Source organism: Anomaloglossus baeobatrachus, chromosome 4 (genome assembly GCF_048569485.1).
Source record: "Anomaloglossus baeobatrachus isolate aAnoBae1 chromosome 4, aAnoBae1.hap1, whole genome shotgun sequence".
In the NCBI taxonomy this organism is placed as follows: Eukaryota; Metazoa; Chordata; class Amphibia; order Anura; family Aromobatidae; genus Anomaloglossus; species Anomaloglossus baeobatrachus.
In genome coordinates, this window is record NC_134356.1 from 457,996,344 (window position 1) to 458,131,214 (window position 134,871).

At 46.9% G+C, this 134,871-nt stretch overlaps 2 protein-coding genes and 1 non-coding gene across 3 annotated transcripts; 2 read left to right on the forward strand and 1 right to left on the reverse strand.

Moving 5' to 3' along the window:
- Positions 1-460: 460 nt before the first annotated feature.
- Positions 461-534, forward strand: TRNAI-AAU (transfer RNA isoleucine (anticodon AAU)). The gene has a single exon. It is a non-coding gene; the product is annotated as a tRNA-Ile (tRNA).
- Positions 535-20,335: 19,801 nt separating this feature from the next.
- On the reverse strand, positions 20,336-73,601 carry COMMD4 (COMM domain containing 4). The gene is made up of 9 exons (XM_075345665.1): positions 73,537-73,601; positions 69,054-69,125; positions 67,500-67,565; positions 67,377-67,416; positions 63,225-63,344; positions 63,020-63,100; positions 36,178-36,348; positions 28,211-28,300; positions 20,336-20,594 (listed from the first exon to the last, which is right to left on the reverse strand). Exons 1-8 carry the CDS (start codon positions 73,537-73,539, stop codon positions 28,260-28,262), a joined length of 594 nt encoding a protein of 197 aa, XP_075201780.1. The 5' UTR covers positions 73,540-73,601; the 3' UTR covers positions 20,336-20,594; positions 28,211-28,259.
- Positions 73,602-130,175: 56,574 nt separating this feature from the next.
- Positions 130,176-131,108, forward strand: LOC142301675 (olfactory receptor 6N1-like). The gene has a single exon (XM_075342692.1). It carries the CDS (start codon positions 130,176-130,178, stop codon positions 131,106-131,108), a length of 933 nt encoding a protein of 310 aa, XP_075198807.1.
- The last annotated feature ends 3,763 nt before the right edge of the window (positions 131,109-134,871 follow it).

The window sequence follows — 134,871 nt, forward strand, 5'->3', positions numbered from 1 at the left end:
TCAAGAAGCTGGTTATTCTTTATTGTTTGATTGTCACTCATGGGTGCATCAACTACAAAAAATCACCACATCTGGGACAAATCCATCCCATAATAACAGCTTATTGCGAAAACAGAGGTTTGATTAACCATCGGAGAGAGTAGTTAAATTCTTGCTACAGTTCTTCGAATTAACATGAAAACTTCATTGACCTGGATATTAGTATTGAGAAGCTGTTAATGTTTGATTGTCACTCACTACAGGTGCATAAACCACCAAAAATCACCCCATGTGGGACAAATCCATCCCATAAAAACAGCTTATTAAGAAAACAGAAAAAAGTAGTCCTGGCCACAAGAGTAGTATTATCCATTAGATCCCATCTCATACAGAACTTCATCTACTCCTAAGCAACCACAGAGGCACGATTGTGATCACACATACTTCCACTACCTTCTGTAAGGGTAAACACAGCACACATGGCCGGTTAGCTCAGTTGGTTAGAGCGTGGTGCTAATAACGGCAAGGTCGCGGGTTCGATCCCCGTACGGGCCAGAAGCTCATTTTTAGAGGTTACATTCCATAGTCTAGTCATGTTGGTCCATGTTGAAGTATGTAGCATTTTCTTTGCATAGTCTTTTCTGATTTTACTACTTAATTAATGAGCAAAAAATATTACAAAAATAAACTACAATGAAGTGAGATGCCCTGAGGTGAACACAGTCGAAAGCTGCTACAAAAACATACTAGTGTCATTATAGTAGACATAAAAGTGGACAAGTTAAGGTGTTATCAAAAGGGTTAAATGACTTAGGGGTACTCAACTCCCACTTGGAAACACACAAAAAGGGACGCCCCACATCAAAATCACTTCACTCCCAACCGGCTCAAAAAGATTATAGGCATTACAGCTGGCATCGAAGTAGGTAGAAAGGCAATTTTCACAGATGTAAATAAGTAATTCATGTTTTTAAATAGTTACACGGCTTTGGGCCCCTGATGTCACATTACCAACACCCAGCTAATTATGCCTCCCGTCTCCTTCACGTCACTCTACATCGGGCCAAATGGGTTGTTGGCATGAAATCTGGCATGTATGTGGGCAGGCAGACACTTTTTACTGATTGAAATAAGTAACTACTGTTTTTAAAGGGTTAAATGACTTAAGTTCACTGATATCACCTGACCAATACATACAGAGGGTTGCCTGGCATCAAATTCAATTCACTCCAGATTGATCCAAATGGGTTCCTGACATAAAAGCAGACAACAAAATGGGCAAGCAAACACTTTTTACTGATTCGAACAAGTGGTGTTTTTAAAGAGTTTTCTAGTTATTCCCAAAATATTAAAGTTGGTTTCCAGTTGAAGAAAATCCCTTTCCACCAGCCTAGAGTGAACAGATTTTGATGCACGGCATCCTCTTCTGTGTGTTCACATCGTGAGATGAATGGCTCAAAGTCATTGAACCTTTTACAAACACCATTTATTTATTCAATCGGTGAAAACTGGCAGTCTGTCCACATTAATGCCAGCTGTTATGCTTGAGCCCGTTGGGGCCAGCCTGTAGTGAACTACATTTGATGGGAGAAATCACTTTCTGTGTGTTTCCAGTGTGAGATCATTGATCCAATGTTCCTTTTTACCCTTTTGATAACATTCTTTGGTGTCTACTTTGATGCCCATTTTCATATCACTTGTATACTTTTTGTAGCTGCTTTAACGTGTATTCATCTAGTACTGACGGAGGTACTGGTGGTGTAAATGAGAACTGACGGTGGTGCTGGTAATTTTTGTACTGATGGTGGTTTTGGTTATGTATAAATGCAAATGTTATAATTGTTAATTTTTAAGACGAGACTAGATCATTTATAGGATCAGTGTGCTGCACTGAAAATACAGGTGTTTGAATGAGGTCCTATATGTCAGCTGAACAAGTGTTTGCCTAAAGCTCCTGTATGTTAAAGACAGTCGTCTGATCATGCGGCCAGCTGCTATCTCACCCGACTCTCCCATACACAGGAGCGCTCACTGTGCCGAGCGCTCCTGTGTGCAGTAAGAGAAAGACAATGGCAGCGGCTGATCATGCCTTTTCGGCCAACTGCTATCTTAGCAGACTCTCCCATACACAGAGGTGCTCACTCTGCCGATTGCTGCTGTGTGCTCTATGAGTTAGCCATTGCTGGCAGTGGCTGATCCCTTAGAGAATAGAAGGATTTACAGTCCGAAATTGGACATCCCGGGTCCTTATCTCCCCCGACAATCATTAGCCAGAGGCACCCATACAAATTATACTGTCGTCCGAGCCTGGCAATATCGGTGGGTTCGGACAACTTCAGACTAACATGTATGGACATGTTAACTACTATCTAAAGAGTATTGGCACTTTAAGAATATGCGCACACTATGTCTTTTAGATGTCTGCTAACCAAACGAGTTTTCAGGCGAAAGCTGCTTCAGGAAATGCCAGTCTTATGTCATCATGCTTCTTTTGGTCGTCTTTTCCAACATTTTTTGCCACTGTTTTTTAGATTAAATTGTATTCAATAAACGAATGAGCAGCCTCTAAGCGGAAGTTATACGAAAAAATGTTCAGGGCACTTCTTTTAACCTCTTCGCTTCTTTGAAAAAATGAAGCTGTTAAAAGAAGTTGAAAAGACTAAACACATGAACAGCAAGTTGTTTTACATTGCAATGCATATGTTGTTTTTTTTTTTAGCACTGATTTAGCAGTTCTTTAGCAGGGAGGATCCTCAGTGAATCTGCAGTAATTGTACTGATCTGGAGAATCATGTTGATGGGTAATTTCTACTGCACATTAAATGTCATAACAAAAAATGAAAAATGATAGGAAATTTCCTGGTTTTTGTTTCAAATTCACCTCACTTGGAATATTTTTTTCCCGTTTTCTGTACGTGATATGGTAAAAAGAATAGTGTGATTCAAATCTACAAGTCGTCCTGCAAAAAACAAGCCCTCATATGGTTATATGACTAGAGAAAAATAAAAAAAGTTGTGGGTTTTGGAATATGGGTAGAAAACAATCAAAAGCTCTCCAGTGATTTATACTATCAGTCATGTGCCCTGTGTTCATTTTCTCATGGTGTGTCGTCAAAGAGTCCAGCATAGCCAATCCTCGTTAGTATAGTGGTGAGTATCCCCGCCTGTCACGCGGGAGACCGGGGTTCAATTCCCCAACGGGGAGGCAAGTTTACTTATTGCCGCAGCTCTTCAAATTAACAGGAAAAGTTCATTGATTTCGATAATATTAATAAACCACCAAAAATCACCCCATGTGGGACAAATCCATCCCATAAAAACAGCTTATTAAGAAAACAGAAAAAAGTAGTCCTGGCCACAAGAGTAGTATTATCCATTAGATCCCATCTCATACAGAACTTCATCTACTCCTAAGCAACCACAGAGGCACGATTGTGATCACACATACTTCCACTACCTTCTGTAAGGGTAAACACAGCACAGATGGCCGGTTAGCTCAGCCAAGGTCGCGGGTTCGATCCCCGTACGGGCCAGAAGCTCATTTTTAGAGGTTACATTCCATAGTCTAGTCATGTTGGTCCATGTTGAAGTATGTAGCATTTTCTTTGCATAGTCTTTTCTGTTTTTACTACTTAAATAAATGAGCAACAAATATTACAAAAATAAAACTACAATGAAGTGAGATGCCCTGAGGTGAACACAGTCGAAAGCTGCTACAACAACATACTAGTGTCATTATAGTAGACATAAAAGTGGACAAGTTAAGGTGTTATCAAAAGGGTTAAATGACTTAGGGGTACTCAACTCCCACTTGGAAACACACAAAAAGGGACGCCCCACATCAAAATCACTTCACTCCCAACCGGCTCAAAAAGATTATAGGCATTACAGCTGGCATCGAAGTAGGTAGAAAGGCAATTTTCACAGATGTAAATAAGTAATTCATGTTTTTAAATGGTTACACGGCTTTGGGCCCCTGATGTCACATTACCAACACCCAGCTAATTATGCCTCCCGTCTCCTTCACGTCACTCTACATCGGGCAAAATGGGTTGTTGGCATGAAATCTGGCATGTATGTGGGCAGGCAGACACTTTTTACTGATTGAAATAAGTAACTACTGTTTTTAAAGGGTTAAATGACTTAAGTTCACTGATATCACCTGACCAATACATACAGAGGGTTGCCTGGCATCAAATTCAATTCACTCTAGATTGAGCCAAATGGGTTCCTGACATAAAACAAAATGGGCACACAAACACTTTTTACTGATTCGAACAAGTGGCGTTTTCAAAGAGTTTTTTGGTTATTCCCAAAATATTAAAGTTGGTTTCCAGTTGAAGAAAATCCCTTTCCACCAGCCTAGAGTGAACAGATTTTGATGCATGGCATCCTCTTCTGTGTGTTCACATCGTGAGATGAATGGCTCAAAGTCATTTAACCATTTACAAACACCATTTATTTATTCAAAATCGATGAAATCTGGCAGTCTGTCCACATTGATGCCAGCTGTTATGCACGAGCTTGTTGGGGCCAGCCTGTAGTGAACTAAATTTGATGGGAGAAATCACTTTCTGTGTGTTTCCAGTGTGAGATCATTGATCCAATGTTCCTTTTTACCCTTTTGATAACATCTGTAATGCTGCCACCAGGGGGAGCCAGAGCTCTGCAGCAGAAGACAATACACAGAGCAATGAGAACCAGGAAGTGAATACACAGCGTTCTCATACACTACCTCAAAGCACAGCTGAGAAGCAGAGCTGCAGAGCATGCAAGGAATAGTCAAGCAGGCTGGGTCAAACACCGTACGGGCAGAAGCAGGACCGTAGGAACGAGCAGAAGCGGAGTTAAAGTCAGGCCAAGGTCAGTACCGGAGGAAGCAACCGAGTGGGGAAATAGGAGAGGGGACAGAGGACAAGAGGGACGACCAGGGGATGGAACACAGACCAGGGCACGGGGGCACAGGAACAGACAGATCAGGATATCACTCACAGGACCAGCAATCACAGGCAAAGCAGTGCTAAGCTTATAGCCGGCGCTGGTTCACTGGAAATATCAGCTTTTAAGGCATCCAGTGTCCAGAAGTGAGGCCCGAGAGAAGGCTCCGCCCCCTACCATGTGGACGGGGAGGCGAACCATGACAGTACCAGTACCCCCTCCTCAAGGGGGGGCCACCAGACCCCCCAGGATACTTCCGGTGGAAAGCCGCAATTAACCGATCGGCCCGCGCCGGCACCCAGGACCTGTCCTCCGGATCGTTATTCTTCCAATGGATCAGATACTGGAGGGAACTATGAACCCAAGGAGAATCGATAATACGCTGGATCTCGTACTCCTCCTCACCGTCCACCAATATCGGAGCCGGAGGGGTCTGAGAATCCACCACTGATGGAACAAATGGCTTAAGCAAGGAGGTATGAAATATGTTAGGAATACGCAAGGTCTGGGGCAGTTGCAACCGAAAGGCCACCGGGTTGATCACTTCGATGATCTCATAGGGTCCTATAAACTTAGGACCCAACTTAGCAGACGGAACCCTAAGCCTAATATTCCGAGTGGACAACCACACTTTGTCCCCCACCTGAAAAGAGGGTCCTAGAGAACGGCGTTTGTCCGCTTGGCGTTTCTGGGACTGTTGAGCCGTCTCAATGCACCGTTGTACCTCCTTCCACACCTCCCTCAGATGCTAAATGACAGACTCGGCCCCTGGACACCCCGAATCCACTCTAGAGAAGGTCCTGAAGTGAGGTTGAAACCCGTAATTACAAAAGAAGGGAGAAGTTCCCATAGACTGATGGACTCTGCTATTGAATGCAAACTCCGCAAGGGGCAAAAACATACACCAATCCTCAGCTGAGCAGAAACCAAGCACCGCAGGATTTGCTCAAGGGTCTGATTTGTCATTTCCTTCTGCTCATTGGACTCGGGATGATAGGCGGACGAGAAGGACAACTCAATTCCCAACCGCCTGCACAAGGCCCTCCAAAACTGAGAAATGAATTATACTCCCGTCAGACACAATATTTAGGGGCAACCCATGTAACCGAACCACCTGGTCAATAAAGAGGTTGGCAAGGGCTGCAGCATTAGGTAGACCGGAGAGGGGAACAAAATGTGCCTGTTTACTAAAACGATCCACCACCACCCAGATCACAGTCATACCATTTGAGACAGGGAGATCCGTAATGAAATCCATGGACAAGTGGGTCCATGGTCTTTCAGGAAGAGGTAATGGAACCAGTTCCCCGGCCCGCCGGTTACGACATACCTTAGCACGGGCACATGTAGCACAGGCAGACACAAACCGAGCAACATCTGAGTGAAGAGATGGCCACCAAAACAGTCGAGCAACAGCCCTGCGAGTGGCTGTAATTCCAGGATGGCCGCTAAGTACGGACTCATGGAACTCTTTAAGTACCCGTAACCGGAGGTGTAAAGGGACAAACAGTTTAGTGTCTGGAGTGGAAGATGGCGCTGAGGACTGGGCCTCCCTGACCTCAGCCTCTAACTCGGATGACAAGGCAGCGACCACCATCCCTCGCGGAAGAATGGAGGAAGGAGGCTCTGGAGGTGATACCGGGTCCAAACTACGGGACAGTGCATCTGCCCTCACGTTTTTAGACCCCGGCCGAAAAGTAATACAAAAATGGAATCTAGAAAAAAAAAAAAAAAAAGCCCACCTCGCTTGTTGAGGCGTCAATCTCTTGGCGGACTCTATATACGCGAGGTTTTTATGATCGGTGATGACAGTAATACGGTGATAAATAAACAAATCCACAATTGTGGAATCATATGCGGCATTCTTATGACCGCAGAAGAACGTCCTTAAAATACAGACTAATGAACACCAGAAAAGAAAAGGACTCGGCGTGCAAAGGAACAATATAATCATAGTCAGTCAGAATCACAACCTCAGATAATGCATATAAAAGTCATCTTTATTGTAAGACCAGATAAAGAAGGGAATTTTGTTTACTTACCGTAAATTCCTTTTCTTCTAGCTCTAATTGGGAGACCCAGACAATTGGGGTGTATAGGCTATGCCTCCGGAGGCCGCACAAAGTATTACACTTAAAAGTGTTAAGCCCCTCCCCTTCTGCCTATACACCCCCCGTGCTCCCACGGGCTCCTCAGTTTTGGTGCAAAAGCAAGAAGGAGGAAAAGATTATAAACTGGTGTAAAGTAGATTCAATCCGAAGGAATATCGGAGAACTGAAACCAAACAACATGAACAACATGTGTACACAAAAAAACAGGGGCGGGTGCTGGGTCTCCCAATTAGAGCTAGAAGAAAAGGAATTTACGGTAAGTAAACAAAATTCCCTTCTTCTTTGTCGCTCTATTGGGAGACCCAGACAATTGGGATGTCCAAAAGCAATCCCTGGGTGGGTAAAATAATACCTCGTAATAGAGCCGTAAAACGGCCTCTTCCTACAGGTGGGCAACCGCCGCCTGAAGGACTCGTCTACCTAGGCTGGCATCCGCCGAAGCATAGGTATGCACCTGATAGTGTTTCGTGAAAGTGTGCAGGCTCGACCAGGTAGCCGCCTGACACACCTGCTGACCCGTAGCCTGGTGCCTCAAAGCCCAGGACGCGCCCCCGGCTCTGGTAGAATGGGCCTAGAGCCCTGAGGGAACCGGCAGCCCGGTAAGCTTCGAGAATTGGTTCCTTGATCCACCGGGCCAGGGTTGATTTGGAAGCCTGTGACCCTTTACGCTGGCCAGCGACAAGGACAAAGAGTGCATCCGAGCGGCGCAGGGGCGCCGTACGAGAAATGTAGAGCCTGAGTGCTCTCACCAGATCTAACCAGTGCAAATCCTTTTCACATTGGTGAACTGGATGATGACAAAAAGAGGGTAAGGAGATATCCTGATTGAGATGAAAGGGGGGTACCACCCTTGGGAGAAATTCCAGAACCGGACGCAGAACCACCTTGTCCTGGTGAACACCAGGAAAGGGGCTTTGCACGACAACATTGCTAGCTCAGACACTCTCCGAAGTGAAGTGACTGCTACTAGGAAAATCACTTTCTGCGAAAGGCGTGAGAAAGAAATATCCCTTATTGGATCGAATGGTGGTTTCTGAAGAACCATCAGCACCCCGTTCAGATCCCAGGGTTCTAACGGCCGCTTGTAAGGATGAACGATGTGACAACCCCCTGCAGGAACGTGCATACCTGTGGAAGTCTGGCTAGGCGCTACTGGAAAAAACACAGAGAGCGCTGAGACTTGTCCCTTAAGGGAGCCGAGCGACAAACCCTTTTCCAGTCCAGATTGAAGGAAGGACAGAAAAATGGGCAAGGCAAAAGGCCAGGGAGAAAAACCCCGAGCAGAGCACCACGACAGGAAATTTTTCCACGTCCTGTGGATAGATCTTGGCGGACGTTGGTTTCCTAACCTGTCTCATAGTGGCAATGACCTCTTGAGATAATCCTGAAGACGCTAGATCTAGGACTCAATGGCCACAGTGTCAGGTTGAGGGCCGCAGAATTCAAATGGAAAAACGGCCCTTGAGACAGCAAGTCTGGTCGGACTGGTAGTGCCCACGTTTGGCCTACCGTGAGATGCCACAGATCCGGGTACCACGACCTCCTCGGCCAGTCTGGAGTGACGAGGATGGCGCGGCGGCAGTCGGCCCTGATCGTGCGTAACACTCTGGGCAACAGTGCCAGCGGAGGAAACACATAAGGGAGTTGAAACTGCGACCAATTCCGAACTAAGGCGTCTGCCGCCATAGCTCTGTGATCGTGAGAGCGTGCCATGAATGCCATGACCTTGTTGTTGTGCCGGGACGCCATTAGGTCGACGTCCGGCCTCCCTCAGCGGCAACAGATCTCCTGAAACACGCCCGGGTGAAGAGACCATTCCCCTGCGTCCATGCCCTGGCGACTGAGAAAGTCTGCTTCCCAGTTTGACGCCCGGGATGTGAACTGCGGAGATGGTGGAGGCCGTGGCTTCCACCCACATCAAAATCCGCCGGACTTCCTGGAAGGCTTGCCGACTGCGTGTTCCGCCTTGGTGGTTGATGTAAGCCACCACTGTGGAGTTGTCCGACTGAATTCGGATCTGCTTGCCTTCCAGCCACTGCTGGAACACTTTTTAGGGCAAGATACACTGCCCTGATCTTCAGAACATTGATCTGAAGCGAGGACTCTTGCTGAGTCCACGTACCCTGAGCCCTGTGGTGGAGAAAGACTGCTCCCCACCCTGACAGACTCGCGTCCGTCGTGACCACCTCCCAGGATGGGGGTAGGAAGGATTTCCCATGCGATAATGAAGTGGGAAGAAAGCCACCCCCTAAGGGAAGCTTTGGTTGCCTGAGAGAGGGAGACGTTCCTGTCGAGGGACGTCGGTTTCCTGTCCTATTTGCGTAGGATGTCCCAATGAAGAGGACGCAGGTGAAACTGCGCGAAAGGAACTGCCTCCATTGCTGCCACCATCTTCCCCAGGAAGTGCATGAGGCCCTTCAAGGGGTGTGCTTGACCTTGAAGGAGAGATTGCACCCCTTTCTGTAGTGAACGCTTGTTGATCAGCGGAAGCTTCACTATCGCCGATAGGGTATGAAACTCCATGCCAAGATATGTCAGCGATTGGGCTGGTGTCAGATTTGACTTTGGAAAATTGATGATCCACCTGAAACTCTGGAGAGCCCCCAGAGAAGCGTCGGGGCTGTGTTGGTATGCCTCTTGAGAGGGTGCCTTGATCAGCAGATCGTCCAAGTAAGGGATCACCGAGTGACCCTGAGAGTGGAGGACCGCAACTACTGTAGCCCTGACCTTGGTGAAAACCCGTGGGGCTGTAGCCAGGCCGAACTGCAGTGCCACGAACTGCAGGTGTTCGTCTCCTATGGTGAAGCGCAGGAAGCGTTGGTGCTCTGGAGCCACCGGTACGTGGAGAAAAGCATCTTTGATATCGATCGATGCAAGGAAATCTTCTGGGGACATTGAGTCGATGACGGAGCGGAGGGTTTCCATCCGGAACCGTCTGGTCTATACGTGTTTGTTGAGCAGTTACGGGTCCAGGACAGGACGGAAAGACCCGTCCTTCTTTGTAACCACAAACAGGTTGGAGAAAAACCCGTGACCCTGTTGCTGAAGAGGAACAGGGACCACCACTCCTTCTGCCCTCAGGGTGCCCAGCGCCTGCAGAAGAGCCTCGGCTCGCTCGGGAGGCGGGGATAACCTGAAGAATCGAGTCGGGGGACGAGAGGCGAACTCTAACTTGTAACCGTGAGACAGAATGTCTCTCGCCCAACGGTCTTTTACCCTTGGCAGCCAGGAGTCGCAAAGGCGGGAAAGCCTGCCACCAACCGAGGATGCGGATTGAGGAGACCGAAAGCCATCAAGAAGCCGCTTTGGTAGCGGCACCTCCGGTGGTCTTTTTGACTTAGACCGCCATGAATCGGAGAGCCCTTGATCTATTCAGAGGCCTTTTGGACGAGGAGAATTGGGACCTGCCCGCGCCCCGAAAGAACCGAAACCTCGACTGCCCCATCCTCTGTTGGGGTATGTTCGGTTTGGGCTGGGGTAAAGATGTATCCTTTCCCTTGTATAGTTTGATGATTTCATCCAAACGTTCGCCAAACAGTCGGTCGCCAGAAATTGGCAAACTGGTTAAACGCTTTTTTGGAAGCAGAATCTGCCTTCCAGTTCCGTAGCCACAAGGCCCTGCAGAGTACCACCGAATTGGCGGAAGCAACCGCCATACGGCTCGCAGAGTCCAGGACAGCATTAATAGCGTAAGACGCAAATGCCGACGTCTGTGTGGCTGCGTCAATTTGCGCTTGACCTGCTGAGATAGCTTGTAGCACCCATACGGCTGCAAATGCTGGTGTAAAAGAAGCGCTGATAGCTTCATAGATGGATTTCAACCAGAGCTCCATCTGCCTGTGAGTGGCATCTTTGATTGATAGACGCTATAAGATCGTTCACTATGGCGTCCCCGTCAGGCGTATCAAGATTGAGAGCGGCCTCAGGATCAGAATCCTGATCAGCTGTCTCCGCTTCATCATCCAGGGATTCCCCCCGCTGAGACCCTGACCAATATGAAGATGTCGAGGGAATTTCCCAGCGAGCTCGCTTAGACGGTCAGGGGCTGGGGTCTGTATCAGAGACCTCACTCTGGGATCTATGAGACACCCCGGGGAGACCTCTGGTCCAACTGAGGTGGGCCAGGGAGCAATGATTCAACAGTGCCCCTGTGCTGAGATACCGGTCTGGATTGCTCAGTGGATCCTGCCGGCAGAGGGGTCGTACATGCGGCGCAGGCAGCATAGTAAGCCTGTGGTTTGGCGCTCCTTCCTTTTATGGGCGCCATGCTGTTGACTTCCCTGAGCAACACAATATATATATATATACAGAATCAACTGTGCACCATACAGTGTAAAGCATATCTTATAAACATATGATTTAAAATTACACTCCTGCACAAATGTGGCTAGCACCACAGATGCTGCATACCCCCCGCATAAAGCGGTTGTGAGGCCACCAGGGTCCCTGCCTGGGTCTGTCAGAATTTGTCCCCCTCTGCAGCATTCAAGGAGCTGACAGGAATGGCTGCCGGCTTCTGAGGAGAGGACAGTGAGGGGGGTGGAGTATGCAAAGCATGCTCCAGCCCTCAGTGCTGCTCATCCTGTGCAGCGTCCCGCCCTTCCCCTGCTTGTCAGGGCTGTGGGCGGGAGGAAGAAAGACTAGGCCGCAAAAGCCGGGGACTCGAGTAATAAACGCGGCCGCCGTAAAAGCGCGGCCGCGCGGAAGTCCCCGGCGCACTACAAGTCCCAGCCGCGCCTCAGTGTCAAAACATGGCGGCGGCGGTCAGCGCGGTAGTCTCCCTACATAAACACACTCAGCGATGCTGAGTGTGTAATGGCACGGCTGCCGGCGTCCTGAGAGAGGAGGAAGCCGTGGGCGTGACCCTTAGAAAGTGCGGGAACTAGTGCCTCACAGTGCAGTGAGGGGAGTGGAGTATGCAAAGCATGCTTCAGCCCTCACTGCAGCTCGTCTGTAAAGCGTCCCGCCCTTCCCCTGCCTGTCAGGGCTGTGGGCGGGAGGAGGAAACACTAGGCCGTACAAGCCGGGGACTCAAGTAATAAGCGCGGCTGCCATAAAAGCGCGGCCGCGCGGAAGTCCCCGGTGCACTACAAGTCCCAGCCGCGCCTCAGTGTTAAAAACATGGCGGCGGCGGTAGTACGGTAGTCCCCCTACATAAACACACTCAGCGACGCTGAGTGTGTAATGGCACATTAACCCGGTCAGCGCCGCGGTCCCCGGTGCACTAGCACACCCAGCAATGCTGGAGTGTTGCTGTGCGCGGTCCCCACAGGGACACAGAGTACCTTCAAGTAGCAGGGCCATGTCCCTGAACGATACCCGGCTCCTATCCAGCAGAGTCTTAGGAGCTGTGGATGGAGCACGGTCTCAGTGCCTGGAGACCGGTAAGATCCCACTTCACCCAGAGCCCTGAGGGGGATGGGGAAGGAAAACAGCATGTGGGCTCCAGCCTCCGTACCCGCAATGGATACCTCAACCTTAACAACACCGCCGACAAGAGTGGGGTGAGAAGGGAGCATGCTGGGGGCCCTATATGGGCCCACTTTTCTTCCATCCGACATGGTCAGCAGCTGCTGCTGACCCATCTATGGAGCTGTGCGTGCGTGTCTGACCTCCTTCGCACAAAGCAAAAAACTGAGGAGCCCGTGGGAGCACGGGGGGTGTATAGGCAGAAGGGGAGGGGCTTAACACTTTTAAGTGTAATACTTTGTGCGGCCTCCGGAGGCATAGCCTATACACCCCAATTGTCTGGGTCTCCCAATAGAGCGACAAAGAAAGACAGGTTGGATTATCCTTATATATAAATACAGTTCAGTACAAAAGATATATATGTATAGAGATCATAGAGTAAACGAGGACAGGGAAAAGCAGCACATTTACCCAAGCATGGAAAAAAAGGGGCTGGTTGTCTTATCACTCATGGGATTTCAAAGTAACTCACATAATAATTGGAGCAGTGTCCCATGGGGAGGGCAAGGTGAACTAGGCTGATCAAATAGATAAAGGGTGGAATACATCACATCCATATAACTAGAAACTCCATATATCAGGTCATATGTTCAGGGCTAAATAAGCCCACAAAAACACACAAGGGTGTATGTCAAAAATACATCCCACAAGCCTTACCCATATGTCAAATCACACCAGCCAGGTCGCAGAGTCGTGTGCCCCTACGCGTCTCGCCTAAAGCTTCATGAGGGGGAAGTATAGAGGAAAAAAGTGCCATTGAGGAATGCCAAGCCAGGTGATAAGTCAAATCGCCAGAGCTGACAGGTAGATCAAACTGTCAATTATGCCCAGATTTCGGCACACATGTTCATGTCCCCGCCCGCATCAGTTCCGGCTCTCCTGCTGATAGGTGAATCAACCTGTCAATTGTGCCCAGATCATGGCGCGCGTGTTCATGTCCCCGCCCCCGCCCGCATCACTTCCGGCTCTCCAGCGGTGACGTGAAGTGTCAGCGTTACGGAGGCCATCGGGAGCGGGCGCAGGGAAGGGAGAATGAAAGTGCGCGCACAGCACAAACATTGCGTCACATAAGTAAAAGGAGAGTGTGTGAGCGCATGCGCATTTTGCGTAGTCAACCACTCCAGCAGTCATCTGGTGACAGCGAAGCCAGAAACGGGAGGTGTATGTTTACAGATGAAATGATCACTAAAACCCATTTGACGTGATAATCTATGTGCGGCTGATGAATATGTAGAGTCTCTATGTGAGAAGATAAAAGTGGAGGGAGAAAGAATAATCAAATATTGATAAAGGGTTTGTTAGGGTCTCCAAATATAAAGGAAACATCAGAAAATATCCTCAAAGCAAATGGATGAGGCAGCAAATCAGGTAGAAGCAGGGTCGGACTGGCCAAGAGGCAAATGCCAGATGGGCTGGTTCGGTCGTGGGCCGCATACAACCTCTAGTCACTTCCTGGGATTTTATTCATGCATTTATGTCTTTGTACTTAATCTGACTGTTCATTGGCATCCAATTAGCACCTCATGGTGGCTAAACCTGTTTATTTGTTTATAGCTTTTTGACTGTTTAACTATTTGACTCTGTCACCGCAGAAGTTGCTTTCACCAGCATCTGTATTAAGCACTGTTTATTAGTGATTAGTGAGACTTGGATCCTATTTTATATATTTAATATATCTCTGTTATTTCAGAGTATACACTTTTATCATTGTGCTTATCCAGTGCTGGTTTTTACCATCTGTCTATGTGTAACAATTGTCAAAATTTTACACCATGCTCTTTATGTGCAGGATGCCTTGTTCATGTTTTTGACCCAGTCTTATTTATTCATTTTACTTGTGCCCTATATGTAATTGTCATCTAGTACATCTATATTTTATCTGCCGGCCTGTTTTTGCCGCTGATTCCTTTGTGCCAGTTGCTATTTATTAAACATATTTGCACTTTACTCCTTGTCCTCCAGTCTTTGTTTGATGTTCAGAGTGTGCTCAGACAGGTGCCATGCAGTGGCTTTCCTGCTTCTTTTTCATTTTTTGTTCCTCTTGCATATTCTCTAGTCACTTCCTGTAGCTTTTAATGAGATCCTGGATGAAGGTATATTTGACCATTCCTGTTTACAAAACAATTCCAGTTCAGTTAAGTTTGATGATCGCCGAGCGTGGACAGCACGCTTCACGTCATCCCACAGATTTTCAATGATATTCAGGTCTGGGGACTGGGATGGCCATTCCAGAACATTGTAATTGTTCCTCTGCATGAATGCCTGAGTAGATTTGGAGGGGTGTTTTGGATCACTGTCTTGCTGAAATATCCATCCCCTGCTTAACTTCAACTTCGTCACTGATTCTTGCACATTATTGTCATGAATCTGCTGATACTGAGTTGAATCCATGCGACCCTCAACCTTAACAAGATTCCCGGTGCCAGCATTGGCCACACAGCCCCAAAGCATGATGGAACCTCCACCAAATTTTACTGTGGGTAGCAAGTGCTTTACTTGGAATGCCGTGTTTTTTTGCCTCCATGCATAATGCCTTTTTGTATGACCAAACAACTCAATCTTTGTTTCATCAGTCCACAGGACCTTCTTCCAAAATGTAACTGGCTTGTCCAAATGTGCTTTTGCATACCTCAGGTGACTCTGTGGCGTGCTTGCAGAAACGGCATCTTTCGCATCACTCTCCCATACAGCTTCTCCTTGTGCAACGTGCACCGTTTTGTTGACCGATGCACATTGACACCATCTGCAGCAAGATGATGCTGCAGGTCTTTGGAGGTGGTCTGTGGATTGTCCTTGACTGTTCTCACCATTCTTCTTCTCTGCCTCTCTGATATTTTTCTTGGCCTGCCACTTCTGGGTTTAACAAGAACTGTACCTGTGTTCTTCCATTTCCTTACTATGTTCCTCACAGTGGAAACTGACAGTTTAAATCTCTGAGACAACTTTTTGTATCCTTCCCCTGAACAACTATTTTGAATAATCTTTGTTTTCAGATCATTTGAGAGTTGTTTTGAGGAACCCATGATGCCACACTTCATAGGAGATTCAAATAGGAGAACAAATTGCAAGTGGCCACCTTAAATACCTTTTCTCATGATTGGATACACCTGCCTCTGAAGTTCAAAGCTCAATGAGGTTACAAAACCAATTTGGTGGTTTAGTAAGTCAGTAAAAAGTAGTTAGGAGTATTCAAATCAAGAAATTGATAAGAGTGCCCATACTTTTGCACCGGTCAAATTTTGTTTAAATGCGGATTGCACATTTTCTGTTAGTACAATAAACCTCATTTCAATCCAGACATATTACTCAGTCTATCAGTTATTAGATATATGAAACTGAAATAGCTGTTTCAAAAACCCAAAATGTTATAAAGAAAAAAGGTTGACATTAATAGGGGTGCCCAAACTTTTTCATATGACTGTAACTAATGGTCATATGATTTTACCTCACATGTGGCAGCCGACTGCACAGTTTGACCCCACCATAACTTAGTTATCAAACACATAGCATAACAATGTCATACCAATGTGATTAACCCCTTAACGACCGTGGGCAGTAAAGTAACGCCCTAGCGGTCATAGTGTTAATCCCCACTGGCTGCCACTGACTGCCGGTGGGGATCCGCGCAAGTCAGCTGACGTGTGCCTTGCAGGCACGAGTGGAATCACTATCCACTCGTACCTGTTGACCCGTTAAATGGCGCTGTCAAAATGTGAGAGCGCTATTTTAATGGCGATCGCGCTAAAGCTTTACTCACTGGCCGCCACCGGATGTCACGTGACGTGATCACATGGATCCGATGGTTGTCATGGTAGCACAGGGTCATGTGATGACTCCTGTAGCTCACATGACTCAGGTCCTGTAACAAGCAGCCAAGTACTGCAGGTCACAGTAGATGAGCATTTCTCCCAATCTGAGCGGTGCTGCTCTTATCGGGAGAAATGAATGAGCGATCAGATTGCTCATCCTTATAGACACCTAGGGGGACTAGTAAAATAAAAATAAAAAAAGTCTAAAAAAAGTTTTGAAAAATAAAAAAAACCTAAGTTAAAATCACCCAGCTTTTGCCCCATTGAAAATTAAAGGGTTTAAAAAAAAAAAAAAAAAAATGAATATACACACATTTAGTATCGCTTTGTTCAGAAATGACCGCTCTATGAAAATATAAAATCAATTAATCTGATCGGTACACGGTGTAGCTGCAAAAAAAATTCCAAACGTCAAAATTACGTTTTTGGGTAGATGCAAATTTTGCGCAAAATGTAATAATAGGCAATCAAAACGTAGCATCTACGCAAAAATGGTACCATTAAAAAGGTCAGCTCGAGACACAAAAATAAGCTGTCACTGAGCCAAAAATCCCGAAAAATGAGAACGCTACGGGTCATGGAAAATCTCTTAGATAAAAGTAATCCATACATAATTTGGTGTCTACAAACTCGCACTGACCCGAGGCATCAAAACAACATCAGTTTTACCATAAAGTGAACACCGTGAATAAAATATCTCAAATACAAATGTTTGAATTTTTTCTGCTATTTTCCAGTACACTATATGGTAAAACTCATGGTTTAATTTAAAAGTCCAACTCGTTCCGCAAAAAACAAGCCCTCACACGGCTATATTGACAAAAAAAAATAAAAGAAAAGTTACGGCTCTCGGAAGAAGGGTGGCGAAAATAAAAACGGAAAGCGCAAAATTGGCCAGATGTGAAGGGGTTAATAGGCAAATTTACAGGATGGCTGCAGATATAAAATGTGTGGTGCCACATATCAGGATCTCAATAATATCTTATTTTTTTTAAGCTTGCCAACACAAGGTAGTGAATTTTAAGGCAAAGTAGGAAGTTAAAGGCGCAATAAATAGACCATTGGGAGAGATTTATCAAAACCAAGTGTGAAAAAAAAGTTGAGAAGTTGGTTTCAATTGAAAGATAGAATTTGTTTAGTTGCTGTAGGACACTACTCCCTTTACTTGATTAATCTTCACCAATGTGGTTTAGTGCTGCTTCAGATGATATGTACAAATTGGTCCGAGCACGGCCCGGAATACATGACCTAGCCATGGCTCTCCCAAACTAAGCACCACAGCCTCATAATTACCATATTTTTCGTCTTTTATAAGATGCACCGGATTATAAGACGCACCTCAAATTTAGAGATAAAAAAAGGTAAAAAAAAAAAAATAAAAATGGGGTCAGTCTTATTCTTTGGTGTTGTCTTACCGGAGAGGGGCAGCAGTGGTGGTGAAGTGGGTCACAGGAGGCAGAGGTTGTGATGGCAGCAGAGGTGGGTCCGTGGCGGCAGCAGTGGCGGCAGCTCAGTGGTGGAGCAGGCCGTTGCAGTGAGTGTCACAGTGGCCGTGGTCCTGATTTAAATGATGGCGCCTGGAGCGGCGCATGCGCAGACGGAGCTCTCATCCAAGGGCTCCATCTACACACACGCTGACTCCCGCCGCCATCATTTGAACTCGGACACTCACCGCACAGCCGCCAGCCCGCCCGCACAGAGAGGCAGCCGGCCTCCAGGACAGAGAGGGGGCCGGCACCGACAGGCACCCGGCCGCCGACTCAGGCACCCGGTCGCTGCATAGACAGCCCCCCTGGTAAGCTAAATTCGGATTTTAAGACGCACTCCTCATTTTCCTCCCAAATTTTTGGGAGGAAAAGTGCGTGTTATAATCCGAAAAATATGGTATATATGAGCTTTTCACATTTGGACAGGAGACCTGTTGCCAGTCTATGCATTGCAAAACAAGAATGCCACGGAGGCACCATCACATGTTTCTCAAAGCTGGCAGGAAACTAGCCAGGTCTTTCACCGGGAAGGAACAACCACAAGAAGGGCAGTCCCCAGTCAAGGAGACCACCTACCGTATTTTTCGGACTATAAGACGCACCGGACTATAAGACGCACCCTGGTTTTAGAGGAGGAAAATGGGAAAATAAATCTTTAAGCAAAAAATGTGGTCATGACACACTGTTATGGGGCGAGGATCTGCTGCTGACACTGTTATGGGGGTAATGTCCCCAAATTCTCTACTAAGGTACCCCATCCTGGTAATGATCCTCCTACCTTGTATATGATCCTGCTATAAACCCCCATCCAGCCTGTTCACATACCCCCCCCCATCCAGCCTGTTCACATACCCCCCCCATCCAGCCTGTTCACAAACCCCCCCCATCCAGCCTGTTCACAAACCCCCCCCATCCAGCCTGTTCACATACCCCCCCCATCCAGCCTGTTCACATACCCCCCCATCCAGCCTGTTCACATACCCCCCCCCATCCAGCCTGTTCACATACCCCCCCCATCCAGCCTGTTCACAAACCCCCCCCATCCAGCCTGTTCACAAACCCCCCCCATCCAGCCTGTTCACATACCCCCCCCATCCAGCCTGTTCACATACCCCCCCATCCAGCCTGTTCACATACCCCCCCCATCCAGCCTGTTCACATACCCCCCCCATCCAGCCTGTTCACAAACCCCCCCCATCCAGCCTGTTCACATACCCCCCCCATCCAGCCTGTTCACATACCCCCCCATCCAGCCTGTTCACATACCCCCCCATCCAGCCTGTTCACATACCCCCCCCCCCATACAGCCTGTTCACATACCCCCCCCCATCCAGCCTGTTCACATACCACCCCCCCCCCCCCCATCCAGCCTGTTCACATACACCCCCCCCCCCCCATCCAGCCTGTTCACATACACCCCCCCCCCCCCCATCCAGCCTGTTCACATACACACCCCCCCCCCCCCCCATCCAGCCTGTTCACATACACCCCCCCCCCCCCATCCAGCCTGTTCACATACACCCCCCCCCCCCCCATCCAGCCTGTTCACATACCCCCATCCTGCTATATGCCCCCATCGTGCTCATATACCATCCTGGTATATGGCCTGTATCCTATAGCACAGAGAAAAAAAACAAACGTTTATACTCACCTTTTCCTCACTCCCTGCAGCACCGATCATATCTTCCTCTCTGGCACGCTGACCTGTGTGTGTGGAGCCGTTCCCCTGCAGCACGCGATGTCTTCCTGTCTGCGCCGATCAGCTGACCGGCGCCGATCAGCTGACCGGCGCCGATCAGCTGACCGCGCCGATCAGCTGACCGGCGCCGATCAGCTGACCGGCACAGACAGGAAGACATCGCGTGCAGCAGGGGGCGGCTCCACACACGGGGATGGGTGAGTGTACTGATTCACTGCACCCCGCGCTGGTAATGACGCGCGGGGGGCAGTGAATACAGCCGCACATGATCACTCCAGGCTGTAATTGCCAGGGGTGATCATGCGGCCGGCTCTTTGCTATGCGCGCGTCCCCGCTCGTCCTCCCCGCCCACCTGTCAGTGCCGGCTTCAGCGCTGAGAGATGGGCGGGAGGATGGGCGTGCATATGTAATGAGCGGGCCCACGGCAGGCGCTGCTGCTGCCTGCTCGTGCCCCCCGATGACCTGCAGCACCCTCATTCCCAGCCGCAGCCCTATAGTCAGACCATAAGACGCACCCCCCAACTTTCCCCCAACATTTGGGGGAAAAAAAGTGCGTCTTATGGTCCGAAAAATACGGTATGCCAAACATGGTATCCATCCACAGACGGCTGTTTCGGTATTTGCTCCTCATCAGTGTGGAGTAGGAAACTGGCTAGTGGGAGCAATGCCTAGTAGAAGACTACATAGGTTATGTAGTCTATGCATTGCAGTCCGTGCTGAGACCATTTTGCATTGATGTCTGAAGCAGCCCAAAACAAAGACAAAAAAAGTACATCAGAAGCAAGCAAACTCTTTTACCCATTTAGCTATCTTTTTATCATGAAAGAAAGTATTTTTCAAATCAATGGTGTAAACATTTTATTATTTTTTAGCAAATCATGTTATTTTGTAAGCAAAATTGTGCATTTTAGGAAATTGGAAAACATTCTGCATATGGTGATGAACCGGATAACAAAAAATACAGTATGTATATGTTGCTCAAGAGGAAGGTTCACATAAAACACTGACAAAAACTGGAATACCAGCAGTCAATCAGGGAGTTTCCAGATAGTTGACTTGTAATCTTCTTCAGGCATCATTTAAGATGAGAGCCTTCGGTTTCCTACAAAAACACTGAAATGTGTTGGTCAAAATCTATAAAGTCAGAGGCATGTGTTCAGGTTACATAGCACACCATGGCCACATCAATCAAGATCAGTGATTTTCACAAATGTCTTGAGTAGGCGCGCTAGAGTCAGACGCTCTTAATTAAGAGTTGTAAGCCTGACTCCGCCATCAGTGAAGTGTGGTGTGCACCCACCTGCCTCACTTCAAATCTTACTTCAGTTAAAGTGAACCCGTCAGGTCCGATATGCCTTCTAACCTAGCAGCAAGGACATGTGTGGGCTAAAAATCCCTGCCTAACCATCACTGTCTCATAATATTGTGTAAAAGCAAAGTATAAAAAAAGAGAATTTTGTTTACTTACCGTAAATTCTTTTTCTTATAGTTCCGAATTGGGAGACCCAGACCTTGGGTGTTTAGCTTCTGCCTCCGGAGGACACACAAAGTACTACACTTAAAAGTGTAGCTCCTCCCTCTGAGCTTATACACCCCCTGGTGAGCCAGTCCCAGCCAGTTTAGTGCAAAAGCTGAAGGAGAATAGCCACCCACAAGTAGAACAGAGCAAGAGCCGGAACAACCAGAAACTCTGTCCACGACAACAGCCGGTGATAACACGCGGAACAAGAAATTGCCAACAGGCAACAGGGAGGGTGCTGGGTCTCCCAATACAGAACTATAAGAAAAAGAATTTACGGTAAGTAAACAAAATTCTCTTTTTCTTTATCGTTCCTTTGGGAGACCCAGACCTTGGGACGTTCCAAAGCAGTCCCTGGGTGGGAATAAACAGAAAAACTAAGAAGTAGGCAGAACCTAACTTCACAAATGGGCGACAGCCGCCTGAAGGATACGTCTGCCCACGCTCGCATCTGCCGAAGCATGAGCATGCACTTGGTAGTGCTTCGAGAAGGTATGCAGGCTAGTCCAAGTGGCAGCCTGACAGACTTGTTGAGCCGTAGCCTGGTGCCTAAAAGCCCAAGAGGCACCGACAGCTCTGGTCGAGTGTGCCTTGATCCCCGGCGGGGGAGGCACCTGAGTACTCTGGTAGGCGTCCGAAATGGTCGATCTAATCCAACGGGCTAAGGTCGGCTTAGAAGCAGGGAGGCCCTTGCGCCGACCTGTGGTTAGCACAAAAAGAGAGGTGCACCGCCTAAGCGCAGCGGTGCGAGACACATAGATCCGGAGAGCATGCACCAGATCTAGAGTATGCAGCGCTTTTTCAAAGCGATGAACAGGAGCCGGACAGAAGGAAGGTAGGGTAATGTCCTGGTTAAGGTGGAAAGGAGAGACCACCTTAGGAAGAAAGTCCGGAGTCGGACGGAGAACCACCTTGTCTTGATGAAAAACCAAAAAAGGTGACTCCGAAGAGAGCGCAGCCAAATCAGAGACTCTCCTGAGGGAAGTTATGGCAACCAGAAAGGCCACCTTCTGAGAAAGACGATACAAAGAAACCTCCCTAAGAGGCTCAAAAGGGGGTTTCTGCAATACCGTGAGGACCAAGTTAAGGTCCCAGAGATCCAAGGGCCGCCGATACGGCGGAATGATGTGAGACGCGCCTTGCATGAAGGTGCGGACCTGAGCCAGCCGAGCGAGACGCCGCTGGAACAGAACAGACAGAGCTGAGACTTGTCCCTTGAGAGAGTTGAGGGACAGTCCTAGCTGCAGACCGGACTGTAAAAAAGACAGAAAGGTCGGCAAGGAGACTGGCCAAGGAGGATGGTCGGTAGAGCGACACCAGGACAGGAAAATTTTCCAAGTCCTGTGATAGATCTTAGCGGAGGAAGACTTACGGGCCCGAGTCATAGTGGAGATGACTTCAGGAGGAATACCAGAAGCCGTCAAAATCCAGGACTCAAGAGCCACGCCGTCAATTTGAGAGCCGCAGAATTCGGGCGGAAAAACGGACCTTGCGAGAGTAGGTCTGGACGGCCCGGGAGATGCCACGGCATCTCTACGGACAGATGGAGCAGGTCCGGATACCAAGCTCGCCTGGGCCAGTCCGGTGCAATGAGGATGACTCGACGGCCCTCCATTCTGATCTTGCGCAGGACTCTGGGCAAGAGAGGTAGAGGGGGAAACACGTAGGAGAGACGAAACTGGGACCAGTCTTGAACCAGAGCGTCCGCGGCGAAGGCCTGAGGATCGTGGGAGCGAGCCACGTAAACAGGAACTTTGTTGTTGTGACGGGATGCCATTAGGTCCACGTCCGGAGTGCCCCATTTGCGGCAGATTGACTGAAACACTGCCGGGTGCAGGGACCACTCGCCACCGTCCACGCTTTGACGGCTGAGATAATCTGCCTCCCAGGTTTTCCACGCCTGGGATGTGGACTGCGGATATGGTGGACTTGGAGTCTTCCGCCCATTGAAGGATGCGTTGTACCTCCATCATTGCCAGGCGGCTGCGTGTCCCGCCTTGGTGATTGATGTAGGCAACCGCTGTCGCGTTGTCTGACTGGACTCTAATGTGCCTGCCCGCCAACAGGTGGTGAAAAGCTAGGAGAGCTAGAAGCACGGCTCTGGTCTCCAGCACATTGATTGAAAGGGCTGACTCGGATGGAGTCCAAGTGCCCTGCGCTCTGTGGTGGAGACATACCGCTCCCCAGCCGGATAGACTGGCATCCGTGGTGAGAATCACCCAGGACGGGGCCAGGAAGGAGCGCCCTTGGGACAGGGAGAGGGGCCGAAGCCACCACTGAAGAGAGCTCCTGGTCCGTGGCGACAGAGCCACTAACCTGTGTAAGGAGGAAGGCCGCTTGTCCCAACAGCAGAGAATGTCCAGCTGCAGGGGGCGCAGATGGAACTGGGCAAAGGGAACAGCCTCCATGAACGCCACCATTTGACCCAGCACCTGCATCAGACGCCTGAGGGTATAATGGCGGGGCCTCAGCAGAGAGCCCACCGCTAGCTGGAGTAACTGCTGTTTGACTAAGGGCAACTTCACAAGTGCCGGCAAAGTCTCGAACTGCATCCCTAGGTACATGAGACTCTGGGTCGGAGTCAGAGTGGATTTGGGAAGATTGACAAGCCACCCGAATTGGGCTAGCGTGGCGAGAGTGAGCGAGACACTCCGCTGACAGTCTGCGCTGGAAGAAGCCTTGACTAGAAGGTCGTCCAGGTAAGGAATCACTGCCAACCCCTGGAGGTGCAGAACCGCAATCACTGCAGCCATGACCTTGGTGAATACCCGAGGGCCCGTGGCTAACCTGAAGGGGAGAGCCACGAATTGGAAATGATCTTCTCCTATTGCAAAACGTAGCCAACGCTGGTGTGAAACTGCAATTGGCACATGCAGATAGGAATCTCTGATGTCGATGGATGCCAGGAAATCCCCTTGGGTCATTGAGGCAATGACTGATCGCAAAGACTCCATGCGAAAGTGCCGCACCTGAATATGCTTGTTGAGAAGCTTGAGATCCAGGATGGGCCGGAAAGTACCGTCCTTTCTGGGAACTAGGAAGAGATTTGAGTAGAAACCTCTGAACCGTTCCCGGGCGGGAACTGGTACAATTACTCCGTTGGCCTGCAAGGCTGCCACGGCCTGTGAGAAGGCGGCGGCCTTGGAGCAAGGGGGAGTTGAAAGAAAAAAATCTGTTTGGCGGGCTGGAAGAGAATTCTATCCTGTAGCCGTGGGAGATGATATCTCTCACCCACTGATCGGAGACGTGTTGAAACCAAGCGTCGCCAAAGTGGGAGAGCCTGCCACCGACTAAGGACGTTGCCGGAGCGGGCAGAGAGTCACGAGGAGGCTGCCTTAGTGGCAGCACCTCCTGCGGTCTTCTGTGGACGCGCTTTTGGGCGCCAGTTGGATTTCTGGTCCTTGGCTGAGTTAGCGGACGAGGCGGAGGGCTTAGAGGACGACCAGTTGGAGGAACGAAAGGAGCGAAACCTCGACTGATTCCTACCCTGGGCAGGTTTCGTGGTTTTGGTTTGTGGCATGGAAGTACTCTTCTCGCCAGTAGCTTCTTTAATAATTTCATCCAGCTGTTCTCCGAACAGCCGGGGCCCAGAAAATGGGAGCCCAGCAAGGTACTTCTTGGAAGAAGCATCTGCTTTCTACTCTCGAAGCCACAAGATCCTGCGGATAACGAGGGAATTAGCCGAAGCCACCGCAGTGCGGTGAGAAGCCTCCAGCATGGCAGACATGGCATAAGATGAAAAAGCTGAAGCTTGAGAAGTTAAGGCAACCAGGTCTTCCTTATTATAAGCTAAGTATTTATCATTACAGGGATTGTGTATATTTAGATCAGTGGATCTGGATCTTTTGACTACTGGGTCAGGATTTTTTTTTTTTTTTTTTTTGCTGCTGCCTCAAACTGGGGTCCAGTCAAGGACTTACAGGTACTAGCATCAGTGTACTATATTAACCTCTGATGATTAGGTTATTAAGTCTGTACTGTATTGTTTGAATTCCAGTGCTTTTTGATTTGAAGTAAACGGCTTGATATTCAAATTTTTATATAGATCCAATCCCTTTGAACCTTATGGAAAATTCATTATAAATAATTTTATAGGAAGACCAACTGGGTATTGCTTGTTGTCTTTGGTGCTTTATCACACTTTGTGCACTTTATCATGTTTGTTATTGTTGGTTTTAATATTTTGTACACAAATAAAATTGTTTTTTAACCCTTTATATACCTTGTGGAGTGAGTGCCTTTATGGTCAAGCTTCTTGTTTCTCCTGTCCAAAATGTGTTTTGCTTGACGTGTGCACCCCCATTTCATGGTCATTATCTGAATTCCTTGGCTGTGCATTCTAAAGCTGTTGTTTTGTAAGGCAACCATCTCGGGCATAGATTCCCTGGTGAGGGAATGCATCTCCTCTAGAGAAGCAGAGATGACTTTGAGAGCCCACACTGCTGCAAAAGTTGGGGAAAACGCGGCCCCCGCCGCTTCATACACGGATTTGGCCAGAAGGTCAATCTGACGGTCAGTGGAATCCTTAAGGGAGGTGCCATCAGCCACCGACACAACGGTCCGGGCAGAGAGCCTAGACACCGGAGGGTCTACCTTTGGGGAATGAGCCCACTCCTTGACCACCTCAGGTGGAAAGTGGAAACGGTCATCAGAACCACGCTTTGGGAAGAGTTTGTCAGGACAGGCCCTGGGTTTGGTCACAGCGGCCTGAAAACTGGAGTGGTTAAAGAACACACTCTTTACTCTCTTAGGCGAGGTAAACTGGTGCTTTTCTGCCAGAGAGGCTTGCTCCTCTGATACTGGCGGATTGAGATCCAGTACAGAATTAATGGAAGCAATCAAGTCACTAAGATCTGAGTCACCCTCGGAAAGATCAATGGGGTACATGGAGTTAGCCTCCGAGCCCCCTGTAAAGGCATCGTCCTCATCCTGCGAGTCAGCTCTTGAATCAGAGCCGCGGTATGAGGAGGGAGAGGAAACCCTGCGTCTCCTCTTAGGAGGACGGGGTCTGGGCCCTGATGATGAATCCTCTGTGAGCTCCGGTGGACGGAGGTCAGAAGATAGAGATCCTAAGGGACCCATAGCAGTAGAGGCACCCTGTGAAGGGGGCTGATGCATATTCATCAAAGTTCTGGACAGAAGTCCCATGGACTCAGCAAAAGACTGGGAGATAGACCTAGAAAAGGATTCTACCCAAGCCGGGGGTTCAGCCACAGGTGCAGGAGCAGCCTGAGAGACCACTGGGGGTGGGACTCCAGGCTGTGGCACCGCCAAGTTAGAGCAGACATCACAATGTGGATAGGTGCTCGGTTCAGGCAGCAGGAGCTTACATGCAGCGCATACAGTATAAAGCTTTGGAGCCTTGCTCCTCGTGTGAGACATGCTGCTGGAGTGGGGGCTCTGCAAGAGAATGAGCCCCAGAGAGTATATACAGAGGTCCACAACCAGAGACCGGTTGTGGCTTACCAGACCGCTGGAAGCGGTGTTGTGTGCCCTCCAGATCCCGAAGCCCGGACCCCCAATGCACAGCACCTCAGCAGGGATGCAGAGTGCAGGCCAGCGCAGAGTGAACCCTGTCTGAGAAAATGGCCGCCGGAGCGAAGAGAGGGGGCGGGACTTGGGGCGTTCCTGTAGGAGAGCGGGATCTGGAGGGCCATAGAGACCTACAGGGGAGGAGACACGCATAGCAGTGGGGCGTGTCCCTCCCCTGTGCAGGACGGCCGCCGGGAGGAGCCGATCCTGTCCCTCTGCATCAGTGACATGCGAGGGCAGTGAACAGAAACTAGGCCTCCGGCAAAGCCGGGGCCTAAATTTGAGCGGCGAGGCCGACGCGCAGGCACCATCGGCGCGGTTCTCGGGCGACAGCTAGAGAACCCGCCGGAAATGCCAATAAATACAGTAAGCACACTCTCCCCAAACAATAAAGCACAGGGACCCCCAATATATAAACGTCTCAGGTACTTAGCTGCTGAGACGCAGGGCCAGGTCCCTGGGGATGAGTGCTCCGGTCCAGCAGGGTCCTGAAGGGCTGCGGATGGAGACCGGTCTCCTGCCAGGCATGGAGACCGTGCTGGCTCCCACTTCAAGCCAGAGCCCAGGAAGGATGGTGAAGGAGCACGGCATGTAAGGCTCCAGCCTTGGAAATCAACCTTACAATACCACCGACACAGTGGGGTGAGAAGAGACATGCCGTGGGTCCAGACGTGGACCCGCACTTCTTCAATCTCATTCCAAAAAGGAAAAAAATCATATGAGAATGCATGTGTGGATGTATGCCTCCTGAACACAAAGCGATAAACTGGCTGGGACTGGCTCACCAGGGGGTGTATAAGCTCAGAGGGAAGTGCTACACTTTTAGGTGTAGTACTTTGTGTGTCCTCCGGAGGCAGAAGCTAAACACCCAAGGTCTGGGTCTCCCAAAGGAACGATAAAGAAAAAAGGGCTTTAGAACTTGACTTTTCCCTATGCTAATGAGCGCTGTCTCCTCCTCTTCCGACCATGCGCAGAGTGTCTGAAGCTGGGAACTGGACAATCGGCTAAGAAGGCGAAGCAACGCTGTGTAAATGAGACGCGCGCATGCGTGAGATTTTCATGAGCTGGCGAAGATGTTGAGTCATTGAAATCATGGCATTATGCCCACAGGGGCGATACTACTGAAAGAGGGCAGACCAGTCAAGGCGAAGTAACGCCCTTGCGACTTGTCCCAGCGGTCATTAGCATAGGGAAAATGTAAGTTCTAAACCCTTTTTCAACACTTTGCTGCTACACAATATTATGAGACAGGGATGGTTAGGCAAGGAATTTTAGCCCACACATGTCCCTGCTGCTAGGTTAGAAGGCATATTGGACCTGAGAAGTTCACTTTAACGGAAGTAAGATTTGAAGTGAGACAGGTTCACTTTAAGGATTAGAGCAAGGTTTCTGGCATAACGTACTCAACAACTTGTCATGAATTAGACTAGCTGTGGGGTATGCACCCATTCCAGTCCCGCCCTTTTTGGCAGAGCTGGGCAAAACTGGTGTAAAAAATGCCAGAAGTCACTAAAGTAAGATTCATTTATATGACAAAATTCCGCATGATTGTTTTGATGAATCAGGTCATAAGAGTCTGTTTAGTCCAGAATTGTGCGTCTTTAGATGTTCCACAAGGTTTCCTGTGGATTAAGCCATTCTCAGAATACAAGTACTTTTTAACATACCTCTTTCATTTTCAAAAATAGAGAATGGTAGATTTCAGCACAACCTAATTCAGTTCAGGGAGTTAATCATCTCAAGAGCCTGTTTCAGTTCTATTAATAAAAACAGATACATTTTGTTACCAAAACAATAAAATACACGAAAACATTCTTTTACTCTATGAACATCAGAAAATTTGCACTTGTTACCAAGTTTTACCATATCTGGAACGCCCCAAGACATGAAAGAAGGGAATTTTGTTTACTTACCGTAAATTCCTTTTCTTCTAGCTCCTATTGGGAGACCCAGACAATTGGGGTGTATAGCTTCTGCCTCCGGAGGCCACACAAAGTATTACACTTTAAAAAGTGTAACCCCTCCCCTCTGCCTATACACCCTCCCGTGGACCACGGGCTCCTCAGTTTTGGTGCAAAAGCAGGAAGGAGGAAACTTATAAATTGGTCTAGGGTAAATTCAATCCGAAGGATGTTCGGAGAACTGAAGACCATAACCCCAAAAGAACAACCAGCCCAAAGGGCACAGGGGTGGGTGCTGGGTCTCCCAATAGGAGCTAGAAGAAAAGGAATTTACAGTAAGTAAACAAAATTCCCTTCTTCTTTGTCACTCCATTGGGAGACCCAGACAATTGGGACGTCCAAGAGCAGTCCCTGGGTGGGTAAAAGAATACCTCAATAAGAAGAACCGAAAACGGCCCCCTCTTACAGGTGGACAACCGCCGTCTGAAGGACTCGCCTACCTAGACTGGCATCTGCCAAAGCATAGGTATGCACTTGATAGTGCTTCGTGAAAGTGTGCAGACTAGATCACGTAGCTGCCTGACACACCTGCTGAACCGTTGCCCGGTGCCGCAATGCCCATGACGCACCTACAGTTCTGGTAGAATGGCCTTTCAGCCCTGAAGGGAGCGGAAGGACCGAAGAACGGTAGGCCTCGAGAATCGGTTCCTTGATCCACCGAGCCGAGGTCGACTTGGAGGCCTGAGAGTCCATACGCTGGCCAGCGACAAGGACAAAAAGCGCATCTGAACGGCGCAGGGGCGCCGTGCGAGACACGTAGAACCGGAGTGCTCTCACTAGATCCAAAGAGTGCAAAACCTTTTCAGACTGGTGAATTGGATTAGGGCAACAGGAAGGCAAGGAGATATCCTGATTTAGATGAAAAGGAGATACCACATTAGAGAGAAATTCTGGGACAGGACGAAGAACCACCTTATCCTGGTGGAAAACCAGAAAGGGAGCCTTGCATGATAGCGCTGCAAGCTCAGACACTCTCTGAAGAGATGTGACTGTCACCAGGAAGGCCACCTTCTGCGAAAGACGGGAGAGAGAGAGACATCCCGCAGCAGCTCAAAAGGCGGCTTTTGAAGAGCCGTCAGGACTCTGCTAAGATCCCAGGGTTCCAACGGACGTCTGCAAGGTGGGACCATGTGGCAAACCCCCTGCAGGAACGTGCGGACCTGCGGAAGCCTGGCTAGACGCTTTTGAAAGAAAAAACACGGAGAGCGTGGATACTTGGCCCTAGAGAGAGAGTCGAGGGACAAACCCTTGTCCATTCCAAATTGTAGGAATGAAAGGAGTGTGGGTAAGGCAAACGGCCATGGAGGAAAGCCGTTATCAGCGCACCAGGATAGAAAGACTTGCCAAGACCTGTAATAGATCTTGGCGGACGTTGGCTTCCTGGCTTGTCTCGTGGTGGCCATGACATCCTGAGATAACCCTGAAGACTCTAGGAGTCAGGGACCAATGGCCACCTAGTCAAGTTGAGGGCCACGGAATTCAGATGGAAAAAACCGGGCCTTGTGACAGCAAGTCTGGGCGGTCTGGAAGTGCCCACGGTTGACCCACCGTGAGATGCCACAGATCCGGATACCACGACCGTCTCGGCCAGACTGGAGCGACGAGAATGGTGTGACGGCAGTCGGACCTGATCCTGCGTAGTACCCTGGGTAGCATCACCAGAGGGGGAAACACATAAGACAGTCGAACTGCGACCAATCCTGGACTAAACCGTCCGCTGCCAGAGGTCTGTGATCTTGAGACCGTGCCATGAAGGCCGGGACCTTGAGAGATCGACGTCCTGCGTTCATCAGGGGCGATGGATCTCTCGAAGCACTTCTGGGTGCAGAGACCATTCCCCCGCGTCCATGCCCTGATGACTGAAAAGAAACTGCTTCCCAGTTTTCTACGCCCGGGATGTGAACTGCGGAGATGGTGGAGCCTGTGGTTTCCACCCACTGCAGAATCCGCCGGACTTCCTGGAAGGCTTGACGACTGCGAGTGCCGCCTTGGTTCGCGAACGGCACTGCCTCCATAGCTGCAACCATCTTCCCCAGGAAGTGCATGAGGCGCCTTAAGGGGTGTGACTGACTCCGAAGAAGTGATTGCACCCCCGCTTGCAGAGAAAGCTGTTTGTCCCTGGAGAGTCGCCAGAGCGACGGCAAGGCTTTGTTGACACGCCACCTGAGAAGGGGCCCAGAGGTGAAGAAACGAGCCGCAGGACGAGAACCGAACTCTATCCTGTAACCATGAGACAGAATGTCTCTCACCCATCGGTCTTGAACTTGTGGCCACCAGGCGCCGCCAAAGCGGGAGAGCCTGCCACCGACCGGGGATGCGGCTAGAGTAGGCCGAGAACCATGAGGAGGCCGTTTTGGAGGCAGTGCCCCCTGCGGCCTTTTTGGGGTCGTGACGTGGGCCGCCTCGCATATGAGTTCCTCTGGCCTTTCTCCGGCCTGTTGGACGAAGAAGAATGTGGCTTGGCGGAGGGACGAAAGGACCGAAACCTCGATTGGATTTTTCTTTGCTGAGGTCTCTTAGGTTTGGACTGGGGTAAGGAGGAGACCTTTCCCTTGGATTCCTTATTAATATCATCCAATCGTTTGCCACATAAACGGTCGCCAGAAAAAAGGCAAACCAGTTAAGAACCTTTTTAAAGCCGAGTCTGGTTCCCATTCGCGCAGCCACATGGCCCTGCGAACTGCCATGGAGTTAGCATATGCTACAGCCGTGTGGCTAGCGGAGTCCAGGACGGCGTTCGTGGCGCAGGACGAAAAAGGCTGATGCCCGAGAGTCAAAGACGGAACATACGGAGCAAAATTCCATGTGACCGCATTAAACTCCTTCAGACAAGCCTAGATTGGTTGGAGAGCCCACACGGCTGCAAAGGCTGGGGCGAAAGACGTGCCCGTGGCCTCATAGATGGACTTCGCAAAGAGCTCTATCTGTCTGTCAGTGGCATCCTTCAGGGATGAGCCATTTGCAACAGACACCACGGACCTAGCAGCCAATTTGGAGACTGGAGGATCCATCTTGGGAGAACGAGCCCAACTCTTAACGACGTCAGATGGAAAGGGGTAACGCGTGTCAGTGTGACGTGTAACCCAGCGCTTGTCCGGGACCGCTCCGGGTTTCTGGACAGCATCCCTGAAGTTAGAGTGAACAAAAAACGTATTGCGTGTACGTTTGGGGAACCGAAAATGGTGTTTCTCCTGCTGAGAAGCCGACTCCTCTACAGGAGGAGGCGGAGGAGAGCGAACCAGCACCTGGATGATGGACGAGATAAGATCATTTTAAGGCGTCCCCCTCAGGAGTATCAAGGTTAAGGGTGAAGTCAGGGCCAGAGCCCTGAGCTCCCCCGTCCGCCTCGTCTTCCTGAGAGTCCTCGAGCTGGGATCCCTAGCAGCGTGAGGAAGTCGGGGAAGAGTCCCAGCGAGACCGCTTAGCCGGTCTTGGACTGCGGTCCGGGCAGGAGTCCTCCGCCTGAGACCTAGGGCTCAACCTGGGGGCGCGCTGCGGCGATAACCAAGCGGGGCCTGGATGAGACAAGCTAACAGGGCCAGGGCCTGTGAAAGGTCCGGTCTGTACTGCAATGCCTCAAGGAGCCTAGAAGACCATTTGATCATATGAAAATGACTGAGGGCCAACACCGGTGACTCTGTCCCTGCAGCCTGCTCAGGGGGAGCAGGGGGGTCTACATGAGCCGAGGGGCCCACCAGTGCCCGAGGCTCCGGCTGAGCAAGCGAGGCAGGAGTCGAGCATTGCTCACAGTGAGGGTAGGTGTATCCCGCCGGTAATATAGCCCCATAAGAGGTACAGACCGCGAGAAAAAACCTGTGCCTGTTGTGTCCTAGGAGTGTGACCACTGAAGGTTAAATGTGAACAAAAGGTATACAGTTTGTCCGAACCGAAATATATATAATATATACATATGTATCCGGCACCCTAGGGGGACCAGCACTGGGTGCTGTGTTCACCCTGAGCTCCCCTGAGAAGCACCCACCGGCAGAATGGCAGGCCCGGGGGCGGGATTTTCGCGACTAGGCCGCGGTGAAGCCGGGGACTAAATTTGAGGCCGCGCCCGACCAGCAGGCCCGGTCGGCGCGGAAGTTCACCTACAACTACCACGGCTTCCGGGAAGAAGGTGCGCTCCCTGTACAGTCCCCAATGGGGACACAGAGTACCTTTAAGTAGCAGGGCCCGGTCCCTGGGGTTGAAGAGGCTCCGGTCCGGCAGGTTCCACCAGGGGCTGCGGATGGAGCACGGTCCCAGCAAATGGATGACCGCTCAGGTCCCACTTCTTCCAGCCGCATAAGGGATGGTGAAGGAGATGGCCTGTGGCTCCAGCCTCCGTACCCGCAATGGGTACCGTCTGGGGCCTCCACAGTGGCCAGTGAGGGGGGAGGAAGACATGCAGGATGCTCCAGCCGTCACATCCGACATCATGTCGGTAATCTCGCCCTTACCCCTGACAGGCAGGCCCCGGGTCGGGATTTTTGCGACTAGGCCGCGGTGAAGCCGGGGGCTAAAGTTGAGGCCGCGCCCGACAAGCAGGCCCGGTCGGCGCGGAAGTCCATCTGCCTCCTCAGTTATACGACTACCGCGGCCTCCGGGAAGAAGGTACGCTCCCTGTACAGTCCCCAATGGGGACACAGAGTACCTTTAAGTAGCAGGGCCCGGTCCCTGGGGTTGAAAAGGCTCCGGTCCGGCAGGTTCCACCAGGGGCTGCGGATGGAGCACGGTCCCAGTAAATGGATGACCGTTCAGGATCCCACTTCTCCCAGAGCCGCATAAGGGATGGTGAAGGAAAACGGCATGTGGCTCCAGCCTTTGTACCCGCAATGGGTACCTCAACCTTAACAACACCGCCGACATAGTGGGGTGAGAAGGGAGCATGCCGGGGACCCTGGGGGTCCTCTTTTCTTCCAACCGACAACTAAGTTATGAGAATGAATGAGTGGATGTGTGCCTCCTTCCACACAAAGCATAAAACTGAGGAGCCCGTGGTCCACGGGAGGGTGTATAGGCAGAGGGGAGGGGTTACACTTTTTAAAGTGTAATACTTTGTGTGGCCTCCGGAGGCAGAAGCTATTCACCCCAATTGTCTGGGTCTCCCAATGGAGCGACAAAGAAAACTTTGTCTCAATTACATATTTTTTGTAAATTTTTTATTATTATGTGCTGCCTACTTTTGTGCCCTCTACATTTACAAGATTTACCCTCTTTAAACAACTGTCCAATAAAGACGGGTGGATCGATTCACGGAACTCCAGTCCATCGGCCAGGTCAGTAGTCTCTGGTAGCAGAATAAAAGCTCTTTAAGGCCAGTTTCAGACATCCGTGTTTAATCAGGTACCAGTCACACACATGGTTATGGTCACACGTGTGTCATACGTGTGACATCCGTATTTGCATACGTGTGAAGGTACCGGAGAAAACACGTGTCTGTGAAATAAGATTTTCCATATTTAATCGGCTGTCTTTGGCTCTGCTGTCTCCCGCTCCTGACCTCCGCTCATTATATTCATCGATTATTCACCGCACTCAGGACCTTGAAGCCAGAGCATCGTGGGGACAGCGTTGTGTACAGTACCGTCGAGGACAGCATCGCGGGAACAGGTGAGTATTTTGCAACCACAGTGACATCCAGGAGGTCATCGGTGTTCCCAATGAACTCTGATGTCATCCTGATGACCCCCCGCGACACCCGCGCTACAGCTTCACGGGTTCAGAGTTCATTGGGAACTGTGATGATTCCCCGATGCAGTCCTCGCGATGATCCGACTTCCAGGCTCTCACCACACACACACACACACACACACACACACACACACTGAGCACATACACACACATAGCACACATACATGTATACACTGAACATACACAGTCTGCTGTATACTCACCCAGCGATGTGGTCCCCGGCACTGAAGTCCCCAGCGCTGCTCCGGCTTCCAGCTCCACAGGGCACTGAATATTCAGTGAGTATAATGAGCGGTGATAAGGAGCAGGAGGCAGCAGAGCCGGAGACAGCATCGCTGGAGAGCGGTAAATATAGAAAATATTTTTATTAAAAAGACCCATGTTTTCTCCGGTACATGTCACACTGATGTCACACGTATCACATCAGTGTGTGATCCGTGTGACATCCGTGCTGCCGGAGAAAGCACGGACATGCCTTCGTGTGTGCGTGCTGGGTCATGAGAGGTCACACGGTCCGTGTGAAAGCACGGACATGTGAGTAACAGCAAATAATAATATGGGTACGTGTGGCATCCGTTTTAAAAACGGATGTCACACGGACGTCTGAAACCAGCCTAAATCTTATACCTTCTACGACCTCCAGTGAAGCTTTTGATTAGGTGGGCTGGCCCGGAGTTATCATTGCAGGGTGATACACAGATGTCACACCAGCCGGCCTAACCAAAAGCTGTGCCGGAGATTCTAGAAGCTAAAATTTGTAGAGCTCCCTCCCACTAGCTGGAGACTACAAACCAGATGGACCAGATCAATCCTCTCATCTCTACTGTCCAATAATTCTGAATATTTGATAATCCGGTACCCATAAACCTTCAGGAAAGCCAGATTTAGAGGGCTTGTCTCATCTTCATAGAGGAGTAAAATTGCAAAGTATTTTTAAAAGCAATCAACTTTGCAAATGTACTCATTAAAGAATCCTCTTGGTTCTTAATGTAGGCATTTTTAAATTTTTAGATTTCTGCTCGTTACCTAGATTAGCGGTCACCCTCTGCAGTCTACCAGTAATGCCCGATCTTCTAGGTAAGGAGCATAGTGCTTACAAACCCTTTTCTAAAAAGAGCTTGTAAGTTTAGCTTTAAAGTTGGCCAGGTCACTGGAACTGGCCAGCCTCAGCACTCTTCCAATGCTACAGAAGCAAATTAGCCTCATATAGCAGCATTGAAACCCAGCGGCTTTACCATGTTTCTGGTCGAAACTATCAAGAATTCCGGAAGACAAGTTGACAACAGCCAGTTAAGGAATTTTACTATACTTTCTCATTGGTAAGAAGGCTTTTTAAAAAGGGAATCTGTCACCAAGTTTTTGCTACCTCATCTGAGAGTAGCATCATGAAGAGACAGAGATCCTGATTCCAGCGATGTGTCACTTACTGAGCGGTTTGCTGTCATTTTGATAAAATCAATGTTTTCGCTGCTTCAGATCTAGCAGTTATACAGAGATCATGAATATGCTGGACTACCTGGCAGCATGCCATGTAGTCCACTAATGATAATCTACTGCTGATTAAACAGTGATTTTATCAAAAACTACAGTACACTAAGCAGTCCAGTAAGTGATACATCGCTGGAATCAGGATCTCTGCCCCTGGATTATGCTGCTCTCAGATTAGATGTCAAAAACTTGGTGACAGATTCCCTTTAAATTGGTCCCCATGGGAAAGCACACTTCTATGGAAAACAAGTAAAATTAATATTGTCTCAATACAGACATAACTGGAACCCCTAATATAAGAACTCACAATTAATAAGTTATATATATATATATATATATATATATATATATATATATATATATATATATATATATATATATATATATATATATATATATATATATATATATATATATATATATATATATATATATAATATATTGTATACAGTACAGATATTTATTAACCAAAAAAAAACCATTTCACATACACATTACTATCTCACCTGTTAACAAAACTCGTAATTTACTGGCGGACATAGTTACATTGACAGGTCTGGAGATAGCAGAATCTTTCACACACAGGTTTAGATGGACTACTGGTTCATTCACTTCCCGCAATATACTAGAGCTGAGAGTCTGATCCACCCGCCAGTTCAAGGAGGATAAGCGTGATACTGGAAAGGCAAAAAACAACAGGTACACACATGTAAGGTAACAACAGCAAACAAGTATCAGTAGAGGAGAGAGCATAATGAACACAACAAAAAGTATTTCACAATTGACTGTTTTCAGAACGCACAGAGTTTCAACTAAAAAAAAACAAAAAAAAAATAAAATAATATTTTATAATAAATTTTAAGACAGTTTGATGGTTCCTAGATGTCCTGATGAAGGAGAGTCGATCTCTGAAACGCATTGACCTGACCTGTATTATAAATAAAGAAATGGAATAATCAACATCGGTGATAGCGCGGCATACTACCCATCTCTCTTCTGATTACACATCGTTACTACGGGGATTCGGCTGTTGCCATTTCTTCATACGTTGAACTACGAGTTGTGAATTTCACAACCCTACTAGGTGAGAGTGATTCTGTTCATCACCCATTGGGGTTTATCTGGTAAGACCCTTTTGCGCCATTTCCCTCTACAGTTATTTTATAATAAATTTTAAAACGTCCCTTGTCATCTTAGGCAGAGGTGCAAGTTCATATTTTTTTTCCCACAGGAGGTCTAGGATAAATGTGACAGTTATGTCTTAGTCATAAAAAGTATACAGTTAAGCACAAAAATACCTAGATATTGACAAGTTTTGGCATTTTTGCTGTTTACGAAAACAAATTCAATATACACATATAATCAATAGAGGCTTAAAGTGCAGACTCTCCGCTTTAATTTTTCACATCTTAATTGGTGTATGGTTTACGAATTACAGCTCTTTAATATGTAGATGCCTCTTTTTCAAAAGGAACAAAAGTTAATGGGAGAATTATCTCAAAAGCTATTTAATGGGCTGCATGTGCTATTCTCTCATTAACCCCTTCACGACTGTGCAATTTTCCATTTTTTTTTGCACTTTCGTTTTTCCCTCCCCCTTCACCAAGAGCCATAACTTTTCTTGAGGGACGAGTTGTACTTTTGAGTAACACCATTCATTCTGCCACACCGTGTACTGGAAAATGGGAAAAAAAAATCCAATTGCAGTGAAATTGCAAAACAAAAGTGCAATTCTGCAGTTGTTTTTTTATTTACCATGTTCACTATATTGTAAAAACTAATCTAGGCAATATGATTCCACAGGTCAGTATGAGTTTGTAGATACCAAACATGTAAAAGCTAATTTTTTTAATTGGTGAAAAAAAAAAAAAAAAAAAAGTCAGAAGAGAAAAAAAAAAACAAAACAAAAAACCCAGAAGGGGGAGGAAGAGTCGCCTTTGTCACCATGTTCTGAGACACAATGTTATTTTTTGGGGGATTGGATGCTGTGTGAGGGCTTATTTTTTTGTACCCTAAGCTGGCATTTTTAGTGATACCATTTTTGGGTAGATATGATGTTTTTATTGCTTCTTATTGCATTTTATTGTGGCCAAAAAAAAAGGAATTCTGACATTTTGAAGAGTTTTTTTTTTGTTACAACGTTGGAGATCAGATTAATTTATTTTATATTTTGATAGATTGGACATTCCTGAAAGCGGTGACAAGTGTGAATTTTTTTATTTCTTTTTACAGCAATTGTTTTATTTTTAAATGAGACAAAAAGGGGGGTGATTTGAACAGTGTTTTTTTTTCATATCTGTAAAAACTCTATTTTTAATTTTTTAAAATAAATTTACTAGTCCTATTAGGAGACTTTATAGCATAAGCGATCAAATGATCGCAACTTAAATAGCGTTGCACCAACTTTGCTCTGTACAGCAGAAATCATGATCTCATGTGAATGCCGGCTCGCCGGCAGTGTTCACGGAACGTTTGTCATGACAAACACAGAGGTCATCAGCTGACCCTTGGCTGTCATGACAAACCATTGGCGCCCCGCGATCACTCACGGGGCCGCCAATGAGGGCGGAGAATAAAGCTCTCCCCACCAGCATGTGAGCGGGATTTAACTGGTTAACAGCATCGGGCGGATCTGCCATCCACCTGCAGCTGTTAGAGGCACGTCCGCTGAGTAGATCAACCGATATGTGAAAGCCCGAATCAAACACAGGGAAATGCCCTAAGAAGTACCAGTATATCTTAGGTCATGAGGGGGTTAATCCATCATCAATTTACCCATTTTTCTCCTAAGCATGGTTTCTACCTTCATGACCAGGCCATTTGTTGCAAATCTGACCAGTGTCCCTGTGACTGGTGATAGCCAGGATAGTGGTAAATTTAAGATGATATTGTTTGCATTTATTTGTGAAAATATCGGAAATTTAGGAAAAACAAAATTTAATACATTTTGCAATTTCCAAATTTTAAATTTTTATGCCAATAAATCTGAGAATTATGTCACAAAATTGTAAATAAATATTTCCCACTTATATACTTTACACCAGGGCAATTTTGAAACAATTTTTTGGGGTTAGGAAGTTAGAAGGATTCAAAGTTCATAAGCAATTTGTCATTATTCCAAACCAAATGTACAAAACCATTTTTTTTTTTTTTTTTTTTAGGGACTGCATCACATTTGAAGTGACCGAGAGGCCTAGGTGACAGAAAATACCCCAATATGTCACCATTTTGAAAACTGCACCCTTCACATTGCTCAAAACCATATCCAAGAAGTTTATCAACCCTTTAGAGGCTTCACAATAACTAAAGCAATGTGGAGAGAAAAAATGAAAATGTTACTTTTTCCCCACAAAAATTTTACTTTAGACCCAATGTTTGCATTTTCACAAGGGTATCAGGAAAATATGCACCATACAATTTTCTTGTGCAATTTCTCCCGAGTACGCCGATACCTCACATGTGGTTGGGCGCAAGGCAGCCATCGGAAGGGAAGGAGCGCTACTTGACTTTACAGGATGCCATGTCGCATTTGGAGAGTGCCTAAACAGTGGAGCTCCCCACACTTTGACCCCATTTTGGAAACTAGACACCTCAAGGAATTTATCTAGATATTTAGTGAGCACCTTGAACCCCTCATGAGCTTCACAAAATTGTATCAACATTAAGCCATGAAAATATAAAAAAAAAAAAAAAAAAAATTTTACCACAAACATGTTGCTTCAACCAGGCAGCTTTTTTTAACACATGAGTAACTGCAGAAAATGCACCAAACAATGTATTGTGCAATTTCTCCTGAGTACACTGATACCACATATGTGGTGGAAATCTATTGTTTGGGCACACGGCACGGCTCAGAAGGGAAGGAGCGCCATTTGAATCTTTGAATGCAAAATGAGCTGGAATCATTAGTGGACGTTATGTCCTGTTTGGAGAGCCCCTATTGTGCCTTAACACTGGAGCTCCCCCACTTTGGAAACTAGACCCTTCAGGGAATATAGCTAGATGATTGGTGACCATCTTGAACTCCCAGGTATTTCACAGAATTTTATAACGTTGAGCCGTGAAATTGAAAAAGTATAATTTCAACCACAAAAATGTGGCTTCAAAACCAAATTTTTCATTTTCACAGGGTAACAGGACAAAATGGAAAGAAACATTTGTTGTGCAATTTCACCTAATAACGCTAATATCCCATATGAGGTTGAAAACTACTTTTGAGGCAAAGTGCAGTGAGAAAGGGAAGGAGCGTCCTATTTCAGTTCACATTTAGTTGTAATGGTTTGTGGGTGCCATGTCACCCAGTAGAGCTCCCCATAAGTGACCCCATTTTGGAAGCTAGACACCTCAAGGATTTTAACTAGATGTTTGATGATCAACTTGAACTCCCAGGTGCTTCACAGAATTTTATAATGTTAAGCCATGAAAATGAAAACATACATTCTTAAAAACACAAAAATCTTGCTTTAACGCCAAATTTTTCAAACTCACAAGGGTAACAGGAATTAATGGATAGCACAATTTGTTGTGCAATTTCTCCTGAGTTCAACAGTACCCCGTATGTGGTCGAAAACTACTTTTTAGGCACAGTGCAAAATGAGAAAGGCAAGTAGAACCATATTGGAGTGCAGATTTAGTTGTAATGGTTTGTGGGTGCCATGTCCCATTTGCAGAGCCCCTGAGGTGTCAGAACAGCAGAAACCCCCCATAAGTGACCCCATTTTCCAAACTGCACCAGTCAATGAATTCATCGAGAGGTGCAGTGAGAATATTGACACCGCAGGTGTGTGTCAAAATGGGCAGTGAAGAAAAACTAATTACATTTTTTACCACTAAAGTGTTATTTTAACCCCAGATTTTCAATTTTCACAAGAGAGATTTTTTTTTTTTTAAAAATTAAGAAAAAGGTCCTATAATGTGTTACACAATTTCTCCTAAACGTCGTAATATGCCACACGTGACTGTACAGTCATGTTTGGCCGCACCGCAGGGTTCGGGAGGGAAGGAGCGCCATTTGATGTTTGGAGCACAGATTTTTCTAGAATACTTTGCGGTGCCAAAACAATAGAAACCCCCTCAAGAGATCAAATTTTGGAAATTATGCCCCTCTGGGAATTCACCTATGGATGGAGTGACTATTTAGTCTCTGGAATACACCCATGGAGTCAAACGCAATTAATTCTGAAGTATTCATTGCAAATAAGCCCTTGTGGTGCCCAGTACATTGTAGTGAACTGCCCGAACATTGTGCCTAGCTCGTGCTCCTGGAGACCTGCAGCATGTAAATTAAGTGGGCTCTCTTTACTACAAGGCCAAACATGTGGACACTAAGGCTATGTGCGCACTTCGCGTCGAGGTAGTTGCAGTTCTGAACGCATCCTGTGGCAGAAATTGTCTGTCAAATTTGGATCAGACCACAAAAACGCTAAAAATACGCTTGCGTTTTTACCGCGTTTTCACCGCGATTTACATGCTTTTTCCTTGCATAAAGTTAGATGTGTTTTGATTACAAATACACTAATAAAGTTTAACCAAACAGTATGAAAAAGAGAGGATAAAAATGATAAATATGATTAAAATCATACCCAAAATAGCTAATTTTAATATAATTATAACTTTATGCTAATATTTATGTCTAAAATAACGAAAAAATATTGATTTTCATTAATTTAATTGTCGGAGTGTGTGTGTGTATATGTGTGTGTGTGTGTGTGTGTGTGTGTGTGTGTGTGTGTGTGTGTAAAGGGATATATCATGCCCTTAATATACAGTTAAAACCGCATGCGTTTATTTTGTCAAAAAAGCATGTTTTCTGCATCAAAAAAGCATGTAAAATGCTAGGATTTTGTTATAAGATACGTTTTGAAAGTTCTCATTGACTCTAATGTTAGCAAAACGTTGCCAAAATAGCAAAAACAATTGACATGTTGGTTCTTTAAACGCAGAGATTTTGACAAATTTTCTGCACCTAAAAAGCTGCATTTTTACAAGCATTGTGCGCACAAGAAAGCCCTATTCCACATAGACTTTGCTTGAAAATCAAAACGCATGCATTTTGGCATTAAAACACTGCAGTTCAAAACGTTGCGGAAACGCATGAAAAAAAGCAAAGTGTGCACATAGCCTAACTATAGTTTAGCTATATTGTGGGGCTCAAAAGGGCATTTGGATTTGGGAACGCAGATTTTGCTGGATTTCTTTTTTGAGGGGGAAGCCATGGCGCTTTTCCAAAGCCTTTGTGTTATCAGTAACGTGAAAGACCCCTATATTTCCGATAACAGATGATGGACCTGAGTAGGTATTTGTGTATTGAGCTGAATGCTATTTGGTGGCGATTTTGGAGAAGTTCCCATTTATCCTGCGCTCTATGCTGAGCACTTACATCAGGGATTCCATCTACATCTCTGAAATACGTGATTCAGGTGAAACCCGACTTATCTATTCACTAATGAGGCAGCAAAGTTACTCCAAACTCTGTTTGGCCTCTGTTCAGTAGTGTCTGTCTTTTCAAAAGGTGAATAAAACTGTTGACCGCACTTTTGTGAACACATAAAAAGATGGACACCTCCAGTTCACAGGCCAGATATGAGATCATAGTGACTCCCTCTGTTCAGTGAATTTTTCATGAATCACGTTTTTCAGAGATTTATAGATAACCCCGGTGCAAGCGCTCAGCATAGAGCGCAGGATAAATAAGAGCTGTGCCATACTGTGATTTTTGGGAGGCAAAATGAACAAATCAAAAGCAGTTGAAGAATGGCTTTATTTATTTTTTACACTGTTCACTGTGCCGTAAAAGTGATTAGGTGGTTTTATTCTTACGGTATGTACAATTACAGTGATACCACATTTATGTAGTTTCTTTTTATGTTTTTCCGCTTTCACACAATTTTACAGAAGAAGAAAAAACTTTTCTTAGAGCTGTAACTTATTTTTTCACTTACGGAGCTGTATGGCAGCTCATTTTTATGTGGGTCAAAATGACGTTTTCAGTAGTACCATTTTTATTTATACATGACTTTTTGATTGTGTTTATTACACTTTTTTTGTCAGTTGTATGATGAAAAGACAGTTTTGCTACTTTTTTTACTGTGTTCACTGAAGGGGTTAACTACTGTGACAGATTTAGATTGGATTGTTATGGATGGCAGTACCAAATGTGTATTTTTTTACATAAATTTACATATTTATTGGAATCCTTTTTTTTTATTTTCAGATATATATTATTTTTTTTTTTACTTAGATCTTTTATGGGACACTAACTTTCAGTGATCTGATCACGGATCTAATCCACTGCAGTGCTCGGTCACTGCAGTGGATTACCGTATTTTTCAGACTATAAGACGCACTTTTTCCCCACCAAATTTTGGAGGAAAGAGGGGGGTGCGTCTTATAGTCCGATGGCTGCGGTGCGGTGGAGCGGGTGAAGGCGGGTGCGGTGGAGCAGGAGCGGGTCATCGGCGGCACGATCAGGCTGTAGCAGCACCACCCTGACCACGTGGGCCCACTCATTTGATATGCACGTCCCTCATCCCGCCCATCATCTCTCAGCCCTGAAGCCGGCACTGACAGGTGGGCGGGATGATGGGCGGGGGATGCGCGCATACTAAAAAGAGCCAGCCCGCGTGATCACCCCAGGCAACTACAGCCTGGAGTGATCATGTGCGGCTGTATTCACTGCCCCCCGTGCTCCATCATCAGCGCGGGGGCCAGTGAATAAGTACAGTAAACTCACCGTTCCCCTGCAGCATCGTGGTGTCCTCCTGTCTGTGTGCCAGCTGATCTGTGTAGAGAGCGGTGAGCACAGCGATGACTTCATCGATGTACACACGGCTCCACACAGGTCAGCTGGCACATAGACAGGAAGCAAGCGATTCTGCGTGGAGTGAGGAGAGTTGAGTATACAACGGGAGTCCTCCAGCTGTTACCGCAAATCTGACTGCGGCTGAAGTGACCGCAAGATCCGCGGTGACTTCAGTCAGGTGATGTGCGGTGACAGCTGGAGTCAACGCTGATCCCGGCGGCTCACTTCACTTGCGGCCTGACCCTCACAGACAGCGGTCGTGCTCTATGGTTGCTCTCTGTGATTGTCAGATGTAGCAGGCTGGATGCGTCTTGGGACATCGTGTGGATTACATCGGACCTGGGTGTTTTAGGGGTTAATAAAGTGGTGAAAGAGGGTGTTTTTTTTCTCTTCTATTTCAAATAAAGGATTTTTTTTGTGTTTGTGTTTATTTACTTTCACTTACAGCTTAGTGGTGAGGGGGTGTCTCACAGATGCCTGCCATCACTAAGCTAGGACTTAGTGGCAGCTATGGGCTGCTGCCATTAACTCCTTATTACCCAGATTGCCACCGCATCAGGGCAATCGGGATGAGCTGGGAAAAGTCCCAGGACTGTTGCATCTAATAGATGCGGAAATTCTGGGCGGCTGCTGGCTGATATTTTTAGGCATGGGGGCTCAGCCTGAGAATACCTGCCCCCAGCTGTGAGACTTTATCTTGGCTGGTTATCAAAATTGGTGGAACCGCACTCGTTTTTTTTTTTTAAAATTACCCTCATACAGTGTCAGCAGCAGATCCTCGTCCCATAACAGTGTGTCATGACCACACTTTTTGCTTAAAAATTTTATTTCCCTATTTTCCTCCTCTAAAACCAGGGTGCGTCTTTTGGGCCGGTGCTTCTTATAGTCCGAAAAATACGGTATAAGTCTCAGAGCTGCACTCGCAGCTCTAACACTTCGCCTCACATACCATGCATCCGGCATGTTCTGTGAGGCTCTCTGTAGCTCAGTAATTCAGGGTCGTCATGACAACGACCCAGGGTTACCATGGCAGCGATTGGGTCCATGTGATCACATTACAAAGACCAAATCGCCAGAGAGGTAAATGATCCTCTCCCTGCCTCCTCATTGCTGTGATCACTAATGATCACAGCATTTAGGGGGTTAAATAGTCGAGAGAAGCGTGGGCACCACTCCTGGCAGTGAGCCGCATCTTGGCTAAATGATAAACCTAGTCCAGCGGAGTTCACGGGAGTACAGGGCAGGAACACCCGTGATCGCTATTACAGTTAAGCAGGTAAAAGATCTAGAGCAGATTCCCCAGGTGTGGCATTTTCCCTTTCAACCACAACATGTGGTCAAGGGCGCTTTCAATGGAAGAGAAACAGACCATCATGCTGCAATAAAAGAAGAAATCCATCTGAGAGATAGGAAAAATGTTACGAGTAGTCAAATAAACAGTTTGTTACATTTTGCAATAAAAACAAAAAAAAACAAAACCGGTGAACTTTGGAACTGAAAAAGGCCTGGATGTCCACGGAAACAACAGTGGTAGATTATAGCAATATTATTTCCATGGTGAAGAAAATTCCCTTCACAATGTTCATCCAGATGAAGAACAATCTCCGAGAAGTAACAGTTTCAGTATCAGTATAACCATAAGGCTGGAGTCACATTAGCGTATGGCATCGGATGTGTGAGCATCGGAAGCAGAATGCTAATGACCCCAGACTTAGGCTCTGCTGCGAGTGTGAGTCGAGGGTCATGCAACTGTGACCCGATCTTGAGATCAGATCACAGCAGTAGAGAAGATTTCTCCATTGTCTGTCTGTGCGTATATCGCACTGCAGTTGGATGTCATGAGAGTGCAGTCCAATGTGTCACACGCACCAATAGACTTGTATGGGTGTGAGTGAGCAGAGACTCACAGACAATCACAGCATTCTGTGCTTTTTTTCCCTCAGTCCTATTAAGGCTATGGAAAAACTTGCAGGTCTGAGGTGCCTGACTGATTAACACTAGGCCAAGTGCAATGTGAGATTTTCTCGCATTGCACTCGTGCGAGTCATACGCTAGTGTGACCCCGGCCTAAAGAGAAGACTTCATGACAGCAAACACAGAGGGTTCAGCACAAGGTACAAACCATCAATGAGCCTTATAAAAGAAAGGCCAGATTAGATTCTGCCAAATAACATCTAAAGAAGCCGCCCAGTTCTGCAGAAGCATTCTCTGGACAGATGAAATTAACATCAACCTGTACCAGAATGAAGGGAAAAACAAATTATGGGGAAGGTTGGAACTGCTCATGATCCAAAGCACACCACATCCTCTGTAAAACAAGGCTGAGGCAGTGTGATGGTCGTGCATGCATGGCTTCCAATGGCCCTGGGTCACTAGTGTTTTTTTAATTATATGACTGAAGACAAAAGCAGCCGGATGATACTTTCTGCTCAGTTAACCAAATGCAGTAAGGTTGATTGGATGGTGCTTCACAGTACAGATGTCAATGACCCAAAATATACTTTAAAAGCAACCCAGGTGTTTTTTTTAGGGCAAAAAAGTGGAATATTCTGCAATGGCTGAGTCAATCTCCAGATTTCAACCATTTAAAGGCAGAAAGGCCCACAAAAGAGCAAGAACTGAAGTCATTTGCAGTCAAGGCCTGGCAAAGGATCACAAAGGAGGAGAGCCAGCATTTGGTGACATTCATGGCTTCCAGGATTCAGGCAGTCACTGTCTGCAAAGGATTCTCTACAAAGTATTAAACATGAATATTTTATTTATGGTAAAGTAAACCCGTCCAGTTACTGTAGAGCACCTGAAATGAGGAGTTTTTGTATCTGTTATTTCATTTTAATTAAAAAAAAAATAGTGGCATGTAGAGCATAAATCACAGAGACTCGGTCACCGTCCAAATATTTCTGGACCTAACTATTACGGCTGGAAATATTTTATTTCTGGTGGGACAAGATAAAATAAGTGTTATTAACTGGTGATCTGTAATATTTTTTTCTTATGGAAAAATCAGGGGCATGACTGTACGTATGTCCACTGCCTCCTGTACAAGCACTTGTATAATTCCACCACCACCTGTACAAGGCAAGGGGAATTTGTCACCAGGTTTCTGCTATGTATTATGAGATCAGCATGGTGTAGGCTCAGAGACCCTGATTTTTTGTCATTTAGGCTGTGTGCGCACAGTACGCTTTTCGCGGCGTTTTTGCGTGTTTTTCGGGTGCGTTTTTGGGCTCAGAACTGCATGACTTTGCTTCCCCAGTAAAGTCTATGACTTTTCATTTTTGCTGTCCGCACACAACTCTTTTTTTAAGCTGCGTTTTTGAGCTTACAAAACAAAATGGACATGTCAATTCTTTCCTGCGTTTTTCTGCATTTTCCCCCCATGCAATGCACTGGAAAAATGCATAAAAACGCAAAAATCAAAAACGTAGCAAAACGTGATAAATACGTATACGTTTTTACCAATGCATTTTTTGCGCGTTTTTTGCGGCCAAAGACGCAGCATCAAAAAACGCAGCGTGCACACATAGCCTTACTGTTCTTCATGCTATCATTTTGATCTAACCCGTTTTAGCTGCTGCAGATATAGCAGTGTTCTGAATGTTGAGCTCTGTATAACCCTGACCACACCATTGGCAGCTTTCAGTATACACCATACATGGACAGAAAGCTGCTAAACAGTAATGGGGGCGCGGTGACAGAACAAATAGACTAGGAAGCACCAGGCACCTGGTGCTGTAGTCATCACACAGCCTATTAAGTGACATCAATGGAATCAGGCTCTTCGCCTCTAGATCATGTTGCTCTCAGAATATTTTGTAAAACCCTGCTGACAGAATGCCTTCATAGCTATGTACATGGCTGGTGAGCTCAGTTGGTTAGACTAGTCATGGTGCTAACAGCACGAAGGTCACAGATTCAATCCCCGTATGTGCCAGGAACAGTTTTAATCTTCTGAAATGAGGTTTTGGGGCTACGCTCATAAGTCACAGGTAGGTACTCGCCTGATGATATATTCCCGATCACAATTTTGATAGTGCAGTGGCTCAGGCTGTGTTAGCAAGTACAGTTTTATTTTTGACCCTTTCGAGCATCTTAAAAATGTTAATAAAAAGCTCCATACAGGACCCATCATTCTAATTCATCTGCCATCTGTATTTTAGATGGTGACAAAAGTAGGCCCCAACTCATGAAGCAGTTTATGCCATTTTGCTGGCATAAAATAATTTGAAATGTTGCAAGATTTTGGCGCCAATCCCAGCCGGCTCTGCCAAACATTTTAAATTTGGCACATCATATTCAGGCACCCAGGTGATCAAGGCTGGTGTACAAAATGCTAGTCTATCAATTGGAGCCACAGTCTGTGCAACTTTTTTCTCCATTCAAAAAAAATGGATAACAGATGGGAACCGTTTATTTTTACATTAAATTAATAGGAAGCAGATCATAACAGACACTAATCTATTACGTCATCCGGCTAAAATGGGTCTGTGTTTTACGTATGAGTATTCCAAAAGAACTAGATGTGTTCAGAGATCCCTGTACAGCCGTACATATTGCCTCAAAGTGGTTCATTCAGTCATTCCTGTAAGGCTACATTTAAATGTATTCAGTGCTATCCGCTGGAGGTATACACCTAGCTTATAAAAATCTGTATTCAGATTTACACAGAGGAATATATACAGATCAAAATGGTAAAAGCAGTGTGTTAAGAAAAACATCAAATCTTTACATTGTAATGCATTTTTTTGGCTGTACAAAAAAATGTAAATGTAGTTGACCACATTTTTTAGGATATGAAAGACATGCAGTGTGTCCACCCATATCCTGTCCACCGCCATTAACTTGATGAAGGCAGCAGCTATAGGCATAGAAGTGGTGTCTAGGTATAGTAAAGTAGCCATGAGCTACGCAATAAAACCACCTATAGCACCACCTGGTGGAAAACAACGGAGTTAGCATTTTTATCTCAAAAACGAACTAGAACTAGATAGAGAAAGAAGGGAATTTTGTTTACTTACCGTAAATTCCTTTTCTTCTAGCTCCAATTGGGAGACCCAGACAATTGGGTGTATAGCTACTGCCTCCGGAGGCCACACAAAGCACTACACTTAAAAGTGTAAAGCCCCTCCCCTTCTGCCTATACACCCCCCGTGGGATCACGGGCTCCTCAGTTTTAGTGCAAGAGCAAGAAGGAGGAAAGCCAATAACTGGTTTAAAAACCAATTCGATCCGAAGAAACATCGGAGAACTGAAACCATTCAACATGAACAACATGTGTACCCGAAAAAACAAAAAACCCTAAGAAAACAGGGCGGGTGCTGGGTCTCCCAATTGGAGCTAGAAGAAGAAGGGAATTTTGTTTACTTACCGTAAATTCCTTTTCTTCTAGCTCCAATTGGGAGACCCAGACAATTGGGTGTATAGCTACTGCCTCCGGAGGCCACACAAAGTACTACACTTAAAAGTGTAAGGCCCCTCCCCTTCTGGCTATACACCCCCCCGTGGGATCACGGGCTCCTCAGTTTTAGTGCAAAAGCAAGAAGGAGGAAAGCCAATAACTGTTTTAAATACAAATTCAACCCGAGAAACAACCTCGGAGAACTGAACTGTTCAACATGAACAACATGTGCACCCGAAAAAAACAAATTTCCTAAGAAAAACAGGGCGGGTGCTGGGTCTCCCAATTGGAGCTAGAAGAAAAGGAATTTACGGTAAGTAAACAAAATTCCCTTCTTCTTTGTCGCTCCTAATTGGGAGACCCAGACAATTGGGACGTCCAAAAGCAGTCCCTGGGTGGGTAAAAGAATACCTCGTGATAGGGCCGTCAAACAGCCCTTTCCTACAGGTGAGCCACCGCCGCCTGAAGGACTTGTCTACCTAGGCCGGCATCCGCCGAAGCGTAGGTATGCACCTGATAATGCTTGGTAAAAGTGTGCAGACTCGACCAGGTAGCCGCCTTGCACACCTGCTGAGCCGTAGCCTGGTGCCGTAATGCCCAGGACGCACCCACGGCTCTGGTAGAATGGGCTTTCAGTCCTGATGGAATCGGAAGCCCAGCAGAACGGTAGGTGTGAAGAATTGGTTCCTTGATCCAACGCGCAAGGGTGGATTTGGAAGCTTGCGACCCTTTACGCTGACCAGCGACAAGGACAAAGAGGGCATCCGAGCGGCGCAGAGGCGCCGTGCGGGAAATGTAGATCCTGAGTGCTCTCACCAGATCCAATAAATGCAAACCTTTTTCAAATTGGTGAACTGGATGCGGACACAAAGACGGTAAAGTGATATCTTGATTGAGATGAAAGGAAGATACCACCTTGGGAAGAAATTCCGGAATTGGACGCAGAACTACCTTGTCCTGGTGAAACACCAGGAATGGAGATCTGCATGATAACGCCGCCAGCTCGGACACTCTCCGAAGAGACGTGACCGCCACTAGAAAGGCCACTTTCTGTGAAAGACGAGAAAGGGAAACCTCCTTCATAGGCTCGAAAGGCGGCTTTTGGAGAGCAATTAGAACCTTGTTCAGGTCCCAGGGCTCCAATGGCCGCTTGTAAGGGGGGACGATATGACAAACCCCTTGCAGGAACGTGCGTACCTGAGGAAGTCGCGCCAGGCGTTTCTGAAAAAATACGGATAGCGCTGAGACTTGTCCTTTAAGGGAGCCAAGCGACAAACCTTTTTCCAACCCAGACTGCAGGAAGGAAAGAAAAGTAGGCAATGCAAAAGGCCAGGGAGAAACTCCCTGAGCCGAGCACCAAGTTAGGAATATCCTCCACGTCCTGTGGTAGATCTTGGCGGAGGATGGTTTCCTAGCCTGTCTCATGGTGGCAACCACTTCATGAGATAAACCTGAGGCCGCTAGGATCCAGGACTCAATGGCCACACAGTCAGGTTCAGGGCCGCAGAATTCAGCCCTTGAGACAGCAAGTCTGGACGGTCTGGTAGTGCCCACGGATGGCCTACCGTGAGGTGCCACAGATCCGGGTACCACGACCTCCTTGGCCAGTCTGGAGCGACGAGAATGGCGCGGCGGCAGTCGGACCTGATTTTGCGGAGCACTCTGGGCAACAATGCCAGAGGTGGGAACACATACGGTAGCCGGAACTGCGACCAATCTTGAACTAAGGCGTCTGCCGCCAGAGCTCGGCGATCGTGAGACAGTGCCATGAAAACCGGGACCTTGTTGTTGTGCCGTGACGCCATCAGGTCGACGTCCGGCATCCCCCAGCGGCGACAGATCTCCTGAAACACGTCCGGGTGAAGGGACCATTCCCCTGCGTCCATGCCCTGGCGACTGAGAAAGTCTGCTTCCCAGTTTTCTACGCCTGGGATGTGAACGGCGGATATAGTGGATGCCGTGTCTTCCACCCACGTCAGAATCCGCCGGACTTCCTGGAAGGCTTGCCGACTGCGTGTTCCCCCTTGGTGGTTGATGTATGCCCCCGCTGTGGAGTTGTCCGACTGAATTCGGATCTGCTTGCCTTCCAGCCACTGTTGGAAGGCTTGTAGGGCAAGATAGACTGCTCTGATCTCCAGAACATTGATCTGAAGGGTGGACTCTTTCCGAGTCCACGTACCCTGAGCCCTGTGGTGGAGAAACACTGCTCCCCACCCTGATAGACTCGCATCTGTCGTGACCACCGCCCAGGATGGGGGTAGGAACGACTTTCCTTTTGACAATGAGGTGGGAAGAAGCCACCACCGGAGAGATTCCTTGGCTGCCTGAGAGAGGGAGACCTCCCTGTCGAGGGACGTCGACTTCCCGTCCCATTGGCGGAGAATGTCCCATTGTAGTGGACGCAGATGAAACTGCGCAAAAGGAACTGCTTCCATTGCTGCTACCATCTTCCCTAGGAAGTGCATGAGGCGCCTCAAGGGGTGCGACTGGCCCTGAAGGAGAGATTGCACCCCTATCTGTAGCGAGCACTGTTTGTCCAGTGGAAGTTTCACTATCGCTGAGAGAGTATGAAACTCCATGCCAAGATATGTTAGTGATTGGGTCGGGGTTAGATTTGACTTTGAAAAGTTGATAATCCACCCGAAACTCTGGAGAGTCTTCAGTGCCACGTTCAGGCTGTGTTGGCATGCCTCTTGAGAGGGCGCCTTGATAAGTAGATCGTCCAAATACGGGATCACGGAGTGACCTTGCGAGTGCAGGACTGCTACTACTGCTGCCATGACCTTGGTGAAGACCCGAGGGGCTGTCGCCAGCCCGAAAGGTAGAGCTACGAACTGCAGGTGTTCGCTTCCTATAACGAAGCGTAGAAAACGCTGATGCTCTGGCGCAATTGGCACGTGGAGATAAGCATCCTTGATGTCTATTGATGCTAGGAAATCTCCTTGAGACATTGAGGCGATAACGGAGCGGAGAGATTCCATCCTGAACCTCCTGGTTTTTACGTGTTTGTTGAGCAGCGTTAGATCCAGGACGGGACGGAACGACCCGTCTTTCTTTGGCACCACAAACAAATTGGAGTAAAAACCGTGACCTTGTTCCTGAAGAGGAACAGAAGTCACCACTCCTTCCGCCTTTAGAGCGGACACCGCTTGCAGCAGAGCATCGGCTCGGTCGGGCGGTGGGGAAGTTCTGAAGAAGCGAGTTGGAGGACGAGAGCAGAACTCTATCCTGTACCCGTGAGACAGAATGTCTCTCACCCAACGGTCTTTGACCTGTGACAACCAAATGTCGCCAAAGCGGGAGAGCCTGCCACCGACCGAGGATGCGGAGAGAGGAGGCTGAGAGTCATGAGGAAGCCGTCTTGGTAACGGTTCTTCCGGCTGGCTTTTTTGGGCGTGATTGAGTCCGCCACGAATCTGAGCCCCTCTGATCCTTTTGAGTCCTTTTGGACGAGTAGAATTGGGACCTGCCTGAGCCTCGAAAGGACCGAAAACCAGACTGTCCCCTCCTCTGTTGAGGTTTGTTTTGTCTGGGCTGAGGTAAGGATGAATCCTTACCCTTGGAGTGTTTAATGATTTCATCCAAACGCTCACCAAACAATCGGTCACGAGAAAAAGGCAAACTGGTTAAGCACTTCTTGGAAGAAGAATCTGCCTTCCATTCTCTCAACCACAGGGCTCTGCGTAAAACCACAGAGTTGGCTGACGCCACCGCCGTACGGCTCGTAGAGTCTAGGACAGCATTAATCGCGTAAGACGCGAATGCAGACATTTGAGAGGTCAAGGGTGCCACCTGCGGAGCAGATGTACGTGTGACCGTGTCGACCTGTGTAAGCCCAGCTGAAATAGCTTGGAGTGCCCATACGGCTGCGAATGCTGGCGCCAACGACGCTCCAATAGCTTCATAGATGGATTTTAACCAGAGCTCCATCTGTCTGTCAGTGGCATCTTTAAGTGCCGCCCCATCTTCCACTGCAACTAGAGATCTGGCTGCAAGCCTGGAGATTGGAGGGTCCACCACGTCAGGGGGAAAAGGATAGCGTGTATCTTTAAGCCGTTTGGAAAAACGCTTATCTGGATAAGCGTGGTGTTTCTGGATTGCGTCTCTAAAGTCAGAGTGGTCCAGAAACGTGCTTAATTTACGCTTGGGATACCTGAAATGGAATTTCTCCTGCTGTGAAGCTGCCTCCTCCGCAAGAGGAGCTGGTGGAGAAATGTCTAACATCCTATTGATGGACGCTATAAGATCATTCACTATGGCGTCACCATCCGGGGTATCTAGATTGAGAGCGGCCCCAGCCTCAGACTCCTGATCAGTTACATCCGCCTCATCACACAGAGAGTCGTCCCGCTGGGACCCTGACCAGTGTGATGAAGTTGAGGGTCGCTCATAGCGAGCCCGCTTAGGTTGTCTGGGACTGTCGTCCGAGTCAGAGCCGTCACCCTGGGGTGCATATGACACCCCCGGAGCTAGGAAGTGGTCCAGCTGAGGGGGACCAGGGGGCAATGGATCAACAGTGCCCATGGTCTGAGTTACTGGTCTAGACTGCAATGTTTCAAGAATTTTAGACATAGTCATAGACAATCTGTCAGCAAAAGCTGCAAACTCCGTCCCTGTCACCTGGACAGCATTTGCAGGTGGTTCTCCCTGGGTCACCTCTAGCAGCGGCCCCGGCTGAGCAATTGCCATAGGGGCCGAGCACTGCACACAATGGGGGTCAGTGGAGCCTGCCGGTAGAGTAGCCCCACATGCGGTACAAGCAGCTCTAAAGTCCGTGCCTTGGCACTTTTGCTTTTTGCGGACGACATGCTGTTATCTCCTTGAGAAATCTAAGGAGGGTATATAGCAGAAAACCACCAGCGACTGTACAGTGCAAAGTATTGCCAGCACAAAATACAAAGTACACTATGGCACAAGTGGGGGAGAGCCCTTGAGGGCTGCTTACCGCCCGCTGAAAAGCGGGTGTGAGATCGTAGAATCCCTTGTCTGGGTCTCCCAGCCTCCCCTCCGCAGTTCAGCGTGCAGGCAGGAATGGCTGCCGGCGTCCTGTGAAGAGGGGCGGACCGTGGGCGTCCCAAACAAAAGAGCGGGAAACTGCGTCCCCCTGTGCCTAGTGTGAGGGCTGGAGTATGTAAAACAGACTCCAGCTCTTAACGCTGCTGGACTGTACAGCGTCCCGCCCTCCTCCTGACTGGCAGGTCCGGGGGCGGGAACGATACGAACTAGGCCGCAAAAGCCGGGGACTGTAGTAATCTAGCGCGGCCGTCATATATGCACGGCCAGCGCGGAAGTCCCCGGCGCACCACAAATCCCAGCCGCGACCAGTAAACACTGACCCCAGCGGCCGGATCGGCCGATCGTACAAAGTCACCTCACTCAGCAGAGCTGTAGTGAGTAACGGCACCAGCGCAGCAGCGCTGTTTACCCCGGCGCACTAACACACCCAGCAATGCTGCAGTGTGCGTGCGATAAGCACGGGGACACGGAGTACCTTGATGGAGCAGGGTCCTGTCCCTGAGAAAACTCCGCTCCGTATCCAGCAGATCCTCCAGGGGCTGTGGATGGAGCACGGCCTCAGTGCCCGGAGACCGGTAAAGTCCCACTTCACCCAGAGCCCTAATGGGGATGGGGAAGGAATCAGCATGTGGGCTCCAGCCTCCGTACCCGCAATGGGTACCTCAACCTTAACAAACACCGCCGACAGAAAGTGGGGTGAGAAGGGAGCATGCTGGGGGCCCTAGTATGGGCCCTCTTTTCTTCCATCCGACATAGTCAGCAGCTGCTGCTGACTAAACAGTGGAGCTATGCGTGGATGTCTGGCCTCCTTCGCACAAAGCATAAAACTGGGGAGCCCGTGATCCCACGGGGGGGGTGTATAGCCAGAAGGGGAGGGGCCTTACACTTTTAAGTGTAGTACTTTGTGTGGCCTCCGGAGGCAGTAGCTATACACCCAATTGTCTGGGTCTCCCAATTAGGAGCGACAAAGAAAAGGAATTTACGGTAAGTAAACAAAATTCCCTTCTTCTTTGTCGCTCCTAATTGGGAGACCCAGACAATTGGGACGTCCAAAAGCAGTCCCTGGGTGGGTAAAATAACACCTCGTGATAGGGCCGTAAAAACAGCCCTTTCCTACAGGTGGGCAACCGCCGCCTGAAGGACTTGTCTACCTAGGCTGGCGTCCGCCGAAGCGTAGGTATGCACCTGATAATGCTTGGTAAAAGTGTGCAGACTCGACCAGGTAGCCGCCTGGCACACCTGCTGAGCCGTAGCCTGGTGCCGTAATGCCCAGGATGCACCCACGGCTCTGGTAGAATGGGCCTTCAGCCCTGAGGGAACCGGAATCCCAGCAGAACGGTAGGCTTCAAGAATTGGTTCCTTGATCCACCGAGCCAGGGTGGATTTGGAAGCTTGCGACCCTTTACGCTGACCCGCGACAAGGACAAAGAGTGCATCCGAGCGGCGCAGAGGCGCCGTGCGGGAAATCTAGATTCTGAGTGCTCTCACCAGATCCAACAAATGCAAATCCTTTTCACATTGATGAACTGGATGAGGACACAAAGAAGGTAAGACGATATCCTGATTGAGATGAAAGGGGGATACCACCTTAGGGAGAAACTCCGGAATCGGGCGCAGAACCACCTTGTCCTGGTGAAACACCAGGAAGGGAGATTTGCATGACAGCGCTGCTAGCTCGGACACTCTCCGAAGAGACGTGACCGCTACTAGAAAGGCCACTTTCTGTGAAAGGCGAGAAAGGGAAACATCCCTCATAGGCTCGAAAGGCGGCTTCTGGAGAGCAATTAGAACCCTGTTCAGATCCCAGGGCTCTAACGGCCGCTTGTAAGGAGGGACGATATGACAAACCCCTTGCAGGAACGTGCGTACCTGAGGAAGTCGTGCTAGGCGTTTCTGAAAAAATACAGATAGCGCTGAGACTTGTCCTTTAAGGGAGCCTAGCGACAAACCTTTTTCCAAACCGGATTGCAGGAAGGAAAGAAGAGTAGGCAATGCAAATGGCCAGGGAGAAACTACCTGAGCAGAGCACCAAGATAAGAATATCTTCCACGTCCTGTGGTAGATCTTGGCGGAGGATGGTTTTCTAGCCTGTCTCATGGTGGCAATGACCTCTTGAGATAATCCTGAAGACGCTAGGATCCAGGACTCAATGGCCACACAGTCAGGTTCAGGGCCGCAGAATTCCGATGGAAAAACGGCCCTTGGGACAACAAGTCTGGTCGGTCTGGTAGTGCCCACGGTTGGCCTACCGTGAGGTGCCACATATCCGGGTACCACGACCTCCTCGGCCAGTCTGGAGCGACGAGGATGGCGCGGCGGCAGTCGGACCTGATCTTGCGCAGCACTCTGGGCAACAGTGCCAGAGGTGGGAACACATAAGGTAGCCGGAACTGCGACCAATCTTGAACTAAGGCGTCCGCCGCCAGAGCTTGGTGATCGTGAGACCGTGCCATGAAAGCCGGGACCTTGTTGTTGTGCCGGGACGCCATTAGGTCGACGTCCGGCATCCCCCAGCGGCGACAGATCTCCTGAAACACGTCCGGGTGAAGAGACCATTCCCCTGCGTCCATACCCTGGCGACTGAGGAAGTCTGCTTCCCAGTTTTCCACGCCTGGGATGTCAACTGCGGATATGGTGGATGCCATGTCTTCCACCCACGTCAGAATCCGCCGGACTTCCCGGAAGGCTTGCCGACTGCGTGTTCCTCCTTGGTGGTTGATGTATGCCACCGCTGTGGAGTTGTCCGACTGAATTCGGATCTGCTTGCCTTCCAGCCACTGCTGGAAGGCTTGTAGGGCAAGATACACTGCTCTGATTTCCAGAACATTGATCTGAAGGGTGGACTCTTGCTGAGTCCACGTACCTTGAGCCCTGTGGTGGAGAAAAACTGCTCCCCACCCTGAAAGACTCGCGTCTGTCGTAACCACCGCCCAGGATGGGGGTAGAAAGGACTTTCCTTTTGACAATGAGGTGGGAAGAAGCCACCACCGAAGAGATTCCTTGGCCGCCTGAGAAAGGGAGACGTTTCTGTCGAGGGACGTCGACTTCCCGTCCCATTGGCGGAGAATGTCCCATTGTAGTGGACGCAGATGAAACTGCGCGAAAGGGACTGCCTCCATTGTTGCTACCATCTTCCCTAGGAAGTGCATGAGGCGTCTCAAGGGGTGTGACTGGCCTTGAAGGAGAGATTGCACCCCTGTCTGTAGTGAACGCTGTTTGTCCAGTGGAAGCTTCACTATCGCTGAGAGAGTATGAAACTCCATGCCAAGGTATGTTAGCGATTGTGTCGGGGTCAGATTTGACTTTGAAAAGTTGATGATCCACCCGAAACTCTGGAGAGTCTCCAGCGCAACGTTCAGGCTGTGTTGGCATGCCTCTTGAGAGGGTGCCTTGACAAGTAGATCGTCCAAATACGGGATCACAGAGTGACCTTGAGAGTGCAGGACTGCTACTACTGCTGCCATGACCTTGGTGAAGACCCGTGGGGCTGTCGCCAGCCCGAAAGGCAGAGCTACGAACTGAAGGTGTTCGTCTCCTATAACGAAGCGTAGAAAACGCTGGTGCTCTGGAGCAATCGGCACGTGGAGATAAGCATCCTTGATGTCTATTGATGCTAGGAAATCTCCTTGAGACATTGAGGCGATGACGGAGCGGAGGGATTCCATCCGGAACCGCCTGGTTTTCACGTGCTTGTTGAGCAGTTTTAGATCCAGAACGGGACGGAAAGACCCGTCCTTTTTTGGCACCACAAACAAATTGGAGTAAAAACCGTGACCTTGCTCCTGAAGAGGAACAGGGGTCACCACTCCTTCTGCCTTTAGAGTGCACACCGCTTGCAGAAGAGCATCGGCTCGGTCGGGAGGTGGAGAAGTTCTGAAAAATCGAGTTGGAGGACGAGAACTGAACTCTATCCTGTACCCGTGAGACAGAATGTCTCTCACCCAACGGTCTTTGACCTGTGGCAGCCAAATGTCGCCAAAGCGGGAGAGCCTGCCACCGACCGAGGATGCGGAGAGAGGAGGCCGAAAGTCATGAGGAAGCCGCCTTGGTAGCGGGTCTTCCGGCTGTCTTTTTTGGGCGTGACTGAGCCCGCCAAGAATCTGAGCTCCTCTGATCCTTTTGAGTCCTTTTGGACGAGGAGAATTGGGACCTGCCCGAGCCTCGAAAGGACCGAAACCCCGACTGTCCCCTCCTCTGTTGGGGTTTGTTTTGTCTGGGCTGAGGTAAGGATGAATCCTTACCCTTGGACTGTTTAATGATTTCATCCAAACGCTCACCAAACAGTCGGTCACCAGACAATGGCAAACTGGTTAAGCACTTTTTGGAAGCAGAATCTGCCTTCCATTCCCTTAACCACAAGGCTCTGCGTAAAACCACGGAGTTGGCGGACGCCACTGCCGTACGGCTCGTAGAGTCCAGGACAGCATTAATCGAGTAAGACGCAAATGCAGACATTTGAGAGGTTAAGGATGCCACCTGCGGAACAGATGTACATGTGACCGTGTCAATCTGTGTAAGACCGGCTGAAATAGCTTGGAGTGCCCATACGGCTGCGAATGCTGGAGCAAACGACGCGCCGATAGCTTCATAGATTGATTTCAACCAGAGCTCCATCTGTCTGTCAGTGGCATCTTTCTGTCAGTGGCATCTTTAAGTGCAGCCCCATCTTCCACTGCAACTATGGATCTAGCCGCAAGCCTGGAGATTGGAGGATCCACCTTGGGACACTGGGTCCAGCCCTTGACCACGTCAGGGGGAAAGGGATAACGTGTATCCTTAAGCCGTTTGGAGAAACGCTTATCTGGATAAGCGTGATGTTTCTGGACTGCCTCTCTAAAGTCAGAGTGGTCCAGAAAAGTACTTAATTTACGCTTGGGATACCTGAAATGGAATTTCTCCTGCTGTGAAGCTGACTCCTCTACTGGAGGAGCTGGGGGAGAAATATCCAACATTCTATTGATGGACGCTATAAGATCATTCACTATGGCGTCACCTTCAGGAGTATCCAGATTGAGAGCGGTCTCAGGATCAGAATCCTGATCAGCTACCTCCGCCTCATCATACAGAGAGTCCTCCTGCTGGGACCCTGACCAGTGTGATGAAGTCGAGGGCCGCTCATAGCGAGCTCGCTTAGGCTGTCTGGGACTGTCGTCCGTGTCAGAGCCTTCACCCTGGGATGCATGAGACACCCCCGGAGCCCGGAGCTGTTCCAACTGAGGGGGACCAGGGAGCAGTGATTCAACAGTGCCCATGGTCTGAGTTACTGGTCTAGACTGCAAAGTTTCTAGAATTTTAGTCATAGTCACAGACAATCTATCAGCAAAAACTGCAAACTCCGTCCCCGTCACCTGGACAGTATTCACAGGTGGTTCTCCCTGGGTCACCTCTAGCAGAGGCCCCGGCCGAGCAAGTGCCACAGGGGCCGAGCACTGCACACAATGGGGGTCAGTGGAACCTGCCGGTAGAGTAGCCTCACATGCGGTACAAGCAGCATAGAAAGCCTGTGCCTTGGCACCCTTGCTTTTTGCGGATGACATGCTGTTGTCTCCTCTGAGCAATATAGGAGGGTATATAGCCAAAAATCACCAGCGACCGTATAGTGCAATGTATAGCATGTAAGCATAAAAATACAAATGTACACTTCGGCACTAGTGCGGTCAGCACCAGAGGTGCCGCTTACCGCCCGCTCAAACGCGGGTGTGTGGTCGCCAGAATCCCGTGTCTGGGTCTCCCAGAACTTGTCTCCCCTCTCCAGCTCAGACTGCACACAGGAATGGCTGCCGGCGTTCTGTGAAGAGGGGCGGACCGTGGGCGTGCCTCAGACAAAGTGCGGGAAACTGGCGTCCCACTGTGCCCAGTGTGAGGGCTGGAGTATGTAAAGTAGACTCCAGCCCTCGGCGCTGACGTTCTGTACAGCGTCCCGCCCTTCCCCTGACTGGCAGGCCTGGGGGCGGGAACGAAACGAAACTAGGCCGCAAAAGCCGGGGACTCGAGTAATAAGCGCGGCCGTCATATATGCACGGCCAGCGCGGAAGTCCCCGGCGCACCACAAGTCCCAGCCGCGCCGCAGCGTGAACTGACCGCAGCGGCCGGCGCGGCAGTTCCCAATACATTGACTCACTCAGCAGAGCTGTAGCTAGTAATGGCACAAGCGCGCAGCGCTGTTGTCCCCGGCGCACTAACACACCCAGCAATGCTGCAGTGTGTCTGCGCGCGGTCTGTACGGGGACACAGAGTACCTTGACGTAGCAGGGCCCTGTCCCTGACGATACTCAGCTCCATATCCAGCAGAATCCCCAGGGGCTGTGGATGGAGCACGGTCTCAGTGCCTGGAGACCGGTAAAATCCCACTTCACCCAGAGCCCTAAGGGGGATGGGGAAGGAAGCAGCATGTGGGCTCCAGCCTCCGTACCCGCAATGGGTACCTCAACCTTAAACACCGCCGACAAAAGTGGGGTGAGAAGGGAGCATGCTGGGGGCCCTAGTATGGGCCCTCTTTTCTTCCATCCGACATAGTCAGCAGCTGCTGCTGACTAAACAGTGGAGCTATGCGTGGATGTCTGACCTCCTTCGCACAAAGCATGAAAACTGAGGAGCCCGTGATCCCACGGGGGGTGTATAGGCAGAAGGGGAGGGGCTTTACACTTTTAAGTGTAGTGCTTTGTGTGGCCTCCGGAGGCAGTAGCTATACACCCAATTGTCTGGGTCTCCCAATTAGGAGCGACAAAGAAAAAGTGAATTACAAAGTTGTAGGGCATCATCAATTCAAGATGAATCGACACCTTGCATACAGAAATGCTATGATTAGAAGGTGTAAAACTCACAAGGCTGCGGACGTGAAGCGATACCTCATGGAGACCTTCCTACAAGTCATTGGGTGTGGTGGCTGCAGGGAGTGGCCTCCACGCTCACCTGACCTGACCCCATTGGACTTCTTTCTGTGAGGTCACATCAAACAGCAGGTGTATGCGACCCCTCCACCAACATTGCAGGACCTACGACGACGTATTACAGATGCTTGTGCAAATGTGTCACCTACCATATTGCACAACGTCCAGATGTGCATTGCAGCTGACGGTGGCCACTCTGAGCATCAAAGTTAAATGAGCGCCATATGCGTGACCAGCATTCAATGTTTTGAGGGGGGTCATGGGTTTCATATCATAGCATTTCTGTATGCAAGGTGTTGATTCGTATTGAATTGATGATGCCCTACAATTTTTTAATTCACTTTTTTTCTCTATCGTTCCATTTTCGAGATAAAAATGCTAACTCCATTATTTTCTACCAGGTGGTGCTATAGGTGGTTTCATTGCGTAGCGCATGGCTACTTTACTATACCTAGACATCACTTTTCTGCCTATAGCTGCCACCGTTCTCAACTTAATGGCGGTGGAAAAGATATGTGTGGACACACTGTATACTTTCTTTTTCTATCATTCTCAAATGGCAGATGTGTTAAAATGAAGAGCAGTATGTTTCAATATATCTAAGGCCCTGTTCACACTGCGTTCAGCAGTGGGCTCAAGTTTTCTGCCAGAGTAACCCTAAAAATTCAGAAGAACCCCGACGGGGCCATAGACTGAACACAATCTGAGTTTTTTTCTGAAAATGCCCATCTGTTCAAACTGTCTCTCCAGTAAAGGAGACAAACTCTAGCACAGCGCCACCTATTGGAAGTAGCGATCCTAAAAGTCACAAGTGGATTTTTAACAATCCTTTGCAATATGACTCAGGATATATAAGCCAGATCAGAATCCCAATTTGCAGACACGGTGTTTCGGGGTGCTTGCCCCTCGTCAGTGCAAAGTATGGGGGTGTCTGATCTGGCTCATGAGAAAGCTATGTGGGGACCACGGGGGAACACTATTCTCCTTAAGGAGACTTTGCAAGCCAGTCTGGCTGCCAAGTAAGGGGACTTATAGCTGCCACGCCCCTCTAAGAAATATTCAAATTGTCTCTCTTATATATCCTGAGTCATATTGCAAAGGATTGTTAAAAATCCACTTGTGACTTTTAGGATCGCTACTTCCAATAGGTGGCGCTGTGCTAGAGTTTGTCTCCTTTACTGGAGAGACAATTTGAATATTTCTTAGAGGGGCGTGGCAGCTATAAGTCCCCTTACTTGGCAGCCAGACTGGCTTGCAGTCTCCTTAAGGCCCGTTTCACAAGTCAGTGAAAAACACAGACGTTTTTCACTGGCGTGTAAAACACGCACATGTCCCTGCGTGTGCCGTGAATCTCGGCACACGTGGGTTCTCTAAGTGCAATCTGGGCTCCGTTCTCCGTGGCCCGTGATTGCACTTAGAAATCAACTCACCTGTGCCCGCTCCCGCTCTCCATGGTGCTGAATCCTCCCGCGGTGCAGCATCCGGCCGGCGGTGACCCCCGCAGCAGCTGCTTCCGGGTCGGCTGTGTCGCGCATAATGAATATGCGCGACAGTAATCAGCCGGCTTAGAAGGAGCAAGCTGCACGGGCTGCAGAGGACATCGCTGGACGCCGGGTGAGTTAAAATGTTTATTATTTTAAATGCACGTTTTTTTCTGGCACGTGTTTCACGGACCACACCACTGCGTGGTCCGTGGGACATCAGTGATGCCAGAAAAAAATGGACATGTCTCCGTGCGGCAAACACACACACGCGGGTACGCTGCACGGAGACACGTGCAGTGAAAAATCACTGACGTGTGAGCAGACCCATTCATTATAATGTGTCTGCGTATGTCAGTGATTCTGGCACGTTTAAAAAAAAAGCACAAACGCACCAGAATCACTGACGTGTGAAAGGGGCCTAAGGAGAATAGTGTTCCCCCATCTGTTCAAACTGCATTTATGCATGTATTGTATTAAGGCCACTTTACACATGGAGATAAATCTTTGGCAGATCTGTGGTTGTAGTGAAATCATGGACATATTGTTCCATTTGTACACAGCCACAAACCTGGCACTGATTGTCCACAATTTCACTGCAACCACAGATCTGCCGCAGATTTATCTCTGTGTGTGACAGGGCCTTTACACTTCTTTGCCTGTTGGAATGGAAAAACAATTTTCGTATAGAAAAAGCCATCAAAATACAAGGCGTAGAAAATAAACAGGCTGCATATTGCTATTAACATTGCTCTAACTCACAGCGGAGACTGTTTTCTCTCAGTGTTTCCTGCAAGGCAGTCTGCTTCTCTTCGTAAGAGCGGCAAAGGGAGGCAGCATGTTCTGTAGTAAAAATGAGGAGACTTAATTGAACTTTTACATAGAACACAATACATTATTGACCTTAATAATAGAATAAACTAACCAGGAAAAGGACCAAGTACAATAGTAGATGAGGTTTTCTTACCCCTGGGAAGACCCAGCTGCTGGAGTTCACTAGACAAGTTATCACCACTCACATTATGCTTGGCAGCACTGGAGAGAATAAAACAGAGGACAGCAACCGTGGCTTTTACATCACCAGACTCTGCAGGAAAAGGAAACCGTACTATTAACATTACTAATCATGTGTACAGAGGTGATAGTTTGACCTTTAGGCCATGTTCACACGTTGAGTATTTTACCTCAGTATTTGTAAGGCCTGCAACACACATCCGTGCCGCCGGTAAGTGTTTGGGACTTTTTGACACGTACCGGCGGCACAAACACACGTGCACCAATGTTACCCTATGGTAACAGGCACACACACGTAAAGCCACACGGAACGTGTGTCCCTGTGGTTTGTACGTGTGTGCGTTTTTAAAAACGGCTGAAATGTCCGCATTTCTCCGGCATCATGCAGACACGGACCCGCTAAAGTCAATGGGTCAGTGTCTGCACTACGTGACACGGACCATGTACCTGTGCTTTCCGTGCGATCCGTGTGCGTTTTTTGTTTTTGTAATGATGAAACGGCTCAAGACACACGGACTGCACGTATCTCACGCATACACGGACATTCAACACGCACACTCGGCAAGCATACACCATCACACGGATGTCACACGTACACGAGAAACGGACATCCAAAACGGAACACGTACCCAAAAAACGGACCGCGAGACACGCACGTGTTTTTTGCGGACGTGTGTTTCAGGCCTAAGCCAAAACCAGGAGTGGAACAATCAGAAGAAAAATCTAAAATTACTTAGCGATATGTTTTTTTCCAGAGCCCATGATAGCACCAGAGCGATAGGTCCACCCATCTTAGGACAGGGAACCCACTGAAATAAAAGGGCAGCACCTATTCTCGGAATCAGTTAAGTTACAGAGCAAGAAAGGACTACCAGACAATTATTAGTATGCACCTTCACCAAACACGCCATCCCTTCCACTAACTCGTGACCTATACACCAAGTACTGAACAGAAAAGAAAAGGAAGGTGGGATTATAATGGTGCAGTCATAGGCTCTGGAAAAAAATATTACCGGTAAGTAAAGTAGAGATTTTTCCCTTCCCCCATGACAGCACCACCAGAGAGATTTAAACAGATTCAACAACACCTAGGGAGGGATCACCGCTTGTAAAACCCTTCTACTAAAAAGTCAAATCCCTCATGGAAGACAAATTTAGTCTATAATGTTTAAAAAAGGTGAGAGGAGAAGACCAAGTTGCAGCCTTACATATGTGGTCGATAGGAACCTTTGAGGCTCTAAGACCCCTCCTAGCCACCTGAAAGCAAACAGGTAGCGGATTGGCTTTTCCTCAAAGCCCTAGCTGACTCCATATACTGTAGTAGGGTTCTAACATTTATCATATTACGTTTTTCTTCCTTCGAGTAGCACAGAAGGGGGTAGAACTATCCCCAGTGATCTATACAAGGTAGTTGGCGACCTTAGGTAAATACGCCAGGTCTGTACTTAATTGACTGATAGAGGCTGCAGTATAAATATACAAAAAGACTGACTCGCACATCCAACACATGTGAACAGGTGGTGGCTGAAATCACATTAAAACTACAAAACATATACAGCTGCACTCTAAAATGCTAAAAATTAATAAGGGAACTCTGCTATTGCATTACTGCTATAGAAATATTTAAAAAAAAAAAAAGATATTTAGCTTTGGATTGGCCAATGTATTTGAGCCCAGTCACCACGGCAAGGTAATGTCTGTATACCGGGAACCTAACCTGAAATGCCACTATCTGGGTTAAAGCCTCCATGTCTGGGCAGCTAGATTCCAGCTATAAAGGGGAGTGAACACAGCCTGGATCATGGTTTTTAACCCAGATAGTGGCATTTCAAGTTAGGTCTCCGACTTCTGCATTTATCACCCACTCCTGGTTTTGTCTTGCACATACGGAGATAAAAAAAACTCACCAAAACTCAGCGTGTGCACATGGCTTTAATGCAGAGGAAAATATAAAAGTATTATTTATTTGTCAGGCTATTGATCCTAGCAGTTCTTTTGCTTCTGTGTCCACATGACAACTCTTACAGTCTTTGCTCTAGTTTTGTTCAGTCATGACCTTAATTTGTATGGAAAAATTATCATCCATATCCTTAAAGAAGCACTCGCAAGGAATTTTTTACTTGCCAACTCTGGTAAAAACACTTACCGATCGTTGTCTTACCCAGTCTTCAGCATCCCGCTGGTTGTATTCTTAGTCACGTGAACGAGATTCTGATTCCCTGGATCACAGTGTGCTCTTTGTGTGAGTCTCAAGTGGCTTTTATAATGTAACTCTATGGAGTGTCAGAATGAGGCTCCATAGACTTAAATTGCATAAGTGACTTCAGGACACAGACCCTTGTGTGATCTACAGAGTCAAAATAGACAAAACAGTGAATACTGAATTGTCGGCTCCGGAAGGGAAAAGCATGACCCGTAAGGAGTTTGCTGCCATGACACAGCCTTGGGCGAGTTAACCGCGCGTGCTCCTACCCCCCTATTCATTCCACAAACATTTTTAATCTCCGGATTCTGGTCCCCATAGACTTATATGGGCACCGGAATCCAGAGTGGATCCGGATTTATTTTTTTCAATCCGGCAAGGATCCACCGGTTCCGGATTTTGGCGGATTCGATCAACTCTAATCAGCAAGTACTCTATTGTGATTTCAATATACAACACATTTCAACAGGGTTAGGAAGTAAAATGTATATTTAATGGCTTCAACAGTGGCAGCCATGTCATGTGTATAGTTGTGTTCATTGATTTGGATGGCGATTAGGATGCATATAATATTTAGATGATTAAAAAAAAAAAAAAAAAAAGAAAGAACGTATTGTCATTGGACTCGAGGAGCAGAGAGGACACATGCGATAAACTTGTAACTTCATAGCAGTAAAGAATTAAATTGTAAAAATAATTTCCCATATTTTTCAGGCACGATAGCGAAATTTTTCTGAGGTGATATAGGTATAGGTACTTTCACTATTTTATTTGCAGTGGTTGCACACAAGACTACTGTCTTGCTCTGGACTGAATTTTAGCTATTTTTTAGATTTTTAACAAATTCATTAATTAGGTCTATGCAATGAACAACCAACCAGGTTTAGTTCAGGTTACTAAATTGTATGTATATGAAGCAATGTGAAAAAAATGGAACCGAAACATGAGGAGATGTTATTAAAGGGGCTGTCCCATCTGAAGAAGAGCTTTCCAAATGAGTAGAAAAATCACATGGTTGTGATAGAGGAGATCTCAGGCAGGAGACTCCATTCTAGCATGGCCTATGCTTTGGTGCCCTCCTGTTTATAAAAAAGCTGGTGCCTTACATTGATTGACTTGTGTCCTACGCCCAGAGTGAACGCTGTGTCTTGTCTCCTGTTTGCGCACTAAAACTGGATGGTCATGATGGTGTGCTCATAGTGTACACTCAGATGCCTCATCCAAGGAGCCAGACATCAGAGAGTGTCTGCAGCCACTGTGTGCACTGACACCGAGTGTGCCACCACCATCATCATCCAGTTTTAGTGCACAGGCCGGAGATGCAGCGTTCACTCTAGACGTTAGTGACAAGTCAATCAATGTAAGGTATTGGATTATTTATAAGAAGAGGAGGGAGTGACAGTGCACCAAGGCATAGGACATGCCAAGGGTGCACCAAAGCGCCAGCATTTGCATTTTAAATAAACATTTATTTTAAATTATTAGGTGAAGCTATATTTGCCTATGTGATTTAATAGGAACTAGGTGCCCTATATAACTGTTTAGGCAGCTTAACTGCCATTTTGGGATGACAGACTCTCTGTAAGAATTGCAGTTTTTTCACCATTATACCCCGCTTCTCTTCTCCGTCCATATGCCCCGCTAGAACGGTGTTGCATTTCCTTACAGAGCTAGGACCCATGCAGTCAACAAAACTGCCAAAAGAGAGATATGATCCTTATTGTTTCTACATTAGTGGGGATGGCAGAGGTTAGACCCCAGCCATCATGAAGGGATCGAAATAATCTTTTAAATCATAAATTGCTAAGGCTGTGGAAACCACCATTAATAACCTTCCAATCAGAGGATTCCCAATGGATGTTGTAAAACAATGCAAGAAAAAAATACAGTGAAGCATCTCACCAAATCGAGCATCTGCCGTCAGCTTCAGGACCTTTTCATACTGTTAAATATATAAAGATAATTTAGTCAGCCCAGCACCATCATCAGCATGATCGAGAATCTTCTTCCTACATAAATACTTACATCTATGGCTTCTCCCAGCTGCTCCTTTAACACTTGGGCACAGATCAACTTCAATTTAACAGAGGACTGAGAATAGATAGAAAACATAGGATACGGCAATGAGCTGGATGGAGACAAGTATAAGTGAATTAGGGGGAAGACGTACACAGACAAAATGCACAAAGCGGGCAGAAGAAATGCAGCACACCGGGCAGTCTGTTTATATGAACTATAAGGGATGAAGGGTAACAGGATTATAAATTCATTGTATAATACTACTGAGTATAAACCTCTCAATGTACTTGTTTCAGCATCAAAGTGGGATTCTCCAGACTTGAAAAAAATAAATAAATAATCCACCGATACCCAGCTGATGAGGGTCCTCATTGGTGGGGGGGGTGTCTGTGCTTCTTTTTTTAGAAATGGCAGGCATGAGATTGCTGTAGCCAATCAGGTGTAGCGTGGTGACCAACATGACCCCTCTGCCTCCTGTGATTGGCTGCAGTAAAGTGGCCATAACACCACAAAAGGGTGTACAGAAACCTCTGATCAAAGGCTGGCCAGTTACTGGCTACCTGAAGAAGAAGCAAGGAGACCGGTTGGGGTCCCAAGCAGCAGTAAGCAGTATGGTGGGGTATGTATTTTGTCTTTTGTTTTAATATCAAGCTGGGACCTATGTTAAAGACAAAAAAAAGGGGATTGGACAATCCCTTCAAATGTCTAAGACACCTATCCAGTGTACCATCCTTCTACTCCACTGTAGTACAAATTACTCTATTGGGTCAGATCTCAATATTTTTTATGCAGCAAACAGAACTGCAGGAAATAAAGCTAGGAAGCCCAATATAGTGGATAATGCAGACTTACCTGAACTGAGCCCAGCCTACCATGCACAAATCCACCCAATATAAAGGAATAGGAGGGAATCAACATACAAAGCATTTGTAAAAAAGATCACATGCTTTATGAAACGTCACCACCTCAACAGCAAAGGTATGGTGCTCCCTAGGATTCACCGTCAAGTATTGATGGCCAAGTCAAAACTAAACATTTTGCTTAATTCACTATTACGTGCCACTGGAACCTGAAATGTCATAACTAGAAGCACAAAACTCAATCACTGATCTTAGCACTCGTGAAGTACACGCGAGACTGATCACTGAAGCCAGTGATTGGCTGCAACAATGACTGATGGACATCCGGGTGGGACAGGTAGGAAACATAGGAGTAGTGTTGCTGGAACAGCAGGATTTCAAGAGGTGATTGTCCATGATTTTCCAAAATTAGGTAGAAAGTGGTATCAAATCATAAAACAACCCATACCAAGTTATGAAATGGCTGCAAGATCCAATAATATACCTGTCACTTCATTCCAATGGATAGTAACCTAACATGAGCAGGAACCTCCACTTTCCAAGAGTTGTAGGACATGGAGGATTATACTATATGACTAGGGTAATGGATTCACAAATACTGTTTACTAGAAAATAATGGAATACATCCAGTTACCTACATATCCTGTAATCTCTGCTTACGTCATACTCCTAGCAGAAAAGATACCCAAGTATACTCAACTATTTTAGCCAAGGTACTGATTTCTGCCAAAACCCAGTCCGGGCAATCCAGATCACCACAAAAGCGGAACCTCTGCAAAGGAAAAAGGCAAAATACAATGAGAAAGTAGAGAAAAGTTAGAAGCCGAATACAAAACATGCATCCAAATAGAACACGGGGGGCTCGAGTTCTGTCCTAGTCCAACAATGATACTTATCCGCTGCCCCAGTGTCTATAGTTGCCTGCAGCGCTGCAGCCAATCAGTGAGTTCTGCAGCTTGTGGCATCTACATAGTCAGAGGCGATGAGCTCAGTTATTACCTGCAGAGTTATTGATTGGATGCCAGCGATGCATGCCAGCGATGCACACCAGAAACCGCACCGGAGACTGTACTGGACCCGGGAAGGGTGATTAAAGGGCCCTCATCAGAATCGTCATTCTTCACACCAGTCTTAATGAGGGGTGTACTGGAGTCAGACGCTCCTGATTCATTAAAAGGTGCTGGAGTGAGATTTCTGGCCTCGGGAATGCCACAGCTTGTAGTGAATTACACAATTGTGGCGCCTTTCCCATTTAGACAGAACTGGGAAAAACGGCCTGAAAACAGCAAATTTAGGCGCAACTTCAAGTTGTGCCTACATTTTATGACTTTCTAAAGCTTTTAGGCCACAATTTTGGGTGAAAATTTTGGTGAATTGAGCCCTTTTGTTTTTCACTACTAAACGAAGCTTACAAGAAAAAAAAATTCTGAAGGGGAGAACAACCCTTTTAATACAGTCTAATTATTGTATATGAAAAAGATTAAGCAACTTTATAACAATTTCTATTTTCTAATCTCCATCTTCCCCACCAAGTTGACGATTTTCCAATCTAGAAGCTGAACGTCTGTATTGACCCTTCCCAAGCACAGATGATATTTTTTTTGCAGGAGAGCGCTCAGCACCTCTTTCCCATTCACTGACACCAAGCAACTAAGAAAATCAGCCATTCATCATTCTCTTTGCACCTTTTTGTTGGTGAGGGGTTATATTCCCAGACAGTGAATGCTGCATTATATCTGCATGTTTTTAACAGGTGTCTGCACCAAAACACACACTAGATGGCTGCAATATTCAATGCATTTTATTAAGTCTGAAAAACGCTGTGATTACAAACTTAAAGGGGTGGTTCACCCATATTTTTTATTGTCTAGATCGATATTATATTGAGAAACAATGTTTCTGTCAAATACCTTATGTTGTCAATAGTGCCTGTGAGAGGCGCTATTGCAGACCGCTGCTCCCCGTCCAGTGACGTACCCGTCCAATGCTGCCACGTCACATCCGTGCGGCCGGCTGCGTTCTGAGCCCATCTTCTCCCTGCTCCTCCTCCCTCCTCCCTCACAGCGCGTCTCTTGCTTGCAGCGTTCTGCGAGGAGGGAGGAGGGGGGAGGGGGGAGCAGGAGATGTGCCGTGCTAGGAGGGAGGAGGGAGGAGGGAAGGGGGAGCAGGAGATGTGCCGTGCTAGGAGAGAGGAGGGAGGAGGGAAGGGGGAGCAGGAGACGCGTCGTGCTGTGCTAGGAGGGAGGAGGGAGGAGGAGGGGGGAGCAAATGGGCTGTGACAGCAGTGAAACACCGCTCACAGCTCAGAGTCTGGAAGACTGTAGCCGGCCGCACGGATGTGACGTGGCAGCATTGGACGGGTACGTCACTGGACGGGGGAACAGCGGTCTGCAATAGCGCCTCTCACAGGCACTATTGACAACATAAGGTATTTGAGAGAAACATTGTTTCTCAATATAATATCCATCTAGACAATACAAAATATGGGTGAACCACCCCTTTAAAAACTCACTTTTATACCCTTTTAAAAGGCTCTCCTTAAAATCTATGGGAAGAAATGCACCAAAAACCCCAGTCGCAGACAAATGTGTGAAATTTTAAAGCTTTTTGAACAATCATCTGACATTTCTCTCTCAAAAAACCCATAAACACTAAAATCAACTTTTGATTTGCAACAAATTCATAGAACGACAAGCTCCATTTTGCTGTATTTGCTTGTAAGTCCGCAACTGAAAGAGAAAATCAATATAGAAGAAAAAAAAGTACTTGATGAATCGGTGACAAAGTGCAGAAGAAAGCTGAGCAATTCTGCTGGGCTCCTCTGTGTTTTCTCTTCCGTTTGGTGGCTCTGTTGGGGCTTATGTCCGGACTCTCACAAAACAGCATTCAGTCATATGTGTTGATATGCCATTGACTAGAAAGGTGCAGATGGAGTCACTGTGTGCTCTGTCACGCACCATTTTTGCCTGTATATGACTACTGGAGGCGGACACCGTGACGCAGTCTTCTACATTTAGCTCCCCTCCTCCAATAGGCGTATATGATGCACGACCAAGCACACCGTGACTCCATCCGCATCATCATAGTCAGTGGCCCAGTTGGCGCATAAGCTTGAATCCTGTTTTGCATATGGTACTAATGCAAGACCTAACAGAGCCACTAAATGTAGGAGAAAAAGTGTGGAAGGGCTTTTATACAAGATCAACTTATAGGGGCACTTGGGATTTTTTTAATATTTCTTTTTTTGGTAGCAAGGATGTGTGTATGTGTCAGTGCTGTTACTCACCGGATGACGTCTTCTGTAATTTTCAGCTGCGCTCCTATGCCCTGTAGGTGGCGTGCAATTGTAACCTGCCAAATCATACAGTGCACGCTATAGGGAGCAGATGCCAGTTTTTATATTTTCGCAATGCAAGTCTAAAGGGCACTTTACACGCTGCGATATCGCTATTGCTAGCGAGCATACCCGCCCCCGTCAGTTGTGCGTCACGGGCAAATTGCTGTCCGTGGCGCACAACATCGCTAACACCCGTCACATGTACTTACCTGCCTAGCGATGTCGCTGTGACCGGTGAACCGCCTCCTTTCTAAGGGGGAGGTTAGTTCGGCATCACAGCGGTGTCACTAAGCGGCCACCCAATAGCAGAGATGGGGCGGAGATGAGTGGCCGGAACATCCCGCCCACCTCCTTCCTTCCTCATTGCCGGTGGACGCAGGTAAGGAGATGTTCGTCGTTCCTGCGGTGTCACAGATAGCGATGTGTGCTGCCGCAGGAACGATGAACAACCAGCAGCATGCACCACCAACATTATGAAAAGGAGCGACGTGTCAATGATCAACGATTTTTGACGTTTTTGCAATCGTTGATCGTCGCTCCTTGGTGTCACACACACAACGATATCGCTAACGGCGCCAGATGTGCGTCACTAATGACGTGACCCCGACGACATATTGTTAGCGATATCCTTGTGTGTAAAGTACCTTTATGAGTGTCAGAAAAAGCCTAGAGAGCCTCATAGACTTGCATTACTAGAGAAACTACAGCTCCAGAGAAGGAACTGATTCCTCAGGTTACAAATACTGTCACTGCACAGCGACCGGTGAGTTTGTTACTACACTCATTACACATACTCACATCATTGTGACCAAAAGGAGAAAAAAAATCCACAGAGCGCTGCTATAATAAGCCTAAATTGGCAGTTACTGTGTGACCAGTGGTAATATGTGCAGAGAGGCCCCGCTCTGTAGGATCTGCTGTCAGCGGTGTCAGGAACGCCGCCCACATCTTCATCACAAAAATTATTTTTTTCTGGCGTTTTGCAAATCCAAATGGTGTTTTTTTTTTAAGCATTTTTTGGTCATTTCCCAAACAACATTTTTTAGATACGTTTTAACTGCATTAAACAATGAAGATGCTTAAAGCTGTTTTTAAAGCAAAAATGCTGAAAAGGAGCTTTCCCACTGACTCGTATAGTAAAGCATGGAGCATTTTCCAAGCGGAAGCCGCCTGAAGAACGAATGGTCAGTTCCTTTAGCTGCTTGGCAGATTAAAGGCTGAACATAAGAACAGCGAGTGGTTTTATATCGGGGCGGACATGTCATTAGTGCGGTCACACCGAACCCAAAAGATCAAAAGGGCCAATTTCTACCCCCAAAGAAGGCGGAATTGTGCATTATGTCGTTAGCAGTTTTTGCAGTGAAAAATGTACGTGAAAAGCCATTGTGAGTGTACGGACACTCGGGGGTGATGGGGGCGTCTCTGGGGATGCAAGGTCACATCTGGGAATCGTGTTACACAGAATTCCTAATGCCAAATTCTTCTAGTCCGCGATATCTGCCATACATGTAATATGGCACCCTGCTATACAGCGACAGCACACATATAGGGACGAGGGGCTGGATCTGGGGCACATTCAAAATGTATTATCATCAGGACAGGACTGCAGAGGAGCATCAATGCAGGGCAGCGCGGACAGGACAGACCCACACCCGACATCATCACGACAAGCTGTCAGAGCTCTGCGGGACATGAACGGGAGCCCCGCCATATTATCTATAGGAACGACTGATGAAGACAATGCTGCTCCCGGACGAGCGCACAGGACTGCGGAGCAGATACACGGCCGCCTCTACACCGTGCCCGCCACTAACACAGCACCGCCGCCATACAGCGCAGGGCTCACCATTGTCGCTGGAGTCGGAAGCTTCTCCGATCAGCTGATCATACGGCGGTCATGTGATTTGGAACGAGCGCTGTTCAATAAACTTTATTGACACATGCACAACGCTAACAATCGTGTGGTGGGTGGAGACAGAGCGGGAGCACCGTGCTGCACAGGGATAAAGCAATAACTAGTTTTATGACATAATTGCTCAAATTGCAACAAAACTCACAATCTGAGGAGTTTGATACCCGCAGTGTGCTCCAAACTCAGAGGGACCCAATAGCTGCAATGTACTTCATAATCTGAGGGGATCACTAGCTGCACTGTTTCCAAGATCAGAGAGCAATAGCTGAACAGCACTCCAAAATGTGAGGGGCCCAATAGCTGAACGGCTCTCCAAAATGTGAGGGGCCCAATAGCTGCACTGGGCTCCAAAATGTGAGGGGCCCAATAGCTGAACGGCTCTCCAAAATCTGAGGGGCCCAATAGCTGCACTGTGCTTCAAAATGTGAGGGGCCCCAATAGCTGAACGGCTCTCCAAAATCTGAGGGGCCCAATAGCTGCACTGGGCTCCAAAATGTGAGGGGCCCAATAGCTGAACGGCGCTCCAAAATCTGAGGGGCCCCATCAGCTAAACGGCTCTCCAAAATCTGAGGGGCCCAATAGCTGAACGGCGCTCCAAAATGTCAGGGCCCCAATAGCTGCACTGTACTCCAAAATCTGAGGGGCTCCAATAGCTGAACGGCGCTCCAAAATGTCAGGGCCCCAATAGCTGCACAGTACTCCAAAATCTGAGGGGATCAATACACTGGCAGCCATATCGCATGTGCAGCCGGTGCAGTCGCACAGGGTCCCAAAGGTTCAAAGGGCCCTTACTGGCCAATTAATAATGAAGGCAATCTGACCTGTTGTCCGTAGCTCCAGGCTCTGGGAGGCCCCTGGTCAGATTGCCCTCATCACAAGCAGCGTGCACTGCAGGGAACAATCCTGCAGCGCCGCACAGTGTATGCAGCGGAACGCAGGAATCTGTCCTTTGTTCCCTGCTGTCACTTTCTGTGTGACACACGGGCATCCTGATGTCATCAGTATGGCGCGTGCATGCCATTTGAAAAGTTCCCGTCAGAAGAAGCAGCGCAGCCTGGACCCGTATAATAGCTGCACGGCGCTCCAAAATCTGAGGGGCCCAATAGCTGTACTGCGCTCCAAAATCTGAGGGGATCAATACCTGTACTGTACTCTAAATATGAGGGGATTAATAGCTGCAATGTGCTCCAAAATATGAGGGGCCCAATAGCTGAACTTTACTTCAAAATCTGAGGGGGATCAATAACTGCACTGTAGTCCAAAATCTGAGAAGGATCTATATCGGCTCTGCATTCCAAAATCTGAGGTGTTAAATAGCTGCACTGTACTTCAACATCTGAGAGGATAAATATCTGCACTTTACTCAAAAATCAGGGCCCAATAGCTCCACTGTAGTCCAAAACCTGAGGGGTTTAATAGCTGCACTCTACTCCAAAATCTGAAGTGATCAAAAACTGCACTGTGCGCCATAATCTGAGGGCATCAATCGTAGCACTGTACTTCACAATCTGAGGGGATCAATATCTGCACTGTGCTTCAAAACCTGATGGGCCCAATAGCTGTACTGTGCTCCAAAATCTGAGGGGATCAATACCTGCACTGTGATTTTCTATTCAAATATACCCTAAAATTATTAAAATAACTTTTTATTAAATTTTGCTAAAATTCACCCATAGACAAACATGCAAAGTCAAAAAGGTATCATAATTAGGCATTGATATACATATTGGCAGTGATATAATAATCAGACATCTATACTGATACTCAGATCCCCAGAAATTGATATCGCTGCTCCCACCAACCCCCGATCACACCTAATTTTTTCAAAACTCAATCCCTTTTAGACCATCATTAACTACATAAGGTAGTGCAATAAGAAGACATAAATGGAGAAAAAGAAAAAAAGGGGGGGAAGAGAGGACTATAGGTGAGAGATAATTAGGTTAGTAAGAGCATTTGGTATAAATGACCTTATTGTACAAATATATGCTTATTTAAGGCCATATTAGAAGGCAAAAGATTATTTGCCACTTTAAACTGTCTCAATAATTATATTTCTTTTTCGCTCCTAATTGGGAGACCCAGACAGTGGGTGTATAGCTACTGCCCTCTGGAGGCCGCACAAAGAACTACACTTAAAAGGTAAGGCCCCTCCCCTTCTGGCTATACACCCTCCCGTAGGAGTACAGATTCCTCAGTTTTAGCTTTGTGCGCAAGGAGGTCAGACACGCACGCATAGCTCCATTGTTTTTAGTCAGCAGCAGCTGCTGACTATGTCGGATGGAAGAAAAGAGGGCCCATACAGGGCTCCCAGCATGCTCCCTTCTCACCCCACTGTATGTCGGAGGTGTTTGTAAGGTTGAGGTACCCATTGCGGGTACGGCGGCAGGAGCCCACATGCTGATTCCTTCCCCATCCCTTTTTACAGGGCTCTGGGTGAAGTGGGATTTACTGGTCTCCAGGCACTGAGACCGTGCTCCATCTACAGCCCCTGGAGAAGATGCTGGATGGAGCGGAGTACATCAGGGACATGGCCCTGCTTCCTCAAGGTACTCTGTGTCCCCGTGCAGGCGCTCACACCGCAGCATGCTGGGTGTTGTAGTGCGCCGGGGGACAGCAGCGCTACGGCGCTTGTGCCATGGCCTCATTCAGCTTCGCTGAAGCAGGCACACTTATTGGAATCGGTCGCGCCGGCCGCTGGGACTGCGGCGCGGCTGGCACTTGTGGTGCGCCGGGGACTTCAGCGCGGCCCGCGCTTTTACGGCGGCCGCGCTGATAACTCGAGTCCCCGGCTTTTGCGGCCTGCTTCCGTTCGTTCCCGCCCCCGGACCTGCCAGTCAGGAGAGGGGCGGGACGCTGGCCACGTCTAGGAATCGGTCACGCCGGCCGCTGGGACTGCGGCGCGGCTGGCACTTGTGGTGCGCCGGGGACTTCAGCGCGGCCCGCGCTTTTACGGCGGCCGCGCTGATAACTCGAGTCCCCGGCTTTTGCGGCCTGCTTCCGTTCGTTCCCGCCCCCAGACCTGCCAGTCAGGAGAGGGGCGGGACGCTGGCCAGTGCATCAGCGCCGAGGGCTGGAGTCGTTTTTACATACTCCAGCCCTCACAATCGGCACAGAGGGGACACTGTTTCCCGCACTTTTGTTTGGGAACTCCCACGGACCGCCCCTCTCCACAGACGCCGGCAGCCATTCCTGCTGACACGCTGCGCTGCAGAGGGGAGCCGGGGAGACCCAGACAAGGAATTCTGCAGCCTCTTACCCGCTATTCAGCGGGCGGTAAGCAGCCCTCAGGGCTCACCCCCTCTTGTGCCAGTAGTATTCTTCGTATTTTGTTTCTACAAATACTTTGTATTGCATAGCGCTGGTCGCCCTTTGGCTATAGACTCTCTCTCACATTGCAGAGAGCCAGCAGCATGTCGCCCGTAAAACGCAAGGGTGCCAAGGCGCAGACATTATATGCTTCCTGCACCGCATGTGGGACTTTTCTACCGGCAGGCTCCACGGACCCCCATTGTGTGCAGTGCTCGGCCCCTGCGGCGCTTGCACAGTCGGGACCTCTGCTGGACGTGACCCAGGGTGTACCACCTGTGAATGCTGTCCAGGTGACAGGAACTGAGTTTGCAGCTTTTGCTGACAGAATGTCTCTCACTATGTCACAAATTCTTGACACATTGCGAGCTAGGCCTGTACTTCAGGCCACGGACACTGTGCAATCATTGCCCCCTGGTCCCCCTCAGCTCCAAGCTCCGGGACGGGCATATACACCTCAGGGTGAAGACTCTGACTCGGACGATGGCCCCGGGCAGCCTAAGCGGGCTCGCTATGACGGGCCTTCACATTCATCTCAATGGTCAGGATCCCAGCGAGATGAATCTATGGGTGATGAGGCGGACGTAACTGATCAGGATTCTGATCCTGGGACCGCTCTCAATCTAGATACACCAGATGGTGACGCCATAGTTAATGATCTTATATTTAACATCAATAAGATGTTAAATATTTCCCCACCAGCTCCTCTTGTGGAGGAGTCAGCTTCGCAGCACGAGAGAATCCATTTCAGATACCCTAAGCGTACTTTAAGCACTTTTCTGGACCACGCTGACTTTAGAGACGCAATCCAGAAACCCCACGCTTATCCTGAAAGGCGTTTTCCTAAACGGCTTAAAGATACACGCTATCCTTTTCCCCCTGAGGTGGTCAAGGGTTGGACCCAGTGTCCAAAAGTGGATCCTCCAATTTCCAGGCTTGCAGCTAGATCCTTGGTTGCAGTTGAAGATGGAGCGGCACTTAAAGATGCCACTGACAGGCAGATGGAGCTCTGGCTGAAATCCATCTATGAAGCGATTGGAGCGTCATTAGCGCCTTCTTTTGCAGCCGTATGGGCACTCCAAGCTATCTCAGCCGGGCTTGCGCGAGTTGACTCCGTCACACGTGCATTTGCCCCGCAGGTAGCACCATTGACCTCGCAAATGGCGGCATTCGCGTCGTACGCGATTAATGCTGTTCTTGACGCTACAAGCCGCACGGCAGTGGCGTCAGCCAACTCCGTTGTTTTGCGTAGGGCCCTGTGGTTGAGACATTGGAAAGCAGATTCTCATTCCAAGAAGTGCTTAACCAATTTGCCTTTTTCTCGTGACCGATTGTTTGGAGAGCGTTTGGATGAAATCATCAAACACTCCAAGGGTAAGGACTCATCCTTACCGCAACACAGACAAAACAGACCCCAACAGAGGAAGGGTCAGTCTGGTTATCGGTCCTTTCGAGGACCGGGCAGGTCCCAATTCGCCTCGTCAAAAAAGACTCAAAAAGACCAGAGACGCTCAGATTCTTGGAGGTCTCAGTCACGCCCAAAAAGGACAGCCGGAGGAACCGTTGCCAAGACGGCGTCCTCCTGACTTGCGGTCTCCGATTCCCACACCCGCGGTCGGTGGGAGGCTTTCCCACTTTGGCGACATCTGGCTGTCACACGTCAAAGACCGTTGGGTGAGGGATATTCTGTCTCACGGGTACAGGATAGAGTTCAGTTCTCGTCCGCCAACTCGTTTCTTCAGAACTTCTCCACCACCAGACCGAGCCGATGCTCTGTTCCAGGCGGTGGCCGCTCTAAAGGCGGAAGGAGTGGTGACCTCCGTCCCTCTTCAGGAACAAGGTCACGGTTTTTACTCCAATCTGTTTGTGGTCCCAAAAAAGGACGGATCGTATCGGCCCGTCCTGGATCTAAAGTTGCTCAACAGACACGTAAAAGTCAGGAGGTTCCGGATGGAATCCCTACGCTCCGTCATAGCCTCAATGTCTCAAGGAGATTTTCTAGCATCAATAGATATCAAAGATGCGTATCTCCACGTGCCGATCGCACCAGAGCATCAGCGTTTCCTACGCTTCGTCATACACGACGAACACCTGCAGTTCGTAGCGTTACCTTTCGGTCTGGCAACAGCCCCCCGGGTCTTCACCAAAGTCATGGCAGCAGTAGTAGCTGTTCTGCACTCGCAGGGTCACTCGGTCATCCCGTATCTAGACGACCTGCTTATAAAGGCACCCTCTCAAGAGGCATGCCAACACAGTCTGAAGGTGGCACTAGACACTCTCCAGAGTTTCGGGTGGATTATCAACTTTCCAAAGTCTCATCTAACCCCGACCCAATCTCTGACTTATCTTGGCATGGAGTTTCATACTCTCTCAGCGATAGTGAAGCTTCCACTGGACAAGCAGTGCTCGCTACGGACTGGAGTGCAATCTCTCCTTCAGACCCAGTCGCACTCACTGAGGCGCCTCATGCATTTCCTAGGAAAGATGGTAGCAGCAATGGAGGCAGTCCCGTTCGCGCAGTTTCATCTGCGCCCTCTACAATGGGACATTCTACGCCAATGGGACGGGAAATCGACGTCCCTCGACAGGACTGTCTCCCTCTCTCAGACTGTCAAGGACTCTCTGCGTTGGTGGCTTCTCCCCACCTCATTGTCACAGGGAAAGTCGTTCCTTCCCCCGTCCTGGGCAGTGGTCACGACGGATGCGAGCCTATCAGGGTGGGGAGCGGTGTATCTCCACCACAGGGCTCAGGGGATGTGGACTCTGGAAGAGTCCACCCTGCAGATCAATGTTCTGGAAATCAGAGCAATCTATCTTGCCCTGCGAGCCTTCCAACAATGGCTGGAAGGCAAGCAGATTCGGATTCAGTCGGACAATTCCACGGCGGTGGCGTACATCAACCACCAAGGGGGAACACGCAGTCGCCAAGCTTTTCAAGAAGTCCAACGGATTTTGACGTGGGTGGAAAGCAGAGCGTCCACCATATCCGCAGTTCACATCCCAGGCGTGGAAAACTGGGAAGCAGACTTTCTCAGTCGCCAGGGCATGGACGCAGGAGAATGGTCCCTTCACCCGGACGTGTTTCAGCAGATCTGTTGCCGCTGGGGGACGCCGGACGTCGATCTGATGGCGTCACGGCACAACAACAAGGTCCCAGTTTTCATGGCACGGTCTCACGATCACCGAGCACTGGCGGCAGACGCCTTGGTTCAGGATTGGTCGCAATTCCGACTCCCCTATGTGTTCCCACCTCTAGCATTGTTACCCAGAGTTCTCCGGAAAATCAGGTCCGACTGCCATCGAGCCATACTCGTCGCTCCAGATTGGCCAAGAAGGTCGTGGTACCCGGATCTGTGGCATCTCACGGTAGGCCAACCGTGGACACTACCAGACCGTCCAGATTTGCTGTCTCAAGGGCCGTTTTTCCATCTGAATTCTGCGGCCCTGAACCTGACTGTGTGGCCATTGAGTCCTGGATCCTAGCGGCCTCAGGTTTATCTCATGAGGTTGTTGCCACAATGAGACAGGCTAGAAAACCATCCTCAGCTAAGATCTATCACAGAACGTGGAAGATATTCTTAGCGTGGTGCTTGGCTCAAGGGTTTTCTCCCTGGCCATTTGCATTGCCAATTTTTCTTTCCTTCCTGCAGTCTGGGTTGGAAAAAGGTTTGTCGCTTAGCTCTCTTAAGGGTCAAGTCTCCGCGCTATCCGTATTCTTTCAGAAGCGCTTGGCACGGCTTTCTAAAGTACGCACGTTTCTCCAAGGAGTTTGTCATATCGTTCCTCCTTACAGACGGCCATTGGAACCCTGGGATCTGAACAAGGTTCTCATTGCTCTCCAGAAGCCGCCTTTCGAGCCTTTGAAAGAGGTTCCCCTTTCTCGGCTTTCACAAAAGGTAGTTTTTCTTGTGGCGGTCACGTCTCTTCGAAGAGTGTCCGAGCTAGCGGCGTTATCTTGCAAATCTCCCTTCCTGGTGTTTCACCAAGACAAGGTAGTACTGCGTCCAATTCCAGAGTTTTCTCCAAAGGTGGTTTCTTCCTTTCATCTCAATCAGGATATCACTTTGCCATCTTTGTGTCCGCATCCAGTTCACCAATTTGAAAAGGGTTTACATCTGTTGGACCTGGTGAGAGCACTCAGGATTTACATTTCTCGCACGGCGGCTCTACGCCGTTCTGATGCGCTCTTTGTCCTAGTCGCTGGTCAGCATAAGGGATCGCAAGCTTCCAAATCCACCCTGGCGCGGTGGATCAAGGAACCAATTCTTCACACATACCGTTCTGCTGGGCTTCCGATTCCATCTGGACTGAAGGCCCATTCTACCAGAGCCGTGGGTGCGTCCTGGGCATTGCGGCATCAGGCTACGGCTCAGCAAGTGTGCCAAGCGGCTACCTGGTCGAGTCTGCACACGTTTACCAAACACTATCAAGTGCATACCTACGCTTCGGCAGATGCCAGCCTAGGTAGACAGGTCCTTCAGGCGGCGGTGGCCCACCTGTAGGAAGAGGCTGTCTGACAGCCCGTTCATGTGGTATCTTTTTACCCACCCAGGGACTGCTTTTGGACGTCCCACTGTCTGGGTCTCCCAATTAGGAGCGAAAAAGAAGAAGGGAATTTTGTTTACTTACCGTAAATTCCTTTTCTTCTAGCTCCAATTGGGAGACCCAGCACCCGCCCTATTTGTTCTTAGGGTTTCGTTTTTTCGGGTGCACATGTTGTTCATGTTGTTTCTTAAGTTCTCCGATCGTGTTATCGGATTGAATTTGTTTTTGAAACTGTTATTGGCTTTCCTCCTTCTTGCTTTGGTACTAAAACTGAGGAATCTGTACTCCTACGGGAGGGTGTATAGCCAGAAGGGGAGGGGCCTTACACTTTTAAGTGTAGTTCTTTGTGCGGCCTCCAGAGGGCAGTAGCTATACACCCACTGTCTGGGTCTCCCAATTGGAGCTAGAAGAAAAGGAATTTACGGTAAGTAAACAAAATTCCCTTCTTATAATACCCAATTGATGATACCTCAGATACAAATAAGAAGATAAATGACTTGAGGCCACCTTTCCCAAGCTATATTAATACTATCAGTATCCATTAAATCATTAATGGCATTGGCATTATCATCATAATGGAGACAAATGTAGTCTAAACATTGGAAATAGCCCCGCCATTATACTCCATGATGGAATTTATAAAAAATTCCAACAGGTCAAAGGCATAATACAGGCAACTGCCCATTACCATTAGTGCGGCACGGTGGCTCAGTGGTTCCATTATCATTAGTGCGGCACGGTGGCTCAGTGGTTAGCACTGCAGTCTTGCAGCGCTGTGGTCCTGGGTTCAAATCCCACTAAGGACACCATCTGCAAGGAGTTTGTATGTTCTCCCCGTGTTTGCGTGGGTTTTCTCTGGGTACTTCGGTTTCCTCCCACATTCCAAAGACATACAGATAGGGACTTTAGATTGGCAACAGTGTCCCCATTGGGGCTCACAATGTATGTAAAGCGCTGTGGAATTAATAGCGCTATATAAATGAATAAAATTATTACTATTATTATTACCTAACTTATTAGTATAGATTATTTTAAACGAGCCAAAACAACAGTGTAACATAAGTCCAGTTAGATAGACATTTGTTAATTCTGGTTAGTAATGTCCAGATTCTTGATAGATGGATCACATACACATTACATATCCACTTAGAACTCCTATGTTTGAAGGAGGAACTCCACCGGCCTTCATGGGGTTAGAGGATTAAGATTTTAGTAGATCCAACTTCCATCTCCCTTATTCTGACCAGAATTATACTGTGCTTGGTTGGCAGCACTAACCACCAAAATGACCTTCACCTCAACACGTTTTCCCCCTTGTCTGTTCAAAACAAGGGGTTCATCAGGAGGATTTATCAATAGGATCCATGGGCATGCCAAATTTCAATAATTCATTAAGAATCTAGAGGAGAAACATGAAACCTCTCAGTACACATCATTTAACTTCACTAACACAGAGAACCTATTTCTAGTCTAGCCCTGGGCTTCAACAACCATAAACATGGGATAATAAATATATAGGAGCCCAAGTAGATAGATCACACACCAATATAATTTATATTTAGGGGCAAATCATAGGAATTCCCCTCCCTCATATAAATATAGCCAGGATAATCGACATTAACCAAACACTTTTTCTTAATATTACCACATATAATGGTCTTAAAAAATCCCCTTGGGTAAATATATCTCACCACAAGTGATAAAAACAGCCTGTATATCCCACCATATTAGGTACAAAAACATCCCCCATAGATAAATGCAAGTCCCAGATTTACTCACCCTGAGCACCTCAGATCTGCTCTAAAAAATGATGGCGCCGGATAGATCAATATTCCATAGGCTCATCACCCCTCCCACATGGTGGACCGGCTATATGCCATGCTTCCACAGATTAGGAGATTCAAAAAAAGCGGCACACAAGTCCCAGATTATAGGCAGCATTTAACCCTCCGTCACATACAATAGGCCTGACAGGCACATCTCTTTTACTTTCATTTCTCCTTCCTCACCAGATTGTGAGGAAATCCCCTCCCTCCAGGTAGTCTCCTGTCTCTAGCAGCTCTGTGAAACCTCATACCTCAGTTGGATTGCAGAGCTTCAGGAGGACAGATATAACTGCGCTAATCTCTCAGGCTCATTGTATGTGAACACGTCACACTCAATAAGGTTGGTATTTTATGTTTTTATTCATCACATGCTCTGCAAGTGTAATTTTTCTGGGGAAATTTCAGGATCCAATTCTGATTGAATATGTGTTTAATAGTACTTAAGGTACCTTAAAATTAAGTTTGTTTCCCTAAATTTTCTTTGTAGAGTTTTTTGACAGAGTCGAACTGGGGACTATTTGGTGGGAGTTTTGAAATGTTTGTATTTCAGAGTTATTAGTTTTATGTTAAGTAAATGGTTTTTTTTTTGCACCTGATTATGTGTAGTCTCTTTTATTACATCCCTATGAAGGTCACTGATCACTTTTAGAGCACTGAAATTGCAAACATTAGATATTATAGGTATTTTTCTAGCCTGCACCTGACAGTCACATTGTATGTGAACTCGTTAGAACCGATATTGTATGTGACGGAGGGTTAATACACAGACACCACTTTACTTCCAGGCTCCCATAACCCAGTATCCGGTAGGATTGCGCATGCGTTAGACTATACAACCAACGTAAGGTTATGGAGCAACTAAGGAACTAGCGCAAATCCCCATACTTTGATGTCCGGAATCACTTCACATGCGTTAAGGCTGCGCCTCCAGCGCAGGTACGGATGAGCATTAAGCAATTTACGTTAATAGCCATGCCCCAGTATCTGGAAACACTGCGCATGGGTTAAATTGTTCAAACAGCGTAAAGAGAGAAAAAAAGGGAATAAACAAATAGTTCACATTAATGCCCCTATCTCAGTAGTCAAAAACACTGCGCATGCGTTAAATGCATAACACATGCAGAGACCAAGAATAGGGGAGTTTGCATAAGTCCCAAAAGAAACTAAAACCAATGAAAAACACCCTTTGTTTGCCATTCTCATTTAACATACCATGCCATATCAGAAAGTTGTTTTGCCTATTATTTACTTCTCCATATTAAACGGAGGTAAAGGAGGGAAAGAAAAATCAAAGGGGGACTAAAGCAAATACCCCCCAAATTGGGGCAGGTATATGCATGCTGAGAACATACACAAATGGGAGATATACTGTAAATCTAATAGAATATATAAAAAATGTAACCCTGATACATGGCAACATCCCATCAAAGCCATGTTTTTCTTAGTTTGGCATCTAAAATACACAGATTATTTACAAGAGGGTATTCCCCAATGACGTGTACTGAGAGGTTCCATGTTTCTCTTCTAGATTCTTAATGAATTATTGAAATTTGGCATGCCCATGGATCCTGTTGATAAATCCTCCTGATGAACCCCTTGTTTTGAACAGACAAGGGGGGGAAACACATCGAGGTGAATGTCATTTTGGTGTTTAATGCTGCCAATGCTAATGTGTATGTTATCCATCTATCAAGAATCTGGACATTACTAACCCGTATTATCAAATGTCTATCTAACTGGACTTATGTTACACTGTTGTTTTGGCTAGTTTAAAATAATCTATATTAATAGGTCAGGTAATGATCAGTTGCCTGTATTATGCCTTTGACCTGTTAGGAATTTTTTATAAGTTCCATCATGGAGTATAATGGAGGGGCTATTTCCAATGTCTAGACTACATTAGTCACCATTATGATGATAATGCCACTGCGATTAATGATTTAATGGATACTGATAGTATTAATATAGCCTGGGAAAGGTGACCCTCAAGTCATTTATCTTCTTATTTGTATCTGAGGTATCATCAATTGGGTATTATAAATATAATTATTGAGACAGTTTAAAGTGGCAAATAATCTTTTGCCTTCTATTATGGCCTTAAATAAGCATATATTTGTACAATAAGGTCATTTATACCAAATGCTCTTACTAACCTAATTATCTCTCACCTATATTCCTCTCTTCCCCCCTTTTTTCTTTTTCTTTATCGCTTCATTGGGGGACACAGAGACCATGGGTTGTATGCTGCTGCCACTAGGAGGCGACACTAAGCAAAACAAGGAAAACTCCTCCTATGCAGTATACACCCACCAACTGGCAATCGTTCCTCAGTTTAAGCTTAGTGTCCATAGGAGGTGGACACACTAGGGGCTACTCCAGCCCCTTAGGTTTGTATTTTTAATCCTTTTGTTTTTTCGTTTCAGACACAGCTCGTCGGGCGACAGGGTGTAATAGCTCACCCTGCTCTCCCCCCTAGAGACCGGTCGCACAGAAGTGGGGTCCGTCCGCCACTTCCGTTGTCTTCCGTGTCTGTCTGGCAGGACTCTACCCCCCTAACACTCTCAAGACTGTTTGGGGGGCATCCACACAGAGGGACAGGCGGATGGTCCTTGCCCCCCTCCCCCTGCACGCTCGCCCTCCACAGCCGGCCTGATCAGGGAGGGGAGACGAAAAATTTCAGAAGATACCCGTCTCCCTACGTATTTCCCAGGAGGCCAGGATCAAGCACAGGACTTTCAGCCATCGGGACAGGTACCCATCCCTTGTCCCGGGTCATGGGGGGCTCCGTTTAAAAAAAAAAAAAAAAAAAAGGGAAAAAAGAAGGACTTAGGATCTCTAGCACGGCTTACCCTTGGTCAGCCCCCTTCGGACAGGCTCTGCCCCCGTTTTCGGCCTCGGCGTCGTTTTCCGGCTCCCCCTGCGGCCTCATCCCAAAATTTAGCCCCCGGCTTCGCTCCAGGCCTAGCTCCCGTCCGGCCACGCCCCCTCCCGGCCGACCTATCGCGCGGGTCCTTCCTTCCCAGCAGGCCCGCCCGCTCTAGCAACCAGTCCCAGCAGGCCTCTGCGCGCTCTTTTCTGTCCACTCACGGCCCTTGTTTCTCTCAGCCAATCCCTGCTCCCTGCAGCGCGCCGTTTTTTCGCGCTTCTTTCCTGCTCCTCCCCCAGCCCGGACACCCTCAGCAGCGCCATTACAGCCTGAGACCCCTCCAGGCAGCGGCAGCGTTCCGGTGCAGCTCCCTACATAGCAACCTGCAGCTCTCCGGAGCCCCCACCTCTGCTCCCTCAGCCTGCAGCTTCAGGACACAGCGCCAGCTTCAGACAGCAGCACCAGCTCACACAGGACGCCAGAGTCTGGGTAAGCTCTGCCACTGGGAGGCAGCTCCTTCCCCATCCACCTGGCACCCTCTGCTCCACTCTCTTCTCTCTCTCTCTCTCTCTCCCTCTCTCTGCTGTCCCATGTCCAGCACAAGAGCGACCCGCTCTCAGCCACAGGCCATAGTACTTCACTTCGCCTGCACCTCTTGTCTAAAAAAGTTTCCCTCAGGGCAGTCCTCCCCCATCTGCCTAGCCTGTAGCACCCCTAGCATGACTACTACGGAGCCCCCCACCGCCCGTAACGAGGACTCGGCTCCCATGCCTGGGTGGGCCTCAGCTCTCTCTCAGACCGTGGACAACCTAACTAATATGTCTCAAACCATAGCCTCGGCCATAGAGCGTCTGCCCGCCTCCACCTCTGGAGTCCCCCCGGTGACCCAGAGCGAGTCTGAGCCCGCAGCGCCTCCAGCCCGGCAGGGCAGAACACACAGGAGGTCTAGGAAGTGGTCCCTTTCGGGGTCCACCTCCAGCTACCCTAGCCCCTCTCTGGCCTCCAGAGCAATGCGCTCTCTATCTCCTACCACATCTGCGGCTGCCCCAGACTCGGACCAGGACTCTGCTTCTGACTCCGATCTGGACTCTGAACATATCTCCAAGCTGACCAGTATGATGGACAGTCTGGTCATTGCTGTCAATCAGACCCTAGAGGTGAAGGATGTAGATCCGGCTCCTACCAGCCAATCGGTCCCTTTCAAAAGGGCCAAGAAACTGCCAAGATGCTTTGGCAACCACAGGGAGTTTGAGGACGTTTTCTCTAAACAGTGGGAACATCCCGACAAGCGTTTCCAGAGGCGCAAGCGGGCACAGATCCTTTATCCATTTCCACCAGAACTTCTTCAGAAGTGGTCAGTGGCCCCTTCAGTGGATCCTCCGATCTCCCGACTGTCGTCCAGCACCACCTTGCCGCTGTCTGATGGCGCCTCCCTCAAGGATCCCTCGGACAGGACCATAGAATCCTTAGCCAGGTCGGCCTTTGAAGCCTCCGGCTCCGCCATCACTCCAGCCTTTGCATCCACCTGGGTCTCCAAGGCTGTCTCCGCCTGAGCAAAGCTCCTTCGGCGCGGTATCCTAGCTAAAGTTCCCAGACCCGAGCTGGCAGATCTCGCAGATCAGATTGCACATGCCAGGAAGTATCTAGTTGCTGCGTCCCTCGACTCCGCTGCTTCCGCAGCCCTGGCAGCTGGCAACATTACTGCGATCCGCAGAGCCGTGTGGCTTAAAGCATGGAACGCGGACTCAGCATCCAAAAAGTCTCTCACCAGTCTTCCCTTTTTTGGTGCCAGACTCTTCGGAGAAAAGCTGGACAAGATCATCTCTGAGGCTACGGGGGGCAAGAGTACCTTCCTTCCCCAACGAAGGATCCCCCGTGCTCCTCTAAAACGGCGGGCCTTTCCCTTTCGCCCCTTTCGTCAATTTTCTACCAACACCAACACGCGTCGGGAGCGGTCCCTAGTACGTCAGGAGAGACTGAAGCCCTCCTTTAAGCCATCACCCCACTGGCGTTCCTGGCGTTCCCGTGGCCAGCAGTCCAAGCCCTCCAGCTCCAGATCCAACAGATTCTCCTCCGCATGACTGGGCTCCCGTCCCCGGATCCTCATCCAGAGTCGGCGGTCGTCTCCGCATGTTCAGAAACGCGTGGCTTTCCGTGATAGACGACGCCTGGGTCCGAGACGTCGTCTCTCACGGCTACAAGATAGAGTTTTCTTCTCTCCCATGCTCACGCTTCGTCAAGTCCAAACCCCCCAAGGATCCCTCGCTCACCAAGGGTTTTTTCGCGGCCATCCAGTCTATGCGAGACTCTGGGGTCATCATCCCCATCCCTCCTCAAGACAGATTCCGGGGTTTTTATTCAAACCTCTTCGTTGTCCCGAAGAAGAACGGCACAGTCCGTCCCATTCTGGACCTCAAGCGCCTCAACAGTCGGGTCCGTCTCAGGCGATTCCGCATGGAGTCTCTGCGCTCAGTGATAGCATCCATGGAACCCAGGGAGTTCCTATGTTCGGTGGACATCCAGGACGCCTATCTCCACATCCCGATCTTCCCAGCTCATCAGAGATTCTTACGCTTCGTGGTTCAGGAGCAACACTTTCAATTCACAGCTCTCCCATTCGGGCTCTCGACAGCTCCCAGAGTCTTCACCAAGGTGATGGCAACTGTCATGGCTATTCTTCGGACTTTTAGGAATTCTAGCTATCCCGTACCTGGACGACATTTTGATCAAGGCTCCCTCGGCATCGGAGTGCCGCGACAGTCTCAACATCACTCTGGATACTCTAACCCGTCTCGGCTGGCTGATCAACAGGCCAAAGTCATCTCTGATCCCGACTCAACGCATCTCATTCCTCGGCATGATCTTTGATACCACGCAGGCGAGGGTTCTTCTGCCCAAGGACAAGCTCTCAGCTATCCTGAGGGGGATTTGGAAGCTCCAACGCGCACCCCGTTGCTCTCTTCGGTACTGCATGAGCATTCTCGGGAAGATGGTGGATCGTCAATGGAAGCGGTGCCCTACAGTCAATTCCATACTCGCCCTCTTCAGGGTCTCCTTCTAGCAACATGGGACAAGTCTCTTCACTCCCTGGATCGGCCAATTGCGATTCCTCCTCGAGTCAGAGAGTCATTGGAATGGTGGAAACGCTCTCCCCTCACCCTCCAAGGGAGATCATTTCTTCCCCTTCGATGGAAGGTCATCACGACGGACGCCAGCCTGCTAGGCTGCGGAGCCACGTTCCAGGACCTCACAGTTCAGGGTCGCTGGAACGAGCCGGAAACCAAGCTTCCCATCAACATCTTGGAACTCAGGTCAGTACGCCTAGCTCTCTTTCATTGGAAGTCCCTGCTTCGCGGACACCCAGTTCGGGTACAGTCCGACAATGCAACCACTGTGGCCTACATAAATCATCAGGGCGGAACACGCAGCCATGCGGCGATGAGGGAGGTATCTCTAATCCTCGACTGGGCCGAACAGAACATCCCAGCAATCTCGACGGTCCACATCCCAGGCGTGGACAATTGGGCCGCCGACTTCCTCAGCCGAGAAGGACTCAACGAGGGAGAGTGGTCCCTCAATCCCAGAATCTTCCAGCAGATCTGTTCCAGGTGGGGGACCCCCGACGTGGATCTCCTGGCCTCCAGGTGGAATCACAAGGTGCCCCAGTTCGTTTCCAGAGCAAGAGACCCACTGGCGCTCGCAACGGACGCCCTAGCGATCCCCTGGTCGCAGTTCTCTCTACCGTACCTCTTTCCTCCGCTTCCGCTTATTCCCAAGCTAGTCAAGAAGATCAAAGCGGAAGGAGTTCCGGTGATTCTCGTGGCCCCAGATTGGCCCCGTCGCCCATGGTACGCAGAGCTCGTGCACCTTCTTGCCGACGTTCCGTGGAGACTTCCAGACGCCCCGGACCTTCTCACTCAGGGACCTTTTCTTCACCAGAATTCACAGTCGCTCAATTTAACGGCATGGCTGTTGAAGCCGCAGTACTAACTGCCTCGGGATTCTCAGAAGGAGTCGTCCAGACAATGATCAAAGCACGGAAGCCTTCCTCTTCCCGCATCTACCACCGTACGTGGAAGGCAGATTTCCGCTGGTGCGAGGCTAATCAGGTCACAGCCATGACCTTCTCCTTGCCAGTTCTGTTGTCCTTCCTGCAGTCTGGCCTAGATGCTGGGTTAGCACTCAGCTCTCTCAAGGGGCAAGTGTCTGCTCTTTCCATTCTCTTTCAAAAGAGGATTGCCTCTCGCTCACAGGTTCGCACATTCATTCAGGGGGCTGCGCATTCGGTGCCCCCCGTTCAGCCTCCGGTGGAGCCCTGGGACCTCAACTTGGTTCTGTCTGTTCTCCAGCATTCCCCATTCGAACCTATGCAGGAGGTGTCTCTAACGTTCCTCTCTTGGAAGGTCGCCTTCTTAGTTGCCATCACGTCAATCAGGCGGGTATCTGAACTAGCGGCGCTCTCCTGCCGCTCTCCATATCTTGTCTTCCACCAGGATAAGGTAGTCCTCCGTCCGGTACCGTCCTTTCTGCCCAAGGTGGTCTCCTCTTTCCATCTTAACGAGGACATTGTTCTTCCCTCATTTTGTCCGAACCCTTCGCACCCTCGTGAGGTTCTTCTCCACAAGCTGGACATGGTCAGAGCTCTCCGCCTGTACATTTCCAGGACGGCTCAATTCAGACTGTCGGATTCCCTCTTTGTGCTTCCGTCCGGCCCGCGCAGAGGCCTACCTGCCTCCAAGTCCTCCATTGCGCGATGGATTCGCTCTGCCATACTGGAAGCCTACCGGGTAAGAGGAAGAACGCGCCCACTCAGGATTACGGCCCATTCCACCAGGGCGGTGGGAGCCTCGTGGGTGGTCCGCCACCACGCTCCAGCGTCGCAGCTTTGCAAAGCGGCCACCTGGTCTTCGCTCCACACTTTCACAAAGTTCTACAGGGTCCACACTTTCGCATCCTCCGATGCGAGCCTCAGTAGACGAGTTCTGCAGGCTACAGTGGACCGAGGTCAGCCCTGAGAGTAACATTAGACCCTCCCTTGGGACTGCTTTAGGACGTCCAATGGTCTCTGTGTCCCCCAATGAAGCGATAAAGAAAAGTAGATTTTGGGTACTCACCGTAAAATCTCTTTCTTGGAGCCTTCATTGGGGGACACAGCACCCGCCCTTGTGTTGGACATATGTTACTGTTCAATGTTACGGTTGAATATTGAGTTTGATGTTCACTTCTGTATGATTGTTCGTTCTTTACTGTTGTCTCCTATTGCTTTCTCACTAACTGAGGAACGATTGCCAGTTGGTGGGTGTAAACTGCATAGGAGGAGTTTTCCTTGTTTTGCTTAGTGTCGCCTCCTAGTGGCAGCAGCATACAACCCATGGTCTCTGTGTCCCCCAATGAAGGCTCCAAGAAATAGATTTTACGGTGAGTACCCAAAATCTACTTTTTCCATCTATGTCTTCTTATTGCACTACCTTATGTAGTTAATGATGGTCTAAAGGGGATTGAGTTGTTTGAAAAATTAGGTGTGATCGGGGGTTGGTGGGAGCAGCGATATCAATTTCTGGGGATCTGAGTGTCTAACTATATGTCTGATTATTATATCACTGCGAATATGTATATCAATGCCTAATTATTAGAGATGAGCGAGCCTCTAGAGGCTCGAGTTCGGTTCGTCGGACGAAGGCCGTGTTCGAGTTCGGTTCGGCGAGCCGTTTGACAAACCTCTCGAACCCCATAGAAAACAATGGGAGGCAATCACAAACACATAAAAACACCTTGAAAACACCTTCAAAGGTGTCCAAAAGGTGACAAACAACTTCCAAGACAACACAAACACATGGGAAAGTGACAAGCACAAATACTCATGCGAAAACAAAACAGCTGGACGAGGAAAAAGAGGAGGAGACACAGACGTAGGTATGTCATGCCCTTCTAAAATCATGTAAAACACAGCAAGGGGACTTCAAGCAAAGTCTCCCATCTTTCCAAAAATTGGGCCCCACACACACCCCTTCAGTGGCATCACTTGTGTCCCATTTGCAAACTTGACAGGTAGACTTACATCAAGCACATTCCAAAATACGCCAGCCTTAACTGTCCCCAGGATGACACCGGGGTAGGTAGCAAAGTCTTTGCTGAACCATGACTTGTTCATCTTGGCTCGTTTTTAAAAACACCGCAAGGGGACTCCAAGCAAAGTCTCCCTTTTTTCCAAAAATTGGGCCCCACAGACACCACTTCAGTGGCATCACTTGTGCCCTAGTTGCAAACAGGATGTTTTGATTTGCATCAAGCACATTCCAAAATACGCCAGCCTTTACTCTCCCCAGGATGACACCGGGGTAGGTAGCAAAGTCTTTGCTGAACCATGACTTGTTCATCTTGGCTCATTTTTAAAAACACCGCAAGGGGACTCCAAGCAGAGTCTCCCTTTTTTTTCAAGAATTGGGCTACACAGACACCCCTTCAGTGGCATCACTTGTGCCCCAGTTGCAAACTTGATAGGTAGATTTGCATCAAGCACATTCCAAATTACGCCAGCCTTTACTCTCCCCAGGATGACACAGGTGTAGTAAAGTTCTTGCGGATCCATGACTTGTTCATCTTGATGAACGTTAGTCTGTCCACATTGTCACTGGACAGATGCGTGCGCTTATCTGTCAGCACACACCCAGCAGCACTGAAGACACGTTCAGAGACAACGCTGGCTGCGGGACACGACAAGATCTCCAAGGCATAAGTGGCGAGCTCAGGCCATTTTTCAAGATTTGAAGCCCAAAAAGATTCGCCCCAAGTTATGCAAACCTATACATGGGGCGTTTCGAATCCTCGTTCATTACCCAGTCCCCCTTAGCCAAAGGTCATATAATCCTATACCGCAGATTTATAGATGACCTGTTCTTCATCTGGTCAGGCTCTGATAGTACTGCTAAAATGTTCATCAATTCCTTGAATAATAATGACTGGGGACTAACATTCACGACAACCATGTCCAGTGAATCCATTCAGTTCCTGGATCTGAACATTAAATTCAATAGTGAAGCCTCCATTGAAACCTCCACCTTCTTTAAAAAGGTGGATGTGAACAGTTACCTGGAGTTTGGTAGTAGCCACCTTCCCAAGTGGATCAGGAACATACCCTACGGGCAATATTGGCGTGTCAGAAAAAACTGCACGAGTATAGATTCTTTCAAAGATGAAGCCAGAATACTAAAAACCAGGTTCATAAGCAAAGGTTATCCCAAAAAAAATTCTGTCCGATGCTTTTCATAAAAGTCTATTATTGGATCAGGACAAGTGCTTGACAAATATTGAGGAAAAAAGACTTCTGGCTATTCAGGGGGATGGTACTAACACGGAATTTGGCAGCTGTTTAGTTACCACATTTAGTGATTCCTATAAACAAATCAAGGAATTGATTAATAAACATTGGCACATTGTGAGGAGTGACAGGATCTTGACAGGAGTGTTACCCGCAGTCCCACGGGTTATCTTTAGAAGAAGCAGATGCCTAAAAAATATAATAGCCCCCAGCAATAACTGGCCTAGTAAAGTTTCCTTCAAGGATAAACAACCAGGTATTGTAAAACCAGCCGGTAATTTTGGCTGTGGGCAATTGAGATGTTTATGTTGCAAATCTTTGACACAAGGTAAACGGTCCTTTAAATCCAACATCACAGGTGAAGAATATACAATCCAACAACATTTGAACTGCCATTCAAATTTTGTTATTTATCTCCTGGAATGTCCATGCGGCCTACAGTATGTGGGTCGAACCACACAAATGCTTCATAACAGACTTAATGGCCATCGTTTCAACATCAGGCATGGTACCCTAACCCATAGTCTAGCCAAACATTTTTTACTAGAGCATAATAAAGATAGAGAAACATTCAAAACAACTATTATTGAGCAAATAATTGTAGATGTGAGGGAACGTTATTGGAAACTAGTGGAACGTGAATCATTTTGGATTTTTAAATTGGCCACACTCCATCCTGAGGGTTTGAACATCATGACAGAGCGGGTAAAATAAAGATTGATCGTCCGGCTGGGTAGATATGTGTAAAGTATCCCATCACTAACTAAAGTAAATTTGTGGGAACAATTCAATAAAATATTAACAGAAAATAGTAAATAATCAAGGATTTGAGATCAGTTTTATATAATAACCCCTATGGACATCTATTTAAACATTGATTGATAATTGGCCGTGGGAATCATTATTTGCTAATATTTTTATATACTTTTAATATTATTGATTGAGGTGCCAATTAAGGTTCCCATGATTTTATATATCACTGAATAATTTCACTGCAATTTTTTAGCCCTATAATTCTTACCAATCGAGACCTCAACCATAATCTAGTCCAACTAATTTAATCTGTTTTATATGTAATTTCTATGTAATAATTATGTAAATCTATATGGTTTTTCATAATTTATATCAGTAATTTATCTTCATTCACATCAAAGTTTCATCACACAATTTTATATTAAAAAAAAAAAAAAATCAACAACTTTTTTAGGATTGATTCATCTCTAATTATCCATACATTTCCTGTATGTACTTATACTATATATATTTTATTACTTTGCAGTTTGCTATTTCCTGGTTCTTTCAAAATATAATTTACACTCCCAGGGTATAGCTCTAGATAATATTAATAATTGGGAAATACCAACATCATTCTTAATCGTATTCTAATTTTTATGTCATAACTCTTATGCACATTTATTCTAATTGAATTAATATAACCCCCGACCCCAATGATTCATCCCATAATAATCTAGTTCTGACACCCCAGATTGTTTTTTGGAGATCTGAGGGTTAATTACATATGGGGTAATCAATTCTTAATTGGGACCAACACTGAGGGAGGGTCTGTGCATTATCTTATCCTTTCCTTGTACAGTTAGGTCCAGAAATATTTGGACAGTGACACAGTTTTCGCGAGTTGGGCTCTGCATGCCACCACATTGGATTTGAAATGAAACCTCTACAACAGAATTCAAGTGCAGATTGTAACGTTTAATTTGAAGGTTTGAACAAAAATATCTGATAAAAATTGTAGGAATTGTACACATTTCTTTACAAACACTCCACATTTTAGGAGGTCAAAAGTAATTGGACAAATAAACCAAACCCAAACAAAATATTTTTATTTTCAATATTTTGTTGCGAATCCTTTGGAGGCAATCACTGCCTTAAGTCTGGAACCCATGCACATCACCAAACGCTGGGTTTCCTCCTTCTTAATGCTTTGTCAGGCCTTTACAGCCGCAGCCTTCAGGTCTTGCTTGTTTGTGGGTCTTTCCGTCTTAAGTCTGGATTTGAGCAAGTGAAATGCATGCTCAATTGGGTTAAGATCTGGTGATTGACTTGGCCATTGCAGAATGTTCCACTTTTTTGCACTCATGAACTCCTGGGTAGCTTTGGCTGTATGCTTGGGGTCATTGTCCATCTGTACTATGAAGCGCCGTCCGATCAACTTTGCGGCATTTGGCTGAATCTGGGCTGAAAGTATATCCCGGTACACTTCAGAATTCATCCGGCTACTCTTGTCTGCTGTTATGTCATCAATAAACACAAGTGACCCAGTGCCATTGAAAGCCATGCATGCCAATGCCATCACGTTGCCTCCACCATGTTTTACAGAGGATGTGGTGTGCCTTGGATCATGTGCCGTTCCCTTTCTTCTCCAAACTTTTTTCTTCCCATCATTCTGGTACAGGTTGATCTTTGTCTCATCTGTCCATAGAATACTTTTCCAGAACTGAGCTGGCTTCATGAGGTGTTTTTCAGCAAATTTAACTCTGGCCTGTCTATTTTTGGAATTGATGAATGGTTTGCATCTAGATGTGAACCCTTTGTATTTACTTTCATGGAGTCTTCTCTTTACTGTTGACTTAGAGACAGATACACCTACTTCACTGAGAGTGTTCTGGACTTTAGTTGATGTTGTGAATGGGTTCTTCTTCACCAAAGAAAGTATGCGGCGATCATCCACCACTGTTGTCATCCGTGGACGCCCAGGCCTTTTTGATTTCCCAAGCTCACCAGTCAATTCCTTTTTTCTCAGAATGTACCCGACTGTTGATTTTGCTACTCCAAGCATGTCTGCTATCTCTCTGATGGATTTTTTCTTTTTTTTTAGCCTCAGGATGTTCTGCTTCACCTCAATTGAGAGTTCCTTAGACCGCATGTTGTCTGGTCACAGCAACAGCTTCCAAATGCAAAACCACACACCTGTAATCAACCCCAGACCTTTTAACTACTTCATTGATTACAGGTTAACGAGGGAGACGCCTTCAGAGTTAATTGCAGCCCTTAGAGTCCCTTGTCCAATTACTTTTGGTCCCTTGAAAAAGAGGAGGCTATGCATTACAGAGCTATGATTCCTAAACTCTTTCTCCGATTTGGATGTGAAAACTCTCATATTGCAGCTGGGAGTGTGCACTTTCAGCCCATATTATATATATAATTGTATTTCTGAACATGTTTTTGTAAACAGCTAAAATAACAAAACTTGTGTCACTGTCCAAATATTTCTGGACCTAACTGTATATATATATGTGTCTGCTACACTTTTATCTTTATGCTACCTGAGGAAGGGGGAAATTATTATTGTTTTATTGTATCCCTGAAACGCGTTGTAGCTCAAAAAAATCTTCACTATTTATCTCCTATCTCCTTTGTGAGCAGCGCCCTTTACACCGTGTTTTTTGTTTTTCTTCTTCTTTGAAGCCCAAAAAGAACAAGGCTCCAGTTGCAAAGTCATAGCATTGCTGTTCATTTGGAGATACTCCTGTATTTTCCTCTCCAGCCATTGACTATGTGTCAGACTTCTTGTCTCTTGTGGCCTTGCATTGGATGGTCTAAAAAAAATTATGAAATGATTCCATAAAATTGCTGGTACCAGCACCAGATACGGTGTTGCTGGTACGGTTTGACTGATAATGACGAGACAGTCCCATGCTTGGCAAGTGACAACTGGGAGATTCACTCCGTGCACCTCTGGCGTTTGGTGGAAAAGCCGAGCTAAGATTGAGTAACAGCTTCTGCTGATACTCCTGCATACGTGCGTCCCTTTCTATGGCTGGAATTATTTCACCAGCTTTGAACTTGTATCGGGGATCTAATAGTGTGGCAACCCAGTAGTCATCATCACTTCTAATTTTGACAATCCGAGGGTCATATTGAAGGTAGTGCAGCAAGAAAGCGCTCATGTGTCTTGCACATCCATGCGGACCAAGTCCTCGCTGTGTTTGTGGCGTAGAGGTGTTAACCATGCTTTCTTCCTCTGACTTCTCCCCCCAACCTCGTTCAACCGAAATTTGACCAAGGTCTCCCTCATCTGCTAAGTCTTCCATGTCCATCGAGAGTTTGTCCTTCATTTCTTCATGGTCTCCTGCTCCTTCCTCAACATTTTGGCTGCTACCATGTGCCCTTGTTAATCCCTCTCCCCCACCGTCCCATGCCTGCTGCCTTGGTGATGATGAACGTCTGGATCTTGTAGATGTTGGTATCCCTTGCGCATATGAATCCTCCTGTACTTCCTCCTCTTCCTCTTGTCCCACCCCCTGACTCCGAATAGTGTTTAGCGTGTGCTCCAGCATGTAAATGATTGGAATTGTCATGCTGATAATAGCATTGTCAGCGCTAAACATATTCGTTGCCATGTCGAAACTGTGCAGAAGGGTGCATAGGTTCTTGATCTGAGACCACTCCATCAGCGTGATCTGCCCCACCTCTGCATCTCGTTGGCCCGGGCTATACGTCATAACGTATTGCACCAGGGCTCGGCGATGCTGCCACAGTCGCTGTAACATGTGGAGAGTCGAATTCCAGCGTGTCGATACATCGCATTTCAGGCGATGAACCGGCATGCCGAAAGACTTCTGGAGCGAAGCAAGTCGGTCAGCTGCGGCGGTTGAACGGCGGAAGTGAGCAGAGAGTGACTGTGGCCTGTGCAGAAGCCCATCTAGGCCGGGATAGTGGGTTAAAAATTGCTGGACAACAAGGTTCAACACGTGAACCAAACAAGGCACGTGTGTCACCTTGCCCCAGCGAACGGCCGCACCCAGGTTTACAGCATTGTCGCACACGTCCTTCCTTGGCTGTAGGTTGAGTGGAGACAACCATTTACGAATCTCGGACTGCAGAGCTGACAACAACTCATCCGCTGTGTGACTCTTATTTCCAAGACATTTCAAGGTAAAGACCGCCTGATGCCGTTGAGCTCTGCTGCCAGCATAGTAAGGAGGTGTGTTGGATTCCTTGTGCGCAGTTACAACGTGGGTGGCCTGACCAGGCAGGCTGGGGGCGGAGGTGCAGGACTCAGACGAGATTGAGGAGGCAGAAGCAGTGGAGGAACATCAACATACAGAGGATTGACACACAAGTCTTGGTGACGGCAAGACTTGTTCAGCAGACCCTTCTCCATCTATCACCATAGTTACCCAGTGCCCAGTCAGTGACATGTAACGCCCCTTTCCATGCTTACTGGTCCAAATATTGGTGGTGAAATGCACCCGTTCACACACAGAGTTTCTCAAGGAAGCGGTGATGTTGTGTGCAACATGCTGGTGTAGCACAGGCACACCTTTCTTGGAGAAGTAGTGGCGACTGGGCATCTGGTACTGGGGCACTGGGACGGACATAAGGTCTCGAAAATCCTCTGTGTCCACTAGGCGGAAAGGCAGCATTTCGGTAGCCAAGAGCTTAAAGAGGGATAAAGTCAACCTCTTAGCTTTGTCATTGCTCGGAGGAAATGGCCTTTTATTTGTCCACATCTGAGGGACTGAGATCTGGCTGCTTTGTGGAGACGGTGGTGAGTAGGGTGTCCCTGGAAAACTGCAGGTCTGTGAGGAAAGTGCAGGCGTAGACATGATGTTGCCTTCATCCAAAGTTGGTGCTATCGATGTCTGAGAGAGCTGTACACCAGCACTTGTTTCACCTTCCAAACCAATTGATGACCTACCAAGCAAACTGCCTGTTGCGGTTAAAGTGGTGGAAGGTCTGCATGGAAGAACAGGTCTGACAACTGTCCCCACAGTCCTAGAAGATGAAGAGTGCGCGGATGCACTGGAAGGGGCAGGTAGTGGTTGGCCCGCTCCGCTAGGCCGGATTGCAGCACAGTGAGCTTCCCACTGGGACTTATGCTTGTTATTCATGTGACGATTTATGGAAGAAGTTGTCAAACTGGTGAGGTTTTGGCCTCTACTTATAGATTGCTGACAAATTTTACAGATCACTTGATTTGGAAGATCCTTTGCAAGGTCAAAAAAGGACCAGGCTAGGCAAGGCTTAGAGGACATGCGACCTGCAGAGCCACCCCGACTTGTGCTGAGAGGCAGAGTGGTGGCTGCGGATGGACTTGTTGACGTGCTTCCAGTACCCCGACTCTGTCCAGGAAAGCGCTAGGTAACTTCATCGTCAGTTTCATCCTCCTCCACCGCCTCTGGTGACCGTCTCAAGTGCCTGACTGTGGGTTGACAGTAAGTGGGATCTAGAACTTCATCATCAAGCATTGTGTTTGCACTCCCCTCGCCCTCAGACCTAACCGCTTCCTGCCCTGACTGCATAGTTAAGTTGTCGTCCCAATCTGGTATCTGCATCTCATCGTCATCAGTATGTTCCTCATTGTCTCCACCAACAGGTGTTACAGTTTGTGAATGAGGGTCTACATTATGCTCAGAAACTTGGTCATCAGGGCCTGAATCTGACTCACAAAGCTTCTGGGCATCACTGCAGACCATTTCCTGGTCTGTACTCACTGTAGCTTGGGAACAGACCTCTGATTCCCAGGGTATAGTGTGACTGAACAGCTCTGCAGACTCAGCCATCTCAGTTCCACCATACTGTGCAGGGCTGATGGAGACTTCAGAGCTGGGAGAAAGCAAGTTTGATTGGGATGACAACTCAGAGGACTGGTGTTTTTTGGATGCGGTACTTGAAGTGGCTGAGAGGGCACTTGTTGAACCACTTGAGATCCATTCAAGCATTTTCCTTTTTTGGCCATCATCTACCTTTGTTCCTGTTGTTCGTGTCCGTAAAAAAGGGAGCACATCGGATTGTCCACGGTAAGTAGTAGACATCTTACTTTTGCTGGTAGATGGTCTATCTTCAGCAGATGATAATGGAGCTTTGCCACCTTCCCCACGGACAAAACCTTTTTTTCCTTTTCCACCACGCCTCTTCCCCTTTCCACGAGCATCTGTCCTTTTGCCACTCCTTTTGTTAGCAACAAAATTGGACACTTAAAATGTGGTAACAAAAATTGAGAGGTGGTGTAGATTGCAGAGGTGGTCTAGCTTTATTGACAGCTGAAGAACCAACATTGACTATCTCTGACAATGCAACTATGGCCCTAAAACTGGCAGCCCTGTTTGCTATAAAAATAGCGTAGCAAAAATGGGCAGGAGGGTAGAATGCAGAAGTGGTGGAACTTGCTTGCCACCAGTGGGACACTAAGTTAGTATAGCAGACACTTTTTGGATGCCACTAAGTTTCAGCACTGTTTGCTATAAAAATAGCGTAGCAAAAATGGGCAGGAGGGTAGAATGCAGAGGTGGTGGAACTTGCTTGGCACCAGTGGGACACTAAAGGCTACTTTACACACTGCGATATCGGTCCCGATATCGCTAGTGTGCGTACCCGCCCCCATCTGTTGCGCGACACGGGCATATCGCTGCCCGTGGCGCACAACATCGCCCAGAGCCGTCACACATACTTACCTGTCCGGCGACGTCGCTGTGACCGGCGAACCGCCTCCTTTCTAAGGGGGCGGTCCGTGCGGCGTCACAGCGACGTCACTGAACCGCCGCCCAATCGCAGCGGAGGGGCGGAGATGAGCGGGGCGTAACATCCCGCCCACCTCCTTCCTTCCGCATAGCGGCCGGGAGGCAGGTAGGGAGACGTTCCTCGCTCCTGCGGCGTCACACGCAGCGATGTGTGATGCCGCAGGAACGAGGAACAACCTCGTTACTGCTGAAGTAACGATAATTGGGAATGGACCCCCGTGTCGCCGATTAGCGATTTTTCACTGTTTTGCAACGATGCAAAATCGCTAATCGATGTCACACGCAACGGCATCGCTAATGCGGCCGGATGTGCGTCACGAATTCCGTGACCCCAACGACTCCGCATTAGCGATATCGTAGCGTGTAAAGCCCGCTTTAGTTAGCATAGCAGACACTTTTTGGATGCAACTAAGTTTCAGCACTGTTTGCTATAAAAATAGCGTAGCAAAAATGGGCAGGTGGGTAGAATGCAGAGGTGGTGGAACTTGCTTGGCACCAGTGGGACACTAAGTTAGCATAGCAGACACTTTTTGGATGCAACTAAGTTTCAGCACTTTTTGCTATAAAAATAGCGTAGCAAAAATGGGCAGGTGGGTAGAATGCAGAGGTGGTGGAACTTGCTTGGCACCAGTGGGACACTAAGTTAGTATAGCAGACACTTTTTGGATGCCACTAAGTTTCAGCACTGTTTGCTATAAAAATAGCGTTGCAAAAATAGGCAGGTGGGTAGAATGCAGAGGTGGTGGAACTTGCTTGGCACCAGTGGGGCACTAAGTTAGTATAGCAGACAATTTTTGGATGCCACTAAGTTTCTGCACTGTTTCCTATAAAAATAGCGTAGCAAAAATGGGCAGGAGGGTAGAATGCAGAGGTGGTGGAACTTGCTTGGCACCAGTGGGACACTGAGTTAGCATAGCAGACACTTTTTGGATGCAACTAAGTTTCAGCACTGTTTGCTATAAAAATAGCGTAGCAAAAATGGGCAGGTGGGTAGAATGCAGAGGTGGTGGAACTTGCTTGGCACCAGTGGGACACTAAGTTAGTATAGCAGACACTTTTTGGATGCAACTAAGTTTCAGCACTGTTTGCTATAAAAATAGCGTAGCAAAAATGGGCAGGAGGGTAGAATGCAGAGGTGGTGGAACTTGCTTGGCACCAGTGGGACACTAAGTTAGCATAGCAGAAACTTTTTGGATGCAACTAAGTTTCAGCACTGTTTGCTATAAAAATAGCGTAGCAAAAATGGGCAGGTGGGTAGAATGCAGAGGTGGTGGAACTTGCTTGGCACCAGTGGGACACTAAGTTAGTATAGCAGACACTTTTTGGATGCAACTAAGTTTCAGCACTGTTTGCTATAAAAATAGCGTAGCAAAAATGGGCAGGTGGGTAGAATGCAGAGGTGGTGGAACTTGCTTGGCACCAGTGGGGCACTAAGTTAGTATAGCAGACACTTTTTGGATGCCACTAAGTTTCAGCACTGTTTGCTATAAAAATAGCGTAGCAAAAATGGGCAGGTGGGTAGAATGCAGAGGTGGTGGAACTTGCTTGGCACCAGTGGGGCACTAAGTTAGTATAGCAGACACTTTTTGGATGCCACTAAGTTTCTGCACTGTTTCCTATAAAAATAGCGTAGCAAAAATGGGCAGGAGGGTAGAATGCAGAGGTGGTGGAACTTGCTTGGCACCAATGGGACACTAAGTTAGTATAGCAGAAACATTTTGGATGCCACTAAGTTTCAATACTGTTTGCTATAAAAATAGCGTAGCAAAAATGGGCAGGAGAGTAGAAGGCAGAGGTGGTGAAACTTGCTTGGCACCAGTGGGACACTAAGTTAGTATAGCAGACACTTTTAGGATGGCAGAAAAAGTGTCAGCTCTTTGGGCAAATAAAATGGCGTGGCAAAAGTGGGCAGGTGGGTACAGTGCCCGGGTTCTGTGGGTACCAGGACAGGAAAGGAAAACTAACTTAGTATTCCAGACATTTTTAGGATGGCAGAAAAAATGTCAGCTCTTTGGGCAAATAAAATAGCGTGGCAATAGTGGGCAGGTGGGTACAGTGCCCGGTTCTGTGGGTACCAGGACAGGAAAAGAAAACTAACTTAGTATTCCAGACACTTTTAGGATGGCAGAAAGTGTCAGCTCTTTGGGCAAATCAAATAGCGTGGCAAAACTGGGCAGGTGGGTACAGTGCCCGGGTTCTGTGGGTACCAGGACAGAAAAGGAAAGCTAACATAGTATTCCAGACACTTTTAGGATGACAGAAAGTGTCAGCTCTTTGGGCAAATCAAATAGCGTGGCAAAAGTGGACAGGTGGGTATAGTGCCCGGGTTCTGTGGGTACCAGCACAGGAAAGGAACACTAACTTAGTATTCCAGACACTTTTAGGATGGCAAAAAAAGTGTCAGCTCTTTGGGCAAATAAAATAGCGTGGCAGAAGTGTGCAGGTCGGTACAGTGCCCGGGTTCTGTGGGAACCAGGACAGGAAAGGAAAACTAACTTAGTATTCCAGACACTTTTAGGATGGCAGAAAGTGTCAGCTCTTTGGGCAAATAAAATAGCGTGGCAAAAGTGGGCAGGTGGGTACAGTGCCCGGGTTTCGTGGGTCAGTGCACAGGAAAGGAAAACTAACTTAGTATTCCAGACGCTTTTAGGATCGCAGAAAAAGTGTCAGCTCTTTGGGAAAATCAAATAGCGTGGCAAAAGTGGGCATGTGGGTACAGTGCCCGGGTTCTGTGGGTACCAGGACAGGAAAGGAAAACTAAGTTAGTATTCCAGACACTTTTAGGATGGCAGAAAAAGTGTCAGCTCTTTGGGCAAATCAAATAGCGTGGCAAAAGTGGGCAGGTGGATACAGTGCCCGGGTTCTGTGGGTACCAGGACAGGAAAGGAAAACTAAGTTAGTATTCCAGACACTTTTAGGATGGCAGAAAAAGTGTCAGCTCTTTGGGCAAATAAAGTAGCGTGGCAAAACTGGGCAGGTGGATACAGTGCCCGGGTTCTGTGGGTACCAGGACAGGAAAGGAAAACTAACTTAGTATTCCAGACACTTTTAGGATGGCAGAAAGTGTCAGCTCTTTGGGCAAATCAAATAGCGTGACAAAAGTGGGTAGGTAGGTACAGTGCCCAGGTTCTGTGGGTACCAGGACAGGAAAGGAAAACTAAGTTAGTATTCCAGACACTTTTAGGATGGCAGAAAAAATGTCAGCTCTTTGGGCAAATAAAATAGCGTGGCAATAGTGGGCAGGTGGGTACAGTGCCCGGTTCTGTGGGTACCAGGACAGGAAAAGAAAACTAACTTAGTATTCCAGACACTTTTAGGATGGCAGAAAGTGTCAGCTCTTTGGGCAAATCAAATAGCGTGGCAAAACTGGGCAGGTGGGTACAGTGCCCGGGTTCTGTGGGTACCAGGACAGAAAAGGAAAACTAACATAGTATTCCAGACACTTTTAGGATGACAGAAAGTGTCAGCTCTTTGGGCAAATCAAATAGCGTGGCAAAAGTGGACAGGTGGGTATAGTGCCCGGGTTCTGTGGGTACCAGCACAGGAAAGGAAAACTAACTTAGTATTCCAGACACTTTTAGGATGGCAAAAAAAGTGTCAGCTCTTTGGGCAAATAAAATAGCGTGGCAGAAGTGTGCAGGTCGGTACAGTGCCCGGGTTCTGTGGGAACCAGGACAGGAAAGGAAAACTAACTTAGTATTCCAGACACTTTTAGGATGGCAGAAAGTGTCAGCTCTTTGGGCAAATAAAATAGCGTGGCAAACGTGGGCAGGTGGGTACAGTGCCCGGGTTCTGTGGGTCAGTGGACAGGAAAGGAAATCTAACTTAGTATTCAAGACACTTTTAGGATGGCAGAAAAAGTGTCAGCTCTTTGGGCAAATAAAATAGCGTGGCAGAAGTGTGCAGGTCGGTACAGTGCCCGGGTTCTGTGGGAACCAGGACAGGAAAGGAAAACTAACTTAGTATTCCAGACACTTTTAGGATGGCAGAAAGTGTCAGCTCTTTGGGCAAATAAAATAGCGTGGCAAAAGTGGGCAGGTGGGTACAGTGCCCGGGTTTCGTGGGTCAGTGCACAGGAAAGGAAAACTAACTTAGTATTCCAGACGCTTTTAGGATCGCAGAAAAAGTGTCAGCTCTTTGGGAAAATCAAATAGCGTGGCAAAAGTGGGCATGTGGGTACAGTGCCCGGGTTCTGTGGGTACCAGGACAGGAAAGGAAAACTAAGTTAGTATTCCAGACACTTTTAGGATGGCAGAAAAAGTGTCAGCTCTTTGGGCAAATCAAATAGCGTGGCAAAAGTGGGCAGGTGGATACAGTGCCCGGGTTCTGTGGGTACCAGGACAGGAAAGGAAAACTAAGTTAGTATTCCAGACACTTTTAGGATGGCAGAAAAAGTGTCAGCTCTTTGGGCAAATAAAGTAGCGTGGCAAAACTGGGCAGGTGGATACAGTGCCCGGGTTCTGTGGGTACCAGGACAGGAAAGGAAAACTAACTTAGTATTCCAGACACTTTTAGGATGGCAGAAAGTGTCAGCTCTTTGGGCAAATCAAATAGCGTGACAAAAGTGGGTAGGTAGGTACAGTGCCCAGGTTCTGTGGGTACCAGGACAGGAAAGGAAAACTAAGTTAGTATTCCAGACACTTTTAGGATGGCAGAAAAAGTGTCAGCTCTTTGGGCAAATAAAGTAGCGTGGCAAAACTGTGCAGGTGGATACAGTGCCCGGGTTCTGTGGGTACCAGGACAGGAAAGGAAAACTAACTTAGTATTCCAGACACTTTTAGGATGGCAGAAAGTGTCAGCTCTTTGGGCAAATCAAATAGCGTGACAAAAGTGGGTAGGTAGGTACAGTGCCCAGGTTCTGTGGGTACCAGGACAGGAAAGGAAAACTAAGTTAGTATTCCAGACACTTTTAGGATGGCAGAAAAAATGTCAGCTCTTTGGGCAAATAAAATAGCGTGGCAATAGTGGGCAGGTGGGTACAGTGCCCGGTTCTGTGGGTACCAGGACAGGAAAAGAAAACTAACTTAGTATTCCAGACACTTTTAGGATGGCAGAAAGTGTCAGCTCTTTGGGCAAATCAAATAGCGTGGCAAAACTGGGCAGGTGGGTACAGTGCCCGGGTTCTGTGGGTACCAGGACAGAAAAGGAAAACTAACATAGTATTCCAGACACTTTTAGGATGACAGAAAGTGTCAGCTCTTTGGGCAAATCAAATAGCGTGGCAAAAGTGGACAGGTGGGTATAGTGCCCGGGTTCTGTGGGTACCAGCACAGGAAAGGAAAACTAACTTAGTATTCCAGACACTTTTAGGATGGCAAAAAAAGTGTCAGCTCTTTGGGCAAATAAAATAGCGTGGCAGAAGTGTGCAGGTCGGTACAGTGCCCGGGTTCTGTGGGAACCAGGACAGGAAAGGAAAACTAACTTAGTATTCCAGACACTTTTAGGATGGCAGAAAGTGTCAGCTCTTTGGGCAAATAAAATAGCGTGGCAAACGTGGGCAGGTGGGTACAGTGCCCGGGTTCTGTGGGTCAGTGGACAGGAAAGGAAATCTAACTTAGTATTCAAGACACTTTTAGGATGGCAGAAAAAGTGTCAGCTCTTTGGGCAAATAAAATAGCGTGGCAGAAGTGTGCAGGACGGTACAGTGCCCGGGTTCTGTGGGAACCAGGACAGGAAAGGAAAACTAACTTAGTATTCCAGACACTTTTAGGATGGCAGAAAGTGTCAGCTCTTTGGGCAAATAAAATAGCGTGGCAAAAGTGGGCAGGTGGGTACAGTGCCCGGGTTTCGTGGGTCAGTGCACAGGAAAGGAAAACTAACTTAGTATTCCAGACGCTTTTAGGATCGCAGAAAAAGTGTCAGCTCTTTGGGAAAATCAAATAGCGTGGCAAAAGTGGGCATGTGGGTACAGTGCCCGGGTTCTGTGGGTACCAGGACAGGAAAGGAAAACTAAGTTAGTATTCCAGACACTTTTAGGATGGCAGAAAAAGTGTCAGCTCTTTGGGCAAATCAAATAGCGTGGCAAAAGTGGGCAGGTGGATACAGTGCCCGGGTTCTGTGGGTACCAGGACAGGAAAGGAAAACTAACTTAGTATTCCAGACACTTTTAGGATGGCAGAAAGTGTCAGCTCTTTGGGCAAATCAAATAGCGTGGCAAAACTGGGCAGGTGGGTACAGTGCCCGGGTTCTGTGGGTACCAGGACAGAAAAGGAAAACTAACATAGTATTCCAGACACTTTTAGGATGACAGAAAGTGTCAGCTCTTTGGGCAAATCAAATAGCGTGGCAAAAGTGGACAGGTGGGTATAGTGCCCGGGTTCTGTGGGTACCAGCACAGGAAAGGAAAACTAACTTAGTATTCCAGACACTTTTAGGATGGCAAAAAAAGTGTCAGCTCTTTGGGCAAATAAAATAGCGTGGCAGAAGTGTGCAGGTCGGTACAGTGCCCGGGTTCTGTGGGAACCAGGACAGGAAAGGAAAACTAACTTAGTATTCCAGACACTTTTAGGATGGCAGAAAGTGTCAGCTCTTTGGGCAAATAAAATAGCGTGGCAAACGTGGGCAGGTGGGTACAGTGCCCGGGTTCTGTGGGTCAGTGGACAGGAAAGGAAATCTAACTTAGTATTCAAGACACTTTTAGGATGGCAGAAAAAGTGTCAGCTCTTTGGGCAAATAAAATAGCGTGGCAGAAGTGTGCAGGACGGTACAGTGCCCGGGTTCTGTGGGAACCAGGACAGGAAAGGAAAACTAACTTAGTATTCCAGACACTTTTAGGATGGCAGAAAGTGTCAGCTCTTTGGGCAAATAAAATAGCGTGGCAAAAGTGGGCAGGTGGGTACAGTGCCCGGGTTTCGTGGGTCAGTGCACAGGAAAGGAAAACTAACTTAGTATTCCAGACGCTTTTAGGATCGCAGAAAAAGTGTCAGCTCTTTGGGAAAATCAAATAGCGTGGCAAAAGTGGGCATGTGGGTACAGTGCCCGGGTTCTGTGGGTACCAGGACAGGAAAGGAAAACTAAGTTAGTATTCCAGACACTTTTAGGATGGCAGAAAAAGTGTCAACTCTTTGGGCAAATCAAATAGCGTGGCAAAAGTGGGCAGGTGGATACAGTGCCCGGGTTCTGTGGGTACCAGGACAGGAAAGGAAAACTAAGTTAGTATTCCAGACACTTTAAGGATGGCAGAAAAAGTGTCAGCTCTTTGGGCAAATCAAATAGCGTGGCAAAAGTGGACAGGTGGGTATAGTGCCCGGGTTCTGTGGGTACCAGCACAGGAAAGGAAAACTAACTTAGTATTCCAGACACTTTTAGGATGGCAAAAAAAGTGTCAGCTCTTTGGGCAAATAAAATAGCGTGGCAGAAGTGTGCAGGTCGGTACAGTGCCCGGGTTCTGTGGGAACCAGGACAGGAAAGGAAAACTAACTTAGTATTCCAGACACTTTTAGGATGGCAGAAAGTGTCAGCTCTTTGGGCAAATAAAATAGCGTGGCAAACGTGGGCAGGTGGGTACAGTGCCCGGGTTCTGTGGGTCAGTGGACAGGAAAGGAAATCTAACTTAGTATTCAAGACACTTTTAGGATGGCAGAAAAAGTGTCAGCTCTTTGGGCAAATAAAATAGCGTGGCAGAAGTGTGCAGGACGGTACAGTGCCCGGGTTCTGTGGGAACCAGGACAGGAAAGGAAAACTAACTTAGTATTCCAGACACTTTTAGGATGGCAGAAAGTGTCAGCTCTTTGGGCAAATAAAATAGCGTGGCAAAAGTGGGCAGGTGGGTACAGTGCCCGGGTTTCGTGGGTCAGTGCACAGGAAAGGAAAACTAACTTAGTATTCCAGACGCTTTTAGGATCGCAGAAAAAGTGTCAGCTCTTTGGGAAAATCAAATAGCGTGGCAAAAGTGGGCATGTGGGTACAGTGCCCGGGTTCTGTGGGTACCAGGACAGGAAAGGAAAACTAAGTTAGTATTCCAGACACTTTTAGGATGGCAGAAAAAGTGTCAGCTCTTTGGGCAAATCAAATAGCGTGGCAAAAGTGGGCAGGTGGATACAGTGCCCGGGTTCTGTGGGTACCAGGACAGGAAAGGAAAACTAAGTTAGTATTCCAGACACTTTTAGGATGGCAGAAAAAGTGTCAGCTCTTTGGGCAAATAAAGTAGCGTGGCAAAACTGGGCAGGTGGATACAGTGCCCGGGTTCTGTGGGTACCAGGACAGGAAAGGAAAACTAACTTAGTATTCCAGACACTTTTAGGATGGCAGAAAGTGTCAGCTCTTTGGGCAAATCAAATAGCGTGACAAAAGTGGGTAGGTAGGTACAGTGCCCAGGTTCTGTGGGTACCAGGACAGGAAAGGAAAACTAAGTTAGTATTCCAGACACTTTTAGGATGGCAGAAAAAGTGTCAGCTCTTTGGGCAAATAAAGTAGCGTGGCAAAACTGGGCAGGTGGATACAGTGCCCGGGTTCTGTGGGTACCAGGACAGGAAAGGAAAACTAACTTAGTATTCCAGACACTTTTAGGATGGCAGAAAGTGTCAGCTCTTTGGGCAAATCAAATAGCGTGACAAAAGTGGGTAGGTAGGTACAGTGCCCAGGTTCTGTGGGTACCAGGACAGGAAAGGAAAACTAAGTTAGTATTCCAGACACTTTTAGGATGGCAGAAAAAATGTCAGCTCTTTGGGCAAATAAAATAGCGTGGCAATAGTGGGCAGGTGGGTACAGTGCCCGATTCTGTGGGTACCAGGACAGGAAAAGAAAACTAACTTAGTATTCCAGACACTTTTAGGATGGCAGAAAGTGTCAGCTCTTTGGGCAAATCAAATAGCGTGGCAAAACTGGGCAGGTGGGTACAGTGCCCGGGTTCTGTGGGTACCAGGACAGAAAAGGAAAACTAACATAGTATTCCAGACACTTTTAGGATGACAGAAAGTGTCAGCTCTTTGGGCAAATCAAATAGCGTGGCAAAAGTGGACAGGTGGGTATAGTGCCCGGGTTCTGTGGGTACCAGCACAGGAAAGGAAAACTAACTTAGTATTCCAGACACTTTTAGGATGGCAAAAAAAGTGTCAGCTCTTTGGGCAAATAAAATAGCGTGGCAGAAGTGTGCAGGTCGGTACAGTGCCCGGGTTCTGTGGGAACCAGGACAGGAAAGGAAAACTAACTTAGTATTCCAGACACTTTTAGGATGGCAGAAAGTGTCAGCTCTTTGGGCAAATAAAATAGCGTGGCAAACGTGGGCAGGTGGGTACAGTGCCCGGGTTCTGTGGGTCAGTGGACAGGAAAGGAAATCTAACTTAGTATTCAAGACACTTTTAGGATGGCAGAAAAAGTGTCAGCTCTTTGGGCAAATAAAATAGCGTGGCAGAAGTGTGCAGGACGGTACAGTGCCCGGGTTCTGTGGGAACCAGGACAGGAAAGGAAAACTAACTTAGTATTCCAGACACTTTTAGGATGGCAGAAAGTGTCAGCTCTTTGGGCAAATAAAATAGCGTGGCAAAAGTGGGCAGGTGGGTACAGTGCCCGGGTTTCGTGGGTCAGTGCACAGGAAAGGAAAACTAACTTAGTATTCCAGACGCTTTTAGGATCGCAGAAAAAGTGTCAGCTCTTTGGGAAAATCAAATAGCGTGGCAAAAGTGGGCATGTGGGTACAGTGCCCGGGTTCTGTGGGTACCAGGACAGGAAAGGAAAACTAAGTTAGTATTCCAGACACTTTTAGGATGGCAGAAAAAGTGTCAGCTCTTTGGGCAAATCAAATAGCGTGGCAAAAGTGGGCAGGTGGATACAGTGCCCGGGTTCTGTGGGTACCAGGACAGGAAAGGAAAACTAACTTAGTATTCCAGACACTTTTAGGATGGCAGAAAGTGTCAGCTCTTTGGGCAAATCAAATAGCGTGGCAAAACTGGGCAGGTGGGTACAGTGCCCGGGTTCTGTGGGTACCAGGACAGAAAAGGAAAACTAACATAGTATTCCAGACACTTTTAGGATGACAGAAAGTGTCAGCTCTTTGGGCAAATCAAATAGCGTGGCAAAAGTGGACAGGTGGGTATAGTGCCCGGGTTCTGTGGGTACCAGCACAGGAAAGGAAAACTAACTTAGTATTCCAGACACTTTTAGGATGGCAAAAAAAGTGTCAGCTCTTTGGGCAAATAAAATAGCGTGGCAGAAGTGTGCAGGTCGGTACAGTGCCCGGGTTCTGTGGGAACCAGGACAGGAAAGGAAAACTAACTTAGTATTCCAGACACTTTTAGGATGGCAGAAAGTGTCAGCTCTTTGGGCAAATAAAATAGCGTGGCAAACGTGGGCAGGTGGGTACAGTGCCCGGGTTCTGTGGGTCAGTGGACAGGAAAGGAAATCTAACTTAGTATTCAAGACACTTTTAGGATGGCAGAAAAAGTGTCAGCTCTTTGGGCAAATAAAATAGCGTGGCAGAAGTGTGCAGGACGGTACAGTGCCCGGGTTCTGTGGGAACCAGGACAGGAAAGGAAAACTAACTTAGTATTCCAGACACTTTTAGGATGGCAGAAAAAGTGTCAGCTCTTTGGGCAAATAAAATAGCGTGGCAAAAGTGGGCAGGTGGGTACAGTGCCCGGGTTTCGTGGGTCAGTGCACAGGAAAGGAAAACTAACTTAGTATTCCAGACGCTTTTAGGATCGCAGAAAAAGTGTCAGCTCTTTGGGAAAATCAAATAGCGTGGCAAAAGTGGGCATGTGGGTACAGTGCCCGGGTTCTGTGGGTACCAGGACAGGAAAGGAAAACTAAGTTAGTATTCCAGACACTTTTAGGATGGCAGAAAAAGTGTCAGCTCTTTGGGCAAATCAAATAGCGTGGCAAAAGTGGGCAGGTGGATACAGTGCCCGGGTTCTGTGGGTACCAGGACAGGAAAGGAAAACTAAGTTAGTATTCCAGACACTTTTAGGATGGCAGAAAAAGTGTCAGCTCTTTGGGCAAATAAAGTAGCGTGGCAAAACTGGGCAGGTGGATACAGTGCCCGGGTTCTGTGGGTACCAGGACAGGAAAGGAAAACTAACTTAGTATTCCAGACACTTTTAGGATGGCAGAAAGTGTCAGCTCTTTGGGCAAATCAAATAGCGTGGCAAAAGTGGGTAGGTAGGTACAGTGCCCGGGTTCTGTGGGTACCAGGACAGGAAAGGAAAACTAAGTTAGTATTCCAGACACTTTTAGGATGGCAGAAAAAATGTCAGCTCTTTGGGCAAATAAAATAGCGTGGCAATAGTGGGCAGGTGGGTACAGTGCCCGGTTCTGTGGGTACCAGGACAGGAAAAGAAAACTAACTTAGTATTCCAGACACTTTTAGGATGACAGAAAGTGTCAGCTCTTTGGGCAAATCAAATAGCGTGGCAAAACTGGGCAGGTGGGTACAGTGCCCGGGTTCTGTGGGTACCAGGACAGAAAAGGAAAACTAACATAGTATTCCAGACACTTTTAGGATGACAGAAAGTGTCAGCTCTTTGGGCAAATCAAATAGCGTGGCAAAAGTGGACAGGTGGGTATAGTGCCCGGGTTCTGTGGGTACCAGCACAGGAAAGGAAAACTAACTTAGTATTCCAGACACTTTTAGGATGGCAGAAAGTGTCAGCTCTTTGGGCAAATCAAATAGCGTGGCAAAAGTGGGTAGGTAGGTACAGTGCCCGGGTTCTGTGGGTACCAGGACAGGAAAGGAAAACTAAGTTAGTATTCCAGACACTTTTAGGATGGCAGAAAAAATGTCAGCTCTTTGGGTAAATAAAATAGCGTGGCAATAGTGGGCAGGTGGGTACAGTGCCCGGTTCTGTGGGTTCCAGGACAGGAAAAGAAAACTAACTTAGTATTCCAGACACTTTTAGGATGACAGAAAGTGTCAGCTCTTTGGGCAAATCAAATAGCGTGGCAAAACTGGGCAGGTGGGTACAGTGCCCGGGTTCTGTGGGTACCAGGACAGAAAAGGAAAACTAACATAGTATTCCAGACACTTTTAGGATGACAGAAAGTGTCAGCTCTTTGGGCAAATAAAATAGCATGGCAAAAGTGGGAAGGTGGGTACAGTGCCCGAGTTCTGTGGGTACCAGGACAGGAAAGGCAGCCTCACTTTATATCCCCCCTAATGATGAAATGCAGCAAGGAATTCCCTGAGCTGAGGTACATAGACACTGTTATCTAAAGCTGTACACAGCGTTTGCACGGACCTGCCTAGCAGCTATGGCTATGAACGCCTGGAAATCAGCCCTGGAAAGGGCTAAAATAGCCTGCAGTCCCTTCTTAATCCCTAAAGCGCTATGTAGCTTGCACTTTATCTATAGCGCACACAGCAGGATCGGCGGCAGCAGCAGCGTGAGCGGTGACTGTCACCCACATGCAGAAGGCAGATAATGGCGGCGTGAGGGAAAATGGCCGTATTTATAAGGCAAGGGCATGTGACATTCACAGACTATGACACATGCCCTTGCTTGTCTGGCAAAAATCCACTTACCTGTGTGTGTGTGTCTGTGATTGGCTGACATCCTGGCACGCCCCACTGCATGCGCGCTTAGGAAAAAAAAAAATGGCGATCGTCATTCTCTCAGCAGCACAGATCTAAACCACGTCCCCCCGCACACTATACGCTGAAATTTGATAATAGTGTGAATCACAGTGACTCACACTATTACAGTGAAAAGCCAGCTAGTAAGTAGCTAGGCTTTTTGCTGATCAAACCGTTCTCGAACGTAACTCGAGCCGTCGAGCTTTTAGCATAAAGCTCGCGTTCGAGTTCGATCTCGAGCACCCCCAAAATCACTCGAACAGGAAATTGGCGAGCCTCGAACATCGCTCAACTCTATTAATTATGATACCTTTTTGACTTTGTATGTTTGTCTATGGGTGAATTTTAACAAAATTTTTTCTCTTGTCAATTCTTTATTTAGAATGTTTCTCAGTATTACAAAAATGGAATAACAACAATAATCATGAAAAAAACATATATTTTTAGCCAGTGAAAGGAAAGAGAGGAGGAGTGAAGAAAAGGAGGGCGGAAAAAAGGGAGTGAATAGAGGTGGAACCAGAAAGAATGGAAGTATAATGAAAGGGGGGTTGGGGAGAGATATAGGAGGGGATAAAGGATTCCCACCCATTGTTGAATGAATGAATAAATAAGAATTAGCAATTATTCTAGAAGTAGCTTCATACTATATTCCTGATGTCTCCTTCTCAAACCCGCCTCTCCAACAAGAATTCCTTTTAAACGCCCAAGGAAAAAATAGATTAATCTCAAAAATATACAAGCTATTATACAATACCTCAGAAAAAACACCATACATTAAAAAATGGGAAACTGAACTAAATACTACCCTCAATTCTATTGAAACTCAATTAGTTTTCAACAATATTCACAATCTCTCAATTTCCTCTAGATATCAAGAACTTAACTATAAAATCATATCACGATGGTACAAAACTCCAGACATTCTTCACAAAATTGACTACTCCCGAACGCCATATTGCTGGAGATGTAATCAAGAGATAGACACACCATCCCACATTTGGTATCACTGTTCAAAACTAACAAACTACTGGGCTACTATTAAAACACACATAGAAAACGCTCTCAAGACCAAACTCAACTTCAACCCAAACTTCATTATCCTTAACCTAGATCCACATAAGATACATTTAAACAAACTCTCAATAATATCCCACCTTATAAATGCAGTTGCACTCTACTCCAAAATCTGAAGTGATCAATATCTGCACTGTGCTCCAAAAACTGAGGGAATTTATAGCTGCACTGTGCTCCAAAATCTGAAGGGCTCAAGTCAATAGCTGTACTCTACTCCAAAATCTGAAGCACCTAATATCTGTACTGTGCTCCAAAATCTGAGGAGATCAATAGCTGCACTGTGCTCCAAAATCTGAGGGCATCAATCGCTGCAATGTAGTCCAAAATCTGAAGCACCTAATAGCTGTACAGTGCTCCAAAGTGTGAGGAGATAATTAGCTGCACTGTTCACCAAAACCTTAGAGAGAGCAATAGCTGCACTGTACTCCTGGATCTAAGAGGATCAACATCTGCCCTGTGCTCCAACATCTGAGAGAAGTACTCCAAAATATGAAGGGACCAATAGCTGCATTATATCCCAAAAGCTGAGGGGATAATTAGCTGCACTGTAGTCCACCAAAGTTCAAATACCCTGGTGATTTTGGCCTGATGAAATGCACAGAAGTTGACACAAATGGGTTTGAATAGCTAATAAAGGTAACATCTTCACCTGTGACCTGTTTGCTTGTAATCAATGTCTGTGCATAAAAGCTAAGTGAATTTCTGGGATCCAGACAGAGTCTTGCATTTTTCATCAAGCCACTGACGTTTCTGGATTGTGAGTCATGGGGAAAGCAAAATTATTGTCAATTTATATATGGGAAAATATAGTTGAACTGTATAAAACAGGAAAGGGATACAAAAAGATATCCAAGGAATTGACAATGCTAGTCAGCAGTGTTCAAACTGTGATTAACAAATCGAAAATCAGGGGCTCTGTAAAAACCAAATCACAATCAGGTAGACCAACAAAAATTTCGTCCACAACTGCCAGGAAAATTGTTCACGTTGCAAAGAAAAACCCACAAATAACATCAGCTGAAATACAGGACTCACTGAAAACTAGCGGTGTGGCTGTTTCAAGATGCACAATAAGAAGGCACTTGAAGAAAAATGGGCTGCAAGGTCTAGTCGCCAGAAGAAAGCCATTACTGCGCAAATGCCACAATATACCAAACAGCACAGAGACAAGCCCCCAAATATCTCGAACAAGGTAATTTAGAGTGATGAGTAAAAGTCCAGATCCGCGTGATTTCAAAGATGCCCGGGTGCTGGACCCGGCCCTGGATTCATGGTGCATGATCCGGATTCGGCACTGGGCAAATTAAGGGTAAAAAAACCCCAATACTTATGGAAACTTGGTGTCAAGGCGGCAAATTGCTTCCATTTCGCGCATTCACTTCCTGTACTGCGCAATAGGCTCATCGCATACACACAGCTTTCCATGCTTTCACCACCCACCAGCCGTCCTGTCGTCTATGATTGGCTGCAGTCAGATGTGCCCCCAGCCTGTGACAGCATGCGCCTGCAGTCATCGCGGCTCAGTCATTGTCTGCACTCACAGCCGGCGGTCGTTCTCTATGGCTTCTTGCTGTGTGATGTAGCAGAGCTCAAAGTGGTGTGGGATCTCGTGTGGATTACTTCGGACCTGGAGGGGTGTGTTGAGGGTTAAATAAAAATGGTGAAAGAGAATGTGATTTTGTATTTTATTCCAAATAAAGGATTGTTTCTCTGTTTGCTCTTATTCACTGTCACAGGTTAGTGATGCAGGTATCTCATAGACGCCTGTGCCGTCACAACTTAGGGGTTAGTAGCAACTGTGCGCTGTTATTAACCCCTGCTATTACCCTGATTGCCACTGCACCAGGGCAACGGGAAGAGATGGTAAAGCATCGGGATTGTCACATCTAATGGATGCGGCAATACCAGGCGGTTGCAGGTTGAGAAAACCAGCCTCCAGCTGGCTTTATCTTGGCTGGGGATGAAAATTGGGGGGACCACATGTGGTTTTTTTTTTTTGTTTTTTTTTTAAGTAACAAGAAAAAAAATGCAAATTTGATGCTGAAATCTGGTGCAGATGATTTCAGCACCAAATGTACACCTACTGGCACAAAACTGCGGCAAAAACCGCAATGAAAACCGCGGCAAACAAATGAGTCAAAAAAATGTGGTTTTTTTTGTCAGGAGGTGTACATTGAGTGCAGGAATATGGTTTAAAAATTTCAGCACCAAATTTGCATCCATTGGCCAAAAAGTGCAAAAAAACATTTTTTCTGCTAGGAGCTGCAAATTTAATGCTGAAAGCTGGTGCACACAATTTCAGCACCAAATATGCACCTCCTGGCACAAAACATCTGGGCAAAAAGCCTGGGCAAAAACCGTGGCAAAAAAATTCAAAAAAAAAACACATTTTTTTTGCTAGCAGTTATACTTTGGCTGCAAAAATATGGTGTAAATATTTCAGCACCAAATCTGCATCTATTGGCCAAAAAAACTGTAATTTTATGCTAGGAGATGCGGGTGTATGAACTCAGTGACCTCCACCTGAGGTCAGGTTACCTCCGATCACAGGTGAAGGACATGGGAACCTCCAGCTGTGACCGCAAACAACCTGAGTGACGTCACCGCTCATTGCGTAGCTCATTCATTGTCTGGAGCTCACAGCCGGCGGTTGTGTTCTATGGCCTCTTGCTGTGATATTCAGATGTAGTAAAGCTAAATATCCGTGGGACCGCGTGTGCATTACGCCAGACCTGGAGGGATGTATTTGGGATTAATAAGGTGGTGGAAAAGTGTGTATTTTTGTATTCCAAATAAAGGATTTTTTCGGTGTGTGTGTTTATTTAGTTTCACTTATAGATTAGTGATGCAGGAATCTCATAGACGCCTGTGCCATAATTAGTCTAGGCTTTAGTAGCAGCTGTGCGCTGTTATTAACCCCTCATTATCTCTATTGCCACCGCACCAGGGCAATTCGGGAAGAGGCGGTAAAGCATGGGATTGTCACATCTAATGGATGCGGCAATACCGGGCAGCTCCAGGCAGAGAATACCAGCCCACAGCTGGCTTCATCTTGGCTGGCTATCAAAATCGGGGGAAGGGGGGGTGAGACCGCACATCAGTTTTTTAAAATTATTTATTTAAATAAAAAAAAGCCGAATGCGGTTTTTCTTAGGTCGGAATCACACTTGCGAGGGACACTCGTGACGCTCGTGTCGCATCACCCGGCGCACTCTTCTGACAAGAGCGGGTCGGCAGCATGTGTTTCTATGTGCCTGCACACTCATGTTTTAAAGCGGCAGGCCTTGCCGGGTGATGTGATGCGAGTTCCTCCACGTGTGACTCTGGACTCTGGATACAGAGCACAGATAAAGCTGGGGGCTGTAGACATGGGCTTTATCTGTTGCTGGCATCAGAATATGGGGACCCTGTGCTGATTGTTTGATTTATTTATTTATTTTTATACCACCATACTGACCCACAGACACTTGCACTGCTTTCCCCAGTCACTGGCCATTCTGGCGCCTGTGATTGGTTGCAGTCATCTGACACGCTGACACTCAGAATGGGGGCACGTCTAACTGCAACCAATTACACGCGCGGGTGGGCAAAGCAGTGAATAGTCAATTGCTGGCTCCGGAAGCGTGACCTCGGAAGGAGTATGCCGCCATGACACAGCCTCAGTGAGTAGACCGCGCGCGCTCCTACCCCCTTATCCCTTCCACCAATGTTTTTAATCTCCAGATTCTGGTCCCCATAGACTTATATGGGTACCAGATTCCAGAGCGGATCAGTGTTTCCTTTACATTTAGCAGGGACCCGTCGGTCCCGTTTTTTTGCAAGTCCGATCAGCTCTAGTGATGAGACCAAAATCAAACTCTTTGGCCACAACCATAAACGTTACATTTAGAGAGGTGTCCACAAGGCCTATGATAAAAGAAACACCACGGAGGTAGATCGCTGATCGAAAGGAGGTAGATCAAAAAACACGGAGGTAGATCACTGATGATGTGGGGATGTGTGAGCTACAAAGGCATAGGAAACTTGGTCAAAGTTGAAGAAAAGATGAATGCAGCACTTTATCAGCAAATACTGGAGGCAAATTTGTACTCATCAATCCAGAAGCTGCGCCTGGGATGTACTTGGACGTTCCAACATGAAAACGATCCAAAACACAAGGCCAAGTCAACCAATCATTGGCTAAAGCAGAACAAAGTGAAGGTTCTGGAGTGGCCATCTCAGTCTCCTGATCTCAATATCATTGGGCCACTCTGGGGAGAACTCAAGCGTGCAGTTCACGTAAGAAAGCCCAGGAATTTACAGGAACAGGAGGCTTTTTGCCAAGAAGAATGAGTAGCTTTACCATCTGAGAAAATAAAGAGCATCATCCACAACTACCACAAAAGACTTCAAGCAGTCATTGATGTTGAGGGGGCAATAGATGGTATTAAGAACTGGGGTATGTGAACTTTTGATCAGGGTCATTTGGATGTTTTTGGTTGTCATGATGATTTAAAAAGAGAAAACACCGTAGTTTCACAATTAATAGCTTCACCCAACCACTAACCATGAATGGAAAATAAGTTTTTGTGTTATTCATATTCTCTGAAAAAAGGCCAAGAAAGCTATCTGCCGGAGTATGTAAGCTTTTGAGCACAATTGTAGATTGCAAGCTCATATGTAAATAAAAGATTTTTTGTTAAGCTATAGGCCCTGATTTATCAAGACTGGCATTTTTCATGCCGGTCTTGATGGGGGGCAGGATTAAGTAAATTCATTAAAGGGAACATGTCACCAGGATTTTCCTGTATAATCTGTGACCACCACCAGTAAAACCCTATATATACAGCATTCTAGAATACAGTATATAAATGCTCAAGCCAATCTGTATCAGATAAAATAAATATTTTAGTATACTCACCTTCGAGGCGGTCCGGTCCTATGTGCATCGCTGATCTTTATTTGGTGCCTCCTCTCTTCTTGCGATCGCTGTCCTCTTTCTTGCTTTGTAAGGATGACGTGTCCTATATCATCCACAGAGTCCACCTTTGAGCTCCTGTGCACATGCACTTCTCTCTGCCCTGCTGAGGACAGACCAAAGTATTGTAATGTGTAGGTGTTCTTTGACTTTTCTCTGCACCTGCACATTACTGTTCTTTGCTCTGCCCGCAGTAGAAAAGAGAAAAGTGCGCAAAAGCGAAATTAAGGTCACTGTATGGATGACGTAGGAGACGTCATCACCACGAACTAAGAAAGACAGCGATCACAAGCAGAGAGGAGGCACCGGATCAAGACCAGCAATGCCCATCAGACCAGACCACCCTGCAGGTAAGTGTAATGAAAGGTCATTTTTTTGTTATACAGAGCGGCTTGGGCACTTATATACAGTATTCTAGAATGCTGTGTATAAGAGGTTACTGGTGGTGGCTGCCATTTATAGAGAAAAACTCAGAGGCAAGAATTTGCACAAAACTGCTTTGACTTTTGAAAGCTTTTTGATAAAAGCTTTGATGAATCGGGGCCATAATGTTTTACTGGAGATACATTTTGTATGGCCTATCTGCAATATTGCCCATTGTGTTTTAATCCCATGACCACTATTATGTGTGCAAGAGTTCCTATTGCCAATATGGTACTGCCCTTTTAATGAAATAAAAGAGTGGCCAGCTTTAGACTCATGAGTTTTCTAAATATATATATTATAAAAAAATATAAATAATTATATTATATGAATGTGGGCAGAACACTCCCTAATGTCCCTTGAAAGAACCTGACTTTCTAGCATGACTAAGGCAGCACATTAGACAGTGCTTTTTCTGAGAAGTGAGCACTACAGTCAAAAGCTGGTGCAGGGCCCCAATATGCAAATGAGGAGGCGTACTGGTGCACCAATCTCTTGGCAACACCAAGGGTGCACTGAAATTTCCTCATTTGTATAGGAATTAAAAGAAAGTTTCTCCGGCACTGTAAGGCTATGTGCGCATGTTGAGTATTTAGTGCAGGAATTTCTGCACCAAATCTGGATCTCCTGGCAGAAAAAAAGCGCACATTTTTTCATCTTGGTTTCTTGATGCTGCAATGCTGGCATTCCTGAACTGCTGCTTCCTCCTTCTTCTGGGGCCTGTGCATGCAGCAGACGTCCCCTGGGAGTAATCTTAAGCCCGCTTTACACGCTTTAATATATCTCACAATCCGTCGTTGGGGTCAAGTTGTAAGTGACGCACATCCGGCATCGTTTGTGAGGTATCTGCGTGTGACATCTACGTGCGATCAGGATTGAACGCAAAACCGTTGATCGCAAACACATCGTATCTTTGTCTAGAATTGAGCGTTTTGTTGCACGAACCTAGTCAATTGTAACGTGTGACATCCCTCATACGATTTTGGTGTCTGATGCTATGTGCGCAGGTGTGCGCTCTGCACCGCAGCTTAAAAAAGGTCAGCTTCAGAGCGCAGCTGAAAAGCTGCGTTCTGAAGCGCCTCACAATGTCTGTCATTCATTAATCTCTGTCAGTCGGTCACTATCTCTGTCCCTCACTCTCTGTCCATGTCAGTCTATCCCCCTCTCTCATATACTCACCGATCCCCGGCGCTGCACGGCATTCACACTGCTCCGGCGGCTTTTACTGTTATGAAAAAGCCGGCCGCCCATTAAACTATCTCGTATTCCCTGCTATCCCCGCCCACCGGCGCCTATGATTGGTTACAGTGAGACACGCCCCCACGCTGAGTGACAGGTGTTACACTGCACCCAATCACAGCAGCCGGTGGGCGTGTCTATACTGTGTAGTGAAATAAATAATTAAATAATTAAAAAAAACGGCGTGCGGTCCCCCCCAATTTTAAAACCAGCCAGATAAAGCCATACGGCTGAAGGCTGGTATTCTCAGGATGGGGAGCTCCACGTTATGGGGATCCCCCCAGCCTAACAATATCAGCCAGCAGCCGCCCAGAATTGCCGCATACATTAGATGCGACAGTTCTGGGACTGTACCCGGCTCTTCCCGATTTGCCCTGGTGCGTTGGCAAATCGGGATAATAAGAAGTTATTGGCAGCCCATAGCTGCCAATAAGTCCTAGATTAATCATGTCAGGCGTCTATGAGACACCTTCCATGATTAATCTGTAAATTACAGTAAATAAAGACACCCGAAAAAATCCTTTATTAGAAATAAAAAACACAAACATATACCCTGGTTAACCACTTTAATCAGCCCAAAAAAGCCCTCCATGTCCGGCGTAATCCAGGATGCTCCAGCGTCGCTTCCAGCGCAGCTGCATGGAGGTGACCGGAGCTGCAGAATACACCGCCGCTCCTGTCACCTCCATGCAGCTAATGAAGGCAATAGCGCGATCAGCTGAGCTGTCACTGAGGTTACCCGCTGTCACTCCCCATCCTGAGAATACCAGCCTTCAGCCGTATGGCTTTATCTGGCTGCTTTTAAAATTGGGGGGGACAGCACGCCGTTTTTTTGAATTATTTAATTATTTATTTCACTACACAGTATAAACACGCCCACCGGCTGCTGTGATTGGGTGCAGTGTGACACCTGTCACTCAGCGTGGGGGCGTGTCTCACTGTAACCAATCATAGGCGCCGGTGGGCGGGGAAAGCAGGGAATACGAGATTGTTTAATGGGCGGCCGGCTTTTTCAAAACAGTAAAAGCCGCCGGAGCAGTGTGAACGCCGTGCAGCGCCGGGGATCGGTGAGTATATGCGAGAGGGCTGCTAAACTCAGGAGTTTAGCGGTCACCGGTGAGTCTTCACTGGTGACCGCTAATCAGGACGCGACACAGACAGAGCCGCAGCATGACAATGAAGTCGGGTGAAGTTCACCCGAGTTCATTCTGACAGTGCGGCTCTGTCTGTGTCTGCTGTCATCTGCCATTCACCTCTGCTACATGGCTGTCTGTGTCTGCTGTCAGCGGCCATGTAGCAGAGCTGAATGGCAGATGACATAGTAAAAACGCATCCCTACACATTACACACGCTTGTCAAGTCAATAAATTAAAAAAAAAAAAAAAAGGTGCCCAATGCATACGTCACAGAACACATGATCTAAAGGATCGCACATAAAATTGATCAATTTAACATAGACTACTAACGCACGTGTGACAGCAAATGAACGACCTACGTGCAATCTCATAAGATCCCGTATGCAACCTGGCCATGTCACATCGCAAGTGCGATTGTACAACTAATTGCAACGTGTAAAGCAGGCTTTAGGGCACATTGTTGCACAACTGCCCTTCTCTTAAAGGGCTGGCACGCCATTTCCCAGAAGTGCCTTTCAGCCTATGGCTGAAAGGCACTAGATACTTAAGGCACCCTCCCATTAGGGTAAGTGCCTGTGCAATGTCCTTAGTCAGTCTGCTGTCTGCTAGCTAGTGTCAGGTCCCATACTCCTCTCCTGATACCTATCTGTCCCAACCGTGCCCACCATACCTGTCCGTACCTACTTTCATGTCTACCACAGCCATCTTGGCTTTACCCGCCTGCACCTGTGTCTATACCTGAGTCCAACTCCTGTCATGGGGGTCAGCTGCCACAGTCCTGGTCAATGCCCTGGGAGCGGTATGTGGCATCTGCCTTATGTCAGGCGCTTTATTTAAACCCCACCCACTAAAGGGTAAACACAGGTCCCCCTGTGGTTTAGTGAGTCCACTCTTGCTTGCTATCTTAACCATCTTAACACTGGTGAGCGTTAAAGCCGCATTTTTACAATGCATTTTTCAAAGAATTGACGAGCTGCAGTTTATTTTCTGCTGCAAATCTGCGAGGAAAAAAAGCAACGATCACAATGCTTCTGAATTCTCATTGACTTTGCTGGCATAAGGATTTGCATGCAGTGTGAAAAAACTGTGCTCAAAAACGTATCAGAAAAAACGCTAAAAATGCACTGTGTGCGCGTCGCCTAACAGTAACTGACACAGTGCTAGTATGGTTATTATGGGGGCTAAATTCCCTAGAACACTGTATAGCCCATTTAAAATGCATTTTGGGGCTGACCGACTGCCTTAAATGTAAGGCTATGTTCGCACGTTGCGTTTTTTCCCGCGTTTCTGCAGCGTTTTTAGCAGCAGTGTTTTTGCGCTAAAACGCATGCGTTTTTGTTTTCCAGCAAAGTCTATGGGAAAAGCAGAAATCCTGTCTGCGCTTTGCTTTTTTTTCTGCAGCGTTTAATTTGCATATTTTGGGTCAAAAACCATGCTGAAAAAGGAGCAGCATGTCAGTTGTTTTTGCCATTTCTGCAGCGTTTCCTTAACATTGGAGTCAATGAGAAATGGCAAAATGCAACCAAAACCACAATTCCTGCGTTTTTTATGCTTTTTACCTGCTTTTCCACTGCGTTTTTGGCTCCAAAAACGCATGCTTTTCTGGCCAAAAATTAAAGGGTTCTAATGTTCCTTTACACACACACAATAACCGAAAATTTAAATGCTAAAAAATAATAAACTTTACCTATTTTTCTGTTAAAATGTGCATAACCACTATTATTTCATTAAAATTGTTAATTTTCCATATAGTTTTATTAAAAGTTAATTTTATACCTTTTTTTTCTTTTTTCATTCTTTTTGACTATTTCAACTTTATTTCTCAGTGTCTTGATCTACAAAACGCATCTGCAGAAACGCAGGTGAAAACGCAGGTAAAAAGCGCTAAAAACGCACTAAAAACGCGGTAAATACGCATGCGTTTTTAGCGCTAAAAAATGGTCAAAAGCCATTTGGTCAAAAACCAAGGGAAGGAAAATGTGCAGAATAAACTGCAGGTACTCCGACGCAACGTGCGCACATAGCCTGACAATAATGTAGGTACAAAATGTATGTTTATAATAAAGTACTAGATGAAAAAAATGTTTTTACCTTGTCTTTAATTAATTTGTGTAATATTGTTGAACAACAGAGTGTTACTAAGTGGCCTCTTAGGAAGTCCAATTTATTTGTCCATCTCTCTAGACAGTAAGAATTAGACAGGGAATAGGTTCCTTAGACAGAAAGACGTTGGCAATCTATATAAATGAGGCAGCAAGGCTTGTATTATTCTAAATGGAGGCATATAGAGTAAGGTTTGTGGTCTTTACTGCTGTCGTTTTCACATACTACTTTACCTGGGATCTGCTATTTCAAAATGTAAAAAGAATTTTCTTGAGATCATATAATGCTGTTTTGTGATGTTGCCTGATCATTCTCATAGTTATTGCAATAGACCTTTGTGTGATCCCAATCAGTCATGATAATTATAAAGAATGGAGAGCATGGGGAGGAGAATAACATTTAGGTCTCCTTCACATGTCCGTGTCTCCGGCATGTGTTTGGTCCGTTTCCTCACGTACTGGAAACACGGGCACACGTAGACCCATTAAAATCAATGGGTCTGCGCTCACGTCCATGTTTTGCCATGGACCGCGTGTATGGGTGGAGCATACGTGTGCCCTTGTGCTCCACACTTAGACATGTCAGTTTTTCTACGGCATCATGGGTGTCAGAGGGATCTCACATGGACCGCACGGATGTGATCCATGTGACACGCACCGGAGTAAACACACATGTCTGTGAAATGAAAAGAATTTCTATACTCACCTTCTCCAGTCCTGCTGTCTCTGCCGCTGCTGGCACTCGCTTCCGACCCCCGCTCATTATGCTCATCGCATATTCACTCCACTGCGGGCCGGAAGCAGCAGCAGCAGGGAGTCAACAGGACCGGAGACCGAAGATCAGCACCACGGACAGTCTCGCCAGGGACAGGTGAGCAGAAAGTTCCCGTTCTCCGTGTGTTATCACGGATAACACACGGAGAACACACGTGTAATAATAATAATAATAAGTTTTATTTCTATAGTGCCAACATATTCTGCAGCGCTTACAATTAAGAGAGGACATGTACAGACAATATGGGACAATACAAAATAACAAAATTAAGATACCAGGAGGAGTGAGGGCCCTGATCGTAAGCTTACAGTCTATGAGGAAATAGGGGAGGCACAAAAGGTGAATGGGGGGGGAGCTTGTCCATAAACACGGTACACGGAGGGCAATACGCACCATTGAAACATCCATGAAAAACGTGCGTGATTTTCACGGACGTGTGAAGGAGGCCTTAGAGAGAGAGGTAGTAAACGAAGTTTGTGGGTAAAAAAAACAGATCAACCTTCTCCTGAAAACAGGACAGCTGAAGAAATTTGGATATACCAAAGGTTCTATCACAGTCAAAAAATGATACATGGAAAGAAAATTAACCCCCAAAATAGAATCTATAGTAAGGACGTTACTGCATTCTTTATTTGCTCCTTGTACAGTATATGTACAGCTTCTTGTAGGCAGAGTCCCTATGGTGCTGCATCATAGAACCAGAATGGCTCAATGTAATGTTGTACAGCTCTTTATTATGGGGCACGTCTAAGGGAAAATAAAGTCTTACATCGTTATCTGATAGGAAATATAGAGGTACACTAGGGCCCTGTCGAGGTCTATGGGTGCTGTATTATATATAGATCTGATTCTTTACCACTCAGGGTTGGCCATGTTAATTAAGCCTTAGGCGGGCTTTGCACACTACGACATCGCAGGTGCGATGTCGGTGGGGTCAAATTGAAAATGACGTTCTTCCGGCATCGCATGCGACATTGTAGTGTGTAAAGCCTCGATGATACGATTAACGAGCGCAAAAGCGTCGTAATCGTATCATCGGTGCAGCGTCGGCGTAATCCATAATTACGCTGACGCGACGGTCCGATGTTGTTCCTCGTTCCTGCGGCAGCATACATTGCTGTGTGTGAAGTCGCAGGAGCGAGGAACATCTCCTACCGGCGTCACCGCGGCTTCCGTATGATATGCGGAACGGAAGGAGGTGGGCGGGATGTTTACATCCCGCTCATCTCCGCCCCTCCGGTCCTATTGGCCGCCTGCCGTGTGACGTCGCAGTGACGCCGCACGACCCACCCCCTTAATAAGGAGGTGGGTCGCCGGCCAGAGCGACGGTCGCAGTACAGGTGAGTCCATGTGAAGCTGCCGCAGCGATAATGTTCGCTATGGCAGCTATCACAAGGATATCGCTGCAGCGACGGGGGCGGGGACTATCGCGTGCGTCATCGCAGCATCGGCTTGCGATGTCGCAACGTGCAAAGCCCGCCTTAGTGCTAGTCTGTAGTACAAAACTTGTAATAGTATACATACATACAGTATGATCAGAGAGGTAAGTAGTTTGCACATTGAAAAAATTGCTTGGCTTGATACTGCTTTTCACCACATTAGATGAGACATAACTATTAACTAACCCTAAAAATGCTTATTATTAAATTGTGCAAATCACTGACAACATGAAAGCTTTAGCCTGGCACAGAATCTTTACATAAATAAATGTTAAGATTTTTAAAGGGATTTGTCACTGGATCAAGAGTCTAGTTTTTGCTCTTATTTTATTCCTGCTCCTCTCGTGAGTATTCAGTTCCACAGATAGGTGACGTTTTATTTAGTGTTAATTTTTATGGTCTTTATGCTCACAGAGAAGTTATGCAGAGCAGCCTAACAACATTCCTCCAAAGAATCCTGTAAACAGTGCCCTGTTGGTAAAGACAAAAAATGATCACTAAATATAAAGGCTCATATCTCTGCAACCGTATGGCAGATTTAAAGCACCACTCCAGCTTTTTGTTTTTATAGCACTGCTGGGGTGGTGCTTTAAATCTAAGTCCCCTGCCCGTAGTGTTATCCTCACCGTTCATCTTCTATCACCACCGCTCCAGTTGATCTCTGGGGATTTTTGACCTGCTGGCAGCTCCAATGTTTCATGCAGTGCCCCAGAGGTCACAACTTAATACAAGTCTACGGGAGCCTTGTTCTCAGCTCATTTTGGCTCTCATAGAGTTTTATTGAGTGTTTGTGACATAACTTCTGATTTCCAGCCAGTCAAAAGTCATAGTCACAAGATGCGCCGCTGGACTGGAGCAGTGCCGAAAAAGCATGAAAACACTAGAGGGTCAGTATTATACTGGTGGCAGGGGCCTTAAATTTAAAGCACCACTGCAACACTGAAACCTCCCCCCCCCCCGTCCTGGAGTGGTGCTTTAACCCTGCTGTTCTTTTTGGTCAAAAATGACCGAATTTTAAATTTGATTTATTTTTTTTAAATATTCAGTATGCGGTTCTGAAACTTGTGGTTAATTGACTTTTCCTCATTTGAGGGCTTCTTACTTTGGATTGGTATTTTTTTTTGTTTACTTTTTTCAAAAATAACTGGAATATTATAAGTGTATAGTAAACCCGAACAGAACAGCAGGGTTAAACAAACAACAAAATGTGTACTTGGGAACAGCACGAATACAGCAAGAGCAAAAACTGGACAATTTAGGGAAAGTCTTTTCCCTATAGGTTACAGTATCCTAGATTTAGTGCAGTAAATTAAAGGGGTTGTTCGGCTTTAGGGTACAATTCAGCAGCCACTCTGTGACTGCACACTTCTTTGCAGAGAGTTCTCTGGTGCTGAGAGCAAATTAGATTAAGGACTTGTTTTTATTTATTGTCCGAATCGCGTAAGGTGCGCTAATGCGTCTTCTCTCATGTTTTGGATCCGTTGGATTTTTAATACCTAATAACATTTTTGATATTTTAATATACTGGATTGGGGTGCTGGGTCCACCCTTCATTTCATTTAAGCTATAGACCAGCCTGGCCGGTCTGGAGGACCACGAGCACCTGCAAGTCCTGGAGCGCAGTCGCCTATGGTAAGTTGAAGTCTCATTACTTTGTTCCTGCTGGGAGCAAATTGCATACTTCCGGCCACATTCTGGCTATATGTATCTGGCCTCGAACAATTCACTTGCATTGAAATGAGGCTACCCATGTCTATCTAGTCAGTATGTGACCGCATGTATGCAAATTGCATACTTGCGGTCTTCCGCCTGCTACTACTTGCACCAGAGAATCTTCGCAGCACACAGTGCATGTGTTGTGAGGATTCACAAGTTTGCAGTCACATAGAGTCACTGCAGACTTGTTTCCTAAGGCTGAACAACCCCTTTAAAACATTTTGAAATGTATAGTATCATTCCATGTGCCTATTTCATATTATTAGGTTCATGTCTATGGGAACTAAAAATATGAGTGGAAGATGAACAGTAGATTAGTGTATGGATTAGTAACACATGGCCAAATATCATTCTTATACTTGTGTGTCTTGAAAAAGTATTCATACCCCATGAACTTTTTCACATTTTTCATTTTACACTCACAAATATAAATGTATTTTTGGTCATTTTATGTGCAATACCAAGTGTAAAGGAAATAATAAATGGTCTTCTAAATATTTTAAAAATATAAATCTGAAAATTGTGAATTGCATTTATATTCAGCCCCCTGAGTTAATACTTTTTCTGTGAACAGCAATTTTCATGTCTTGTCAGATTTTCAATGGGATTTAGCTTTGGACTGTGACTGGGCCATTCACACACATGAATATGCTTTGATATAAACTGTTCCATTGTAGCTCTGGCAATATGTTTAGGATCGTTGTCCTGCTGGAAGGTGAACCTACACCCCAGTCTCAAGTCTCTTGCAGCCTTTAGCAGGTTTTCCTCTGGATTGGCCTGAATTTATATCAATCCATCTTATCAACTCTGACCAACTTCCTTGTACTGGCTAAAGTAAACCATCCCCAAAGCATTATGCTTCCACCACTATGTTTAACGGTAGCAGCAAGACTTGAAAATTGCTGATCACAGACTTCTCCATCCAATCTCACTGAGCTAGAGCTATTTTGCAAAGGGGAATGGGCACAAATTTCAGCCTTTAGATGTGCAAAGCTGGTATAAACATCCCTCAAAAGACTTGCAACAGTAAATGCAGCAAAAGGTGGACCTACAAAGAATTGACTCAGGGGGGCTGAATACAAATGCACATCACAATTTTAAGATTTATATTTTTTACATATTTAAAAAAACATGTATCATTTTCTTTACAATTCACAAATACTTGCTTCTTCGTGTTGGTATCTCACATAAAATCCCAATAAAGTATATTATATCACCACTCCACTACTCCTGTGTTTTTTTTAATCCCTGGAGTGACGCTTTAAATGTAAGACCCCTACCCCTTGTCATATTCTCACCTTATTATATTCTCAACAAGGTTCTCATAAACTGATTAAGTATTGAGTTATAACCTCCTGCACACTGCATAAAACTGTGGAGCTGCTGGTAGGTCACAAATCGCCGTAGACCGACCATAGCACCGATGCAAACAGATGAAGGTGTCGACAGATGAGTATAAGACAGAGGGCAGAGGACTTACAGACTTACATTAAAGGACCACACCAGCTGGGAAATTAAAAAACCCTCTAGAGTGGTGCTTTAAGTTTGTTAGTGTAACGTGAAAAAAAGGGAAAGGTTAATTGGGTATGAATACTTTTTCAAGGCACTGTATGTCTTATTTGTAGAGTATTGGCAATGTTATCATTGTTATAAATGTGTGACGGTCCACTGCTTAGCTGTAAGCCATAGTGAATTATCAATCTAATTATTACAGTTTATTTTTTACACAGGCATACTAATAAATTTGCCAACAGGTATACACAAATAGATTGATATTCTATTGTACATGATGGTTATAATGAATACATATGATAACAGATGATGGATACACCTAAATAATAACACATTCTAATGCAACCATGAATCAAACTGTTACTGCCTTTGTTATTTTGGGATTTTCACACTTGGAATCTTTGCGCTATCCTATCTTTGTAATTTTGCTTTTTCTTTATTTTCTAATAATTGCTGGAAATGTAACCATTCCTCTTATTATCTGGGTTGAGCCACGTCTGCATACTCCAATGTACATGTTTGCAGGAATGTTGTCCTTTCTAGATTTATTTTACACCGCAGTCACAATTCCACAAATCCTCATCATATTTTGGGTGGGACGCGTTTATATTGCCTTCAATAGATGCCTACTACAAATGTATTTTTTCCATTCTTTGGGGATAACTGAAAATTATCTTTTGACTGTTATGGCTTATGATCGCTACATCGCTATTTGTGATCCCCTGAGATACTCTACTATCATGACTTCTAAGTGCTGCAAGCATCTTATAGTCACTTGTTGGTTTTGTGGTTTTATGAGTCCAGTACCCAAACTAATTTTAGTAAGTTTTTTACCATTTTGTGGATCAAATGAAATACACCATCTTTTCTGTGACCTGTCTCCACTTCTACACCTCGCGTGTGCAGACACTTTTCTTAATGTGATCACAGATTTTGTCATCAATTCTTGCATCATTATTTTGACATCTGCATTCATTGCTTTGACCTACACTAAAATCCTGATTACAATAATTATGATGAACAGTGTGGAAGGACGAAGAAAGGCATTCTCAACATGTGCATCTCACATCATCGTTGTATTGATATTTTTTGGAAGTGTAGCCTTCATGTATGTCAGGCCTCATAGAGTATATGCACCAGAATATGACCAGCTGGTAACTATTAACTATACAATTTTGACTCCGTTGTTAAATCCCGCTGTTTATAGTCTAAGGAATAAAGAGATAAAGAAGACAATGAAAAAATATCTTTGTCTCAGAGGTACTAATTGTAGATTGTAAAATATTTGATCTTCTCTTGATGGCTACAGTCCAGGAACATCTTGAAGATTGTCACAGTTAGGAAAATTGAACTCTGCTGAAGAAGAGGCTACAATGGCTACAGAGGTGAACTAATTTACGGTATCATTGTGTTCTGAAATTATTAATAAATGTATTTGATATTAAACTCCAGACTAGTGTTTCAGTCTATGCTGGTTGAGAGATTTTAGACCAATTCTTCAAAATCCGAGGAACTGCAATAAGAACTAAAAATTGCTATAATAAAAAAAAATCACAGGTGACGTTTTATTTAGTGTTAATTTTTATGGTCTTTACTAAGGGGGCATTGCACACAGAGACGTCATGCAGAGCAGCCTAAAAACATGCCCCCCAAAGAATCAGTCTATGTTAGTTGAGACAATTTGGAACAACTCTTCAAAATCTGTGTAACTGGAATAAGAATTAAAAAATGACAAAGCTAAAGCAAAAAAGAGGGGATACAATCACTCAGAACAACAAGGATGATAAGACGAAGTTGAAGCTGCAAGTGGAAGGCAGAAACAACGTGTAAATCTGCCAGATAATGTGAAATAAAGAATGGCAGCACGGTCTGATAGAGCGCTAAGGAGGCCACAGTATTGGATTAATTTTTGTAGAATTTATTATTTTCTATCAGCCACAATGCGTTTCGATATACACAATATCTTCATCAGGTGGATCAACCTGATGAAGATATTGTGTATATCGAAACATGTTGTGGCTGACAGAAAACAATAAATTCTACAAAAAATAATCCAATACTGTGGCCTCCTTAGCGCTCTATCAGACCGTGCTGCCATTCTTTACTGCTGATCTTCCTCTCTGTGGGTTCACGGCAAGAGCTGCTTGGTACGGAGGTCAGATTAGCAGAGACACCCATTGATATGTCACGTGACCAGCTTTTCAGGAATTTGCTTCCCTGGATGGACATCATGGGCTAACAGGTTAGAAGATAACTGACACCACACTCTCGTCTTATACCGTGGTTGGGCTGCACAACCTCATCAGGTGAGCAGATTCTTTTTCTCCTCCTCACCGCTATCTCCCAGACCCTTCACATGTGCTCCCTTGTTTAATTTTTTATTCAGATAATGTGAAATGTCCAGATGATAATGCTGAATTCTACTGCGCTACCCAATAAGGTGAAAAAAACAAGGGAACAATCCGCTAAAACTTCCAATAAAAATGAAATAAATTGCACTCAGAGTAAAACACAATAACACACAGGTGGACCATACCAAAACAGACCACCTGTTTAGAACTCAGCTGCTTCAGGCAACTCAAAGTCTGTAGCAGAAAATCTCTATGATATACGTTACACTTACTTGATACATAGAGAAAATTGGAGAACACGAGTCATAAAGTGCAAAAAATAGAATTATTTTATTATGATAATTATGTGCACCCAGCAAAAAGAAGATAAAAACACAGAGGGATGTGATACGCATAACAGGACAGCAATGGGAGTCAAAGAGATTTTTCAGAATATGACCAATTTACATATACACGTCATGAGGGTAAGGTATTGGGGTAAATTTCAGAGATCTATATAGAAAGTGCAAGTGCATACAATAAATTCATGTAAATTGTATAAAAAAATCAGGTCAAATTAGCATAATGACAGAGAGGTAATGCTATAAAGTGGCCAGTGCATCTAAAATGGCCAGTGCAAAGTCCTGATTGTGTATACAAAGAGCTCCCCCATACGCTGCCTTCTCCCTCCCTGAGGAAGTCGGATTTGGGCACTTGATCTGAAAGAGGCGAAACGTACGTTGGTGGGGTATGGGGGAACTCTTTCTATATGCAATCAGGACTTTGTACTGGCCACTTTAGATGCACTGGCCACTGTACAGCATTACCTCTCTGTCATTATGCTAATTTGACCTGATTTTTTGATACAAGAGGGTTAGGGGGGCTCGTTTACATGTATTTATTGTATGCACTTGCACTTTCTATCTAGATCTCTGAAATTTACCCCGATACCTTACCCTCATGATGGTCATATTCTGAAAAATCTCTTTGACTCCCATTGCTGTCCTGTTATTCGTATCACATCCCTCTGTGTTTTTATCTTCTTTTTGCTGGTTGCACATAATTATCATAATAAAATAATTTTATTTTTTGCATTTTATGACTCTTGTTCTCCAATTTTCTATATGTCATTTTGAGTCTGTGCAGTGGTCTAATGACCAGCTTGGGCTAAGTTATGCCTAGCATGACTCTTTGTACTGCTGTATGGGGGTTCCTATATTTAACACACTTACTTGATACAGTTGTCAGGTGGGTATCTCAGGTGGGGGTGAGGGGGTGTGCATACTACAGACAGGGCTCGAGCAGGGTCCCTTGAGATGGATGTGGATGCTGCCGGTAATTGATGTTTGTTCTGTGTAGCTGCGCTTCTTCTAGGGTTGGAGACAGTGAGTGGCAGTGGTGAGAGCCAGTATCCATGAGCCGCAGCCGCTGTCGTCTATAGATACCAAGCGCATGCCTAGTATCCATAGACAAATGAGACAAGCATTGATCAATCCTCTTGAAAGGATTTTTCCAATAATTTTACATCGTAATCTTTATTAATAAACTTTTTAAAAAATCCATTTCTGAGGCATAGTTTTTCATGTATATACAATTACAGTGGATCCATGTAAACTGTCTCTTAGGGATCTTTGTGAGCCATGCGGGCAAGTGGTATGTGGATATGTAGATAAAACCATTTGAATTAACCTCTTTGTGGAAACTCTTGGTGGCTAAATGGTTTTGATCCATAAAAATTGTTGAAGTCGGGTAGCAAAACATACGTCGGGGTAAGAGGCCGACGGCATGCTGTTATAACATACCCAGGTAACCTTTGAGCGTGTGGATGGTGGATCGGTTCTGGTGATTATTTGGCATGGCTTTTATACTGTAGTGTACTATTCGCCTCTTGGGGTTGTTAACACGTGCCAGCTGAATTAATTTTACGCCAGTCACCATCATTATTATTATCCCGCTTGTTTGCGGGGTATAGCTCCATCTATGGACGTAAATTAAGAACACATCCATCACCTTTATGCTACTGGGTTATACTGCACCGAGGTTCACATTGTGTTTATGTTGAAGTGACTAACAGAAGTCCATTGAGCTTTATTTTAATACCCAAGTGGTGAACTATCCTCTAATTGTTTATCAAATTCTTTAAGGGCTTTATGCAACTCATTATGATGCACGTAAATATTGTAATTATATTGCCCTACTTGTTTTTGATATAGAGAGAGGAAGTTCTTTGAAATATTATTCAGCACAAGTCACTTTGTTCATTGTAGATTTTTCTATATGCAATATTATTATGCTGCTAGTTCCTCTGTTTGTTGCTGTATACATCTCTATTAATTGTGTGTTTACATTTGAAATCAATAGTTAATAAATATTAATATTTTATTATTTGGGACTATTTGCTCCTTTTTTAAAAAAATTCACAATTTTTTTCATAATTGTTATTGCTATGTAATGGGAGTGTCCTTCCATAGACAGACCGCTTTTGTGTTAATTCATAATTAAAATAGTTACAGTATGTGCTAAGATAAAAGGGATACATTCAATTTTAAATTGAATTTGGGTTACAGTGTAAAGGCCACTTTACACGTTGCAATTAGTTGTACAATCGCATTTGCGATGTGACACGCCCAGGTTGCATACGGGATTTTATGAGATTGCACGTTGGTCGTTCATTTGCTGTCACACTTGCGTTAGTAGTCTATGTTAAATTGGT

Bases quoted from the DNA above. Each gene is read 5' to 3' on its own strand.
- COMMD4 (XM_075345665.1), bottom strand. The intron at 67,566-69,053 runs GTTGAGTATACT...ATCTATTCTCAG, and splicing joins TCAGTACCTTGGCTAAAATA to TCCTCTGTTAAATTGAAGTT. The intron at 67,417-67,499 runs GTAAGTATTTAT...TATATTTAACAG, and splicing joins AGCTGGGAGAAGCCATAGAT to TATGAAAAGGTCCTGAAGCT.
- LOC142301675 (XM_075342692.1), top strand. From the start codon at position 130,176: ATGAATCAAACTGTTACTGCCTTTGTTATTTTGGGATTTTCACACTTG.